The sequence below is a fragment of the Panthera pardus genome, unplaced genomic scaffold, assembly GCF_024362965.1.
Source record: "Panthera pardus isolate Hobbes unplaced genomic scaffold, ASM2436296v1 HiC_scaffold_25, whole genome shotgun sequence".
Lineage (NCBI taxonomy): Eukaryota > Metazoa > Chordata > Mammalia > Carnivora > Felidae > Panthera > Panthera pardus.
In genome coordinates, this window is record NW_026526821.1 from 24,300,745 (window position 1) to 24,444,923 (window position 144,179).

Sequence of the window (144,179 nt, forward strand, 5' to 3'; positions counted from 1 at the left end):
TCACCCAACCCATGCACTAAGCTCTGCACCCAAGTGAGCGGGCGCGCGCTCCGCCTCGCGCTCTCGGGGACGTTTGGCCACGTGATCAGGGCCCGCCCCCGCCCGCCCCGCCCCCTCCCGCTCTCCCACCCTCTCTCCCTCCCTCCCCCTCCCTCCCCGGCCCGGTCCGGCCCATCCCCCTCCCCGCCGGCTCCCTGAGGCCCTTGCCGGGTCGGGCTGCGGGCGGCCGGGCGCCGACGGCCGGACAGACGGACGCACGCGAGGACGGACGGACGGACGGACGGAGGGCGGCGGGCACGCACGGCCCGGGCCGGTGCTCCGAGGCCCGCCCGGGAGGGCTGGGGCCGCGCTCAGGTGAGGTGACGGCGACGCGGGCCCGTAAGGGGTGGGCCCGCCGGGCGTCTGGGGTCCCGGCCCCGCTGGCTCCGCGGGAAGGAGGCGCCGCCCGGGCCCGGCGCGGGAAAATGGCGCCGGCCGGCAGTGGAAGACGGCTCCTGTGCGGGCCCGGCCCGGAGCCGCCCCGCCCGCGGCGCTCGTGTCCCCGTCGCCATGTTGGGGAGCGGGCCCCGGGCCTGCGGGCGGGGGTGCTGGAGGGAGCGGGGGCCGGCCGGGGTTGGGGAGGGTGCGAGACGCGGGGTCTGGGGCGCTGAGGGAGTGCAGGGCCGGCCGGGGTCTGCACAGGGTGGCGCTCCAGGCCCGAGGAACTGGCGGGAGCCGAACGTGGGGTCGTGGCCGGGGTCGAGGAGAAGAGACACTGAGTCCAAACGGAACTGGATCGGGGTCCGTGGGGCTGGAGGCCAGGACTGGAGTTGGGTTAGGCTATTCGTGTTCCGGACCCCAGGACCGGTAGGACCCAGAGGGGCGTGGGGTCCGAGCTCAGGCTGTCAGAGCAGGGACAGTTCTTTGTGGAGGGCGGGGGTGGAGTGTTGATTAGGAATATTAGAAATGGGGGCCCTTTGGAGGCCGGTGCGACTATCAGACTTGGACAGTTCTCAGAGTCGCGGGTGCGAATTGCAAGTCCCGTATGACTCCCAAGAGACTGAGGACATATGTTCTCCTAGCATATTCTACTCCCAGTTGGGGACAGCAACAGAAAATAGGAAGACTTTTATGAGGAAGAGGGAAAAGAGAGACTGAGGTTTGGGTGCAGGAGTTGGTCAGCAAATGGGGTGCCCAGCGTGGAGCTGGTTGGCAAGAAGAAAGAGCCTCCATCAACTTAATGGAGTTTGTGTCTTTAAAAGGAGGGACCAGTCTGTTTGTGGGTGGTGACCCAAGGTGTCTTCCCAGGAAGAGGACAGCCCACTGTTTTAAGAGCAGGGTCACCTGGGGAGGTCATCAGAAAGGCCTTGAGGCCAGTAAGAATGGTGAAGAAAAATCAGTGTGTAGAAACTACAAGGGTCTTAGAGATCATGTAACAATTTCGGGTCATGTAATGATTTTAGCTGAGACCTAGAAAGGTAAAGTTGACTCCTCCAGATCTTACAGGTTCCTGGAAGACGAGGTCTGCTGCCTCCTTATTCAACAGACTGGCTTAAAGGAATTTGTTAGCTGTGAGAAAAGTGTTAAGGCAAGCTCAGCAGCATGTATCGAAGAACTGTTAATGGGTTTTGTTTTGATAGTTTGTCAGTACAAAGACTGAAAGGGGATACAAAGAAGGATAGGTAACCAGCTATTTGATAATTTCTAGCCCACCTCCATTTGTGCAAAGAAGTTATCTTCAGGACCCTTTTGACTTTGAACTTGGAGTTTTAAGAGATGCTCCTTCTGTTCTAGGTGTTTATTATGTAGGAAAGGGACATAGAAAGCCTAAAAAGATAACAGTGAACAATCATGTACACCCAAGATCTGTATCATGATCAAACTTCAATTAAAGTTTGATCAAGATAGAGAGGAATTCAAAGTTCATATGGGTTATGGAATAGTTCTGTCATGCAAATTTCATGCACATCTATCATGAGATAGTAGACCCAGGGCTCCCATAAAATCAAAAAGGTTATGAAGATGTTTATAGTAGTAAGATTTTCTATGTTCAATGAGTATACACAATACATACATACAGTATCAAGATTAATTTATTCTGAGTCTTTCTAATGCATGAAGACCTAACTAGTGGGCATCTAGGGAAGCTGCTCAGAATAATAATAACCCCTCCCAAAATAATAGTTTTAATTGCATTAAACAAAATACACTGGATTATAGAGAAAGCCATTGTATTGAAATACCAAAATATACAAATTATAAAATAGTATGGATATACTTTATCAATACATTAAGAAATCAGATCTAGTGACAGGTCTGATAATTACAAATTTTAAACACGATGAGCATAAATAATACTTTAAGATATCAGCAACAATTGTAATATGATGTAAAGGTATCTGTGATAACTGACAGAGTGACAGATACTGCTAATACTAGAGTAGTGTGTTGCCTACAATTCATTTTTGAAGAAAATTGTAACTTTCAATTAGAAGTTAGTGAAAATAAGGAAGTAATTTTTCTTTTTCTCCCTATCCAAGTTCACAGACCCCTCTGAATTCTACCTGTGAATCCCATCTATGAACCCCAGGTTAAGAAACCCTTCCGCTACCACCAAGCATGTCTTCCATTCAGCAGACAATTACTGTGCACTAAGACACGTCAAGCGTTATTATGCCAGGCTCTGAGGATTGAAAGGTCTTTAAAGCAGGATCTTTTCATTTCAGATATTCAGTCTCGTGAGAGAAATGAATGTACCAACAATGCTATTTCAGGATGGTGAATGCCAAAGGAGTATCAAAAGTTGTAAAAACACAAGAGGTGGGCACATTTCGGTTCTAAGAATCAGGGAAGGTTTTGTGAAGGGAGATACTTGAGATGTGTCCTGAAAGGTGGAGGAGTTTGCCAGATGGAGAGTTGGAGAGAAGAGCTTTCTATGTAAGGCATGCACTTTCAGGGAATACAGTTGAATGTGGCTGAAGCACAGTATGTGTGTGGATCAAGTGGTTAAAGATGAGATGGAAATGTTGTTTGGTTGTCCTGCTTGTAAAGGACTTTATTAAAGGACTGAATCTTTAGCTGATAGGGAGGCATTCAACATTTCCAAGGAGGAGAATGTATGATTAGGATTAATTTTTAGGAGATAAGTGGATGAAGAGTGGACTGGAGAGCAGGGAAGAAGTAATGAGGGCCTAGTTAAGGCAGAGGCAGTCAGCTTTGAGCAAAGTTAGAATTTTTAGGTGTTGATAATATTGCACATGGTAAGAGAGAAGGAATATTTTAGATTGGGATGGTGGCTGTCAAGTTAAAAAAGGGATGAAAGGAAAATGAAGTGAGAATTGTCACAGGTAATAAGGGAGATGATTTTTGGGGATAGAATAACAGACTTCTGGAAACCATTGCAAAGCTGGCAAGTGTGGTACAGTTTTTGTTTAAAGAAATCAAAGGTAAGTGTCAGCAGACATAAGAAGCAGGGAAAGTATTCCTAGAGTGTAGGAAAACCACAACTGTCTACATCAGGGGTCACCAAACTATGGTCAGTGTCAAATCTGGTAGAGTTACTCATTTACATATTGTCTTTGGCTGCTTTCACTCTACCAAAGGCAGAGTTGAGTAGTTTTACAGAGAATATATAGTTTTCAAAGCTGAAAATATTTATTGTCTGTCTCTTTACCAAAGATGCTTGCCAATCTCTGATCAGTGTCTGAAGATTGGATGTTCAACTTCTGTTTTGTCATTTCTAGTTCTTATATAATGGAGAATAACCATTTTGACTTTGTCCTTCCGGCTGGCTCACCCATGCTCTGTATATCTGCAGTATGACATAGACCCCTGAATATTTTATATCAGTCAGTGATCCCAAGGTCTGTTCGGGGGTCTGCTGTGCGGCAAATGTGGTAGTAACAGGTTTTCACAACTCAGACCATGCTTGTTTTGGCATATTCTCATTGGGTTGTCTTTTTAGAAAGATTTCTTTATATTTTCTGATTAGTAATCCTTTGTTGGTTACATGTATCATAGAGATCATTTCCCAGTTGCTCATTTTTTAAAAAATTTTTTTAATGTTTGTTGAGAGAGAGAGTGTGAGCAGGGGAGAGGCAGAGAGAGAGAGAGAGAGAGAGAGAGAGAGAGAGAGAATGTGAAATAGGTTCTAGGCTCTGAGCTGTCAGCACAGAGCCCAACATGGGGCTCAAACAGCGAGATCATGACCTGAGCTGAAGTCAGATGCTTAACCGACTGAGCCACTCAGATGCCCCATAAATCTTTCTCTCTTTTGTTAAAAGAGGTTCTGAATTTTAATAAAGTCAAATTTATCAATCTTCCTGCAAGATTTTGAAATTATTCTTTATATTATCTTCTTGAATCTTCACTGTTTTTCCTTTGATGTTTAGATCTCTAATCTATCTGGAATTGACTCTTGTGTGTGATGTGAGGTAGGGTCCAGTTTCATTTTTTTTTTTCCTGTGTATAACCAATTATCCCAGCATCAATTAAAAAAAAAAACAAACCAGTGTTTTTAATGTTTTAATTTATTTTTGAGACAAAGAGAGCACGAGTGGGAGAGGGGTCTAGAGAGCCAGAGACACAGAATTCCAAGCAGGCTCCAGGCTCTGAGCTGTCACCACAGAGCCCAATGACGCAGGGCTCGAACTTATGAGCTGTGAGGTCATGACCTGAGCCAAAGTTGGACACTTAACCAACTGAGCCACCCAGGCGGTCCCAGCACCATATTTAAAAAAAAATTTTTTTAATGTTTGTTTATTTTGAGAGAGAGAGAGACACGGAGTGTGAGTGAGAAGGGGCAGACACAGAATCCAGAGTAGGCTCTAGGCTCTGAACTGTCAGCACAGAGCCCAACATGGGGCTGAAACTCACGAACTGTGAAATCATGGTGTGAGCCAAAGTCAGATGCTTTACTGACTGAGGTGTCCCCCACCTCACCATTTGTTGAAGAGCACTTTGTTTTCAAATTGTGTGCTCTTTTGGTGGAGTCTGTCTGAGGTCCTAATTCCAACTGTGCTGCTTGCTAATTGTGTGACGTTGGACAAGTTGGGTAACCTCTTTGTGCCTCCCTTTCCTCAGCTTTTATTTATTTATTTATTTGTTTGTTTGTTTATTTATTTATTTATTTAGCCCAACGTGGGACTTGAACTCATCACTGCAAGATCCGAGTCTCATGCTGTACCTACTGAGCCAGCCAGACACCCGACGTTTTCTCAGCTTTTAAAATAAGGACAATAGGGGCACCTGGGTGGCTCAGTTGGTTAAGTGGCCGACTTCAGCTCAGGTCATGATCTCACGGTTCATGAGTTTGAGCCTTGCATTGGGCTCTGTGCTGACAGCTCGGAGCCTGGAGCCTGCTTTGGATTCTGTGTCTCCCTCTCTCTCTGTTCCTCCCCCGCTCGCACTCTGTCTCTCTCTCTCAAAAATAAATAAAGATTTAAAAAAATGTTTAAAAAAATAAGTAAAATAAAATAAAATAAGGATAATAGTATTTATCTCATAGAATTGTGAAGATTAAGTGAGTTAGTTCATGTAACGTGTGGAACAGTATGGCACCTAGAAAATGCTCAATAATGTTAGCTGTTACTTAGCATTCTTGTTCATTTCTGATGTCTAGCACCTGGTACAGAGTAGGGGTTTAATGTACTCAACTGAGTTGTCTGTCTTAACTTGGTTTTCAGGTCAAGACAGAATGGTTGAGAGGTAGGCTGAATCTCAACAGGAAATGCTTCCAGTTGCTGCTTAGTTTTAGCTGCTGCCTCAGACTATCTGCTGGGAAGGAACTCCTCTTAGCCCATCACTTCTTTTGCAGAGAACTTCTGTAACAGAGGATGCAAACCAGCAGCCTGTGGTTGGATTTGACCTGCAGACAGACATGTTTTGTTTGGCTAAAATTTACACAGATTTCTGACTTTGTGACTTTTCTTGAAATTTTGGAAGATCTGTTAACACAAACTCCTATTCTCTCATAGCAACACAGTGAAAGCTAAAGCTTTTAGGTGTGATGTGTGTTTCCTTGTGCTCTGTGGTCCTCACTGCTTTCTTGCTTTGCTCATTTACTTTTATTGCCCTGTAGGCATTCTGGTTCTTACTTCACTGAGGTTTTAAATATTCTCTCTCTTAAACCAATAAATGATATGTTGGGATGAGGGTTGGGATGGCCAGAAATTGACAGATGAGTTTGTGGGCAGGTAAAAACCAAAGTCTGTTTATAAGGATGAGTCATTTTTGATCAAAATGAATAAAATGATAAGTGAAATTAAAAGATGAGGTGAAATTAATTTCAAATTGCTGAATCCGTAGGTATCTATTGTGCACTGGGTATAGAAATTACCACATTTGTGGTAGCAAAAAAACTAGCTGGCCAGCTTTATGAAACATTGCAGAAGAGATCTTTTTAATTGTGATGTGGAGCTGTTTTCCAAGAGAGTGGTTGGATGAAAGAGAGGAAAAACAGGAATTCATTCACTTGCCAAACATTTATTGAGCCCTACCTTGTATATTAGGCTAGAACTCTGCAAGATACAAAGATAATTCTAGTCAGAGTTTAAATGTCCTGTGGAGTATAGGTAATGTGTTACGAAGCTGGGATATCAAAGAATGGTACCTGAAAGAGGTAGCGTTTGAGTGGAGCTGCCAAAAATGTAAGGATCTTTTTGGGTTTTTTTTTAATTTTTTATTTTCAATGTTTGTTTATTTTTGAGAGAGAGAGTATGCGCGTGCACAAGCAGAGGAGGGGCAGGGAAAGACCGAGACAGAGAATCTGAAGCAGGCTCCTTGCTGTGAGTGCAAAGCCTGACATGGGGCTGAAACCCATAAACTGAACCATGAGATTGTGACCTGAGCCGAAGTCTGGCACTCAACCAACTGAGCCACCCAGGTGCCCCAAGAATGGTTAGGATCCTAATACTTGGAGACGAGACCGATTTTCCAGGCTGAATGAAAGCATGAGTGTGGAGATGTGTGTTTAGGAGTTAGTAAAGAGTCCAGTTTGGCTGGAGAACAGGATCGTTACAGGGCTGTTGTTGGAGTTCAGTCTGGAAGTGGAGATTGAACAACAATAGCAATAATAATAGCAGTAGTAGGTCACATTTTTTGCTTGCATACTGTTTGCCAGATAACTTGCCAAGCATTCAATAAGTAGTATTTCTTTTAATCCTCACAACAACTCTGTGAGATAGGCATTATTTTTTATGGCTTTTTAAAAATAAACTGAGGAAAAGAACTAACAATTGATGGAGAAAGAATTTGAGTCTAATTCCCAGTCCTGTGTTAGTCCCTGTATAGTATATATACAGCTTAATAAGGGAAGGCTTTGAATCCTTTTCAGTTTCTGGCTGGGAAGTTTGGACTTGATTAACTAAGTAATAGGGAGTCATCAAAAGTTTTTAGCTATATGGTGACATAATGAAACCTGCACAGTAGGAAAGTAAGCCTGGTAGTGAAGTATAGGAACAGCATGGGGAGAAAGGAGAAATACTGACAGCCAGTTTACTCTCCACCTCCTCACTAGATTCAGTGCTTCTTCATATCTGGCCCTGTGTCTGTCCTCCCCTTCCTTCAGCTCCGCTGCCTACCTATTGTGTTGTCTCACAGATTTATTTTTAAAAATGTAATCTTTCCCTACCTCACCTTATTCTAAAAAGGACTTGAGGTGGCTGTCTAGGAACTCAATAAGCATTTGCTGAGTTAATTTATAAATGACCAGAAGTATAGGTAGGTGTGTATATAAAGGGACTATGACTTTTTTGGACAGAGTAATGCAGCTCTAGAATTTGGTGATAAGCTATATTTTATGTATAAACCCTATGAAGCAAAAGCCTGGAACCACATCTTCTTTAACTTGTGAATGATTATATTCTGTGTCAGATAGAATATTAATGCTCAGTTAATATTAACTATATAAGTTAAAAAGCTAAACTTATAGAAACAGAGAGAATGGTGGTTGCCAGGGGATGGGGTAGGGGAAATGGGAATATGTTGGTCAAAGCATAGAGACTTCCAGCTGTAAGATGAGTAAATTCTGAGGACCTAGAGTACATCACGGTGACTATAGTTAACAATAATGTATTATATACTTGAAAGTTGCAGAAAGAGTAGATTAGATCTTAAATGTTTTTGCCACACACCAAAAAAAAAAAAAAAAAGTGTGTGAGGTGATGGATATATTAACTAACCTTATTGTGGTAATCATTTTGCAGTATATATGTGTATCCATCTCATTGTACATTTTATTTATTTATTTTTTAATGTTTATATTTTGAGAGGGGCGGGGAGGGAGAGAGGATGAGCAGGGGAGGGGCAGAGAGACGGAGACAGAATCTGAAGCAGGCTTCAGGCTGTGAGCTGTCAGAACAGAGCCCGACTTGGGACTCAAACTCACAAGCTGTGAGATCATGACCTGAGCTGAAGTAGGCTGCTTGACCGACTGAGCCAGCCAGGCGCCCCTCATTGTACATTTTAAACTAACACAATGCTGTATGTTGATTATATCTCAATAAAGCTGGGGGGAAAGATCTTTGTCAGCTAATAATATTAATGATCACCAAATTCAGAGGGCATTCATACTTTAAATATTTAGGTTCGTATTTACCATTGACTAGCTACAACCACCGCCTCCCCCAACACATACAAAGAGGCAACAAAAGTTCCCGCTAACTCTTACCTTTACCAATATTGAACCTGTTGAATATTAGTTCCATAGTACCATTTATGTATATTTTCTAAAGACCAGACAGCAGCAGTTTCTCACAGGAAGAAATAGTTGCAAATTTGTGAATCAGATTCTTATTTTGGATTTTATAGAGGGAAATTGTTCATTAGGTAAAGTCCCTTGCCGTAAATTTAAATATTATATGAAAGTAAGGCTGTGTCCCTTCTATAAAATACAGACTTAAAAAGTTCAAACACTTGGAGAAATCAAAGATGTTGTGGTTAACCACCAAATGCTGGTACAGGGGAGAAGAGTTTTAGGTAAACCAACATCTGACTAGACATAATAAGAGACAGATCAATAGACCTAAATAATGGATTGGTTAAATAAGTATTCTTTCCCGTTGTAGGTATTAACTAACAGCAGTATATGCATATACACGTAAGCACATATCAGTATGAATTATAATGATATAACTAGTATAAATTCAAATCTGGTAATGCTTCATAAAAGAAAATGAGCCTTCAACTGAGTTCTTTTAGATTGTGTTCAACTGTTCAGTGCATGTGGAGATGACTCATTCAGAAGCATCATGATCAGAACAATTAAGTGTGGAAGAAAATGTGATTATGATAGTATATGTTGACTGCCTACCAGTGTTGAGAAGTATATCCAGTTAATGAGTAATTAGTTTCTGCCTTCCAGGAAACTAATTAATCTGAGAATGTGATATGAACATAAATAAAAAGGTGGGGGGAGCATAAATGTTTTAAACGAGACTATAAGTGCTGTGGAAATTCAGGAGAGAGCACCACTACCACTTGGAGAATCAGGGAAGACTTCATGGAAAAGGTGGTATATTAATTTTCTAGGGCTGCTGTAACAGACTACCACAAACTGGGTGACTTAAAACAACAACAATTTATTCTCTTAAAATTCTTTATTCTAGAACCTGAATTCAAGGTGTCAGCAGGGACATGTTCTCTCTGAGGCTTACAGTAGAATCTTTCCTTGCCTTTTTCTGGCTTGCATCAATTCTTAGTATTTCTTGATTTGCAGCTACATCACTTCAGTCTCTGCCTTTGTTGCCACATGGTGTTCTCCCTGTGTATCTCTCTGTGTCCAAATTTCTCTCTTATAAAGACACCAGTCATAATTGGATTAAGGGCTTACACCCTACTCCAATATGACCTCATGTATACTAGTTACATCTGCAGTGACCCTATTTCCAAATCTACATTCTGGGATACTGGGGGTTAGAACTTTAATGTATCTTTTTGTGGGACACAGTTCAACCCGTAACAGGTGGCATGATACAGAGATGATACAGAGGTATTAAATTAAAATTTATTAAATAAATAGAAGGGTAAGATTGCAGTGAGTTAAGGAGAGAAGAACCAAGTGCATGATGGACATAGGAAAGCATAAGGAATATTTAGAAAATGAAATAGTGAGAAGTCTGTTTTGCTGGTGTGTTGAGCTATGGGGAGATGAAGCCAGAGTAGTTGGTTGAGCCCTAGCTGCCAGATCTAGGAAGGACATTCAGATGTTGAGTGGGTAGTGTGTGGGAACAGGATGGAACTGCAGAATTTTGAAATGGTGGGTAACTGATTCAAGCTTTGGATAGGTAATTCAAGCTTTAGGGAGATTTTGTGATCAAGTGATCATGGATAAGTAGACACCCTGAAGAAAAACAGATGGTCGATGATTTAACACACCCAGCCTTCCTCATTTGCTCAGGACAGTCAGGAAATTCCTCTTTTGTAAAAAACAGCAATAACAGAAACACCACAACAAACTTTGAGGGTTTTATTAGCCTCTTGCTCAGCCATCTGTGGACACTGAGATACATCAGCTTTTTAGGATCTCTGTTCAGAAGCCTGACCATGAATTTCAGTATTAATAATCATGTCACTATTTTCTTTCAAACTTTTCTTCAAAATCACCTCTTTTCTGTCCTTTTTTTTTTTAATCTTTTGATTTTTCTCAAAACTCTCTTTGGTTTTCCGTCTTTTTTAAACATCTGACTAATGGAAAGAATTGAGTAAAATTATGTACTGTCCAAGACAATGATACACTTTTTTTCTGTGTCCTCTTAATGATAGTTTTGGTGACTTTTGCCCACAGTAGGACTTTATTCATATTGTGAATGCATTCAAGCTGTGGTCAACAGTAGAGCTCAGGTGCTTTTCCTTATTTGTCTCTAGGTAGTTCTTCCTGATTGTGTATTTGCATTGTTCATATAATCTCGTAAGAGCCTATGTCCCCATGAAGTTTTAAAAATTGTGTTTAGGGGCGCCTGGGTGGCTCAGTCGGTTGAGTGTCCGACTTCAGCTCAGGTCATGATCTCACAGCTAGTGAGTTCAAGCCCCGCATCAGGGCTCTGTGCTGACAGCTCGGGACCTGGAGCCTGCTTCGGATTCTGTGTCTCCCTCTCTCTCTGCCCCTAACCCACTCACATTCTGTCTCTTCTCTCTCAAAAATAAATAAACATTAGAAAAGTTTAAAAAAAAAATTGTGTTTATTACAAGCACATAACTTTGTGCTTATTAGCATATATGCAGTCTTTGTAAATTTAATTCTTACAGTTTAAAAAAAATTTTTTTTAATGTTTATTTATTTTTGAGAGAGAGAGAGGGGGAGAGAGGGAGAGAATGAGTGGGGAGGGGCAGAGAGAGAGAGAGACACAGAATCCAAAGCAGGCTCCAGGCTCTGAGCTGTCAGCACAGAGCCTGACACGGAGCTTGAACCCACAGACTGTGAGATCATGACCCGAGTTGAAGTCGGACGCTCAACCTACTGAGCCACCCAGGCGCCCCATAATTCTTATAGTTTTTAATAGTCTTTTTATTTGGCAATATATTGAGGTACTTTTCACATGTCTATATAGTTATTTTTAATGGATACATAATAACCAAAATTTAAATACTCTCTGTTTATTTGGGTGAGTTCCAGTTTGTTTTTATTTTTGGTTTGTAATTCTCATTTATATTTCTATAACATCTTACTATAAAACTTTTTCCCCCAATTTTATTTTAGAATATATTCTCTAAAATGATTCAGTTTGGTCTAAGGATCATCACTTTTTAGCCATTTTGTCAGCTTATTCTTTAGAATAACTACCAGTTTATATTGATACTAGCCATTAGTTGTTGTTGGATTTTATAAATTTTTTCTTCTAGTATAATAGTGGTACCTCACAGTTTGTTGGGTTTTAAGATACTTTAAATGTTTTCTTATGAAAAATTTCAAACATACAGATAAAACCCCTGAATTAGTAGAATAAACACCCTTATACCTGCCAGCTATGTTCAACATGTAGCCATATGCTCAATGGTATACTTATGTTAAACTTTTAAAAATAAAGACATCATCAAACTATGCCTTTAAACATTTTAGCATGCATCTCTTACAAATACATTCTTCGCATACAGTACCTTTATCACACCTAACAAATTATCAATAATTCCTTAATGTTATCTAACATTGAGTCTGTATTTGTTTCCCTCCTTGTCTCCAAAACGACTTTTTATAGCTGACTTGTTCAAAGGACCACGCACTACATTTTCATCTATTTATGTAGATGTAGTATTTTACAAATCTGGAATAGTTGCCATTCCTTGTCTGCTTCCTCACCTTTTGTTTTTTTTGTTTTGTTTTGTTCATGGCATTGATTTGTTGACACCAGAGCAGTTTTGTTTAATGCTCCACATTCTGGATTTATCTGATTGTTTTCTTTGTGACATTTGTTCCTTATATTTCCCTAAACTGGAAGGTTTGAAGACCAGATCTGAGCTGAACATTTTGGCAAAAATACCTAAATATTCCTCACAAGGCATCATATTACAAGCTACACAAATGTCTAGTTGTCCCATTGTTGATAACTTTGATCAGAGGTTTAAGGTTGTGACTTCCATATCTCTCGATTATGAAATTGCCCTTTTTCTTCTGTGACTAGCAAATATATTTTTTACTTTTATCAATGATGGGTATTTTTTTTAACTTCTTTGAGTTAGTTTTCTTTATCATTTGACCATTTATTCCATGTAGATTTGGTATTATCCTTTTAAGTTTGTACTGTGTATTTAAAAATTGTATTCAGTATAACAAATAATGCATTGTTATGATAGATAAATTTCAAGTTTCAAAATATAGCTGAAATCCAATATAACCAAAAAAAAAAATACAGATTTCAAATATATAATAGGGGGCATTTGTTTGACAAGATTTTGTGATGAGTCATGTTTCCTTTTAAAAAAAAAAAAACATTCCAAGCAGACAGATCTAAAAAACATAAACTCTTGAATCAAAAATTTCTTTTATTTTTCTTTTTGAAATGGAGGTAAATCTCAAATTTATAAAAGTTGGATTTACATTTGTTTTTCCATACCCACCCAAAAAGCACCCAGAATTTATTTCTTATTCTGTGAGTGTTTCATTTGGTGGTCTTTTTTATACACCCATTTTTATCAATTTTAAATTGTTATTCCTTTTCCTATTACAGATATTTTTCTTAATTCTTTCCTGTTATGAATTATACTCAAATAGGATTTTCCTTTCAAACCACAACTTTTTAAATGCCCAACATGGCATTTTCTCTCTTAGTAAGATTATCATGATGCCATACACATTATTCTACAAATTCTGTTTATTTTTTTACTTTTTAGGATATACATTTAATTCTATGTCATTAAACAGATATCAAATTCACTTTTTTCTAGCTGCATAATATTTCATTTATGCAGGTTTCTGAAGTGTCATCAGGTTGTTTCTGATTTTATTTTCCCCATCACAAACTGTGAACATCCTTGTGCATACATCTTTAAGAAATGGAGCTTTTACTTCTGTAGGATAAATCCCAAACATGGGCTAAAAGATAAGCTTATTTCAGTATTATGAACTGCCAGGTTATTTTCCATAAAGGTTGTTGCATTTCTTATTCTCACTGGCACTGGATATTAGGTATCTTTTTAGTCTTTGCCAGTCAGCTGGGTGAAAAGAGTTTTCTTATTTTTATTTTCATTTCCCTGACCATTAATACATTGTATACATTCATTGGACATTTGTATTCCATATTCTACAGATTCCCTTTACCAATTCTTTACTTATTTTTCTCTTGGGTTGTTAATTTTTTACTTTTTAATCAACTTGCTGGCACTTTTGTGTATTTAGAATATTAACCCTTTTTTGTCACATGGTACAATTATCCCAGTCTATCAGTTGGCTTTTGACTTTGTGGTTTCTTTTGACACATAGACTATTTTAATTTTTACCTGTTCATGTCTGTCAGACTTTTTCTCTAATTACTCCTGGATTCATGTCTTGCTCATCACTACCCCACTAATGAATTTTTATTTTATTTCTATATGTTTTTTAATTAAAAAAAATTTTTTTAAGTTTATTTATTTAGAGAGAGAGAGAGCACAAGTGGGGGAGGAAGAGAGAAGGAGAGGGAGAGAATCCCAAGTAGGCTCCATGCTGTCAGTGCAGAGCCCAATGTGGCTACTTTGAATGCTATACCTGTGATTGAAAATATTAGTAATAGTGTATTCACCTACAGTTCTGTCTATAGGTTTGCTAAATGATTATATCTGGGTCATCAGTAATGATGAAATGGTAACTACAGAATTTAAAAGCCGATCTTAGGATTTCAGTGTTTGATTTTAAACGTGACAATTTGGGGCACCTGGGGGGCTTGGTCGGTTGAGCGTCCGGCTTCGACTCAGGTCATGATCTCACACTCGTGAGTTCGAGCCCCGTGTTGGGCTCTGTGCTGACAGCTCAGATCCTGGAGCCTGCTCTGGATACTCTGTCTCCCTCTCTCTCTGCCCCTTCCCCGCACGCACTGTGTGTGTGTGTGTGCGTGTGTGTGCGTGTGTGTGTCTCTTTCTCTCAAAATAAATGAACATAATAATAAAAAATAAATAAATAAAAGTAACAATTTGAGGGGTGCCTGGGTGGCTCAGTTGGTTAAGCATCTGACTTTGGCTCAGGACATGATCTCAAAATTAGTGGGTTTGAGCCCTGCATCAGGCTCTGTGCTGATAGCTCAGAGCCAGGAGCTTGCTTCAGATTCTATCTCTCCCTCCTGCCTCTACCTCTCCCCCACTTGCACTCTGACTCTCTCTCTCTCTCAAAAATAAACAAACATTAAAAAAAATAAAGTGACAATTTGCAGAGCATAAAACAAAAAAGAAAGAAAGAAGAAAAGAAAGAAAAAAGTTTGACAACACGCAACACTCTCATTATGAATGTAAGACCATAGAGGAGAAGAAACACTGGTAGACTCTTTAAAAAAAAAAAAAAAAATTTTAACGTTTATTTATTATTGAGAGACAGAGAGAGACAGCATGAACATGGGAGGGGCAGAGAGAGGGTGAGACACAGAATCCAAAGCAAGCTCCAGGCTGTCAGCACAGAGCCCGACGTGGGGCTCGAACACAGAAACTGAGAGATCATGACCTGAGCCGAAGTCGGACGCTTAACTGACTGAGCCACCCCAGTGCCCCAACACTGGTAGACTCTTAGATTGATTGCTTAAGGACTTCTGTAACTTAGAGCCCAGATCTTCTGATTTAATTCTATTGGAAACTTAATAGAGGGGGAAAAAAAGCCATGGTTCTTTAAAGTCGTCTTCCGTCTTATGGCAAGACTACATTCGTTATTATTATTACAACATACTTTTCTAGTGCTTTTACAGTGAACTTTTTTTTTTGTAAGGAAGTGTCACATATGAAATGAAAGACTTTCCTACTTCTGACTAAGAAGCTTCAAATTATTCACTCAGGCCTCAATTTTCCATCAGGATATTGGACTAGATGATTGCCAAGGGCTCTCTAGTTCATACGCTAAGATTCTCATCAAGTAATTTTTAGAGAATTTTTTAGTAGTTCCTGTATTGTAGGATTTGATCAACTTTTTTTTTTTTAATATTTTTAATGTTTTTATTTATTTTTGAGACAGAGAGAGACAGAGCATGAACGGGGGAGGGTCAGAAAGAGGGAGACACAGAATCTGAAACAGGCTCCAGGCTCTCAGCCGTCAGCACAGAGCCCGACGCGGGGCTCGAACTCACGGAACGTGAGATCATGACCTGAGCTGAAGTCGGACGCCCAACCGACTAAGCCACCCAGGCGCCCCTTTGATCAACTTTTCAATGTCATTTGTATTTTAGAACATGGATTAAAAGACTAGTACTCTAAACCTGTGTTATTTTTTTACTACAGCTTTATTAGGCCTAAAAGGACACAGTGGTATTCATTGTTAGAACATGATATAGAAAGTAGTTTTTCTCTAAATTTTACATTATCCACCTATCATGGCATCTAACAATATGGGGAGAATCTCTTTGAGCCTCTGACTTATTTTGTTGGTTTATATTGTGCTCAATTAACTTAACTATATTTGTGTTAGAATGAGTTCTAGGAATCTCAAATTTCATATTTCACAGATTCATCTTTTGCTTCTTATATTACACTGTCAGAATTGAAGTTTAAAAATTAATGTTAATATTCCCTAATCTCTTAAGTTGTCTATTATGCCTACTAGGAGCAAACCAGTTGTTGCTACAGTATTGAAATGCCAGTCTCTTTGACAGGCATTTTGTGGATCCTTTCAGGGTACTAAGTTTTTATGATTTGAGGTGCCTCATTTATGCAGTAGATAGCGTGTCAGTCTCATAAATTTCTATGATTTGACTGGAGGTTTGCATAAATTTTCCCATGGGAGCCCTGGACTTAGAAACAGGAAGCATGTAAAAGTTTTATAACAGATTCACGAGGTATGGGGAGGATGGGATTGGATCTTTAGTTATGCCAAGGCAAATGTTTTTTGACAGTTCACATTTAACTGTTTATTCAGATACTTTTTAAATGCCTAATAAATTATCCTGAAACATTTAGGTCTGTGTGGTTAACAGGCCAACTTAATTTTAAGTACTTATAAGTATAATATCCAGATTTAGGCATTCATAAAAATGTTCTTTAAATTTCTCATTATACAGAATTTTTGTTTCTTCTATAGTAACTTTGGGAGCAAGAAAATACCTACCTTACCTGGTACATAGTAAGCGGTTGCTAAAGGATAGTTGAATAAATGCATCCATTGAAAGTATTCAAATTATAGATTAGAAATTATGAGGGACTTCTCTACACATATTTTCTATTTAAAAAATAACTCATGGGGGAACGTGGCTGGCTCAGTTGGTAGAGTGTGCAACTCATGATCTCGAGGTTGTGAGGTTGAGCCCTGCGTTGGGTATAGAGATTACTTAAAAATAAAAAGGAAAAAAAAAGGAAATAACTCATGGTCTGTAAGTTTGAAATGATTTCAAAATATTAAGTTAAAAAAACTCATGCAAAAGAGTCTCTTGGTAAAGTATTGAGGGTGTTATTACTAGCCATCTTTGAGAAGGAAGGGTCTTGCACCTAGACAACAAATCTGGAAGATTTATATTTGGCACAAGCTGAAGATATGCTTGTGTTTATGAGGCAGAATCCAGAAGAAGTCTAGGATTCTTATTTTACAGAGCTGTTTATTTTTTTAATTGAAGTATAGTTGACACACAATGTGATATTAGTTTCAGGTGTACAGCACAGTGATTTGACAACTCTATATGCTGTGCCATGTTTACCACAAGTGTAGTAGCCATCTGTCACCATAAAACTCTATTACAATACCATTGACTATATTCCTTATGGTGTACCTTTCATCTCCATGACTTATTCATTCCATAACTGGAAACCTGTACCTCCCACTCCCCTTCACCCATTTTGCCCACCCGTCCCACCCCCATTACAAAGCTATTTAAAACATTCAAATAGAGATATTCATTGGTTAAAGTGAAAGCATATAGAATAATAATTAAATTTCTTGGTAAATAGTCCTTGAGTTTTCTTAAACCTGGAAGGAGCTCAAGATTCTGTTCAGCTTTAGCTTAGTGATCCATCTTCTCATTTTATAGTTTAGAAATCTTAGGTCCAGAGAGATTATATCCTGCCAGTCATACAAGGGAAGGTTACTACTAGAATTTGAGGCACACTTACCCTGCCATGCTTAGCCCAGCCCTCTTTCCATTCTGTCACCCTGGGTTTCACTATCATAAAATAATGCTAATGTCTTTTCTCAAGCTATACCTAGTTAATTTTACTAGTAATCATTTGACATTTGTATTGAAAATATTATTAAAAATGGATTCTGCAGTTAGGAAATCATTGCATGGGCATTAGGCTTTATTTAATTTCCTTATGTGGATAGTGCAGCACCTGTGATGGTGCACAAGTTGTGAACCAGGACGTCTGTATTTTCCATTTTTTTGTTTCCTTGTTTGGTTTTGCATTGTCACTTTTTTAAAATATTTATTTTTGAGAGAGAGAGTGTGAAGCGGGGGAGGGACAAAGAGAAAGGGGGACAGAGGATCCAAAGCGGGCTCTGCACTGACAGCAGCAAGCCTGACTGTGGGGCCAAACTCACAGACTACAAAGACCTGAGCTGAAGTCGGATGCTTGGACGCTTGACCAACTGAGCCACCCAGGCACCCCTGCGTTGTTATTTGTAATAAAAATTTTTCATAGTGTAAGTAAGAGAATAATGTTAAATTAAAAAGTATATTATTATCAGAACATTTACAGTTTTACAACAAAGAGTAGGAAAGTGACAAGAAAGACTAAGTGTGTAGCTAACTACATGGAAGATCTTGGGCAAATCATGTAACCTTTGTGGGACTGTTTCTGCTACTTACTTCATTAGAATCCTTCAAGGGTTCTGCCCAGTACAGATATATCTGTTCTTAATATTTGTTAACTCAAGTATAGCACACACAATGCGAAGTGCACAAATCATAAGGATAATGAATTGTAAAATGAACACGCTTGCATAACCACTATTGATGTATTTTGAAAAAGCTTTCTTAATTATTACGAAAGCTTTCCTTTAAAAAAATTACACTGGATTTGAGACTATAGGTAATCTCATGTGTGTGTTTTTAATTTAATTTTTTATTTTTTTTAATTTACATCCAAATTAGCATATAATGAAACAATGATTTCAGGAGTAGATTCCTTAATGCTCCTTACCCATTTAGCCCATCCCCCCTCCCACAACCCCTCCAGTAACCCTGTTTGTTCTCCATATTTATGAGTCTCTTCTGTTTTGTCCCCCTCCCTGTTTTTGTATTTTTGTTTCCCTTCCCTTATGTTTATCTGTTTTGTCTTTTAAAGTCCTCATATGAGTGAAGTCATATGATTTTTGTCTTTCTCTAATTTCACTTAGCGTAATACCCTCCAGTTCCATCCACGTAATTACAAATGGCAAGATTTCATTTTTGATTGCCAAGTAATACTCCGTTGTGTGTGTGTGTGTGTGTGTGTGTGTGTGTGTGTATATATATACATATATATATATATGTATATATATACCACATTTTCTTTATCCATTCATCCATCAATGGACATTTGGGCTCTTTCCATACTTTGGCTATTGTTGATAGTGCTGCTATAAACATGGGGGTGCCTGTGTCCCTTCGAAACAGCACACCTGTATGCTGTGGATAAATACTTAGCAGTGCAATTGCTGGGTCGTAGGGTAGTTCTATTTTTAGTTTTTGGAGGAACCTCCGTACTGTTTTCCAGAGTGGCTGCACCAGCTTGCATTCCCAGATAATCTCATGTCTTTTAACAACACTTTCTAGAGTGAAATTACCAGAAACAGTGATAGAAAGAAGGAATTTGGCCAGTCACAAAAATTTTACTTTGAATAGGCTTATTGGGCTTATACAATTTAGTCTTTTCTTCTGATGTTTCTCTTCTTCCTCTCTGCCCTTTTCTGTCTAGGTCCTGGATGGAATGGAGAGGGGTCCTACTGAACATCTATTATCTTTTCTGAGAGTGGTCAGAGAGTTCTTAAACAGGTCTGTTGTTTATATATAGAATACAAATGCAATCTTGATTTATTAAAAAAAAACCAAAAACTTGGTTTCAACATAAGAAAAGGATTGATTTAGAAATAGAGTTTACTTTTTTAAAAAGAAGGCATTTGATCTCCATGTCAGTGGGGAATTTTAGTTTGATAAGCTGTGTTTGACATGTGAATTGGACCCAAAGCAACAGAATTAAATGAGATCTGCTTATTAGAAAAACACTTTCTTAATAGAAAAGCAAGTGAGTCTTATCTTTTTCAGTTATGTTGAAAATATGGAATATGGCAGAATTCTTTATTGATTTCATGGAAGGTACTAAGAAAAGGTAAAAAGGTGAATGTCTCAGTTGTCTATGATTCTGGAGGGGAATGGAGGCATGAGTAAATCCAAGAAGGAAAATATTTATTTGGTTGTCTTTCTCATGTTTTCAGAATTCATAGCATTGAAAAGAAAAAAAGGTACCTTGCAAATCTTTGATTCAGAGGAAGGCAAGTGTATAGAGTTTTGGTTTATTCTTTTCTTATTCATCTGCGTCTCTCTAACCATGAATGAACTGTATCATTTAGACAGATGAAAACCATAGCTTAGTGATTTCCCAAACTTGTCTTCACATTGAAATCACCTATGGAACTTGGCAAACTATTGATGCCTGTGTCTCCCTTCCTTCCCTGCTCCCCACTCCATTGTGATTTAATTGGCTTGGGCACCTGGCTTAGGTTTTGGTATTTTTAAAAGATCCCCAGGTGATCCTAAAATTTGACAAGTTTGGGAACCACAGATCTAGCCAGTTAAAGCAGACCTGGCCACTATTGTAACTTGTGACTTTTTTTTTGCATAAATGTTTGGATAAATACATAAATAAGAGTATAAATATTTTGATTTAGGAATCTAGTGCTTTAAATCTAGGTTCTTGCTAGAATATAAGCCCCATAAAAGCAGGTAGCATGTCTGTATTTTTCTTCATTATCGTATCCTTAGCATTTAGAACAATGTCTGGCATATATTGCATGCCTAAATATTTGTTGAATGAGTGAATGAACCTGTCAGTCTCTAGTGAGCTGAGAGTATCCTTTTACCTAATACACCAATGGTCTGAGATAGAGAGGGAGGTGGTTGTGAAGAGCCCAGCCTGCCTAGACTTGAATAATGGCTCTGTCACTTACTAGCTGTATGACCTTAAGCAAGTTACTTCTCTGTGCCTAAGTTTCCTCATTTGTAAAACGGGGGTAATTGAATCTATTTCATGGAATTGTTGGGGGAACTAATTGAATTGATAATGCAAAGTACTTAGAACAATGCCTGGTATATAATAGTGTCCTGTAAGTTTTAGCTACTGTAAAATTAAAAAAAACTGTATTTTCTGCAGTTTGGGTAATTTATCTGTAGAATACTGTTTGAGAGCTAGGGTAGAATAATGGAATCAGCTGCATTAGATGTAATTAAAGAAGGCTTGACAAAGAAGGTGATTTTTTTTTTTTTTAGTTACCTTAATGAGGTAAATTTGCATACAATCACCTGCATCCGTTTTATTTACTTTTTACCTACATGCATTTTTAATTTTTTTAAAATGTTTATGAGAGAGCGCGTGCACACACACGCGCCACCATGAGCGGGGGAGGGGCAGAGAGAGAGAGGCAGATACAGAATCTGAAGCAGGCTCCAGGGTCTGAGCTGTCAGCACAGAGCCTGACGACAACGATGACGACATGGGGCTCGAACTCACAAACTGTGAGATCATGACCTGAACTGAAGTGGGACGCTTCATGGAGGAGCCATCCAGGCGCCCCTCCCTTAGCATAGTTTCATTATTTATCTGTGTTGTTGCATGTATCAGTAGTTTGTTCCTTTTTGATGCCGATTATTGTCTTATATGGATATAACATGTTTATCTGTTCACTTGTGATGGATATTTGGGTTAGTTCCAGTTTTGATGACTGTGAATAAAGTTGCTATAAATGTTTTTTAATTTTAATTTTATTTTTTTATAGAGATAGAGTGTGACCAGGGGAGAGGGGGAGAGGGGCAGAGGGAGAGAGAGAGAGAGAGAGAGAGAGAGAGAGAGGGAGAATCTTAAGCAGGCTCCACATTCAGCAAGGAGCCTGATGTGGGGCTCGATCCCATGACCCTGGAATTATGACCTGAGCCAAAATCAAGAGTTGGAGGTTCAACTCACTGAACCACCCAGGCGCCCTGCTACAAGCATTTTTGCAAGTCTTTGTGTAGACATATTTTTATTTATTGTTGGGTAAATCCCTTGCAATGGGATTGCTGGGTTGTATGGCATATATGGCATACTAACTTTTAAAAGAAACTGCCAAAAAGTTTTTTTTTAACTTTTTAAAAAATTTTTATTTATTTTTGTATGTTTTTATTTTTATTTTTGAGAGAGAGACAGAGTGTGAGTGGGGGAGGGGCAGAGAGAGAGGGACACACAGAATCCGAAGCGGGCTACAGGCTCCGAGCTGTCAGCAAGAGCCCGATGTGGGGCTTGAACTCACAGACTGTGAGATCATGATCTGAGCTAAAGTCGGTCATCCAACCAACTGAGCCACCCAGGTGCCCCAGAAACTGCCAAAAAGTTTTAAAGGAGGTGAATATTCAGTAGGATTTCCAGGGAGAGTCCATTAGTTATCTATTGTTGCATAATAAATTACCACAAATTTAGCAGCTTAAAACAACAGATATTTATTGTGGCACAATTTCCATGGGTCAGGAATCTGGGTACAGCTTAGGTGAGTCCTCTGTGTCAGGGTCTCTCAGAGGCAGCAGTCAAGGTGTCAGCCAGGGCTGGAGTCTCATCTCAGTGCTTGACTGAAGAAGGAACTGCTTCTAAGTTCACTTGGTTGTTGGTGGAATTCACTTCTTCAAGGGATGTTGAATTAAGGACCTTGATTTCTTTTTTCTTTTCTTTTCTTTTTTTTCCCTGTGTTCTCAGACTATCTATTTGTTTATTTTCAGGAATAGAATTTAGTGATTCATGACTTACATATAACACCCAGTGCTCATCCCAACAAGTGTCCTTCCTCCTTAATACCCCTCACCCTTTTAGCCCTTCCCCCCACTTAACAGCACGCCAGCAAACCTTAGTTTGTTCTCTGTGTTTAAGAGTCTCTTATGGTTTGTCTCTGTTTTTATATTATTTTTGCTCCCCATCCCTTATGTTCATCAGTTTTGTATCCTAAATTTCACATATGAGTGAAGTCATATGATATTTATCTTTCTCTGACTTACTTTGCTTGGCATAATACACATTGTTCCATCCACATTGTTGCAACTGGCAAGATTTCATTCTTTTTAATCCCCAAGTAACATTCCATTGTGTATATATACCACATCTTCTTTATCCATTCATCAGTTGATGAACATTTGGGCTCTTTCCATACTTTGGCTATTGTTGATAGTGCTGCTGTAAACATTAGGGTGCATGTGCCTCTTCAGATCAGCACTTCTTTATCCTTTGGATAAATACCTAGTAGTGCAATTGCTGGGTCATAGAATAGTTCTATTTTTAATTTTGGGGGGAACCTCCATACTGTTTTCCAGAGTGGCTACACCAGTTTGCATTCCCATCAGCAGTGCAAGAGGGTACCTCTTTCTCCACATCCTTGCCAGCATCTGTTGTTGCCTGAGTTGTTAATGTTAGCCATTCTGACATATGTGGGGTGGTATCTCATGGTGGTTTTGATTTGTATTTCCCTGATGATGAGTGATGTTGAGCATTTTTTCATGTGTCTGTTAGCCATCTGGATGTCTTGTTTGGAAAAGTTTCTATTCATGTCTTTTGCCCATTTCTTCACTGGATTATTTGTTTTTTGGGTGTGAGTTTGATATGTTCTTTATAGATTTTGGATACTAACCCTTTATCTGATATGTCATTTGCAAATATCTTCTCCCATTCTGTTGGTTGCCTTTTAGTTTTGCTGATTATTTTCTTCTCTGTGCAGAAGCTTTTTATCTTGATGAGATCCTAGTAGTTCATTTTTGCTTTTGTTTCCCTCGCCTCTGAAGACATGTCAAGTAAAGTTGCTGTGGCCAAGGTCAAAGAGGTTGTTGCCTGTTTTCTCCTCTAGGATTTTGATGGCTTCCTGTCTTATGTTTAGGTCTTTCATCCATTTTGAGTTTATTTTTGTGTATGGTATAAGAAAGTGGTCCAGGTTCATTCTTCTGCCTATCACTGTCCAGTTTTCTCAACACCATTTGCTGAAGAGACTGTCTTTTTTCCATTGGATATTCTTTGCTGATTTGTCAAAGATTAGTTGGCAGTACATTTGTGGGTCCATTTCTGGGTTCTCTGTTCTGTTCCATTGATCTATGTGTCTGTTTCTGTGCCACTACCATACTGTCTTGATGATTACAGCTTTGCGATACAGCTTGAAGTCTGGAATTGTGATGCCTCCAGCTTTGGGTTTCTTTTTTGGGATTGCTTTGGCTGTTCGGGGTCTTCTATGGTTCCATACAAATTTTAGGATTGTTTGTTCTAGCTCTGTGAAGAATGCTGGTGTTATTTTGATAGGGATTGCATTGAATATGTAGATTACTTTGGGTAGTATTGACATTTTAACAATATTCTTCCTATCCAGGAGCATGGAATCTTTTTCCATTTTCTTGCATCTTCTTCAATTTCTTTCATAAACTTTCTGTAGTTTTCAGTGTATAGATTTTTCACCTCTTTGGTTAGGTTTATTCCTAGGTATTTTATAGCTTTTAGTGCAATTGTAAATGGGATCAATTCCTTGATTTCTCCTTCTGTTGCTTCATTATTGGTGTATAGAAATGCAACCAATTTCTGTACATTGCTTTGATATCCTGCAACTTTGCTGAATTCAAGTATCAGTCCTAGCAGTTTTTTGGTGGAGTCTTTTGGGTTTTCCACATAGATTATCATGTCGTCTGCGAAGAGTGAAAGTTTGACTTCCTCCTTGCTAATTTGGATCCCTTTTATTTCTTTAAAAAAAATTTTCTTTAATGTTTATTTATTTTTGAGAGACAGAGCAGGAGTGGGGAAGGGACAGAGAGAGAGGGAGACACAGAATATGAAGCAGGCTCCAGGCTCTGAGCTGTTAGCACAGAGCCTGATGCAGGGCTCAAACCCATGAACCCTGAGATATGACCTGAGCCGAAGTCAGACGCCCAATTGACTGAGCCCCCCAGGTGCCCCAGATCCCTTTTATTTCTTTGTGTTGTCTGATTGCTAAGTTTAGGACTTCCAACACTATGTTGAATAACAGTGGTAAGAGTGGGCATCCTTATTGTGTTCCTGACCTTAGGGGGAAAGCTCTCAGTTTTTCCCCATTGAGGATGATATTAGCAGTGGATCTTTCATATATGGATGGCCTTTATGATCTTTAGGTATTATCCTTCCGTAAGGACCTTGGTTTCTCACTGGCTGTTAACTGGAGGCTGCTCCAATATAGCACACTGAGAGGGCAATAAATAGAGTCTTCCAGAAAAATAGAAGTCACATCTTTTTAACATAATCATGGAAGTGACATCCTGTCACCAGCATCTGTTGGTTAGAAGTCACTAGGCTAGCCCACTCATGGGGAGGAGATTACACAAGGATGTGAATACTAGATGCTGGAATAATTGATGGCCATCTTAGAAGTATATCTCCCACAGAAGGCATGGTTTAGTGGCAGGTTGGGTCCAGATGGACCAAGGGGAAAAAGTAGCTTGTGAAATTTTCTTCATCTTTCCTGTATCAAACTGTATCTCTTTCTTCCTTCTGTCTTTCACATCAGCGTCTCTCCCCTTCACGAAGAGAGACATAAAGGTCACTCTCACAGTAAGTTTTTTATCTGAGTTGTTTTTGTTTTTATTTTATTTTATTTTATTTTATTTTATTTTATTTTTGAGAAAGAGAGCAAGCACTCGAGCTAGGGAGGGGCAGTGGGAGAGGAAGAGAGAATCCTAAGCAGACTCCACACCCAACACGGAGCCCAACATGGGGCTTGATCCCACGATGGGGGCTTGATCCCACAACCCTGGGATCATGACCTGGGCTGAAATCAAGAGTTGGACACTCTACCAACTAAGCCACCCAGGTGCCCCTTGAATATTTTTTATTGTTGTTAAGAGATTTAATTAAGGCTTCTTCCTGAATCATTTAGTGTTTATAGCTTATTTAAAAAAACATTTTATTATGGAAATTGAGACAGATACAAAAGTAGAATGCTATCATGAACCGTATGTACCTTTCACCCACCTTAAACAATTTATTTATTTATTTTTTACCAATCTTACAAGTATACTCTACATACAATAAAATACACTCATTTTAAATGTATAGTTTGTATTCTGTCGGATGCCTATATCCTAACAATCAAGAAGATGTAGAACATTTTCACTCCAAAGTTACCTTGTGCCCCTGTTTAATCAGTCCCCATCCCAGTCCTAGGAAGTACCCATCAGATTTCTATTGTTGTGGGTTCATTTTGCCTGTTGTAAAATGTCATAGAAATGTTTGGATTCTTTTGATCACCATGTTTTTGAGATTCATCCCTGTTGCATATTTCAGTAATTCAGAGTTTTTCAGCCTTGGCACTATGGACATTTTGGGCTGGATAATTTGTTTTGCAGACTGTCCTGTGTATTGCAGGATATTTAGTAGCATCCCTGACCTCTATCCATTAGATGCCCATAGCATTCTCCTCCCTTCCTTTGATTGTAACAATCAAAAATGTCTCCATACATTGCCACCTATACACTAGGGGACAAAATCCCCTCCCTTGACTGGTAGATAACCTTTACAGTAGTTGATCCTTTTTATTGTTGGGCAGTATTCCACTGTATGGCTACACTACAATTTATCCATTTACTGATTGATGGATATTTGGGCTGTGTCCAGTTTACTTTCAGTTTCGGGCTGTTATAGATAGAGTTGCTATTAACCTTCATAGGAAGTCTTTGTATAGACATGTTTTTATTCAGGATAAATATCTAGGAGTTAGATTGCTGGGTCTTATGATAAATAAATGCTTAACTTTAAAAGAAACTGCCAAATTGTTTGTACATTTTTATAGTCCCACCACTATGGGAGTTCCAGTTGCTCTGCATCCTTGCCAACATTTGATACTTATTCTTTTTAATTTTAACCATTAGTGTAGGTGTGTTATTTGTCGCTTTAATTTTCATTTTCCTGATGACTGATAGTGTTGAGTATCTTTTTATGTGCTTGTTGTAAAGTGTCTCTTCAAATCTTTTGTCCATTTTTCATTGCATTATGTCTTATTATTGAGTTTCCTTTGTCTTTTCCCCTATGTGTGCATAAACATATTTAAGAAATTAAATATTAAGAAAGACAAGACAATTGAAATAATGAATACACCTTTATATAGTTTCATATTTATTTATTTATTTATTTATTTATTTATTTATTTATTTTTAATGCTTATTTTTGAGAGAGAGACAGAGAAACAGAGTGCGAGTGAGGGAGGGGCAAAGAGAGAGGGTCAGATAGAAAACCTGAAGCAGACTTCAGGCTCTGAGCTATCAGCACAGAGCCCAACATGGGGCTTGAACCCATGAAACACGAGATCATGACCTGAACTGAAGTTGGACACTTAACCAGCTGAGCCACCCAGGCACCTTACCATGCATCTTTTCTGACCACAATGCTGTGAAACTAGAAATGAGTCATAAGAAAAAAATCTAGAAACAACACAAGTGCATAGAGTTAAATAACATGCTACCAAACAATGAATGTGTCAACCAAGATATCAAAGAGGAAATAAAATAATACATGGAGAGAAATGAAAATGAAAATACAAGGGTTCAAAATCTTTGGGATGCAGCAAAAACTGTTCTAAGAAGGAAATTTATAGCAATAAAAGCCTGCTGCAAGAAGCAAGAAAAATCCGAAATAAGCAACCTAGCCTTATCCCCAAAAGAACTGGAGAAAGAACAAACACACCCAAAACCAGTAGAAGGAAGGAAATAATAAAGATTAAAACAGAAATAAATGAAATAGAAACTAAAAAAAAAAAAACAAAAAAAACCCAGTAAAATAGGTTAATGAAACCAGGAACTGACTCTGAAAAAATAACAAAATTGAAAAATCTTTACCCAGACTCATCAAAAATAAAAGCAGAGAGAGAGAGAGAGGACTCAAATAAGCAAAATCAAAGATGAAAGAGGAGCAATAACAACTGACACCACAGAAATACAAAGGATTATGAGAATATTATGAAAAATTATGTGCCAACAAACTGGGCAACCTAGAAAAAGTGGATAAATTCCTAGAAACATATAACTTTCCAAAATTGAATCAGAAAGAAATAGAAAATTTGAACAGACTGATTACCAGCAATGAAATAGAATCAGGAATCAACTCCCAACAAACAAAATTCTGGGATCCGATGTCTTCACAGGTGAATTCTACTAAACATTTAAAGAAAAGTTGATACATACTCTTCTCAAACTATTCCAAAACATGTAAGAGGAAGGAAAACTTCCAAATTCATTCTATGAGGCTAGCATTACTCTGACCCCAAAGCCAGATAAAGACGGTACAAAAAAAGAATTACAAGCCAGTATCTCTGATGAACATAGATGCAAAAGTCCTTTACAAAGTATTAGCAGGGGTGCTTGGCTGGCTCAGTTAGAAGAGTATATGACTCTTGATCTCAGGGTTGTGAGTTCAAGTCTCACGTTGGGTCTAGAGATTACCTAAAAAAAATATTAGCAAACCAAATCCAACAATATATTTAAAAATTCATTCACCACAAGTAAGTGGGATTTATTCCTGAGATGCAAGAGTGGTTCAGTATTTGTAAATCACTCACTGTGATACATCATATCAGCAAGAGAAGGGATAACCATATGATCATTTCAGTAGATGCAGAAGAAGCATTTGATGAAGTATAACATCCATTTTTGATAAAAACTCTCAACAAAGTAGGATTAAAGGGAACATGCCTCAATATTATAAAGGCCACGTATGAAAAGCACACAGCTAAAATCACTCAATGGTAAAAAACTGAGAGCTTTTCCTCTAAGATCAGGAACAAGGCAAGGATGTCTACTCTCACCACTTTTATTCAACATAGTACTGAAAGTCCTAGCCACAGCAATCAGACAAGAAAAATAAATAAAAAGCATCCATATTGGTAAGGAAGAAGCAGAACTTTCACTGTTTACAAGATGGCATGATACTATATGTAGAAAACCCAAGACTCCACCGAAAAACTTCTAGAATTGATAAATGAATTCAGTAAGGTCATAGGATACAAAGTTAACCTATAGAAATCCATTGCATTTTTATACACTAATAATGAAGTAGCAGAAAGAGAAATTAAGGAAACAATGCCATTTACAATTACACCAAAAAGAATAAAATTAACCAAGGAGGTGAAAGACCAGTATTCTGAAAACTAAACAACATTGATGAAAGCAATTGAAGATGACACAAACAAACGGAAAGATATTCCATATTCATGGATTGGGAGAACAAATATTGTTAAAATGTCCATACTACCCAAAGCAATCTACACATTTAATGCATCCCTGTCAAAACACCAATGCCATTTTTCACAGAACTAGACAAATAATCCTAAAATTTGTGTAGAACCACAAAAGACCCTGGATTGCCAAAGAGTCTTGAAAAAGAAGAACAAAACTGGAAGTATCACAATCCAATCCCAGATTTCAAGATATACTATAAAGCTGTAGTAATTAAAACAGTGTGGTCTTGGCACAAAAATAGACACATAAAACAATAGTACAGAATAAAGAGCCCAGAAATAAACCCACAATTATATGGTTAATTAAATTAAAGCAAAGGAGGCCAGAATATGCAATGGGAAAAAGTCTCTTCAACAAATGATGGTGGGAAGACTGGACAGCTATATGCCAAAGAATGAAACTGGACCACTTTCTTTCACTATACACAAAAAATAACCGTAAAATGAATTAAAGACCTAAATGTGAGACCTGAAACCATAAAAATCCTAGAAGACAGCACAGGGGGTAATTTCTCTGATATCAGTTGTATGTAGCAGCAGCTTTCTAGATATATCTATCTTCTAAGGCAAGGGAAACAAAAGCAAAAATAAACTATTAGGAATGCATCAAAATAAAAAGCTTCTGCACAGCAAAGGAAACAATCAACAAAACAAAAAGCATACTGAATGGGAGAAGATAATTGCAAACAACATATCTGATAAGAGGTTAGTATCCAAAATATATAAAGAACTTATAGGGGTGCCTGGGTGGCTCAGTCGGTTAAGCGTCCGCTTCAGCTCAGGTCATGATCTCCCAGTCTGTGAGTTCAAGTCCCGCATAAGGCTCTGTGCTGACAGCTCAGAGCCTGGAGCCTGCTTCAGATTCTGTGTCTCCCTCTCTCTCTGCCCCTCCCCTGCTCATGCTCTGTCTCTCTCTGTCTCAGAAATAAATAAAAACATTAAAAAAAAAAAAAAAAAGAACTTATACAGCTCAACACAAAAAAAACCCCAAATAATGCAGTGTAAAAATGGGCAGAAAACATGAACAGACATTTCTTCAAAGAAGACAGCCACATGTCCAGCAGACACATGAAAAGAATCTCAACATCACTCATCATCAGGAAAATACAAATCAAAACCATGAGATATGACCTCACACCTGTCAGAATGGCTAAAATAAAAAACAAGAAACAACAAGTATTGGCAAGGATGTAGACAAAAAGGAACCCTTGTGCACTGTTGGTAGGAATGCAATCTGGAGCAGCCATTGTGGAAAACAGAATGGCAGTCCTCAAAAGATTAAAAATAGAATTCACGTATGATCCAGTAATTCCACTTTTAGGTATTTACCCAAAGAATATGAAAATGCTAATTCTAAAAGATATGTGCACCCCTGTGTTTATCATAGCATTATTCACAATAGCTAAATTATGGAAGCAGCCCAATAGATGAATGGATAAAGGTGTGTGTGTGTGTGTGTGTGTGTGTGTGTGTGTGTGTGTGTGTGTGTAATAGTTATTACTCAGCCATAAAAAAAGAATGACATCTTGCCATTTGCATCAACGTGGATGGATCTTGACGGTATACTGCTCAGTAAATAGCTCAGAGAAAAAAACATACCATATGATTTCACTCGTGTGGAATTTAAGAAACAAAACAAGTGAACAAAGAAAAAAGACAAATGAAACACCAGACTCTTAACTATAGAGAACAAACTGGTGGTTACCAGAGGGGAGGTAGTTGGGGGAATGGGTGAAATAGGTGAAGGAGATTAAGAGTACATTTATTTTGAGGAGCACTGAATAATGTATAGAATTATTGAATCTATTGTACACCAGAAACTAATAAAACACTGTATGTTAATTATACTGCAGTAAAAATAAAAGAATGATAAAATATTAAAGATAAAAGTATATACCAAGAACTCTTGTGGGTGCCTGGGTGGCCCAGTTGGTTAGCATCTGACTCTTGGTTTCAGCTCACATCATGATCTCACAGTTAGCAGTGCAGAGCCTGCTTGGGATTCTCCCTCTCTCCCTCTCTGCCCCTCCCCCACTCGTCTCTGTCTCAAATAAATAAACTTTAAAAAAAATTTACAATTCAATTATAAAGAGTCAAATATCCCAGTTTTAAAAATTGACAAAAGATTTGAATGGATGTTTCTCCAAATTGTGGCAAATGGAAAATAAACGTGAAAATATGCTTAACATCATTTGGCATCAGGGAAATGCAAATCAAAAGCACCATGAGATACCACCTTACACCCACCAGGATAGCTGTACTCAGAAAGGTAATGACAAGTTGGCGGCGATGCAGAGAAGTTGGAACCCTTGTGCCCTACTGGTGGGAATGTAAAATGGTGTAACTGCTTTGTAAAACAGTTTGGAAATTCCTCAAAAGATTAAACATAGAAAATATATGACCCAGCAATTTTACTCCTAAGTGTGTGTGTGTATATATGTATGTATATGTGTATGTAAATATGTATGTATGTGTACATGTAATCGTGTATATATATATATATATATATATATATCCGAGAAAAATGAAAATATGTCCATACAAAAACTCGTATACAAATATTCATAACAGCATTATTCATAATAGTGAAAAATGGAAACAACCCAAATGTCTATCAGCTGATGAATAAATGGATAAATAAATGTGGTTCTTTTGGTAAGGGATGTTATTTGGTATTTTTAAAAATACTGTTACTTCCTACAACATCTTGAAAATATTCTAAGTGAAAGAAGCTGGTCACAAAAGACCAGTTATTATATGGTTTCTACTATATGAGGTATCTAGAAAAGACAAATGCTCCTCGACCTAGTCTCAACTTTACCCTTTAATGGGGGCGGGGGGGATTAACACATTAAATTAAAAACAGAGCATATTAGCAAAATTGTTCATTGTACTCGGATGAAGATGATGGTGACTAGTAATAGTTCATCTTTATTTCATACCTTATAGATCTTTTCAATGATTATTTTTTTTAAAAAATAGCATTTGGGGGTACCTGCGTGGCTCAGTCAGTTAAATGTCCAACTTCAGGTCATGATCTTGCTGTTTGTGGGTTCGAGCCCTGTGTCGGGCTCTGTCCTGACAGCTTCATCCTGGAGCCTGCTTTTGATTGTGTCTCCCTCTCTCTCTGCACCTCACCCACTCATGTTCTGTCTCTCTGTGTCTCAAAAATGAATAAACACTAAAAAAAATTTTTTACGGGCACCTGGGTGGCTCAGTCGGTTGAGTGTCCGACTTCAGCTCGGGTCATGATCTCCCAGTCTGTGAGTTCGAGCCCCACGTCAGGCTCTGTGCTGACAGCTCAGAGCCTGGAGCCTGCTTCGGATTCTGTGTCTCCCTCTCTCTCTGCCCCTCCCCCACTCTGTCTATGTCTCTGTCTTTCTGTCTCTCTGTCAAAAATAAACATTAAAAAATTAAAAAAAAATTTTTTTAATAAATAGTATTTATGGGGTACCTGGAGGGCTCAGTTGGTTGAGCATCCGTCTTCAGCTCGGGTCATGATCTCACTGTTTGTGAGTTCAAGCCCTACTTTGGGCTCTCTGGTGTCAGCATGGAGCCCACTTCACATCCTCTGTCCCCCTCTCTCTCTGCACCTCCCCTTCTCATACGGTGTCTCTCAAAAATAAACAAACAAAAAAAGATGGTGTTTATTCAGTGCTATTTATTCAATAAATAAGCAGCATTGAATAAATAGAAAAATAATATGGAAAGAAAAAAGTCTCTCAATCATAATCCCAAATAATTGATATAGTTAAATGTCAAGGATAAGGAACATAATAGTCCATTCCTAAATTAAAGGATCAGGGTAGTGTTAGGGTTATGAGTTAAAGATAGGGTTAGGGTTAGCCGTTATGCAAAATGGCTGTGAGGGAGTAGACATGGTAAGTAGCCAACTTCTGATGACTATGTAACTGGACTAGGGCTGGTCTTGCACCTTTGTAAACACTTCCTGAATGTTGGGTATCAGAGGCCCAGAATTCACACTCTTCATTTGTGCTCAGAGCTTATCTTCCCATGGAGGCTATAAAGCTGAATAGGAAAAATGTATTTTTTTTTAATTTATTTTTTATAGGGAAGGAGAGAGAAAAAGAGAGAGAGAGAGAGAGTGAGAATTCCAAGCAGGCTTCGCACTGTCAGAGAGGCTTGAATTCACGAATCATGAGATCATGACCTGAGCTAAAGTCGGACATTAACCAACTGAGCCACCCAGGTGCGAGCATACACAAGTTGGGGAGGGGCAGAGACCGAGACACAGAATATGAAGCAGGCTCCAGGCTCCCAGCTGTCAGCGCAGAGCCTGATGCAGGGCCAGAACCCACGAACCATAGATCTGGAAAATGTTAGCCCATCATTTTCTAAATGACAACATGGAAGCTAAGAAAGGTTTAAGTGATTCCAAGGATGTAGAAAAAAACCAAGATGGAATACAGGGTGCTGCAGTTCAATTTTAGATTCTATATAGTTATGTTTGTTTTATTTCCACACAAATAATATGGTTTGTATTATATTAAAAAAAAATTAAACAACCAGACTTTATGATAATAAAAGAAAAAGCTTTTGTTTCTCCTTCATCACTTTTTTGGAGCAAATTCTTTTTTTTTTTTTTTTAATGTTTATTAATTTTGAGAGGGAGGCAGTGCATGCAAGTGAGTGTGGGTGGGGCAGAGAGAGAGAGAGAGGGAGAGTGAGAATCCCAAGCAGGCTCCGAGCTATCAGTGCAGAGTCCAACGCAGAGTTTAAACCCATGAACCATGCATGACCTGAGCCAAAATCAAGAGTCAGATGCTTAACTGACTGAGCCACCCAGGCACCCCATTGGAGCAAATTCTTAACCACATTCCCTACCTGACTCAGTTTCCTCATATAAGGTAAATTAAATAATGTATGAAAAGTGTGGTTCTAAACTTTGCACATTAGAATCACCTGGGTAGTGTTTCAGTGCCCAAAGCTCAGGCCACAGTGCAGACATAGTATGACTCTGGAATTATTTTTTTAAGTTTCTCAAATAATTATAATGTGTAGCCAAGGTTGGGAGCTACTGAAGTTCTTTCAAGGCATATACTCATTTGATCTCAGATATTCTGACTTCAGTCATTTTGGAGTTATTGCAGCAATTCTAATTAGTGGGTATTGGCCTGAAATAAACTAGGTCACTTGGTTCTGATATTTCTGCTAATTGTGTACTATGTATGAGTAGGGTAGAGTCACCCTGGTGAGAAGACAGTTTGGTATATGGTGGGAGAAGCACTGAATTTGAAGGTGAAAGACCAGGCTTTAGTCATTATCCTGTCACAATCCTAGTCTATAATTTCAGTCAAGTCACAATACCACTGCTGTGATTCAGGTTTTTCCTTTGAGAGTTGGGGGGAGTTAGACTGATTATTATGCAAATTCCTTTCTAGCTCTTAAACTTCAAGTTTGTGAGTTAGTGGGGGTGGGGGAAAGGCAGTTGATGGATTTGTATGCCTTAAGAATAAGTGAGCAAGGGGGGCAGGACACTGATAAAAGCATTGCTGAAGGAGCCAGCTGTGGGATGGGATGGGAGTGGGTGGGGAGGAACAGACTGGGTGAACAACAGAACCTGGAGATAAGCGAATGGGATGGGAAAGGGTTGGGAAGCAAGTGTAGGAGACTGGCTGAAGGGAATATTGTTGAAGGTGGTGACAGTGGCTCAGCCCTTGGTAACAATGTGTTCCAGGTTCTTAACCTTACTGTCAAATGACTCAAGGAAAATGTGGTCAGAGGGGCTCTCCTCAGAACTAGGAGATAGAAAGCAGAGGCTATTTTTGTTGTTGCATGCCTGAGATGGGGTAAGAGTAGAAATATACTTGCTGCTCAGTGTTTAAGAGGGTAGTAGATAGCTGGCTTTTTTTTTTTTTTTTAATACATAATTCATGCATGTGGTTCAGAAATAAAAACATTATAAAAGAGATATACAGGGAAAAGTCTTGATCCCACCCTCAGCTCCCAGGATTTATTTATACCCTTCTCCCCATAACTTTTTAATATGAAAAAAAATGTTTTTAATACAAAAAAGTTGAAAGAATAATACAGTGATAATAGTTTGCTATATTTGCATCATCTGTTTACCTACCTATCTTTACTGAATACTTTGAAAATAAGTTGCAGACATTATGACATTTTATCCCTAAATACTTTGGCATGCATCTCCTAAGAATAAGAGCATTTGCTATACAATCACAAATAACATTACTACACCCAAGACGTTTTTAAAAATGCCCTAATATCTTCTGTTACTTCACATTCAGTTTTTCCCAACTGTCTTAATAATTTTATGGCTGTTTTCTTCAAAGCAGGTCTAAGTAACGTTTATGAATTGCATTTGGTGGTCATATTTGTAAGGTCTTTTAATTGAGAACTGTGTCTTCCCCCTATCTCTTCCCTTAAGATTTTGGGTTTTGAAGAGACCAGATCAATTTTGTTGTAGCAAGCCACACATTCTAGATCTGATTATTTCTTCATGTAATCAAATACTTCTTCATGTATTTGTTCTTTTTGCTCTATCTCCTGAATTTTCTATAAAGGAGAAATTACTTTTAAAGACTTTTTAGACCTAGGCTAGGCATTTTTAGTAATAATCATCATAGATGATGACTGGTGTTTCAGGTAAAATCGCATCAGAAGGCATAAATAGAAGGTCTCACTGTAATTGTTACTGGATTTGATCACCAGGTAAAGCTGGTGAATGTCATATCTTTCTACTCTAAAGATACTTGTTTTCTCTTTGCAATTAGAAAGTAATCTGTGGAATAATCCGTTTGCACCATGGGAGTCTTCTGTTCCCCAGCAGTTTTCACCAGATGGTTTTTAGCATCCTTTGATCATCCTTGCCTGAATCACTTACTTCATTGGAGGTTGCACAATGGTGATTTCAAAAATTTTTTCCTTCTGCATTTATTAACTAGCATTCTGATGTAAAGGAGAACTTTCCCTCTTTACCAAGGATGAATGCTTCTTAAAAGACAAAGTAAATTTCTTGCTTCATTCTTTTTTCTTTAATTATCAATCTTCAGAGTAAGGAATTGACGTCATAGTTACACCTAATAGTGACTTTCTGAGTAATTTTTTTACTCTCTGAGCTATTATTTACTCTGAGCTATTATTATATATTTATGGATTTCTATTTATTCATGGTATTTTAATCAATTTTAGTCATTAATTCTTTTTGATACTTAAATTATCTCAAATTTGCCGGTAGAAACCCCTTAAACTGGCTCCTGGGTCCTTGTGACTTTGTTCCCTATTTGTCTGAGTGCTTCCTTGCCCTCCTCTGGTACAACATGTTTTTTGTTTTGTTTTGTTTTTTTTAGTTTACCTTGAAACTAATAATTTTTACTGTTTTGTGGGGTTTTTTTGTATTTCCTTCTAGAGGTTTTTTTTGTTTGTGTTTTTTTGTTTTGTTTTGTTTTTTGTTTTATTTTTGTCAGAGGGAGTGCGAGTGGGGAAGAGGCAGAGGGAGAAGAAAACAGACAGTTGTAAGTAGGCTCCACGCTGACAGTGTGTAGCCTGATGCAGAGCTGTCTCATAAACTGTGAGATTATGAGCCCAAATCAAGAGTCAGATGCTTAACCAACTGAGCCACTCAGGCACCCCTAGAGTATTTTATTTTTAATACTAACATATATAAAATATTTTTCTCCTCTTTCCCCACTAAAAGTAGCATCCTGTAGTCAATGTTTTATTCCTTGTTTTTTCTTCTCTCAACAATATATCTTGGAGATCATTCCACATCAGTGCATAGAGAGCATCCATATTCTTGCTGCCTTTCCTTTTTATTAGATGTACTATAATTTAATCAGTCTCTGTTGATGGACATTTTGGTAGTTTCCTATCTTGCTCTTGCAAAAATGCTTTTATTGAATAACCTTGTATATGCGTCATCTAGTAAGGGAACAGGTTTATCTGTAGGATCAGTGCAGTCAAATGCTCTACCACTGAGCTGTACCCCCTCTTACAGGATCACCAACCAGAAGTGAGATTGCTGGGTTAATGGTATATGTAATTGTAATTTTGATAGATAATGCCTACTTGCTGATGTTAGACAACCACTAGCAAAGAATGAGAATGTCTGTTTTCCTATAGCCTTGCCAAGAGAGTGCATTATTATATTTTTGGATTTTCACTAATCTGATGAGTGAAAAAAATGTTTTCTTATGTGTGAAGTTTAACATTTTTTATATGTTTAAAGTTCATTTGTATTTCCTTTTCTTTGAATTTTATGATCATATTCTGTGCCCATTTTTGGACACAATACTTTGTCTAAATTGCTGTTCTCTTTATAATACCTATATATGCATACACATATACATACACAAACCTGTTTTTTTCTATAGTATGTTTATATATGGGAAATTTGCTCTTTCATTGTCAATATTTTTTCTTTGTCATTTTGTTTGTTGTTTGTTTGTTGGGTTTTTGTTTTGCTTTACTTGTGGTATTTTTTGCCTTGCAGAATTCTTTGATTTTTATGTATTCAAATTTACCCACTTTTTAATGGCTTTGGATTTTATGTCATAGTTAAAAAATCTTTACCCAGTCCAAGAGTATAAAAATTTCTTCTGTACTTTCTTCTAATACTTGTAGGGTTTCATTTGTTGCATTGGAGTTTTGGATCCATTTGGAATTTATCTTGATGTGAGGTATAGCTTTAAGTTTATTTTTTCCCTAGGTGGCTACCTAGTCCCATTTAATGAAAAATCTGTTTCCCCCCACCTTTATGAGATACTAAAATTCTACATCCATTTTGATCACTTTTGGGGATTTTAGTCTTCCATTGGTCTCCCATCCGTTTATATGCCAGTACTCACAGTTTTAATTACTGAGGCATTATGTTTTGATATCTGGTAGGACTTGTCCCTTTCCCTACTCTTATTTTTCAGAGGTTTTTTTTTACTCTTTTTATTTCCATGTGAACTATAAAGTCAGCTTTTCCATTTTAAAAAAGTTAGAATTTGGGGCACCTGGGTGGCTCAGTCGGTTGAGCGGCCGACTTCGGCTCAGGTCATGATCTCGCGGTCCGTGAGTTTGAGCCCCGCGTCGGGCTCTGTGCTGACAGCTCAGAGCCTGGAGCCTGTTTCAGATTCTGTGTCTCTCTCTCTCTGACCCTCCCCCGTTCATGCTCTGTCTCTCTCTGTCTCAAAAATAAAGAAACGTTAAAAAAAAAAAAATTAAAAAATAAGATAAAAAAAAAAGTTAGAATTTTTCTTAATGTTTTATTTTATTTTTTTAATTAATTTATTTATTTTAATGTTTATTTATTTTTGGGACAGAGAGAGACAGAGCATGAACGGGGGAGGGGCAAAGAGAGAGGGAAACACAGAATCGGAAGCAGGCTCCAGGCTCTGAGCCATCAGCCCAGAGCCCGACGCGGGGCTTGAACCCGCGGACCATGAGATCGTGACCTGAGCCGAAGTCGGATGCTTAACTGACTGAGCCACGCAGGCACCCCTGTTTTATTTTATTTTTGAGAGAGGGAGAGAATGCAAGCAGGGGAAGGGCGGGGGGGGGGGGGGGGGGGCTGGTGAGACACAGAATCCAAGCAGACTGCAGGCTTTGACAGAGCCCGACAAAGGACTCCAACCCACAAACCGTGAGATCAAGACCTGAGCCAGAGTCAGACACTTAACCAACTGAGCCGCCCAGGCACCCCAAGAAGTTAGCATGTTTTAATAGGATTGTTAGATCCTAAATTAGGGAGAATTGATGTTTATGAGTCTTTTTTCCTCTCTCTCTCTCTCTCTCTCTTTGAGAGAGAGAGCACGAGCTGGGGAGGGGCAGAGAGAGAAGGAGAGAATTTTAAACAGGCTTCATACTCAGCATGGCACCCAACACGGGGTTTGATCTCACAACCGTGAGATCCTGACCTGAGCTGAAATCAAGAGTCAAATGCTTAACCGACTGAGCCACCCAGGCACCCTGTGAGTCTTTTTGTCTAAGAATGTGGTGTGTCATTCCATTTGTTCAAGTCTTTTTTGTATTTGGATCCTTTATTAGCATATTTAAAATTTCATCTTGTAACTCTACATTTTCTTTTTAGTTCAGTCCTAAATAGTTTGTCCTTTTTGGGGCTGTTATAAATTAAATTTTTCCCCACATATTGATGATTGATTGCCTATGTAATAAAGCTGTTGTTTTCTGTATATTTTGTACCATTCTACTTTGCTGAATCTCTTATTTTTGCTGTTTTCTTGGTTGATTTTTCAAGATGTGCAAGAATACAATTATATCATCTGCTGATAGTGATAGTTTTACATTTTTCTCAATTTTTTACTATTATTAGTCTTGTTTAATTTCACTGACTTTATATACCTATGATAGAATGTTTAATAATATTTAGTAGATATCTGCCCTCTTCCCAACTTTTCCCCATTAAGCAAGCTGCTGACTTTAGGCCAAAAAAAGATATATTTTGTCATGTTAAGGAAGTGTTTATATATTTGATTTTTTTTGAGAAGTGTTAAATTTTGTCAAATGACTTTAAGTATCTGTGGAGATGATCATATGACTTCTTCCCTTAGTTTCCTCATAGTGAGCCTTGCTTGTATTCCTAGACCAAACTCTACTTAATTATGATGCATTCTTCTTCATCTAATGTACTGTTGTATTCTATTTAAAATTTGATTTAGAATCTTGCATCAACATAAGAGAGATTATAGCTTTCTGCCTGCAGTGTGTATTAGCTTTTGATATTCATGCTATATTTGCTTCATAAAAAGATTTGGAAAGTTTGCTTTCTTTTTGTATGTTCTGGAACAGTTTCAGATCATTAGACTTATCTGTTCTCTAAAGGGTTAATGTTTCCATTAAATTTGTGTGTGATGCTTTTGGGGGGCATTATCATATTTATATAGGTAGAGTGAACAAAAGCTTGAACAAAAGAGTCTCTATGGTCCTTTTAATTTTCTTTGTTTCTGTGGCTATTTCCTTCTTATTTCTTATTTTATGTATTTGGACTTTCTCCCTTTACTAGATTAACTAGTGGTTTATTTTATTGATTTTTCTTCCAATGTACCAATTTTTGGATTTATTTATTCTGTTTTTCTGGGTTTTGTTTTGTTTTGTTTTGTTTTTAGAGAGAGCGCAAGCATGGGAGGGTCAGAGGGAGAGGGAGAAGCTCAAGCAGACTCCACCCCCAGCATAGAGCCCACCGTGGGGCTGGATCTCATGACCTTGAGATCATGATCTGAGCACAGATCAAGAGTCAGATGCTTAACCAACTGAACCACCCAGGCGCCCCTCTTTTTCTGTTTGTTTGGGTTTTTTTTTTTTTATTAATTTCTCCTTTTATCTGTATTAATTCCTTCATTTTGATTTCTTTCAGTTCACCTTACAGGTTTTTTTCCTGACTGTTTGAGTCAGACATTTAACTCCTTCCTTTCTTTTCTTCTTTCTTTCTTTCTTTCTTTCTTTCTTTCTTTCCTTCTTTTTCCTGATGTAGGTATTTATCGCTGTGAATTTTCTTCTTTACTGGTTTGGCTGTATTCTTTAGGTTCTAAAATGTAGCATTTTCCTTATTTTGGCATTCTCTAGAAATTTTGCAATATTGATTTCTTTTTTAACCCAACTCCAAGGGTTTTGTTGTTGTTTTAAGGTGAAAAGGCCTTTGTTTCTTGATTTTATTTTATTTTTTTTTAAATTTTTTTTTTCAACGTTTTTTATTTATTTTTGGGACAGAGAGAGACAGAGCATGAACGGGGGAGGGGCAGAGAGAGAGGGAGACACAGAATCGGAAACAGGCTCCAGGCTCCAAGCCATCAGCCCAGAGCCTGACGCGGGGCTCGAACTCACAGACCGCGAGATCGTGACCTGGCTGAAGTCGGACGCTTAACCGACTGCGCCACCCAGGCGCCCCTCTTGATTTTATTTTAAATGTATAATTTCAGTACATTGTACTGAATCAGAGTATTATTCTACTGTTACTTTTTGGATTTATAGAGTTTTTTCTTTTTTAAATTCCAGTCTAGAGTGTTATATTTGTTTCAAGTGTACAGTGTAGTGGTTCAACAATTCCATGTATTGCTCAGTGCTCATCAGGGTAAGTGTACTGTTAATCCCATTCACTATAGAGATTTTCTTTATGGCCTTTTTAAAAAATGTTTATTTATTTTTAAGAGAGAGAGTGTGCAGGCTGGGGAGGGGCAGAGAGAGAGACAAAGAATCCCAAGCGGGCTTGCCACTGTCAGCGCAGAACCCAGCACGGGACTCAAACCCACGAACCAAACTGAAATCATAACCTGAGCCAAAATCAAGAATTGGACGCTAGGGGCGCCTGGGTGGCTCAGTCGGTTGAGCGTCCGACTTCGGCACAGGTCATGATCTCACGGTCCATGAGTTCGAGCCCCACATCGGGCTCTGGGCTGACAGCTCAGAGCCTGGAGCCTGTTTCGGATTCTGTGTCTCCCTCTCTCTCTGCCCCTCCCCGTTCATGCTCTGTCTCTCTCTGTCTCAAACATAAATAAACATTAAAAAAATTAAAAAAAAAAAAAAAAAAAAAGAATTGGACGCTTAACAGATTGAGCCACCCAGGCATCCCTCTTGATGGCCTTTCTTAAGGTCAATTTTTGTTAATGTTCCATGGAGTTTTGAAAAAATGGCTTAGACTTAAATTAAAAAATAATTAAGGAGCATAGTTCTTTCCCTAAGAATTATTTATTAATGTCTAGTATATATATCCATTTAAAAATTTGAAATTATAAAATCAATATTTGACAATAATGTAAAACCATAACAGCCAAGTTAAAGACATTGTAGATTGATACTATCTTTTCTTTTTAAAATTTTCTTACTGTTTATTTATTTTTGAGAGAGAGAGAGAGCAAGCAAGCCAGGGAAGGGCAGAGAGAGAAGGAGACACAGAATCTGAAGCAGGCTCCAGGTTCTGAGCTGTCAGCACAGAGCCCGATGCGGAGCTCGAACCCTCGAACTGTGAGATCGTGCCTTGGGCTAAATTCTGACTCTTAACCACTGAGCCACCCCAGCGCCCCAGACTGATACTACCTTATTAAAGTGGGAATATTTTTCTGAAGCATGCCAAAATTAGACCCTTTCCATTTAAAATTTCTATGTGTACCATAAATAATACTTAGAAAAACTGAAAATTTAATGAAAAATAAAATAAAATTATATATAAAGTAGGAAAAAAGCTTAAATCTATACTTTATGAAGTTTATTTAAAAATTTTTTTTTAATGTTTATTCATTTTTGAGAGAGATAGAGCACAAGTGGGGGAGAATCAGAGAGAGAAGGAGACACCGAATCCAAAGCAGGCTCCAGGCTCTGAGCTGTTGCACAGAACCCAATGTGGGGCTCGAACCTATAAATGGTGAGATCATGACCCGAGCTGAAGTTGGACACTTAACCCGCTGAGCCACCCAGGCACCCCATATACTTTATGAAGTTTAAAATGAATTTTGAAATTATGTTAGAACAAGCGGGTCTTGTGTTTAGTGTGTGTAGAAAATATTTTGGTTTTGGCTCCAAGTATCTGCAAACAGTGTGGCATGATGATGTTAATTCATTTTAATTTGACAGGTTTAAAAATGGAGGTAAAGGGAGGAGGTCTCTAAGGCTTAGGGTCCCAGTTTCATGATTCTTTTTTTTTTTTTAATTTTTTTAAAATTTTATGTTTTTTTATTTTATTTTTGGGAGAGAGAGAGTGCGCATGCGCATGAATGGGGAAGGGGCAGAGAGAGAGGGAGACACAGAATCCCAAGCAGACTCCAGGCCTCGTGCTGTCAGCACAGAGCCCGATGCGGGGCTTGAACCCACAAACCACGAGATCATGACCTGAGCTGAAGTTGGATGCTTAACCGACTGAGCCACCCAGGTGCCCCTCCCCCCCCTCCACCCAGTTTCATGATTCTTAAGCGAAGGCAGTATATGTCCTGGAGTTTGCTTCTATACTCTTTGAAATGCTTGTTGAATAGTGGTTTGATCTCAGAAAAAAGATATTCTTTGTAGACCTAATGAAAACTCTATTTTAACATTCTCTAAAGATGTCTAAGTTGACTTGGTAACTTGTATTTGCATTGACTTCTGTTATAAAGATGTCACCTCTGTAATTTCTAATTTCTATATGATACTGCAACTTTCTCTTTGTCTCTCTTTTTTAGAATTTTTATTTGGCTGCTGCCTTTTGAAATACAGGCCCTAAAAATGCCAGCTTGTTTGGACTTAGAAGATGACCTGAATAAATGATAAAAAAATAAAGACATTTTGGTGAGTGAAATCTTTTGTGAAAGAGTGGTTAAGGCTCAACTTAATTCCAAGCAATGGAATGACTCTACTAAAGTTACGTAGCAAATTAAAAAACTGTTTCCTTTATCATCTAGCGTTTTGTCAAAGGAGAAGATGGTCCTTCAGCCAGTTATCGAAGGTATCAGTATATTTAATGAAGCCCCAAATTCACTAAGTTTGAGTGCCTTCTGTTCCTCTGGGGTTGAGAACTTGATCTATTTTTTTCTTTCTCTTCAAGAGTCCACATACCTCTTAGGAGGCACATCATAACATTTAAATGCATTTCAAATATCTGGTCTACTCCAGCACTGTGCCAAACCCAGCATAGTTCACTCACACCTAGCATTGTACTAGTCAATCATGGGAGTTGTAGAAATTGAAAATTGGTGACTGGGCCTTATGCAGCTACAGTGTGTTTCATTTGGCATGCAGAGTATTTTTATTTTCTGAAAATGTAAACCTATTTTAAAATCTGGAGATTTCACTGAATATATGGATTTTAGCCTTTTCTTAAAATTCAGAACATCTGCCCAACTCCTCCCATCCTTCCAAAAAGAAAGTAATAAGCTGGAGCAGAGGATAGTAGCTGCTTAGCATAGATGGGTATGTGAGTTTCCTGTTACCCAAATCATTCATACAGTGTGTGTAAATACACTTAATATCCAGTGTTCTTCTCTTATTTTATCTGCCTAACCGCTATGAGTATGTAAGTTTGTGGTTTCTGATGCAGATCATAGTGTCTTGTCTTTTGTTCAAATGGCAGCCAAGCTGATATTCTGAATAACCTGTAACAATCTTCTACCCATTATTCAGCTACCTGCACCAGTCCCTTCTGTTCATATGTAAATGTAAATCTGGTGCATATTAGCAGGGTATATATATAATACGTAAGGTATATAAATTTATATATTCATAAATAATATAAATTTATATATTTACAAATATATATGTTTAAATATATTTATTTATTTTTAACCCTACTGTGATTTGGAAGATGTTCATAAGTAAGCTTCTAAGCCTTCCTGATGTCTGTGGAGCAGCACTATGTTGCTGGTATGCTTGCTTTTTTCTTCCTTTTTTTTTTTTTTAAGCTTTTTATTATGAACAATTTCAAACATTTTATAAAATTATAATATAAACAAAAGTATAATAAGCACCTGTATACTAATCACCTATATTTAACCATTATTAAATTTTGTCATATTTGCCTAATCTATTTTTCTCTCAATTATTTTAAAGTAAATTATAAGCATCCTGATGTTTTACCCCTGAATGCTTCAGTATGCATCCCTTAGACAGTAAGAACATTGCCCTATATAACCATAACACCATTGTTATCACACCTAACAAAATTAGTGGTAGTTCACTATCCTAAAAATGTGCTTTACATCTTTTTTCCAAACCAAGACCTAATAAAGGACCATACACTGCATTTGATTTTTAAAAAAATTTTTAAAAGCTCTTTTAATGTAGAATAGTTTCACCCATCTCTTTCTTCCTTGATTACAACTGACTTACTGAAGAGGCCAAGCCAGTTATGCTGTAGAAATCCTACACTCTAGATTTGTCTGAATATTTCCTCATGATGTTATTTAAGTTATACCTCTGTCTCCTGTATAAAGATTTTATTATATTCAGGTTAAACATTTTTGGCACATTTCACATAATGTTTTATCCTTATTAATGATCCTTTTCTGAATTATTTTATCAAGGATCACAAAATTGTGATTTTTCCAATGATATCATTCTTTTTACATTTAAGTTGGCTTTCTTCTTAAAAAAGAGCTTTCCTTTATCAACTGGAGCTATTTGGTTATCCTGAAATATTACCCTTAAATGATTTAGTTTGGAAATCTATTTCCAAAAGTAGAATAAATAATATGCTTGCTCTTTAAATTCGCCTGGATGTCACATTTATTCTTAGGTTCTTTACAAAAGATCAAAAGAATGAAATATGGCCTTTTGTAGCAACGTGGATGGAACTGGAGAGTGTTATGCTAAGTGAAATAAGTCATACAGAGAAAGAAAAATACCATATGTTTTCACTCTTATGTGGATCTTGAGAAACTTAACAGAAGACCATGGCAGAGGGGAAGGGAAAAAAAAAAGGTTAGGGAGTGAGCCAAAACATAAGAGACACTTAAAAACTGAGAACAAACTGAGGGTTGATGGGGAGTGGGAGGGGGTGATGGTGGGTGATGGGTATTGAGGAGGGCACCTGTTGGGATGAGCACTGGGTGTTGTATGGAAACCAGTTTGACAATAAATTTCATATAAAAAAAAAAATCAAAAGATTCCCTGTTACAAGTGAAACCAACAGATAATCTGGAAGTTTATTATGTGGCGAGTGAGCAAATTAACTGGTGGTTAATCTTAACAAACCCAGAGAGATAGCACATGTTTTCTTGTGATGACCATAAATGAGCAAGTGAGTCTCAAACTGGTCAGCTGTAATGATTTCTGTCTCCAAGAGCAGTCACTGAACTGCATTTCACTCAAAATTAGTTAATTGTTTTGATTATAAATCCTTTGTTAAAGACTAGATTTTAAGTGGACGTTATGTCAATGAATATGTTATCGGGAAGAAGCTTCTTTAAAAAGTTTATGGGGGCGCCTGGGTGGCTCAGTCGGTTAAGCGTCCGACTTCAGCTCAGGTCACGATCTCGCGTCCGTGAGTTCAAGCCCCGTGTCGGGCTCTGGGCTGATGGCTCAGAGCCTGGAGCCTGCTTCCGATTCTGTGTCTCCCTCTCTCTCTGACCCTCCCCCGTTCATGCTCTGTCTCTCTCTGTCTCAAAAATAAATAAACATTAAAAAAAAAATTAAAAAAAAAAAAAGTTTCTGGAGAGGAGGCCAGCAATTTTTCATACTTACTTTTAATTTCTTCATTTTTTAAGCACCTGTGTAGTGCCATAGTACTTTTAAACCAGTAATTCTTGAATTTGGATTAGTTGATTTGTTTTATCTGCCAGGAGATGGTTTTCCAAATTCAGATTTGCCAGCCTTCATGACATGACCGATGACCCCTTTAGAAGACAGATTTTTAGTTGATCTCTTTCTTTCCAGTAAAAGATTTCTTTTGGAAAACACTTCTTAAATCTTAAATTCTTTTCTTGTAGTTGTTCCAACGGGGAGTAGCTATTAAATAGCTCTAGTATTTCAGGCAGTCTCAGCAATCAGTCGTTTTCCTGATGAGTAACAGCTTTTAAGCCCTAAAGTCTTTTTCAGTCTTGTTTATTTACCTCTAAAGTTCTTTAAAATCTGTAAGGAGCAGATGGCAGTTGACTAAAGGCAATGGTATTTATAAGGGATTTTCTGAATGCTGTTGTTTCTTAACCACCCAAGTCACACTATTCCTTTGTAACAGTCACAGTACTAGAAAAGGTGCTTTGCTCAAACGTAAGTTTTTTTGTTGTTGTTTTATTGTTTTCATGTTTACTTACAACAGAGGAATTTTTCCTCGTAAGATTGCTTAAATTGGTTTTTGGAAATTCTTTGTTCTTGAAATTTAATTGACTGTTTAAAAAAGAAAAAGAGGGAATACAAACTGGTGCAGCCACTCTGGAAAACAGTATGGAGTTACCTCAAGAAACTAAAAATAGAACTACCATACGACCCAGCAATTGTACTACTAGGTGTTTATCCAAGGGATACAGGTGTGCTGTTTCGAAGGGACACATGCACCCCAATGTTTATAGCAGTACTATCAACAACTGCCAAAGTATGGAAAGAGCCCAAATGTCCATCGACGGATGAATGGATAAAGGTGTTGTATATATATACAATGGTATTGCTTGGCAATCAAAAAGAATGAAATCTTGCCAATTACAACTAAGTGGATGGAACTGGAGGGTATTATGATGCTAAATGAAATTAGTCGGAGAAAGACAAATATCATATGACTTCATTCATATTAGGACTTTAAGATACAAAACAGATGAACATAAGGGAAAGGAAGCAAAAATAATATAACAACAGGGAGGGGGACAAAACATAAGAGACTCTTAAATGTGGAGAACAGAGGGTTGCTGGAAGGGTTGTGGGAGGGGGAATGGGCTAAATGGATAAGGGACATTAAGGAATCTACTACTGAAATCATTGTTGAACCATATGCTAACTAACTTGGATGTAAATTTAAAAATAAATAAATTATTAATTAAAAAAATAAAATAGGGGTGCCTGGGTGGCTCAGTCGGTTGAGTGTCTGACTTTGGCTCAGGTCATGATCTCACAGCTTGTGAGTTCAAGCCCTGCGTTGGGCTCTGTGCTGACAGCTCAGAGCCTGGAGCCTGCTTCGGATTCTGTGTCTCCCTCTCTCTCTGCCTCTAACCCACTCTCATTCTGTCTCTGTCTCTCTCAAAAATAAATAAACATTAAAAAAATATATAGAAAAGTCTTAAAATACACACCCTTCTATTAATTAGAATAACAAAGAACCAAAATTCAGAACTTGGGATAAACATGTATTTGAAACTAGATGGAAGGAGATTTACTAAAAGAGTAGAATTTTTAGTAGTAGACTAAACAGAAATTTCACTGAATGAGGGATCTAATTTGTAATTTCCTTTTTCCCTCATCGTAAAAGCTGCCAACAAGAAAAACAAACTGTTCAGAATAAATGGAGTAGGGGAACCTGTTTGCATCTATGTATCATGACTTTGATATCTAAAAGGCTGAAATGAGTGGAAAGAATATGAATATTAATACAAGTTCCCTGAACTAGATAATAGTTATTAGAATGAATAACTGAATGTAAGTGCTATATTCTGTAAGTTTTCTATATTCTATCCTGTAAGTTTTCCTTTTTTTTAATATCTGACAATTATATCCATTATCCATAATCTGACAATTATAAAAGTCCAGTTTTAAAGACTTTTGTTCCGGTTCTGCCTCATGGAATGGTAAAGTAGTAGTATTTTTTGTTTTTGTGCACTTTTAAATCATCCGATAACCTGATTATTCAGTTGATCATATTTTAAATATTTTAGATAAATTTGCCTTAAAATTAAATTATTCTACAACTGACACAAAAGATTAAAATTGTGATTTAAATTTGCTATATGAGTATCCACTTTGTTAGAAAAATGTATAAAGTTGGAGGGTATTTTATATACTCCAACATAATCTTAGGAATGAGAAGTAAGGTATGTAGATGCTTAATGTGTATTTTCTGTTATATTATTATTATTATTATTATTATCATTGATGTAGATATGCTGGACTTCCGTCTTTAACATGGGCAAATAAAACCATATAGTATTTTGCTTTTACCAGAGTTTTACAACATGATAGCTTATCAAATTAGTGATATACTGCCAAAATAGTTTTAGAAATCACCCTATAAAAACCCAACAACTCTATCCTATACCTAAGCCAATAGATCAGTTTGTAGGCATCTCTTTGCAGAACTGATATGCTAGTGTGAATTTGAGGTAAAATATTTAGTATTTAGGAAAGAATAAAAAACGATTCTTGCATGGGACACCTGGGTGGCTCAGTCAGTTAAGTGTCTGACTTCGGCTCAGGTCATGATCTCACGGTTCATGGGTTCGAGCATCCGGCTCTGTGCTGACAGCTCAGAGCCTGGAGCTTGCTTCGGATTCTGTGTCTCCCTCTCTCTCTGCCCCCTCCCTGGCTCACACTCTGCCTCTCTCTCTCTCTCTCTCTCTTTCTTTCTCTCTCTCTCTTAAAAATAAATAATAAAACATTAAAAACAAATTAAAAAAAATGATTATTGCATGTAAATCCTAAATGAAATGTCGAAGAAGAAGTAACTCAATAAAAGTATGTTATATTTAAACATTAAAAAAAAGTTAAACAGTTTTTAAAAGTTGATAATTTTTTTCCATTTATACTGGTATTATAACCTATTACAGCATATTTAGCTTTGCATGTCCCTAAATGACTTGTAGCATATTTGGAAAATAGGAAAAGAAAATTTACCAGCCTAGTACAATCACTGTTTGCATTTTAGTGAATTTATTTTCAGCCCTTTTTTTCTTATCTATCTTTAAAAAAAACACATAGTTGTAATTCTATAAGGAATGTTTTTAAATTAGAAGAGTTGTGTGAGATTCTTATGTATCCATGTCATTCTGGCTTAACACAAATGCTAAAAAATGAATGTTCACTCACTTTTGGGTTAAGAAGTGATCTTCAGTCCCAACGCTAATGGAGAAAATGGCCACATGGTGTGATTGTTAATACATGTATTCTTTGATAGACAGCATAACTGAAAATAACAGATAATGTGACTTCTCTAGATCTAAAAGTTGAAAAGTAATTTCTGTCCTGGACACAGTTCTTTCTTTCTATAAACATGTGTTAACTACTTATTTTCCTTTCCTAAAAGTATTTAAAAATGTTTTATTGTTTTGTTTCTAAATTATTATTTTTAGCCATATAACTATTAATAATACTTTAAAAGTTATTTTATTTATTTTTTAAAATTTATTTATTTTTGAGAGAGAGAATGCATGCACACAAGCAGGGGAGGGGCAGAGAGAGAGGGAGACACAGAACCTGATGTGGGGCTTGAACCCATGAACCATGAGATCATGACCAGAACTGAAGTCAGACGCTTAACCGACTGAGCCACCAAGGTGCCCCTAAAGTTATTTTAAAGGGTCCTCAAGACTTTAGGATTTTAGATAGTCCTCCAGATGTTTTTAGTTGGGTCAAGCTTTGCTTTGCAGGTTAGAAAAAGAGAATGGCTTTAGAAACCTTGGCTCCTCTGAAACTTTTGTCAGAACAGGAATAAGGGGAGTATTGGAGAGCCCTTTGGTTTGTGGGGTCAAAGGCTTATATAAATTAATTTTCAAAATATAACTTGTTTTCTTGTGATTGCTTGTTCCCTCCTCCCTGTATTCTAGGTAGCCTGACATAATAGACATAAACATTATAATATAATAAAAGGAACTTTATTTAAAACTGGTGAATTTTTATTTCAAGTATTTTTAAGAACTAATTATTATAGACTATCTTAGTTTATCCTCTCTGTAATTTCTTAATGTTTATAGTGTGCTTTCTTATTACTTGGGAAATAAATTATAGTTTTTACAGACCAATGGATTATACATTGTTGATTGTATAATTATGCATTGTAACGCCCTTTTTGTATCTTCTCTTTTCAAAGGTTTGCTTATTCTCCATTTGGCATATGCTACTGGAATAATATTCACCATGGTTTTGGATGACCTTCCAAACTTAGAAGACATCTATACTTCCTTGTGTTCATCATCAGTGGAAGACTCAGAGATGGATTTTGATTCTGGACTAGAAGATGATGACACAAAAAGTGATAATATTTTGGAGGATTCCACAATATTTGTGGCCTTCAAAGGAAATATAGGTGATAAAGACTTCAAATGGAAATTGGACACAATATTGGAGAATGTGCCCAATTTGTTACACATGGGTAATTTATTATTTAATTATTTTTAAAATTTAGTTTAATTATTTTTTTCTTTTTCTTTTTTTTTGGGGGGGAGAGAGTGAGCACATGCCAGTGGGGGAGGGGCGGAAAGAGAAAGAGAGAGAGAGAGAATATGTTAAGCAGGCTTAGTGCGGGGGCTCAATCTCAAAACTGTGAGGTCATGACCTGGGCCAAAATCAAGAGTCGGATGCTTAATCTACTGAACCACCCCGGTGCCCCTCTTCTTGTTACTTTTTTAAAAAAATGTTTGCTCTTCTGTGATTGTCTTGAGTTTTACGAAGTAAAACTTTGCCATACTGGATTGAAAGGCTGATTTTAAGTGCAGAATTGGAATTTTAGAATTTTTTTTTTTATGGAGGTATAGTGGACATATAACATTACATTAGTTTCAGGTGTATAACTTACCATTCCATATTTGTATATATTGTGAAATGATCACCCACCACAATCTAGTTAACATCTGTCACCATACATAGTGACAGTTTTGTTGTGATGAGAACTTTTTTTTTAATGTTTTTATTTTTGAAAGAGCGCAAACAGGGGAAGGGCAGAGAGAGAGGGGGACAGAGGATCTGAAGCAGACTCTGCACTGACAGCAGAGAGCCCAGCGAGGGTCTTGAACTCGCGAACCATGAGTTTATGACCTGAGCTAAAGTCAGACACCTAACCGACTGAGCCACCCAGATGCCCCTGCAATGAGAACTTTTAAGATATACTCTCTTAGCAATTTGCAAATATGCCATAGAGTATTACTAACTATGGTTACTTGCTGTATGTTATATCCCTGTGACAATAACTGGAACTTTGTATCTTTTGACCCCCTTTACCCATTTCACCTCCACCCCCACTCCCTGTCCTGTCCCCTGTCAGCTACCAGTCTGTTCCCTGTATCTATGAGCTTGGTGTTTTTGGTTTTGTTTTGTCTTGTTTTTTAAGATTCCACATGTCTGTGAGATCATACAGTATTTGTCTTCCTCTGGCTACTTAATTCACTTTAGCATAATGCCCTCAAGGTCCATCCATGTTTCTTATAAATGGCAATATTCTTTTTTATGGCTGAATAATGCTCCATTATATGTATGTATATATGTATGTATATATATATATACACACACACATATATGTGTATATATATGTATATATATGTATGTATGTATACATATGTATGTATATATATGTATATATGTATGTATACGTATGTATATATATGTATGTATATACATAGATATGTATGTATACATATATATGTATGTATATATATGTACATACATATATACATATGTATACATACATATCTATGTATATACATATATGTGTATACATATGTGTATATACATACATATGTATGTATACATATATACATGTATATATGTAAATTATACATATATAATTTTTGAGGAACCTCTATATGTTTTCCACAGTGGCTGCATCAGTTTATATTCTCACTAACAATGCATAAGTGTTCCTCTTTCTCTACGTCCTTGCCAACACTTGTTATTTTTTGTTTTGTTAATAATAGCCATTGTAAAATTTTTTAAATATTTATTTATTTTTGAGAGAGAGAGAGACACACACACACAGAATGGAAGCAGGGGAGGGCAGAGAGAGAGGGAGACACAGAATCTGAAGCAGGCTCCAAGCTGTCAGCACAGAGTCCAATGCAGGGTCAAACTCATGAACTGTGAGATTGTGACCTGAGCTGAAGTTGGATGCTTGACCAACTGAGCTACCCAGGTACCCCAGTAATAGCCATTCTAACAGGTGTGAGGTGATATCTCATTGTGGTTTTGATTTGCATTCCCCTAATGATTAGTGACATTGAGCACCTTTTATGTACCTGTTGGCCATCTGTATGTCTTCTTTGGAAAAAAGTCTGTTTAGATCTTCTGCCCATTTTTTTTTTCTTAATTTTTTTTTTTTTTAACGTTTATTTATTTTTTGAGACAGAGAGAGACAGAGCATGAACGGGGGAGGGTCAGAGAGAGAGGGAGACACAGAATCTGAAACAGGTTCCAGGCTCTGAGCAGTCAGCACAGAGCCCGACGCGGGGCTCGAACTCACATACTGCGAGATCGTGACCTGAGCTGAAGTCGGACGCTTAACCGACTGAGCCACCCAGGCGCCCCTTCTGCCCATTTTTTAGTTGAGATTGTTTGGAATTTTATAATCAAGTTGTATGAGTTCTTTAGATATTCCTTATCAGATACATGATTTGCAAATATTTTATCACATTCAATATGTTGCCTTTTCATTTTGTTGATGGTTTCCTTTGCTGTGCAGAAGGTTTTTAGTTTGATATAGTTCCGCTTGTTTGTTTTTGTTGCCTTTGCTTTTTGTGTCACATTGAAAAAAATCATTGCCAAGACCAATGTTAAGGAGCTTACCACCTGTTTTCTTCTAGGAGTTTTATAGTTTCAGGTCTTACATTAAGTCTTTAATCCATTTTGAGTTAACTTTTGTGTATGGTGTAAGATAGTAATCCAGTTTCATTCCTTTGCATATGGCTGTCTGGTTTTCCCAGCATCATTTATTGAAGAGACTGTCCTTTCCCCACTGTGTTTTCTTGGCTCCTCTGTTGTAAATTAATTGACCATATACGTGTGGGTTTATTTCTGGGCTCTCTGTTCTGTTCCATTGATCTATGTGTTTTTATGCCAATACCGTACTGTTATGATTACTATAGCTCTGATTTTTTTTTTTTAATGTTTATTTTTGAGAGAGACAAAGACCATGCGAGTGGGTTAGGGGCAGAGAGAGAGGGAGACACAGAATCTGAAACAGGCTCCAGGCTCTGAGCTGTCCGCACAGAGCCCAATGTGGGGCTTGAACCCACGAACCATGAGATTATGACCTGAGCCAAAGTCGGATGCTTAACCGACTGAGCCATCCCGGTGCCCCTTAAATGTTTATTTGTGAAAGAAAGAGTATGTGCACGTGAGTAGGGGAGGGGTAGAGAAAGAGGGAGAGAGAGAATCCCAAGCTGACAGCAGAGAGACCCAGTGTGGGGCTTGAACTCACAAACCATGAGATGATGACCTGAGCCAAAATCAAGAGTCAGATGCTTTAACCCACTGAGCCCCCACGTGCCCCTAGAATTTTTTCTTTTAATAGAAATGCTGTTGTGTTTCTTTTAAGTACATGGAGAAACTGAACATAATAAGGTATTGTTTAACATAGTAATCCTTAAATTATCTGCTCTAGTAGGTAGGAGTAATTCTCAAGACCCAATTTTATTTCTTGTTTTTAACTCTCTGGTCTTTAGTTTCCTTACCTGCAAAATGAAGAGGTTAGACTGGATCTTAAAGGCCCCCAAAAGCTTAGAAAAATCTTACTTCATGGTTCTACTTAAAATGTACTTGAAATTTGCCTTCCTGAATTTTATTTATTTATTATTTTTTAATGTTCACTTTTGAGAGAGAGACAGAAGGCAAGATGGGGAGGGGCAGAGAGAGGGAGACAGAGAATCTGAAGCCGGCTCCAGACTCTGAGCTGTCAACACAGAGCCCCAAATGCAGGGCTCGAACCCATAAACCGGGAGATCATGACCTGAGCTGAAGTCAGATGCTTAACCGACTGAGCCAGCCAGGTGCCCCTTGTCTTCCTAAATTTTAGATCAGGCTGCCAACTGGCAACCTGTTGGATCCAGCCTGCAACCATGTGTTATGGCTCTACTTCAGTTTTGTTTGTTTTGATGTTTGAATTTCATCGCCAATGCTTTAAAAATTGAAATATTTTGCATACAAATCCAGATTTTGGATTTAACTCTAAAAATGGAAAGATTTGATAACATTGAACTCTCTCCTTGTCCCAGGCAGTGCTGAGGAGCAGCTGCTATTGAGGGCAGGCCCTCATCTCAGATAGTTCCCATCTGGCCTCTTCATACACTTGGATTACCTGTCTAGGTCTTGTAGGCATTTGTGTTTTTGAAACTTGGTTAGAGGTTCTACATCATTTTTGGTTAGCACAGTTATCTAATCTCATCAGACATAGTACAAAGCCTAGATCTTACTAATTTTTTTAGGCTTGGTGGTTTTTTTTTGTTTTTTTTTTTTTTAGATTTGATGTCATTTTCTCAAGGGCTTTTTTTTTTTATATCATGTAAAGAATACTATTAGAGAATTTTATATGTTAAACTTGCAGTTATTAACATCATTGTCACTCTAGTCTTATTCACAATATATTATAAGAGCCTTTCCAGGTTAGAGCAGCATACATGAAATTAAATTTTTATAGTCCTAATATATCATATTACACAGAGAAAGGAGTGTCAATGAGCACGAAAGTGTTTATTGCTCTTATAATTACCCCCATTTTTTCTTGTTTGAGATTGCTGAATCAGAGGTGCCTGGCTGGCTCAGTTGGTAGAGCATGCAACTTTTTTTTTTTAATTTTTTAAAATGTTTATTTATTTTTGAGAGAGACAGACAGAGCACAAGCAGGGGAGGGGTGGAGAGAGAGGGAGACACAGAATCTGAAGCAGCTCTAGGCTCTGAGCAGTCAGCACAGAGCCCCATGTGGGGCTCAAACTCAAACTGTAGATCATGACCTTAGCCAAAGTCGGACACTTAACTGAGCCATTCAGATGCCCTTAGAGCATGCAACTCTTAATCTCCAAGTCATAAGTTAATCCCCTACTTTGGGTGTAGAACTTACATTAAAAAATTAAAATAAAAAAATAAAATAAAAAAATAAAATATGGATGGGTAGCTGAATCAGTTTGTTTATGGCTTTCAAATAAATTGCCAAACCCAGATTTATGGTGTTATCAGATTGTATTCTTGGTCCACAAGTATTTTAGGTCAAATGTCAAGTATGATGGAAGTTAAAAAAACTTTTGATAAATATAACCATGTTATAAATAGGATTTTTCTACACCCATATCATAAATAGATAATACCATAAGCAATTTTGATGTATGTCTAGACTTCGAATGAGATTCTGGTACTCTTTAGATTGGGCATATATACTCTGGAACTAGGATCCCTCGCTTCCTACCTTTTGCTTTTTGGAGGCATAAGTGTCATGGAAAGGAAATTGACCTGAGAATCAGAGCTGGGTGTTAGTCCCATCTCTGGTGCTGCTAGGTGACCCCAGGATTCTAGGCAGATCACTTATCCTTTCTTGGCCTCAGCTTCCTCACATGTAAAATAGACTTGGACTAAATATTGCCTAATCTTTTCTTAAGTTCTATAATTGTATTATCTTATTGTGGTTAGCAAGTGGTCTTTTATATCCACATTAGAACAAGTGAACTCCATGTCTGGATAAATTAACTTTCAATGTGTAGTGGTTTGGAGGTGGAAGGGGCTTTAGGCAACATGTAGGCACTTTAGATATATCTGATTTTGACAACACATATGCCCATATGACCCATTTTCTTGATACTGGAACGCATAAATAGAGGATACCAAAGACTTAATTTAGCCAAGTTCATAACAAAAGGGAAAATTATTTTGCCTGGGGTTATTGAGAAAAAAAAATTTTTATGAGTTAACTGGGCCTGGGATTTGTTTTTCATCTGTAAAACACAATTACAAACAACATTTAACCTCCTCAGTTAAACTTTTGTACCTTCTTTTAAAAACATGTCCTGAAGTTTGCATTGACTTTTCAGACTTGCTGAAATGCAGGGTTTTCATATCCTAACTGAAGCTTTGTTGTCAAATTATATTGTTTTTCCCTTCAGTGCGGTATGCTTCAGTGAAAATTATACTCTTATTTAAAGCAGGAAAAAATTGGGGCGCCTGGGTGGCTCAGTTGGTTAATATCCAACTTTGGCTCAGGTCGTGATCTCATGGTTTGTGAGGTCGAGCCCTGTGTCGGGCTCTGTGCTGACAGCTCGGAGCCTGGAGCCAGCTTCAGATTCTGTGTCTCCCTCTCTCTCTGCCCCTCCCCTGCTTATGCTCTGTCTCTCTCTCTCATTAATAAATAAATGTTAAAAAAAAATTAAATTTTTTTAAAGCAGGAAAAATTTTAAAATCAAAGACAAAAAAAGCCTCCTTCTTAAATTGAAGGATTTATGGGACACTGGAAGAAATATCTTCTTCCTGTCTTTGTGAATATCTTGTACAGAGATACTCATTATTTGTTTGTTTGTTTATTTATTTATTTTTAAGTAGGCTCCATGCCTAGTGTGGAGCCCAACATGGGGCTCAAACTCACAACCTGGAGATCATGACCTGAGCTGAGATCAGTTGGAAGCCTAACCAACTGAGCCACTCAGGTGCCCCAATACTAGTTAATATTTAAATAGGACTATGAACTGGCATAGTCTGCATACTGTATTTTTGTATTTATAGAATTTCAATGAAATTTGAGGCTTAAATATTCTCATGATGCCAGTTCACATGTATTGAATGGAATCCAGAAATAGACCTTAGTCTATTCATTTAAACTTGTCTCTCTCTTTCTCTCTCTTATAATCCTTACTCCATCTTACTGCTTTCCATGTATTTACTGCATGTGTGTATATCAGGGCCTGTGCTAGGTTTTTGGCATATATTTTCTCATTTAGTACTCACATTCTCATGAAATAGTTTTTTCATGGTTTTAAAGAAGAGAAAGGTAAGTTTCAGAAAGGTTGAATAATTTGTTCATGGCCACTCAGGTGCTAAGTGCTAAAACTGGAATTAGATTTGAAGTCTGTCTAATGCCAAAGACTAAGTTCTCACAGCTACTCCAAGGCAATGCTCTGCCTTGTTCTTTTGCTTTTGGTTAGTTTTGTTTGTTCCATGTCTTCTGGTGGTTAAAAGATTACTAATATTATTCACTTTCTTTCATGACCAAGAATCCAGCAAGCTAAAGGTACAGAAGGTGGAGCCCTGGAACAGCGTGCGTGTGACATTCAACATCCCCCGGGAAGCAGCGGAGCGGCTACGGATCCTGGCTCAGAGCAACAACCAGCAGCTTCGGGATCTGGGGATTCTCTCCGTTCAGATTGAAGGTGCCTATCTGGACCCAGATCATAACAACAATAGAATGTAGCATGATTTTCTTTGCTGCTTTGTCTGTTCCCCTCCTGTTTCAGAATGCCAAGTAACTCACGTAACCTGTACTTCCCATTGCCACACCTTAGGGTAAGGAGGGATTGAGGCTCTGTCTGGGTGATGCTTCCACATCCATAGCTTCAGACTCCATTCCCTTGGCTCATTTTGTCTGTCTGTCAGATTTGGATTTTATTGGCACCCTGACCAGGAACTGATTTGTCTTTTTTTTTTTTTTTTTAAGTTTATTTATTTATTTGAAGAGAGAGAGCATCAGCAGTGGAGAGGCAGAGAGAGAGAGGGAGAGAGAGAGAGAGAGAGAGAGAGAGAGAGAATCCCAAGCAGTCTCTGCACTGTTAGCGTGGAGCCCAGCTCGGGGCTTGAACTCACAAAGTGTGAGATCATGACCTGAGCTGAAATCAAAGAGTCAGGTGCTTGACCAACTGAGCCACGAAGGTGCCCTTTAACTTATCTGTTGTTTAAGGAATATCTAATTTCATTTGCTTCTGTCTACCAAATAAGCTTTAGTATTTATTTCTTTAGTCATCTAACAGAGATTAGGAGGCCCTAAATGGTCCTTTTTGTAGCAGTATTCATTTTTCAAATATTTTGCCAGAATGGTCTTTTCAAAATGAAAATATGCTACACACACATACACACACACACGCACACACACGCACACACACGCACACACACACACACACACACACACACACACACACACACACACACAAACACACACACACAGTATCCAGCCTAAAACCCCTGCTTTGGCTTGCTGTTATTCACAGAATAAAGACCAAACTTCTTACTCTAACCTCATGGAACTTGTGTGGTCTGGCCTCTACTCTACCTTTCTCATCCAATCTTAACTCATCCAACCCTCCTCCTTGCTGTCTATTCCAGCCTCTCCAGCTTTCTTCTGGTTCCTTGAATATGCATTTCTTCCTCCTGCCATGGGCCCTTTGCATTTATGTATTCTCTATATGGAATATTGTCCCTTACCAATTCCCCCTTCCATAGTTAACACCTACTCAGCCTTCACGTATTAGCTTAAATCTTCTTGAGGATATATTTTCTGAACTCCTTGACTAATTCAGAGTCCTTTGTTATATGCTGTCACAAAAGTCTGGTCTTTGTCCTTAGATCATTTATGTCACACTTTCATCAGAGCAATTGTTTCATTATTGTTTTATTCTCTCCTAGATTGCAAGCTCCAGTAGGGCAGAGACCATGTCTGGTTTTGCTCACTGTTGTAGTTCTGTTTTCCTGGAACATGTTAGTTTCCTGAGTAAACATATGTTGAATGAAGGCAAGGGAAGCACACACATAATAGCATCACTTTGCTTTAGCGCTTGGAATACAGTGATAAGTATAATATGGTCCTTGCTGTTATAAGCTCAAAAGAATTTCCTGATCTTGGTGAGGGAGACAAACCTGTGAGAGAGAAGTACCAGGAAGGGGGAAGCACAGAGGAGGTTCTATCTTTGGAGGCCCCGTGAACTAGAACCTTTCTTCCCCTCCTGTATTGATGCAGACATAGTGGCAACCAGTGATTTCAGCCTTCCTTCTACTGGTGGGCCAAACCTTCCTAACTCCGTGTTTGCTTAGAGCCTAAATGCGCCACAAAACCTTGGCAGCCAAAAAGGTTAATACTTCATGTGCAGGAGTGAGACACATTTTGTGCAGTGTAGGATTGTACGTTGCTGTGCCCCAAAGGGGGCAATAGCAGCAAACAAATGAAGATTTAGAGAGGATTATAGGTAGAGAAATGGGGTAAATCCCATCATTTGATAAAAAAGGGAATAGAGGTTTAAACCACAACCAGCCTATTATGAAAAATGGTCGATTGTCTAAAAGGATCCAGAGAAGTAACATTAATTCACAGCAATCTATAGGATATAGGATGAACTTTTGGGAAGAGTGGAAGTAAAACAGCTGTTGGCTACATAGCACTATGTAGGCCGTTTATATTTTATGAAAACACATAAGTGGTTTCTTAAACTCTAAACGTTTTATAGTCTGTTACCTATTTATGTGAGTTTAAAGGGCTTTGAAAACTTACATGGTGGTGTTTTCCACTGGAGAAAGAAAACACCAGTTTCTTCTTTTAATCAGACCTACTTCCCTTAAGTTCTTTTAAAAAGATAAGGTGCTAGCTCCCCTTTATAGCCATAAATTAAAGCATAAGAACCATCAAGAAAGTAAAGTAGATAACATGTATTTCAAGAAATTGTGAAATTCACGTATGGTAGTGATTATCACATTACAGAAAAGGGTCCTTTAACTTTTAGGGTATGCATATGTGTCCCAGGTGACCTCCTTTTCTCTCTCTGTGCTCCCTCAGAATTCAGGCAGGAGTGAAAGTGGTGGCAGCAGCTTTGCTTTTGTGAAACTGGTAATAAGCTGATGCCTTTGTAAGTTGTAAGAGGTGTCTGCTGCAAGGGTGTAAGGTCAGGTTGCACAGCCTGTTCTCCATAGAAGAACACTCCCTGTACCCTTCCTTTTTTTGAGTTTTGGCCAGGGAGTTGGGAAGACATCTTTTTTGAGTATATTTTGTGTCCCCTCTATTAATTCATGGTGATTTAAAGCAGAAGTCTGCAAACTTTTTCTGTAAAGGGCCAGAGAATAAATTCTTTTGACTTTGTGGGCCCTAAGATCTCTGTCACAACGATTTCAATCTACTTGCAGTGCAAAACAGCCATAAGCAATATGTAAGGGAATAAACATGGATGTGTTCCAGTTACATGTTATTTAAGTATATAGGCAGCAGACTAGATTGGGCCCATAGGCTGTGGTTTGCTGACCCCTAATCAGTGAGTTTGGGAGCCTGTAGTGTTCTTTATGTGTGTTTCTTTGGCACCAGTTAGCTTATATGCAGTTGGCAAATAGAATGATAGCACTATAATGTGAGAATTGTGTGTATTCATATAAAAAAGGCAAGGGAAGCTGAAATAGAATAGAAGGATGATTATAAGAAAAAAAAAAAAACTCAGCTACTGCATAGGTGGGAGTCCTTTCAGCTCTGTTTTAAGGTAATTAAGGATGAGAATTTAGATACCTTCCCCAGAAGTGCACCCCAAGTGCACTTGCATGGCTCTTGCTTGTGACAAGTTCACTTCCTCCTGTGTCTGCTTTAATGGCAGCCCCAATGGCTCAGAGCTTTACTGAATCTGCATTATCATAGCATCTTTAACCGGGCATTTCCACTGTAAATGTTCTTGGATATATTGCCTCCACCAGTTAATGTTTTCATTAGAACTCTGATTACAAAGCCACATACATTTTGAGTAAATCCTAACAACATTGTTTTTCCCATAAAACCTATTATTTTCAGTGTGAGTTTTTATAGAATGTGGGGTTTCCCAGGAATGCATTCATCATTTGGAAAAATGCCTATAGTTCTTTGTAAGGTTATAACAATTCATAATATACTCAAATAGCTAATGAGTACCTACCATGTATTAGACACTGTTCTCTGTATTAAGGATATAATTAGGGTGGCCATATAATTTATCATCTAAATTAGGACACTTTTGAGAGTAAAAGGGGTGCTATTTTAAAAAAAAATTTTTTTTTTTTAACGTTTTATTTATTTTTGAGACCGAGACAGAGCATGAACTGGGGGGAGGGTCAGAGAGAGAGGGAGACACAGAATCTGAAACAGGCTCCAGGCTCTGAGCTGTCAGCGCAGAGCCCGATGCGGGCTCGAATTCACGGACCGCGAGATCATGACCTGAGCTGAAGTTGGATGCTCAACCAACTGAACTACCCAGGCACCCCAAAGGGGTGCTATTAATAACTATCCCAGAACAAAAGATATAAAAAGGAACCAGGGCAGATTCATGGTTATCCTTGTATAGTAATGGATGAGGCAGACAATAAAACAAGTGAATGAGTAAGTCATTACATGGGATGTGCTCTGAAGAAATAACATGATATTCTGGGGTGCCTGGGAGGCTCAGCCAGTTAAGCATCCGACTTTGGCTCAGGTCATGGTCTCATGGTTTGTGAGTTCAGGCCCTGCATCGGGCTCCATGCTGACAGCTCAGAGTCTGGAGGCTGCTTCGGATTCTGTGTCTCCCTCTCTCTCTACCCTCCCCCCCCCAAATAAATAAACATTAAAAAAAAGAAGAACACAATGTTCTGATAAGGGTGACCTACCCTTGGATAAGACAGTTGGAGGAGGTCTTTTGGAGCCTGTGACACTTAAGATTACATGAATACTGAGAAGTTGGCTCATGTGAAGAGAGTAGAACTATTAGAGGCAACTATTTGCACATACTATATGTGCAAAGGCCTTGAGGTGAGAAGCAGCTTTGTGTGCTTAAGAAATTTTTTAAAATGCCACTGAGGCTGAATCCTTATTATTGAAGGAGAATATAGTGTGAGTTGAGGTTAGAGCGGTAGGCAAGAGCCACATCTGAGCTCTTAAATATGGTAGCCACAAACCACGTATGGCTGTTGAGCATATGTGGCTAGTTCAAACTGACATGTGCTATATTGATATAGCATGGATATATTGAGTCAAATAAAGTATATTACAATTAATTTCACCTGGGGTTTTTTTTTTTGTTTTTTTGTTTATCTTTTCACTGTGGCTTCTAGAAAAATTAAAATTATATGTGTGACTCATATTTCTGTTGAACAGCACTGGACTAGATAGATTACTAAGGCCTTTTATACCCTGTTAAGGAGTTTGGCTTTTATTTCTACAACAGTAGGAAGCATTGGAACAGTTTTAAGCAGAGAACTGAAATAATCTCATGTCCATTTCAAGAATACTCTTTCTGTTTAGAATGTCTTAGTGGGGAGCCTGGGTGGCTCAGTTGGTTAAGTGTCCATTTTTGGCTCAGGTCATGATCTCCAGGTTTGTGAGTTCGAGCCTCGCATTGGTTTCTGTGCTGACAGCTCGGAGCCTGGAGCCTGCTTTGGATTCTGTATCTCCCTTTCTTTTGCCCCTCCCCCACTCGTGCTTTGTCTCTCTCTCTCTCTCACTCACTCTCACTCAAAAATAAATACACATTAAAATTTTTTTAAAAAAGAATGTCTTAAGTTTGGTATATTAATAGTTGCTTCCTTTTATTGGAAACCTTCAAGGTCTGTATTCTCTTTTTCTTTTATTCCTAACTCCCAGAGGCAAACAGTTTAGAGCATCTTGTAACCCTGGTAATCAGTCCCTTATTAGTAGGATGTTTGTTCCCTGTGACCAACCAGCCTACCTGCCTGGTGGAAATACTTAATACAGAAGGGTCACTTATCAGTGATAAGACAGGAAACTACTGTGTCCTCATTAGCTTCCTACTTTATCATCTGGCTCTGTAATCCAGAACCCTACAGTACATAAGGAAGGATGCCAAAGAATGCTGCCTTTGACCTTCTTAGCCACTGGTTAGCTATACTTCTATCTGTCCACATGGTGGTGCTATCATCCACAGTAACAATAGTCAAAATTTTGGATTAAGCAGAGGAAGTCTCCTGAAATTTGTTTCTTTTTATCATTAAACCAAGTAAAATTTAAGTAAGTTACCTCTAAGTTTAGGGTCTAATAAGTTGGAACACTTCTAGATGTTACCTACCAGGGTATTGTGAGGTTCAGATGAGATAAAATTTTGTAAGCATTAAAAACTTCATGTGAGTGTTGGTCTTATAATTAGATGCTGCAAAAGTACATTAGTAGCAATCTATCTACTCTTCATTGCATAAATATCTCTAATGGATATCTGTTTATGCTGCACTAGTTGAAAGGGAAATGGGATTTTGCTCACAAATACTACAGTGTCCCTATACCATCATATGTTCTTTCTCCATTAAACTTACTCTTTTCTCTACCTTCTGGTCATAAATTCCCAAAAGGTAATCTAGGAGTTTGAGAGTTTCTGAGAACATTTAATTCCTTCTTGCACACATGGACATGTACACACACATGCACACACTATGAGCTAGTTGAAAATAGTCACTCAGAGTTACAAACTCTCTCCTGACACCATACATCATTAATGATTGTCCATCTGCTGTATTGTGAGGATTGATTATGTTTTCCTTGTGCTTCATGTAAGTAAACTTACTCAAGTGAAGTTGAAGAAAGACCTATATAGTATTGAACCTCCCCTTTGTGTGGTTGGTAAACTTACCATAGTTCTTTAAAAACATAGAAAACTAAAGTTTTTGTGTACTTGTTTTTAAAAAACATTTGCGTCTTATTCTTATGGTTTCCTTTTTTGTAACCTGTCATTTTTTCAGGGGAAGGTGCTATCAACCTGGCTTTGGCTCAGAACCGAAGCCAAGATGTGAGAATGAATGGACCCATGGGAGCCGGAAATTCAGTTAGGATGGAGGCGACATTTCCCATGGCAGGTGGTCCAGGTGAGATCTCCCACTCAGTTATATGACATTTTACTGGTTTCCTTTTTCCCTTTATCTGCTAATGTATGATCATTTGAGTTTTGCAAAATAGGTGGGGGTTCCTGACACATCACTGTTTACTGATTTAGGAAAATAAGACTTAAATCACTCAGGAAGGTAGAATCACAGAGCATGGGCTCATGCTTAAATGTAGATAGATGAGCACTGAGCTGTGCAGCAAACATTTGTTGAGTTCTTATTGTAGGACAGACTCTGCTCAAAGTGTTGGAGATAGAAGTGAATAAAATAGGGGCGCCTGGGTGGCTCAGTCAGTTAAGCATCGCTCAGGTCATGATCTTGGCAGTTCATGGGTTTGAGCCCCTCGTCAGGCTCTGTGCTGACAGCTCAGAGCCTCGAGCCTGCTGTAGATTCTGTGCTTCCCTCTCTCTTTATCCCTCCCCAACTCGCACTCTGTCTCTGTCTCTCAAAAATAAATCAACATTAAAAAATTTTTGTTTTTAAAAAAATAAAATAAAGAAGATAAAATTAAAAAAAAAAGAAATGAATAAAATGTTTTTTACCTTCAGAATGTTTATAGTATAATGGAGTATGTAGCTTTCCAATTGCCACCCATTTTCTATGAGGCTGAGAATCTGAGCCGAAAGTTCTTTGTGTTTATGTGGAATCTGAAGAATATGTGGAAGAATATGTGTTTTTAGATATTTAGAATTTGAGAGAGTTATAAATTATTTGTTAACTTTTCTAGTAAAACTGAGATTTCTTCTTTAGAGAATGAACTCAACATTCTGTGAATCACAAAATATTAGAATTGAGTGGACTCTCTCATTTAAAGCTGAGGAAACTGAAGCTCACAGAAAGGAAGCAGTTTACCCAGGGTCAAGTAGAAATAGACTAATATCACGGATTTAACTCCTAGTCCAGTGCTCTTATCACTACATTAGTGGCTTTCAAACTTTTTCTGCTTTAGGACCTTTTATTCAAATAAACCAGAAAAGTACAGCTGCTGTGGTTGAAGCAGAGTAACCACCTGAAACTATACTGAGTCATTCACATTCCCACTTACCACAGTAGCTCTGGAAGAAATAGAGCAGAGTGGAGAAACTTAATTTATAAAACCATTATTCCAAACTGTAGCTGAAGACTTGGCCATATAAAATTGGGACTAGATTTTTATCCTGGCAGTGCCATTTCCTGGTTACCTCAAGCTAGTCGCCGTACCTCTCCAAGCAATAGTTTCTTCACCTAAAAAATCAGATAGTAATGCCTACAGTCTTTTGTGCTCATGTTTGAAGGTGGATGAGCCCTGAGCCATGTAGCTGACATTTACAGAGTTCCTATTATATGTCAGGACCTGTGCTGTTGAGCTGTTACGGAATACCACATGGCAGATAAACAGTACCTATCCTGGTACCTGTAGTAGGGAGTCAGTATAGTTATAGTTCTCCACAGAAATCTGAGCATTTGGTATTATGGTAGCTTAATGAGAGATAATCAGTGATGCTAGTGCCACTACTGAAGAACCAGAGTGGGAAAACTCTGGCCAAGTTGCATATAGTTAGTAAAAGAATAGATCTAGAATGAGAGACAAGAAATCTGGGTTTTAGTCTTAACTCCTGGACAAATGACTTAATATTTACTGGCCGTAATTGCCTGGAAACATATTTACGTCCTAGAAAGAATGCTGTGGATCCCTTCCAGCCTTACATTTTTAGGACTCTATTAAAACTGACATGAACACACTAATGCAAGTATCTGGCAAATAGCAGGCATATTTACTAAGCATCTCTAGGATGTAAGTGTAAATTATAGTGATATAGTTCATTGTCAACATAGGAAACTTAGAAGCTTAAGGTTGAAATCAAGTTAGATTGGAATTTAATGAAGGGTACTGATTGTGCTAATATATGTAATACAAAGTTGAAGGAATAATAAAGTTGAAGTAATGATCTGTAGTCATACCAACATTTTAACCCCTAGGTATCTTTCTTTACTGCCAAGCGTATTTTAGGAATATTTTTCTCTGATGTCCATTGGGACAATGGTTGCAAATAAAATTTAATATTAGGTTGAACATTTATAAACAGAGAAAGTTTTAAGGGAAAGAGATCTTAACTACCCTCTAAAACAATAATAAATGACTTTGGAATTGTCTGTCTAGAATGTCTTGGATTGTCAATTATTCTTAGTATTACTTTCTTCGCTTAGCACTGGCAACAGAAGTTGACTGATAAGCCAGAAGTCTTTTGTAATTAAAAGCCTTTTTTAATCCATAGGCTTTTTTTTTTTTAATTTTTTTGTAGCCATATAGAACTGCCAAGATTAGTAAGGGTGCCATAGTCATTTAGTCATGGTTTCTTGACCTTGTCACTGTTAATATTTTGGGCTGATCATCTTTTGCTGTGGGCAGCTGTCCTGTGCATTGTGGGATGTTTAGCAGCCTGCTTGGCCTCTACCTACCAGATGCCAATAGCACTACCACACCTTCCCCCCTAGTTGTGCCAACAAAAATGTCTTCAGATGTTGCCAAACATTCTCTGGGGGACAAAATTGCCCCCAGTTGAGAACCATGGATCTCGTGCAGATTCCTACCTAGTGCTGGAATATATGTTAGAGTGTCATTACTGAACATGTAGTCAGCATGCTCTTGAACATTTCTGGAGATAGAAAGCTCATTGTAAACTGAGAAAACCTGTTTCTTATCTCCAGAGAACTTTCTTACTGTCTAATTACCATCTTTGAAAAATGGAGGGGGGTTTCTCAGAGACAAATCCAGTTATAGACAGATAAACATTTATCCAACTGTCCCAACTACAAAACACCCAAGAATGCTAGACAAAATATAACATTTAATGCATGGCTGACCTTGTAAGAACTCAAATGAAATCCCCAGAGTGAAAAAGAAGTCAAAAATGAAAATTTAAGTAGCAGTAAACAAATGAAGAGATTCTGCAGGGACCAAAGGCTCTGAGTTTGGCCAGGAAGGGATAAAATATGAAATCTTGGCTTGGGTCTACATAAAGAAGGAAGTTATCAATTTGAAACTAGAATTTTCAGTGAAAGGTAGATTAGAAAATTTTCACCCTCTGACACAGAGGGAGACAAATGCAAAACTTATGTGTCTTGGCCTGGGCTCTAGTTGGGAGGTGGGGAAATGGTGATTATGGAATTGTCTTTTCTTTTTTTTTTTTTTTTTAATGTTTTATTTATTTTTGAGACAGAGAGAGACAGAGCATGAATGGGGGAGGGTCAGAACGAGAGGGAGACACAGAATCTGAAGCAGGCTCCAGGCTCTGAGCTGTCAGCCCAGAGCCTGACGCGGGGCTCGAACTCACGGACCGCGAGATTGTGACCTGAGCCGAAGTCGGACGCTTAACCGACTGAGCCACCCAGGCGCCCCTGGAATTGTCTTTTCTACTCTGATTCATGTTGGACATTTAATATATTATTATTATTTTTTTAACATTTATTTATTTTTGAGACAGAGACAGAGCGTGAACAGGGGAGGGGCAGAGAGAGAGGGAGACACAGAATCTGAAACAGGCTCCAGGCTCTGAGCTGTCAGCACAGAGCCCGATGCGGGGCTCGAACTCACGGACCGTGAGATCATGACCTGAGCCGAAGTCGGCCGCTTAACCTACTGAGCCACCCAGGCACCCTGGACATTTAATATATTATTGAAATGACCCTGGAACAGTCAAGCTAAATTATTAAGTGGTTCTAGACTGGTAATAATTGTTGATGCTCTGGAGGGACACATTCTCAACCTGAGCCATTGCAGACTTCTCATAGTTAAAGCCCTAGTATAAATGAGTTTATACTCCAGATTCATAAAATGTAGGACTAGACTCCCTCCCTCCAAAATTCTAGATAATTTATAATAGTAGGAGTATCAGGGTGTTTAAAATGATGAAAATCACAAGAGAACAAGACACCATTAAAACAGAATTTTGGAATGGCACCTGGGTGGCTCAGTTGGTTAAGCATCCAACTTTGGCTCAGGTCATGATCTCCCCATTTGTGGGTTTGAGCCCCACATTGGGCTCTGTACTGATAGCTCAGAGCCTGGAGCCTGCTTCTGATTCTGTGTCTCCCTCTCCCTCTCTGCCTCTTCCCCACTCATACTCTCTGTCTCTCTCAAAAATAAATAAACATTAAATAAAATTTGAGGTGTGCCTGGGTGGGTCAGTCGGTTAAGCATCCAACTTTGGCTCAGGTCATGATCTTGCGGTTTGTGCAAGATCACTCTCTGTCTCTCTCAAAAATAAAACATTAAAAAAATTTTTTTAATTAAAAAAAACCCAGAATTTTGGGGAAAAAACCCAGAACTTCTAGAAATTTAAAAATTATTGAAGTAAATAACTTGTTCAGCAAACTAGACACAGCTGAATTGGAAGGTTAATATGAAGAAATTACCTAGAATGCAGCAAATTAAAAATAAAGAGATGGGAATATGAAAGAGGTCAAGAGACATGATGGATAAAATGAGATTTAACATATATCTGAAAAGGGTTCCAGAAGAAGAAAATAAAGAAATTGAAGATGACAACAGAGAGAATGGCTGAAATTTTTTCCAACATTGGTGAAAGATGTGAATCCTCAGAAATACTGAGCAATATAAATTAAAATTAAATCCATGTTTGACACAAATTTGAAAAACTATAAAACAAAAAACAAAGAGAATGTTAAAAGCAACTCACAATAAAGGATCAATTATTTACAAAGAGAAAACTATCAGATCACAGCTGATTTCTCAGTAGCAACCCTGGAAGCCAGGAAACATTGAAATAATATTTTCAAAGTGATGAGAAAATAATTGACAGCCTAGAATTTTAAACCTATCTGTACTATCAAGAGTAGTATAAAATACATTTTTGGGGCACCTGGGTGGCTCAGTCGGTTAAGCGTCCGACTTTGGCTCAGGTCATGATCTCACGGTTGTGAGTTCGAGCCCCACATCTGGCTCTGTGCTGACAGCTCAGAGCCTGGAGCCTGCTTCAGATTCTGTGTCTCTCCATCTCTTGGCCCTTCACCTGCTCATGCTCTGTGTCTCTCTGTCTCTCAATAATAAATAAACATTAAAAAAAAATTTTTTTTAAATACATTTTCAAAGACACTAAGAGAAGTTACCATTGCCAGACTCTTGCTAATTGCAGTGCTCAAGAATCTACTTCAGGAAGAAGAAAATTGACCCTAAGATGGAAGAAATAAGATCCAAGAAGGAATGGTGAGCTAAATAATTGGTAAACATGGGGCAAATCTACATAAGTATTGGCTTATTTAGCAATACTTGAAATAAATACTTTAAATAAAGCATACTCTTTAAATTATGTCTGTTGACATTTTAAAGATATCATTAAAATAATAGAAGTAAAATGTATAACTTTTTTTTTTAATCTTTTAATGTTTATTTTTGAGAGAGAGAGAGAGAGAGAGAGAAAGACAGAGTGCAAGTGGGCAAGGGGCAGAGAGAGATGGAGACACAGAATCTGAAGCAGGCTTCATGCTTTTAGGTGTCAGCACAGAGCCCGATGTGGGGCTCAAACCCATGAACCGTGAGATCATGACCTAAGCTGAAGTTGACCAAGGCACTCCTAAAATGTATAACTCCTAAACTAGTAGTGGAGAGGTAGAAAGGAAGGGCATGTTAGAAAAAATCCAGTAAAATCCAAGAAAATTAGGAAAACAGCATAGAAAAAATAGGAAATCACCATAGAAAGAAGGAGTAAAGAGCAGTGGTATCCTAAGATGATAAAATGAATCAAAATATATAGTAACAGTACAGGTAAACATATTATGAACACTGATAAAAAGATGGTGATTAATCAGATTGAATAATAATCTCAGGCTTACTTATGTGCTTTTACAGGAAGCACATAAAACATAAGAACACAGTTCATAGTTAAAAGGATGGAAAAAAAGATAATACATGTGAATATTAACCAAGAAAAAGGGTATATCAACAGACTTTAAGATAAAAAGCATTAGGGTAAATAGGGTCTCTGTATGATATAAGAGGAAATATTCATCAGGAAGACAGCTAAACTTTTATGTACTTACTAACCTAGCCTTAAAATATGTGAGACAAAAGTGGACAGGATTCATGGAGATATCACATCTTCAGAGACCTGTGAACACACCTGTGTTAGTAATTGATGTATTAAGCTTATTTTGAAAATTAGTAAGGATAAAACTTGAATAACATAAGAAAAAAAGTTTGACATAATGGAGGTATATAGAAAACATGCACTACTAATTCGGGAATTTTAATTTTTTCAAGTACAAATGGAACATTTATACAAATTGACTATGTGTGTTTCTAAAACCAAGTTTCATTAAATACCAAATATTGGTATCACACAGATCATGTTCTATGACCACAGTACAATTAAGTCAGTGGCAAACAAAACATAGCTAACCAAAATATGCTGTATTTTTAGAAAATGTAAAATATATTCTGAATATCCATGATTTAAAAGCAATCATGGTGGACAGCAAAAATACATACCAAATTTGTGAGATGTAACCAATACAGGGCTTGGAAGAAAATTTAAGCCCTAAGATAACTATATGAGAGCAGAACATGAACTGAAAATTAAGAATCTAAGTTTCTGACCTAAGAATTGAGAAAAAGAACAGAGTAATAATAACTTAGGAGGAAGGAAGTAATAAAGATAAGAGCAGAGATAAAGTATAAATTAAAAATAGAACAAAGCAGCAAAACCAAAGATGTTTGTTTGAAAAAAACAACTAAAACTGATGAACCTGGTAAAACAAAAAGAAGTCATAAGCAATGTAAAGAAAGAAAAAAGTGTACACTTCAAAAGGGTGAATTTTGGGGCACCTGGGTGTCTCAGTAGGTTAAGCGGGTTAAGCGTCTGACTCTTGATTTCAGCTCAGGTCATGATCTCATACTCCGTGAGATTGAGCCCCATATTGGGCTGTGTAGTCAGCACAGATTCTCTTCCTTCCTCCCCCTCTGTCCCTGCCCAGCTTGTGCTTGCTCGCTCTCAAAAAATAAAAAAAAAATTTTTTAAGGGTGAGTTTTATAGTATGTCAGGGAAATACAAATCAAAACCACATTGAGATACCTCCTCATACCAGTCAGAGTGGCTAAAATTAACAACTCAGGAAACAACAGATGTTGACCAGGATGGGGAGAAATGGGAACCCTCTTGCTCTGTTGGTAGTGATGCAAACTGGTGCAGCCACTCTGGAAAACAGTATGGAGCTTCCTCAAAAAAAAAAATTAAAAATAGAATTACTCTATGACCCAGCAATAGCACCACTAGGCATTTATCCACGGGATACAGGAGTGCTGATTCATAGGGGTACATGTACCCCAATGTTTGGAGCAGTGCTATCAACAATAACCAAATTATGGAAAGAGCCCAAATGTCCATCAACTGATGAATGGATAAAGAAGATGTGTCTTATATATACAATGGAATACTACTTGGCAATGAGAAAGAGTGAAATCATGCCATTTGCAGCAACATGGATGGGACTGAAGGGTATTGTGCTAAGTGAAATAAGTCAGAGACAGGTACCATAGGTTTTCACTCATATGTGGAATTTGAGAAACTTAACAGAAGACCTTGGGGGAAGGGAAGGGGAAAAAATAGTCTCAAACAGAGAGGGAGGCAAACTATAAGAGACTCTTAAATACGGAGAACAAGCTGTGTTGATTGCGGGGGAGGGGTGGCGAGGAGGAAGGGAAAATAGGTGATGGGCATTGAGGAAGACACTTGTTGGGATGAGCACTGGGTGTTGTATGTAAGGGCTGGGATCATGGGAATCTACTCCCAAAGCCAAGAGCACACTGTATATACTGTATATTAGCTAACTTGACAATAAATTATATTTTTTAAAAAACTTTAAAAAGTTTAGAAGTAGAATCATAAAATAAAAATTAAAAGGGTGAATTTTATACTATGTGAATTATATCTCAATGAATGGAAAAAGGTTGTGAATAACTTTAGCCTAATAAATTTTGAAGCAGCAGCAAATTAACAGTTTTCTTGAAAATATAATTTAACCAAAACTGACTTAAGAAAACTTGAAAAATCTGTATTTAAGAAATTGTGAAATAATTAAAAATCTGTCTCCTTATGAATTAATTAGCATAACCCACAGGCCCAGATAGTTTCCAGGTAAGTTTACTAAGCATTTAAAGAACAGATACACATGTTCTTCCAGAGCATAGAAAAAGAGGAAAGATGCTTTTCTGCTCTATTTTGAAGTTACTTTTTAATCTTGATGCCAGAAAGCAAAGACATGAAGAGAGGATAATATATTTTCACTTACTAATATAGATGGTAAATCCTATAAAGCCTTAGCAGTATCAGAAATTGGAAAGACACGGAACAAGAGGAGTTCTCAAATTGCTAGTTGGAATATAAATTGGAATAGCCACTTTTTTTTTTAAGTTTATTTATTTACCTAAGTAATCTCTTACCCAACATGAGGCTTGAACTCATGATCCCGAGATCAGGAGTCATATGCTCCTCTGACTGAGCCAGCCAGGCACCCCTAGCATAACCACTTATGAGAGCAGTTTGGCAATATCTACTAAGATGGAAGATGCTTATAATTTAAAACCTAGGAATTCTGGGTATATAGTCTAAAGACACATGTCCACAAGAATACATGACATTGCAGAATTATAAGATTGAAAATTCAGGGCAGTGGGAGGGAGAATCTTACTATTCATCAGAAGGAGAATAAATGTGTGGGTTCCATAAAATAGCAGTCAGGATGGATGGATCTCAAAAAATAATACTAAGAGAAAAAGGAAACTGAAGAAGACAGACTTTGCCAGTTATACAAAGATTAAAAGCATACAGAAAAGCATACATACATTCCACATATGTAGAAAAGATAAACATGCATGTAACTATTAATCCCAATCATAAGAGAGTGGGAGTGGAAAGAGATTGGGAAGGAGTGGGGACTTCTGCTGTATCTACATATGTATCTGAAGGGAATGGGGCAAAATGTTAATTAACAAGGTAGATGATGGGTACATAAATTTTCCATACCTTTTTATCTTCTTGAAATATTTTACTTAAAAACAAATGTTGTGCCAATTCCACTACTCTATTCTACAGATTTTCTTTTTCCTTTAGGACTAATAAGGATGACCAGCCCTGCCACTGTTATGATACCCCAGAGTGGAAATGTGTCATCTTCCATGATGGCACCAGGCCCCAATTCAGAGCTGCAGCCCAGGACTCCTCGCCCTGCTTCTCAGTCAGGTAATGACCTCCAATCTTTGTGGCTTAAAGAGGCTGGAACTCTCTGCAGAGATCATTACAAAATTCAGCTATTTCTGATTCCACGTTCCTAACTGCCCAACTTAAATGCCACCTTCTTCACAAAATCTGCCCTATTTCTTCAAGTTGAAAGTCCATTTCCTTCTCAGAATTTCTCTTTCTCTTATCAGTTACAACCCAACATTCCTAACAATGCATTCCTTGGGCTACTTAGTCCTGCAAGATACTTCTTGGCAGAGAATTCCATAATAAATTTGGTAAGTGCATCATATGTTACCTCCTCCCTAGAGATTCAGAATTAATGTATTGGAGGCACTGGAAGTCCTGCCATGAAGAAACCTGTCTAAGGTGGTTAGGTTCAGTTGTTTCCCAAACCAAATTGACTGTATTTTGTTTTATTTTCTTATAACACTAATGAACATAGTTCCCAAGAATATGCTTTGGAAAATACTGCTCTCCACATTTTATGTTTGGCTCTTATATCCACTTTTGAACCATAAGCTCTTTCTAGACAGTATCCATCTTTCTGTCATCTTGGTGTGTTGCTTTGCATATAGAAGGTGTTCGCAAACATTTCATTGAAGGTACCAGGGGATTTTACTCTATATTTTTCATGATTGCCAGGACTACTGTAGGATCTAGGGTTGCAGTAGTTTAATTATTGCTTTGTTGACTGTCTTTAAACAGATGCAATGGATCCACTCCTCTCTGGGCTCCATATACAGCAGCAAAATCATCCCTCAGGATCTTTAGCTCCCCCGCACCACCCAATGCAGCCTGTCCCTGTGAACAGACAAATGAACCCAGCTAATTTTCCCCAGCTGCAGCAGCAGCAGCAGCAGCAGCAGCAGCAGCAGCAGCAGCAACAGCAACAACAACAGCAACAGCAGCAGCAGCAGCAGCAGCAGCAGCAGCAGCAGCAGTTGCAGGCAAGACCCCCACAGCAGCATCAGCAGCAACAGCCACAGGGAATGAGACCCCAGTTTACTGCCCCAACTCAGGTGCCTGTTCCTCCAGGCTGGAACCAGCTGCCTTCTGGAGCCCTTCAGCCTCCTCCAGCCCAGGGTTCTCTGGGCACAATGACTGCAAGCCAAGGGTGGAAGAAGGCTCCCTTGCCTGGCCCAATGCAACAGCAGCTCCAGGCAAGACCATCCTTAGCCACGGTACAGACACCTTCCCACCCGCCCCCTCCATATCCCTTTGGCAGCCAGCAAGCCTCACAAGCCCATACAAACTTTCCTCAGATGAGCAACCCAGGCCAGTTCACAGCTCCTCAGATGAAGAGCTTGCAGGGAGGGCCCTCCAGGGTCCCAACCCCCCTGCAGCAGCCCCACCTCACCAACAAGTCTCCTGCCTCCTCACCCTCCTCCTTCCAGCAGGGATCCCCTGCATCCTCCCCAACGGTTAACCAAACTCAGCAGCAGATGGGACCAAGGCCACCTCAAAATAACCCACTTCCCCAGGGATTTCAGCAGCCCGTCAGCTCTCCCGGTCGGAATCCTATGGTTCAACAGGGAAATGTGCCACCTAACTTCATGGTGATGCAGCAGCAGCCACCAAACCAGGGGCCACAGAGTTTACATCCAGGCCTAGGAGGTGAGGAGCACTGAAGCTATTTGTGTTGATAAATTTACTGGAGATAGATCTTAGTAGAACTTCAATTTTTAGAGTTAATGGAGGGAGGATGTAATTATTTGGCTTTGTGGATGTAGTGGTGACACTTGATGTAACTTAGTTAACTTGATACATTATTGACTTGATACATTATGCAGCATCTTACTGGTTACATTTAAGCTAGCCCTCTGGATGAAAATGCAGGTAAAACTCAATATAGAGATTTTCATTTTGTTTTTTAAATTACTTTTGCTTGATCTTGGACTGATAAGATGTCCAGAAGAAACATGCATTTTATTAATTTAAACTGCTCAGCTGTTGAAAAAAAATTAAGATTATGCAATAGAGCAAAAATGAAAAAAATAAATACAGGGTCTTTTGGGGAAAAGGCCCTTCGAGTTTTCAAGTTTGATAATCTTAGTAAAGTAGTAAGCATGGTATTTGTTAAGTTTGATTAAAGTGTTAAAGGGGAATAATTTCAGAGATCATTGACTTTTATAGTTTATAATGCCAATGCCTGCTCCTTAGAGAGGGAATTCCACCAGTTATACCTAAAGGAGATTTATTTATTTATTTTGTAAGGTGCCTCTTGTATGAAGAAAAAGCAATGGAGCTTAATGTGTGAGAGGTAAAACGATTACAGTAAAACTTATCCATCTCCATGTTTATTATTTATCTTATTAATCATTGATCTAGTGCACATGAATGTGCTTGGAGCTTTTCAGTAAGGTATAGAGAGTGCCAGTAATACTGTCATCTGATGAACATATCCCCACCAAAAGACACCCATTGCCTACCCAGAAAAAAACCCTTGCATCTTTAGTGCAACATAGCAAAGGCATGTTCTCATGGTTTCTGGTGAAATTAAGTTGCTCATCAGTCTCTTCACTCTCTTGTAATTAATTTTACTGACGTGCAGGCTCTGATATTTAAATCCTAAGAAGTTTTTAGAAAATGCAAGAATGTTTCAGTTCCAAACTTCACTGTTCTGGGCATCTAGTCCTGGATCAGTGGAAGCTGGGTAGTCCCTCCTGCAAATGTGATTCCTGATTTAATTATAGTGGAAGCATGCAAATGGGGACTTGTCACTGCTAAAGAAAGGACAAATGCATATTTGTCTACAGAGCGTTTTTCAGGACATTGAAAAATTGGTCCTTAAATGGACTAAAACAAAAATTTTTAAGTGAGCTTTAGGTCTTGATGCTTTCATAGAGCAGATTATGTGCTCACGTAGGTGATCTGGCCACATCAAGGCCTATGTTATAAACAATGAGTGGGTTCTGAGATCCTCCTTCTTACAGATCTGTTTTCTGAAATTAAACCTTCCTATAAAAGGAAGTAATACTTTAGTAAGATTCCATTAAAGCATGGCTTTTGGTACCATAGCTGTCGGAATTGCAGCAAACCTTATAAGGGGAAGGCATGATGATAATTTAATATAGCCTCACTTTGAAGCTCCTATGGATTGTTGCTAATGTCCTGTCTCTTCCCAAGAGACGAGCACAATATTGGGGGAAGTTTTCCACAAAGGAGATTGTCATCCATTTCCCTCAATGGAAAAAAAATCACCTATCGTTAATATCAGGACCCAGCTCTTTGTTTTATAGTATTTCATATCAATTTGTTTGAATATGAGAGAATTTAGCATATTACTTTGGTACCTATGTTAAAGTATGTAAAGTTTTGGGGTCTGTTGTATTACAGAGAAAAGTGAGCCCTAAACCTTGCTGTGACATGGCCTCAGATCACATTTAGGGAGCAGATTGCCATCTCTTCCTTGGCATGTTCTAAGTGTAAATTTTTTAGTATTTCTTTTTCATTTTGACAATGCTCATGTAAGAGATTGTGTTGATTTTTTTAACCATCTTTCCCAACCTTGTTATTAAAGATCTTACCAGTGTGACAGAGAGAGCTAAGCCAGTGGAGACTTCATGCAGCTCATCCTTCCTTATTCATTCCACATCTAAGCAAGAGTATAAATTTGCTAGGTAACTGCCTTACTCATTGTTTTCTATTAAGGAATGCCTAAACGCCTCCCACCTGGCTTCTCAGCAGGACAGGCCAATCCGAACTTTATACAAGGTCAGGTGCCTTCGACCACAGCAACCACCCCTGGGAATTCAGGAGCCCCTCAGCTGCAAGCAAATCAAACTGTCCAGCATGCAGGTTTGTTTTCTGTGATTTATTCAGCCATCATTTATTGAACATTGTGTGTTAGATACCATGATAGATAATAAGAATATACAGATAAATATAAATCCTGGTCCTTCTCTTAATCTCAAACCCAAATTATTCTTTCAGGGCAATAACTAATATATCAAAAGTAGGTACAGTGTCTTGGGAACCGAAGGAAAGGAAATTAAACTTGAGTTTGAGCAGGTTTCAGCAATTTTTTTTATCCTGTAAAGGACTCCAGATAGTAAATATTTCAGACTTTGCAGATTATATGGTCTCTGTTGCAACTACTTAACTCTGCTATCACAGCACAAAAGTAGCCATAAACAGTATGACAAATGAGCATGGCAGTGTTCCACACACTGTTTATTTAGAAGCTGGCAGTGGGCTTGATTTGGCCCATGGGCCATAGTTTGCCAACCCCCAAGTTAGTAAAAGGGCAAAAGGCATTTCTGGCAAAGGAAACTATAGGTACAGAGACACATGGCATTTTGGGCAACTGCACCTTTTAAAATCTCTCTATAGTACATGTTAGCTTTGTTTATGCAGAATGTCTAAATTCTGGTTTATAATGTGGTGTTTGAAGAACAGACTTTAATCAGTATAGATTTAATGTCGACAGTGTATTTGTGGAGAAATAGGATAGAGCAGAATGGCTAAAAAAATTTGTAAAATAGTGTTGTAATATGCCCAGACTTCATGTTTCTGGTTGCTTAGGCACCACATGGACTAATCTTCTTATCCTTTCTCATTGAGCCAGTTCGGAATGAAGTAAGTGCAAACATTTTCTGTGGAGAACTCCCCATCCCCACTTAGAGTTAATTTAGTTGTGTGGTCCCAGCTTTTAATGGTAAATCACTAAGGAACAAGAAAAGTTCTAACTTAGTTTTGTTTTTTGTTTTTTTTTTTTAAGTTCAAACTACCTCTTGAAGCGTGAGAGAAGGGCAGGTTAAACTGTTTTACTTTACCCATCTACCAATGCAAAACTGCGTTCCTGGTTATGTGAATTTATGGTTTCTGTAGGAAGTTATGAATAGTGATAAAATCATTCATCATTCTTCCACCCAAGCACATCTATTTTATATTTCTATATGGTGCCTTCCACAGGCACATACTGTTTAGACTTCCACACTTCTCCTAAGATCGTTCTACTCCTGTCTCTCATTTTCTGTTCTCTTAACCCTACTTTATTTCTCTTGTTAGCTTTTAGTTCTCCTGAAAAAATATTTGTCTGTTACAGTCTCTTGCCAACTCCATAGAGTCAGGGGTTTGGTATGTCTTGTTAATTGATACTACCTTAGCACCAAAAGTGTCTTGTGCATATTAGTTACTCAAGAAGTAATTAATGATTGAATGAGTATACACTGTATATTCAGTGTGTATAGAATATTCAGTTTATACAGTATATACAGTGATCATGGAGTTTAAGAGTTTATAAGGCTAATGATCCCAAAATCTTTTTTGGGATTCAGAAAAACTGAATAATGTGAACAAGGGACAGTTTGTCCCCTGCCTCCCTGGCTGGAGTGTGGATTGGCCTCATAACTTCATTATGGCTGCCACTTTCTAGTCCTTACTTAAAAGTGACAAAGAGCTATAAAATAATCTAAAAGAGTATTCAGTAAAAAGGGGGAGATAATGCAAGTAACTATAGGAAAATCCTAAAGACCCAACAATAAGTAAACACTGCAGCAAGCCAGGCAATGTCTTTGTCTAAATTAGAAATAACTGATAATAGGACATGTGCTATATGATCCACCAGGGACTGCCACAGGGAAGGGTCAGTGAAGTTTTGTTTTTTGTTTGTTTGTTTGTTTGTTTGTTTGTTTGTTTGTTTTGGTGGATCAGAGATTTATTTAACACCAGCAGGCTCAGAGGAGACCATTTCTCTAAAGCTCTGAGCCTAGGGGTCAGTGAAGTTTTAACATCCCTTGGTAGCTGTTCCTCTGTCTGCAGTTTCTGGGTTATCTGTCAGTTGACTTACACCAGAGGCACAGCTTCAGATAAGGAATAAGGAATTTTTACCACACTGGGGCAGAGGAGACCTGTCCTTAGGAAGTATTAGGTGTTCTTTCCTTTCACGTGCAGCATCCAAATACCACACATGTAAACTTTGAGAGTCATTAGTTTTCCAGGAAGCATGTTTAAATGTCTTCTCAGCATTGCCAAGGTTTTCCTAAGACAATGCATCACGTTTGTTGTTTTCCTGACTCATCTAAAGCAGAGCTTATTTCACTAGCCTACAGTGCTTTTCATTAATTTTCTTCACCTTAAAATAGCTACATGTCATTTTCGAACAATGAGATACTGCCTTTCTCTTTATTTCATCTGAAAGAAAGTAAACTGTTGATCTTCAAAGTGTTATCTTTAAGTTACCAAACAGGAGTAAAGAAACCATTTCCCCTTCTCTGTTGTGTGGTCATTGGGAATGTAACCAATCATTCCACAGTCATGTCTCCATACTTCAAAAAAGCCACAGAAAATATGTCAAACATAGCATATTTATTTATGTTGGTCAGTGGATATATGGGTTATTGGTGTTTTTCCAATTAGAGTATCTTAATACCAATATAAGAGTATTTCTATCTGAAACTGTCCTTTTTTTGTTTGTTTGTTTGTTTAAGGTGGTCAAGGAGCTGGTCCTCCTCAAAACCAGATGCAGGTGTCCCACGGGCCACCAAATATGATGCAGCCCAGCCTCATGGGAATTCATGGCAACATGAACAGCCAGCAGGCTGGTAGTTCTGGGGTTCCTCAGGTGAACCTGGGCAACATGCAAGGCCAGCCCCAGCAGGGCCCACCATCTCAGCTGATGAGCATGCACCAGCAGATTGTGCCCTCCCAGGGCCAGATGGTCCAGCAGCAAGGAACCTTGAACCCTCAGAACCCTATGATCCTTTCAAGGGCCCAGCTTATGCCTCAGGGCCAGATGATGGTGAACCCTCAAAGCCAAAATCTTGGGCCCTCGCCTCAAAGGATGACCCCACCCAAGCAGATTCTTCCCCAACAGGGCCCACAAATGATGGCGCCACATAACCAGATGATGGGGCCTCAGGGGCAAGTTTTACTCCAACAGAACCCAATGATAGAGCAAATCATGACCAATCAGATGCAGGGGAATAAGCAACAGTTTAACACTCAGAACCAATCCAATGTCATGCCGGGACCAGCACAGATAATGAGGGGACCAACTCCAAACATGCAAGGAAACATGGTGCAGTTTACAGGACAGATATCAGGACAGATGCTGCCACAGCAAGGGCCCGTGAGCAACAGTCCATCTCAGGTTATGGGGATTCAGGGGCAGGTCTTGCGACCACCAGGGCCCAGCCCACACATGGCCCAGCAGCATGGTGATCCTGCTACTACAGCAAACAATGATGTCAGTTTGTCTCAGATGATGCCTGATGTTAACATGCAACAAACCAACATGGTTCCCCCCCACGTGCAGGCCATGCAGGGAAACAGTGCCTCGGGAAACCACTTCTCAGGCCATGGGATGCCTTTCAATGCACCTTTCAGTGGAGCACCCAATGGAAATCAGATGTCCTGTGGTCAGAATCCTGGCTTCCCGGTCAATAAGGATGTCACGCTAACAAGCCCATTGTTGGTCAACTTATTGCAGAGTGACATCTCTGCAGGCCATTTTGGGGTAAACAATAAGCAAAATAATACCAACGCAAATAAACCGAAGAAGAAGAAACCCCCTCGGAAGAAGAAAAATAGTCAGCAAGATCTAAAGTAGGTTGTGATAGTCTTGCCTCAAATTGTATTTATTTCTATGTGAACTTTTTTTGATGGAAAATTTTAAACGTGTATAAAATCAGAACAGTATGAAATCCCTCTGCTTCAACAATTACCAAGTCATAGTCTGTCTTGCCTTCATCTCCCATTACCTTTCTGATTATTTTAAAGCAAAATGACTGTGAATATTTTCAGTACTATGTACCTCTGAAAGATAAGGACAGGTTGGGTTTTTTTATTTTAATGAACACATAATACCATTAACATGTAGGAAAACTAACACTTTCTCCATAGTCTCACACACTCAGACAGTGTTCAAAGTTTTCTAATTCTCTTAAATTAATTCTTTTTTTATCGTTTGTTCAAATAAGGAGCCAAACAAGGTTCATACATTGCAACTGACTGATCTATGTCTCTTAAGTCTATAGTCTCAGGGATTGTGGCACACAGAAACTGAAAAGTAGCCAGTGCTACCACATGACACTCCACAAAGCACTTCAGGGTTATAACAGCTACTAGGGAGCCAGAAAGGCCAAATGTGTTTTGGAAATGAAAACAGTTTATCAAAACTCCCCGCTCTCTCAAATGGAAATAGTTTTTGGGGGGCACCTGGCTGTCTCAGTCTGTAGAGCATGCAACTCTTGATCTCAGGGTTGGGAGTTCAAGCCCCACGTTGGATATAGAGATTACTTAAAGAAATAAAAATAAAATCTTTTTACAAAAAGAAATAATTTTTTGTACAGATGCCTTTCCTTCAAAGGCTCTCTATTTTGTGAAAAAATAAGTAAGTAAAGGCTCTCCATCTCCATCATCCCTAGAAGCTTAAAACCTCATTCTAACATGGTTGAACCTTTTAAATCAATTACCCCTTAAGTAAAGGTTCTCTAGGTGAGTTCTTTTGCAAGATCATAGCAGGAAGGACGATTAATTTATATGTCATGTCTTGAAGCTAAGTGTTAATCATGTTTTTTTGACTTTGATAAAATGTTTCCAGAGGGCATATTGATTAAACTGGATTTTCTGCCTTTAATCGTAAAATTGGAAGAGACATTTGTTAATAGGGAATAGTGACTAATGAATGTAAAATGGGTTAATTGAAACAAATTGCTAGAACTGTAGGAGAGTTTTAGTTAAACAACCATAAATGTTCAAAATAAAACCCAACTGTCTCTGAGCCTTCCCACGATATTTCTTTGATTATACCATACTCACTTGCTGCTTCTTGATTATTATAAATTAAAAGTCTGTGACTGTATATTAACAAACTATATTTTCCTAAATTCAGACTTAATTAGACCTTTAATTATCTAATTTTTCCAGTAGCTCTAAGTTAAATTCTTTACTGCTTTCAACCTGCTGTCCTGGGAGGGTATTTATTTCTCCCAGTAGTCTAAAATTGTAAGGCTATTCAGTTGCCATTAGTATGCATTCTTGCTGTCTTCACCAGCTCTGAGGAAGATCGCTTACTTGTTGGGGCTAGAAATTATGGAAAGGGCCTTATATAGGCATCAGGGTTCCTACAAAAGGGAGACAGTAGGTATAATAGGAAGAGCACTTGCTCCTAACTCTACCACTAGGTCACTGTGGAGCCTTGGACCTGTGTCTTACACCTCTCTGGGCCTTTGTTTTCTCATCCATAACATGAAGTGACTGGACCAGATATCTTGAGATTTTTTTAGCAGTGCAGTTCCATGAAAGTAAAGAGACCTACAGAATCCTTATAATTTGAAGTGAGAGAGAAGTCATAGAAGGAACAAATTGCTATAGGCATCTGGATGTGCTAAAGACCTGCTTCAAGCTCTAAATTTCCATGTGCTAGGACTTTTTAAAATGGATTTAAGGTAAGGCTTAGAAACCACACAGAATACAATGAGATCAAATACTGTCTAAAACTGGGTGACCAATATCAGGGCAAAGGGAAACTAAAGATAGGGAAGAAAGATACAGCCAGGAATAAGATTGCAAACCAAATGGATGTGAGTACATTGGTTCTTTGGGAATGTGGATGTTAGCAGATAACATTTTTTTTCATTTCTTTTTCCCCACTAAAAATTCTAAGCTACAACCAGATAAAAACGAAAGCATCCCAAAACCAGTGGGGATGTCTGCAAATACTCATTCTGTAGCAGAAATAATTAGCTTTGTTCTAGTATTCTCCATTTTTCTTTATTCCCTGGATACCATTTTCATCAGCCAACCTACAACTTCTTGCAAGGTGTTATGAATTGTGAGAGCTGCCGCTATAATATCCACAAAAAATAAACAGTCTGGACTCCATGGTTGAAATTGATAACTATACCAAAAATAGTGTGGTTTCACAAGAATAATACTTTATAATGTTGATAGTCCAAACTATGATCAGGTCTTAAAACATTTAAGCGATGGATGATTACTTGAAAATCATTATGTCAGAAATTTGTAGAAAGCACTTTGAGTAAATAGCCATACTATTATTAGGTTAAGTAGATTTTATTGTTTAATGAAATTGCTGGATTATTTTTATGCCAAACAGTGAATATTTTATCGGACTAGAGATATGGAAGTTATGATAAATACGACAATGTAAACAGATTTTATGTCTTCAGAAATAGGGGAGAAGTTAAGCTACTTTCATGTATAAGCTAAGCAACTTACTCCCAAATGTATAATTTATTTTTTAGTACCCCAGATAATCGCCCAGCTGGGCTGGAGGACACGGATCAGCAGCCATTGCCTGGAGAACAAGGAATTAACTTGGACAACTCAGGCCCTAAACTGCCAGAATTTTCAAACCGACCACCAGGTGATAAAATGTTAGCTAAAGATTGCGTACTTTTCATCATTTATACAGCAGTACAAGGCTTCTCTTCAAGGAAACATTGGTATTTTATTTTGTCTCCTAACTAGGCTTCTTTAGCAATTAAATGTGTCTAATATTTGGAAACTTTGCCTTGATAGTAAGTAAAAATTTCAAATATAACTTCTGAAGGCGTATGTATATGTAGTATATACAGTTGACCCTTCAACAACATGGGTTTGAACTGCATTATCTACTTATATGCAAATTTTTTCAGTAAATACAGTAGTATAAATGTGCTCTCTTATGATTCTTAATAGCGTTTTCTTTTCTCTAGCTTACTTTACTGTAAGAATACAGTATATAATACATATAACCCAGAATGTATGTTAATCAACTGTTTATGTTATGTAAGGCTTCCAGTCCACAGGTAGGTTATTAGTACTTAAGTTTTGGAGGAGTCAGAAGTTATACATGGATTCTCAACTGCACAGGGGGTCAGTACTCCTAACTCCCACATTGTTCAAGGGTCAACTGTGTATATATACTGCTCAGATTAGCCTTCTTGATATTAAGTCCTCATAAAATCAGACTGAAATGTCAAGTGCTTCTTTATTCTTGTCAGTATCAAGAATCTAGGTGGCATCCAAATGGAGTAAGATTAGATGGAAAGATGTTTTCACTCGAATCCTGCTTGCCTGCCTTTCCTGCAGCCTTTCCTATTGGGTTGTCTCGAAGCAATGAACAGGGTTTACAATAAAATTTTTTTAATACAGTTTTTATTATGAATCTTTAAACATAAAAACTATATAAGAGTAATAAAAGAGACGCTCATGTACCTACCACCCAGCTGAATAATAAATAAGATCACTATTGGTGAAGCCCCCTGTGTTGTACCCCTTTTTGGCTATAAAATAATATTATCCTCTAAATGTTGAAAAGAAAAAAAACTTTCTAAAATTCATTTATTCCAACCTAGGTGTTATAGAAGAACTAAGGCCAGCTGCCACAATATCTCTATACTTGTTACTCTTGGCCTGAGCAGTGATTTGTAACCTTATTCCCCTGTGACTCAGTCGAAGACACCCAAGCCTGTCATACTTAGGTCACTCTTCCCTGTGTGTACAAAGGATTATGTTTTGTTTCTTCCTCACTAGTTATTCCTCCTTTTTGACACGTAAGTGAGAGTGACGTTATTTTGGGTATGTACCGTAATCCACCCTTAATTTATGTATTTTAAAAGTGAACCAAAAAAAAAAAAAAAAAAAAAAGTAAATACACCATGATGTCAATACTACATGCTATTTATTACAAATTGTTTGGGAACACCACAATTCCAGTCAGTGAGTTGCAGCAATTGAGGCAGGGAGGTCACCAGTCTTGGCAGGTATATCTAGATGACATTATGAATAGGAAGATACCTTCTTCCCTCAAACACATGTGAATTCCTATATGAATCCCAGAGGTCCTTGCACACATCATTGCTTCCTTTCTAGAGTTTAAAAAGTAGGAACCTACAGGATGAATTTGGCCTATCGTGTGTTTGAACTATCATGCAGTGTCTTAAACCAGATAAAAACCTGAATTTAGATGCCTTTAGATAGAACATTCATTCTGCAGTTTGGCTCTGTCCACAGAACTACTATTGTCTTATACCAGACCACTTCTGTTCTTCACTACTGGCCTGGTGCCTAAAGGCATATGAGTTGCAACCCTTGATTAATAAATATGGGTTTGGGTTATGTTATAGACACTATGTGTGTTTTGGCTTTCATTCTCTACCATTTATGTGACGGCAACCCTAACCTGTCTTCTTAACGTTAGTGCCCTTTGGACTGCTGCCTCCAGCTTCTGGAACCTTTATAGCAGCCATGCCCTCAGCTGTAACTTTTGAAAAGTTGCTGTATTATCTGCTCTGCTCTCTTTGGTATTTATTGTGCTACCTGGTGGGCTGATTTAAAGATAAAAGACATTTGTGACATAGCCCAACAACAGTGGGCTTCTACAGAAATGACAGTTTTCTTAATATGGGAACCTGAGTTAAACCTGTAGAAGTGCCATATTATTGTTGGCTCTATAATTGTAAAGAAGTGACTTGGGCCTGAAATAGAAAAGGATTTTGAAAAAAATCTCTAAAACTGAATTCTGTACATTGTACTCATTGGTGCCATGGTAATCTTTGGCCAGAAGACATTAATTAGGGTTGACCGCAGGGTCTGACCCTGTGGATCAGCAGCATTTGGTAGCTCCTCTGTGAAAATCATGAACCATCATTTCTGCCAACTGCCAGAGCCAACTGTTTTTATTCCTGCGCCTTCTTAAAACTTCCCTTATGCATTTTTATGCAACAATGGAATAAATCTAGTTTGTGAAATTGTATCCCAGCTGTATCCCCACTTTTTCCCATGGAACTACCTTTATTCTTGGTTAATGATTTTTCCTTTCTGCTGATTGTGTAAAGCTTTGGTTCTAAAATGCCAAGTAAAAGCTTCACAAAAGAAGGAATCATTTGAACTGTTGCCTTCTGAAAATCTATAAGGCATTGTCCCTCAGTTCTTTTCCCAAAATTATTTTTTATTCCTGAGGGCAGTGTTTCTGGCTTCTTATTCTTCCTTTGTGGATTCATAGAAAATATTTCTCCAAATTGAGTTTTAACTTGTAAGAAAGTAAATGGAAATTAATATCCATAAAAAAATCTTCAGTATCCTCAATTTATTTTCAATGTGTATATCAGCTTCTGTTAGCTCCTGTTCTTTATTAAACTGAACTACATCAGAGGGACAGTTTAGTTCATTTGGGTTCCCCAAAGGATTGAGCCTGAAGGATGCAGCATGATGTATGGATCCAGTGGATTGGCGTCATTTTAAATCCCTCTTAAGGCATTGAATCCTAGAATTGTATATTTGCTTCTGTTGAAAGAATAAAAAGGCTATCTTTGATGCTGTTGTTTTCACAAAATCACACCTTAAAAAATTAATCTTGATAACAGAAAAAGTGAGTCCTAAATGCCTTACTTCATTCACAAGTACAGTGAAATATTTATTATTCCCACATGAGACCCCAGTGCTGGGTGGTCAGCTACTTGCTATTGATGGGAATTTTTCTCATTTCACCTGAATGTTTGGCTGGGATAGACTCAGCCACTTTCATTGCATAGCACAGAGTGTCTGTCTATTACAGTCTTAGTACAATAGTGCCTCATTCAGACCTTGAAGACTAAGGAGCTCCAGGTTCTTGATGCTTTGCTTTTTGCTTCCTTAAGCTGTGTGCCCCTTTGCTTATGTCGGATAATGAGGAGCTGCGCCTGCCCCCCTGGGAGTAGGCACGCCTAAGCTGTTTGTGCACTGTCTGGGCCACCTAGATGAGTATTGCTTGGCTATACTCTAAAAGTTGCTTTTCCTGCCGAAAATCTAACTTCCCTGATTTTGGGGGCTTGTTTTAGGTTATCCTTCTCAACCAGTTGAACAGAGGCCACTTCAGCAGATGCCTCCTCAGCTCATGCAGCATGTGGCACCCCCGCCACAGCCACCACAGCAGCAGCCGCAGCCACAACTGCCGCCACCACAGCAGCAGCCACCACCTCCCAGTCAGCCACAGTCGCAGCAGCAGCAGCAGCAGCAGCAACAACAACAACAAATGATGATGATGCTCATGATGCAGCAGGACCCCAAATCAGTTAGGCTTCCGGTCTCCCAAAGTGTCCACCCCCCACGGGGCCCCCTGAACCCAGACTCCCAGAGAATGCCCATGCAACAGAGCGGCAGCGTGCCTGTTATGGTCAGTTTGCAAGGACCTGCTTCCGTGCCACCATCACCTGATAAGCAAAGAATGCCAATACCTGTGAATACTCCTTTGGGAAGCAATTCAAGGAAAATGGTATACCAGGAGAACTCCCAGAATCCTTCTAGCTCACCACTGGGAGAAATGTCCTCGCTCCCTGAAGCAAGTGGCAGTGAAGTACCATCTGTCTCAGGAGGCCCAAATAACATGCCTTCACATTTAGTAGTTTCCCAGAATCAGTTAATGATGACAGGGCCAAAACCTGGACCATCACCCCTTTCTGCAACTCAAGGTGCAACTCCCCAGCAACCCCCTGTAAATTCCCTGCCCAGCTCTCATGGCCACCATTTTCCAAATGTGGCTGCTCCAACCCAAACATCTAGGCCTAAAACACCGAACAGAGCCAGCCCGAGACCCTACTATCCTCAGACACCCAACAATCGCCCTCCTAGCACAGAACCTTCAGAAATCAGTCTGTCTCCAGAAAGACTCAATGCCTCCATTGCAGGACTCTTCCCCCCACAGATTAATATTCCTTTACCTCCTAGGCCAAATTTAAACAGGGGCTTTGATCAGCAGGGCCTAAATCCAACAACTTTAAAGGCCATTGGGCAAGCACCTTCGAATCTTACCATGAATAATCCTTCCAATTTTGCTGCCCCACAAACTCACAAATTAGATTCTGTGGTGGTGAATTCTGGAAAGCAGTCTAATTCTGGAGCAACAAAACGGGCTAGTCCGAGCAACAGTCGCAGGTCTAGTCCTGGGTCCAGTAGGAAAACTACCCCAAGTCCTGGGAGGCAAAATTCAAAAACCCCTAAACTTACTCTGGCCTCTCAAACAAACACAGCTCTGTTGCAGAATGTGGAGTTGCCAAGAAATGTATTGGTCAGTCCCACTCCTTTGGCCAATCCCCCTGTACCTGGGAGCTTCCCTAACAACAGCGGGCTGAATCCTCAGAATCCTACCATGCCTGTGGCTGCAGTGGGAGGTGTTCTGGAGGATAACAAGGAGAGCTTGAATGTGCCTCAGGACAGCGATTGCCAGAATTCCCAGGGTAGGAAGGAGCAGGTAAACATTGAGCTCAAAGCCCTCCCTACCCAAGAAGTTAAAATGGTTGTTTCTGAAGATCAGTCTAAAAAGGACGGGCAATCTTTGGATCCTAACAAACTTCCCGGTGTCGAAGAGAACAAAAATTTGGTGTCTCCTGCTATGAGGGAAGCACCCACATCGTTAAGTCAACTTCTTGATAACTCTGGAGCTCCTAATGTGACCATTAAACCCCCTGGGCTTACAGATCTGGAAGTAACGCCTCCAGTAGTTTCTGGGGAGGACCTGAAAAAAGCATCTGTCATTCCCACACTGCAGGATCCGTCTTCTTCTAAAGAACCCTCTAATTCCCTAAATTTACCTCACACTAATGAGCCGTGTTCAACCCTTGTGCATCCAGAATTGAGTGAGGTCAGTTCTAATGTTGCACCAAGCATCCCTCCAGTAATGTCAAGACCTGTCAGCTCTTCCTCCATCTCTACTCCCTTGCCCCCAAATCAGATAACTGTTTTCGTTACTTCCAATCCTATCACGACTTCAGCTAATACATCAGCAGCTCTGCCGACTCACCTGCAGTCTGCATTGATGTCAACAGTCGTCACAATGCCCAATGTGGGTAGCAAGGTTATGGTTTCTGAGGGACAGTCAGCTGCTCAGTCTAATGCCCGGCCTCAGTTCATTACACCTGTGTTTATCAATTCATCCTCAATAATTCAGGTTATGAAAGGATCACAGCCAAGCACAATTCCTGCAGCCCCACTGACAACCAACTCTGGCTTGATGCCTCCCTCCGTTGCAGTTGTTGGCCCTTTACACATACCTCAGAACATAAAATTTTCTTCTGCTCCTGTACCACCTAGTGCCCCCTCCAGTAGTACTGCTCCAAATATACAGACTGGTCGACCCTTGGTCCTTAACTCACGAGCCACCCCTGTTCAGCTTCCTTCCCCCCCATGTACAACTTCTCCAGTTGTCCCTCCTCATCCCCCTGTCCAGCAAGTGAAAGAAATGAATCCAGATGAGGCTAGTCCTCAGGTGAGCACCTCAGCAGATCAGAGCACTCTTCCCTCTTCACAGTCAACCACAATTGTTTCTCCCCTTTTGACCAATAGTCCAGGCTCCTCTGTCAACCGGCGAAGCCCAGTCTCATCTAGTAAGGGCAAAGGAAAAGTGGACAAAATCGGCCAGATTTTGCTGACCAAGGCATGTAAGAAAGTTACAGGCTCTCTTGAGAAAGGGGAAGAGCAATATGGTGCAGATGGAGAGACTGAAGGCCAAGGGCTAGAGACCACAACTCCAGGGCTCATGGGAACAGAGCAGTTATCCACAGAGCTGGACAGTAAAACCCCAACACCCCCAGCACCCACTCTGATAAAAATGACCTCTAGCCCCGTGGGCCCGGGCTCCACCTCAGCAGGACCCAGCTTACCTGGCGGTACTCTCCCCACCAGTGTACGCTCGATAGTAACCACTCTGGTACCCTCTGAGCTCATCTCTGCGGCGCCGGCCACAAAAAACAATCATGTTGGCATAGCATCTGAGCCACTTGCGGGTGGCCTAGTGGAGGAGAAGGTGGGATCTCATCCAGAGCTTCTACCCAGCATAGGTATGTACTCGGGGCCTGGCATCATCTCGTGTCAATTTTTTGATGACCTATCCCACAAAAGAAAGCATGACTTCTACTTGGTTGAAGAAGAGTGGGCTAAATGGCAATAGTGGTAGTTTCATTTATTAGAAGTACATTGGGAAATATACTTGAAAACCCATGTTAAGTTTACATTCATTAATAGGTTCTCTCTCAGCTCCTAAAATAATGACAGACCTTTCATTTATATAAAGCTTTTCATTTTACAAGGAAACATCTTTACCTGTTATCTCACGTTATCTTCATACCAACCATGTCAGGTAGCCCTTAACCCAAATCCGATCCCGTGGGTGAGAAGATTGAAACTCAGAGTTCAATATTTGTTCAAAGTTGATATTGTGAACCTTCAGTTTAACATTGTCTCTTAAAGGTGAATAGCAGTTTCTGCAAGCTCTCCTTACCATGATAATGACTTGCTCTTGACAGTTTCAGAGCATGGTTCTCATAGCCCCTTCCTCATTGTACTCTATCCCAGAGACTATTCCTTTCTGACTGTCTACTCCAGAGGAGAACTTTTCAGGAAACTAAGTTTCATGACAGTAGACACAGGAGAAGCAAAGTGGTTGAGAGACAGATAGGCTTGAGTTAGTATCACAGTGCCACCATTTACCAGCTCTATGGGTTTAAGTAAGTTGCTCGACTACTCCAAACTTGAGTTTCTTCCTTTTGTAACAAGGGAACAACAGTAGTTCTAAGAGTTCACTGAGACAATGCATATAATGTGCTTAGCACAGAATATAGTAATGAATAAATGGAAAAAATTATTACTGATTTCTCTTTGACACAGTTTTTCATAAATTAGACCATTACAATTCATGTATATCTAGTTCAAATTATTTCCTATGTACTGTTAAGATGGGCAAATGATGGGAGCGTAGGTATCCTTATACCTCCCCTCCCCCTTCACACCCCGCCACACACCCCCACACACACACGCACACACACACGTCTCTCCTGTGAGACCTAAGTGATGCAGAAGCTCTATTTTCCCCAAGTGGAGTCAATCACACAATGCCAAAGCTGAGAAGGACCTTTGCTATATCCTAGGGTAGCTAACAGTGCTTTTCTCATTGAATGCAAGCTAAAATGTTTTGAGTGGTAAGCACCTAGGAGGAGAGTCAGAAAGAACACAAGCTTCAGGTTATGATCAGAGTTCAAATTCTAGTTCCACTGGTTACCAATCACAGTTGGATAAATTCCTTAACCTCTTATAAGCCATGTACTTCACCTGTAAAACAGAGTTTGTAATTCCTACCTCCCAAAATATACAAAGATAAAAGGAAAAGACAGCATAATGTGGCCAGCACACTGTCTCACACAGAGCTTTAGAAAGGTTAATTCCCCCTCTCCCTCTTCAATGCTAGAGACACAGGGAGAGAAAAGGCCCTTAAGGAGTTCATTGCCGTTGCAGGAGACAGAGACTTCACAGGGCTGGGTGCCCTAAGTTTCTGGTTCAAATTCTGTGAATGTAGATGACTCCTAAGAATGAAAAAGAAACCTGGTGTGAGTTAAATATATTTTCTGCTATTAAGTGTTTCTGTTGTACTTCTGGAGGGATCTGCCCCCCACCCCCACCCCACTGCATACACATACCAAGAGAATAATGATGAAGTGATTAGGGAATATTTTTATATGGGTCATATATAATACTAGAGAAATATATGAGCTTGGGAAGATGAACCTGCAGTTTAAAAAAACCTCAATTTTAAGATTGTTTCCATTCTTCTAGGTTTTTATCTTGAAAATGTGAGAGATCAATACTGGAGTTAAAAGTAGGATTTAAGATACAGTTTTAGGCTTTATCAGATAACCATCCAAAAAAAATTCTTAACACAAAGGCATTATTGACTAAGCAGGGAGAGAAATATACAAAATTCACAATTTCCACAAGAGGATAAAACTTATTGTTACTAAGTTTATCTAGGATGTTAGACTGAAATGTCAAGATAGGAGGACATAATCCTTGAGTGACTGTGGCATATCTATGCCCTTAATCTTTATTGTATGATCCAGTAAGCTTCCATTCTAGAGTACATTGTGTATCCTGTGCCATTCCTCTTCAGGGACCTAAGTAGTCTCTGTCCTCTGAAGCCTAATTCTGATGTTTCTCCCTCTAATGTACCATCAGTTTTCTCAGTCTAGAATTGATCTCCTTTTCTTTCGACTCCCATAGCACTTTCTACCTTATGAATCTTCTTCATATAACATCCCAGTGGACTCCAGAGTACCACATTTGTGTATCTTATCTTTGATACTGAACAAAAAGAAAAATTAGTCTCTAACGGTGCCTGGAACAGCACCTTGCCCCTAGGAAGTTCTTGGTAACTGTTATATAAGTAAATAACATCAAATAATGTATTCATCAAGTATGAATTGAATATCTGCTCGATGACCATCACTCTTGCCAGGTGCTATACAAAAGTACAAAATGAATTTTATGATTCAAGTCTCAAGGGGTGTAGTCTTTAGAGGAATGAAGAAATTTTTTAAATGCTGAGGTAAATGGTATCATTGTTCTCTGCAAGTGGTTCAGTTTGCCTACTAAGGTGTGTTTTGGGGGTTAAGTTTTGAAATGTCCTTTCAAGGCCAGTTTCAAGTACTGCCCTCCAAGCGTGTATTTATTTCAGCAGTTACTTAGCCCTTGAGTCAGTCAGTGCCTTCGGTTTTGTTGAGAAAAGAAAGTAAAAGGCCTGTATTTTTTTTTCCTTGCCTTAGCCCCTTCACCGAGTTTAGCTGCAAAGGAAACTCCAGCCACAACACCACAGGGGCCTGGTGCCAGACCAGGTAAGGCATGCTTTGGAAAAACTTCTCTGAGTGGAATGGATTATATGTGAAGGAACTGCTGCTGTCCTCAGGGTGCCAGGAAGTGACTGAAACTCTCTCACCTGCTGGCTTCAGAGCAGACCTCAGATGAGTGGCAGGGTTTGTGCAGGACTGTTAGGGTTCTTTTCCCCCGACTGGCTTGCTGTCTTATGCATTCCTGGTGTCAGGGAACCCAAGAAGGGCATTGTGGTGCCCATTGTCTGCCACCTAGCTGTGGATGGTTTCTGTTGGACTGTTTGCCCTGTTGCATGACCCTGGCACTCATAGCTGGCAGCTGACTGGCCCATGGTAACTTGCTAGGGTGGCAAGCGTTCCTACACTCGGTTAGTAATTGCATATTCATGACAGGAGTGGAGGCTTGTTCTGAGAACCTCTGCTACAGTGAGGTAGCCACTTTTCCTGGGAGTCAGTCATTTCAGTCTTCTCTGGATGGCATTATGTTTCCCATGACCAAGAAATTGCAAATAGCATGAAGGATGGTGTTTCTGGAAGGTGGAGTCCATGGTAATCTGCAGATAATTGCTGTGGAATGCTGGGTCAGCTCAGAATGCGTGAGGATCTTGATGGCAATAACAGTACTGCCTTCATAGATAAATAGTGTAAGTGTGTTACAGTTTAATCTTGGCCTGGCCCTTTGTCACTGAACATATCAAGAGATACCAAAAAAAAAGTATGACACTTTTCACTCAGAGGTTAGAATCTCATTTACAGTCCAGTTCACACTTGAAAAAATTTGTAAGTAAAAAACAGTATTACCATGTTTAGCTTTGTGGGCCTAAATCAGTAAAATTAAGCTACAACTTGTGATTTTTTTTAAGATTTTATTTTTAAGTAATTGTTACACCCACAGTGGGGTTTGAACCCATGACCCCAAGATTAAGAGTCACATGCTCCACCGACTGAGCCAACCAGGCACCCTAACTTGTGTTTATTTTAAAAGCTGCTTCAGGTGCTATGTGCTATGTTATGTTCTATTGCACACTCTGGTAAAATCAGGCTTCTGAAAAGAATGGTTGAGCAAAAAGCATTTCAGCCATTCAGATTCTTCCTTTGCTACCAACTACCCACATGATGCATGACATTGTGCTAGGCACCTGACAGGAAAGGAGTGGAGCAAATCATTCACAGAAGGTATTAGATGGTGATGTTCATTTTTGGCGAGAAAAGGAGCAACTAAAAGAGGAAGGGAATTACATTTTCTGCCCCAGTTCTTTACTCCAGAAAAATGTGCTTTACTATATCGTACATCTTCCTCAAAATAATTTGCCAGAGAATCCTATTGCTTTTAAAAGTTTGACTTAAATGAATCTCCTTAAAATACCCTCATAGTCACTAATTGCCTCACCAGATTCCTTTGATCTCTGCTAATGTGAATTAGCTGTAATAGTGTTAAAGTTCTCAAAAGCACTGAGTTTTGTTTCACATGAGCAAACTAATAAAATTTTTTGGTAATCGGCCTCTTTTGAGCTGTTTTCATTTTTGAGCACACATTACCTGAGTTTGTGTGCAGGCAACAGAGACCCAGTGAGCTGGTATCTATTTCAAGTGGAGGGTTTCCAGGTTTTATGGGTTAGATGTTGGGAGCTAAGTAGCAAATGAGAAGCAAGGATTCCCTCATCTTTTACTGAAGGCAGAGGGATGCAAGGGATTCCAGCATGAATTGCATTGACATGAGGATCCTAACAATAACAACAGCTAATTTTGAGTTCTTACAAGAGCCAGGTGCTGTACTGAGTTTTTATATGTATTGTTCCATTTAATCTTAATTTTGAGGTGAGTAAAGTGGTTGTCCCCATTTTTCAGATGAGGCATTGAGCACAGAGAGTCAAGCGCAGGGTTACATGGCTAATCAATGGCGTCAGAATTCTAACCTATGCACTCTGATTTCACTGCCTTCAAGGAAGTTAACGTGTAATCTCTGGGGTAGATGAGGCATGTACACTGAATCTGCTGTGCTGAATTCTCTATAAGGGGAGGCAGGAACAGGTACAGAGCTGTGGGAGGCCAGAAGCAGGAGAGATCACTGCTGTCTGGTGCATTAGGAAAGTCTTCTGGAAAGATGAAACTCTAAAAGCGATGTTTTTCTGCTGATGCTGAGAAAGAAGTGCCTGGTAAACCCATAGAATATTCACTTAAGCAAAACCCTGCTAGACAAATTACTGAGATTTTCCTTTCTTAGAGGATATTGTGGGGAGTTTGAGGAAGAGAGGAATGTAATGGAGTCTGTAGGCATTATCTCAAAGCAAAGCAGTCTGCACTCTGTAACTCAGTGAGGAAGTCCTTTGGAGGAGAATGCATCCTTAATATATATTTAAGACATATTTTAAGATTACTGCCTTTAAAAACAAGTATGAAGAGGTTAGGGATATTTTAAGAAAGAAAACAATCTCTTCTACAGGAGAGGAAGAGGCTTATTTTACTAATCTAGTTATAGCTGGGTGAAATATGAACCAGGTAGTGTGAATTTAGTTCTATTGATCCAAACAGGATTATTTCACAGTGTGGAGTAGAAATAAAAATAGACCAAGTAAGTGTCTTATGCCCCAGACTACTGAGTTGTGTCCCTGCCAACTCTGTCTCCGTACCATGTAGGGTGAAGATCCTGCTGGGCATGAAGACATGTTAGCCTAAATAGGGCATTTAGAATTCTGAGACACCTCCCTTCTCCCAGTGGACATAGACACCAGAAGCTCCCACATCTCATTTCTGTCCTTTGTATTTTTCACAGAACTCGAGGCAAATGCTGCCATGGTCTCTGGACAAAGGTAAGATGATCATTCTGCAGACTCAGCGTGAAAACGGCGTAAGCCTCTTTGAAGGGAAGGGTATCGGCTTTCTCATCCTTTAAACCTCTCTTCACCTTGTCCTTTTTCCTTGACTCATTGTGCCAGTCTGTTTTCCCTGCTAAAACAGGGGAGCTGTCATGAGTCCTAACCCGAGAGGTAACATTTCCCTTAACAAAGCTTGGTGGCCAAGTTTCTACCTTTCTTGGTTGTTTTGAAAATTGAATGAGATAACATGTTCAGCACTCACCATAGTGAGTAAATAGTAAGTTCAGTATGTAAGAACTGTTGTTATATTGTCATTAATAATAGTCCTTGCAACACCTTCTAAAGCATAGCTGTTTGATCCTCCAGGCATATGAGAGAAAGCCAGACAGGGTCTGAACCCCAAAACTCATGCTTTTCCTGTTATACTACAAAGCCCCACATAACCTAATAAAATGAAATACACCTGTGGCTTCACTAACCCCATGGAAAGGAGGAGGAATAGTTCCAAAAGTCATTCCTTTTTTAATCTAGTAATGCATTGGATAACATTTTAGAGAATTTATCATATTTGTACAACTTAGTTTATAAAACACCTTCACAATCATTTTCTCATTTAATCCTATCCACCCTTTGAGGTGGTCATAATAACCAACATCTATCTGAATGCATCTCATGCTATGCACTGGGCTGCAAGCCCCTTAAGTGTATCATCTCATTGAATTTTCACAGTATCTGTTAGGAAAGTAAATTCTGTCTTACCGGTAAGGAACCTGAAGCTCAGAGAAGTTAACTAAATTGCCCAAGGCCACAGATTTAGTAAATGGTGCAACTGATATCCAAACTCAGGTGCCCTGATTCCAGAACCCTCACACATATGTATTGTAGCAGACAAAATGGGGATTATAGATCAAGAACCTGAAGCATAGAGGAAGTTAAATATCATGTCCAGTAAATATATAGGTAAGACTTGACCCCTGTTCTTCTGCCTCACAGATTCATTGGCATTCCTACTACATATTTCTCCCTGTTTTTATTTGAATTGGCTAATATTTGAATTCATTTGCCTTTACCAAGCATACTCCAGCTGTGTGGCTACACAAAGAAGATAATCAGACCAAAAAAGGGTATTTGTTTCCAGAGCTATCTGAGTACTGACCATATGAACAGCAGGACAGTACTTCTGTGGCTTTTGTTTTGCCAGGAGAGAGAGGCACCTCTGTTAGGAATCTTTCTTCCTCAGAGACTTTGACCATTTTCAGGGCTCCTAGTCAGAAGGCCATCCTTTACCATCTCTAAAAGGATGTGTGAATACCCCTGACTTACAGTTCTACCCCAGCTCTGGCCTTGCCTCTTCTTCACTTGACTTGGTTCATGGGGCAGTTGTTAGATATAAAGCAAGATGGTGAACAGTATGGCCAAATTCCCAGCTATCGTACCACCAGTGAAGGGTCCTATGGCAGGAATGAACAATGGAGGGGTAGAGGGAGTTCATAGGCCATGGTTCATGCCTCTAAGGAGCTCCTGATCTAGTGGAAGGCAGAAGATATTAAAATAAAATATGCTATACAACCTGATGGGTGCTCTTGAATGCCAGATACAGACTGTGAACCCAAAAAGAAGAGACAGCTTTACTTGGGGAGTAAGGGTCAAGGAAGACTTCCCAGAAGAGACATCCCTTTAACCAGCTTGTTTCGTTTTGTTTTGTTGCATTACGTTTGTTTAAGTTCCATGCCTTACAAGCAAGTTTAATCAGCGTTTTTTCCCTAATGATTTTGACATGCATTTTTTTTGAACCATGCAAGTAGTAAAAAGTTTATTAAAGAAAATTTGAAATTCAGATCAGAGAATTAAAAAGAAGAAAATTACCAGAGCGCATGGGTGGCTCAGTCAGTTAAGTGTCCGACTTCAGCTCAGGTTATGATCTTGCAGTTTGAAAGTTCAAGCGCCATGTCAGGCTCTGTGCTGACAACTCAGAGCCTGGAGCCTGTTTGGATTCTGTGTCTCCCACTGTCTCTGCCCCTCTCCCACTCGCACTCTGTCTCTCTCAAAAATAAATAATAAACTTTAAAATTTTTTTAAAGAAGAAATTACCAATAAACCAGTATTCCTATGACTCAAACAATATTCACTATGTATATTTTAGTTCATTTTCTACTTCTCTTCAGAGTATGTATACAGATAGGGAATATTTTATATGTAAACACTATAATATTTTTATATAATATATAGTGATATATATATATAAGCATTATACACACGTGTATTTCACACCCATTGATTCATATGTAGTTACATATATATGCTCAACATGTATTATGACGAAAATAGGATTATACTATTCATAACATTGGTAACTTTTTTCCCACAGTAATGTGTCATGAACAGTTTTTATCATTAAATAGCTTTCTACAACATGATTTTTCATGACTGAATGTGAATGTGCCATGTTTTAGTTTTAAAATCTGTTGTAAAGCATTTAGGTCTTCTGTCTTTATTAGTACTTATGTAATGCTTTGACATCCTGTGTGTAATTACAGCTCTGTAAAAAGATTTGTTTCCTTAGGCACCTAGAAATGGAATTGCTGAGCCAGAGGATTACACCAGGGTTTCTCAGCCTCAGCGTTATTGACAGCTTGGATCAGATAATTCTTTGTTGGGGTTGGGGGGGAAGAGCTGTCTCAACGCATTATAGAATATTTAGTGGCATGCCTGGCCTCTGCCCGGAAGATGCCTGTAGCATCCCCCACTCAGTCACGGCAGTCATCTTAACAATCAGAAATGTCTCCAGACATTTTTAAATTGCTAAATGTCTCCTGGGAGGCCAAAATGCCCCCTATTGATAACTGTTGGGTTACATAATTTACACTCTGATCAGAGGTTTCTGTCCTCATACCCTCAGTAGTACTGGATATTACCAATTTTAAATCTTTGGAAACTAAAAAAAAGGGGATTGAGGTAGGGGTAATCAGTATACCCAGCAGTATATATACTCTGAATACATTCTCATGTGTATTCTATAATGTGACGTAGGCCATTATCTGATTATACAGGCTCATAGAAAATACCAGTACATATTAGTAATTTCCTAAATTTCAGATACTATTAATTTTTGAAAAGGAATATTGTTATTTTAGGAAAAGGGTGAGGAAGTTTCGGAATTTTTGTTCCAAGTTCTTAATTTCTTTTACCTGTTTTTCCACAATTTCACCAGCAATAAGCTTTTGAGTATTTTATTTTACTACTGTAACAAGCTAGACTCACTTTTTTTTTTTTTTTTTGGAAAAAAATGTTTTTTTTAACGTTTATTTATTTTTGAGACAGAGAGAGACAGAGCATGAACGGGGGAGGGTCAGAGAGAGAGGGAGACACAATCTGAAACAGGCTCCAGGCTCTGAGCTGTCAGCACAGAGCCTGACGCGGGGCTCGAACTCACGGACCGCGAGATCATGACCTGAGCCGAAGTCGGACGCTTAACCGACTGAGCCACCCAGGCGCCCCTAGACTCACTTTTAAATTGTGAGTAATATAGAAGGTATTTTGTTTATTGTCCCAGAGTGGAATATTTTCTCTTCAGAATGACTGAATAGTTCTTAATCTCCTGCCTCACAAATGAAGCTCTATCTGAAGAGCCCTTTTTTGTGTGTGACTTGATTCCCTCTCCTTCTTGGAAACTTTGTGCTTCCCTCTGTCAGCAGTGAGCCCAAAGAGATCATTGAAAAGTCCAAAACCCCAAGCCGAAGAAACTCCCGAACTGAAGAGCCAACTGTGGCTTCTGAAAGCGTGGAAAATGGACATCGCAAGCGATCCTCTCGGCCTGCTTCAGCCTCCAGCTCTACTAAAGGTTAGCAGTGCAGTGTGGGTGCTTTTGTGGGTCAGATAGAAGAATGGGGTCTTTATCACCACAGCAGAGGACTTTGTCTTTTATCTATGCTTCTGTTACTTTGACTTCTACTGTCTGTCCCTCCTTTGTTTGTTAGTTCATTTACATTTACCTGTGTGTTTTCTGTGTATGTGCACAGAGCAGCAAGCACTGTTGGGGAAAAAAAAAAAAAGAAGAACATAACAGGGCAGATTGATTCGTGATCACCACTTCAGATAGGTGCTCAATATGGCCCAGCCATCCTTCTATGATCAACTCTCTTTTCCACTCCTCTGGCCCCTACTTTCTCTCCCCTCTCTCAGCAGAGACTCTCACCTCTCCACAGAGAAAATAGAACTGCTTCAGCTGTCACTACCAAGACTTAAATCTACTAGGATCCTCCTTTGCTCCTACTATAATAGAGCAGCTGTCCCTCCTCAAGTCTAAGGCCAGTTCCTCCACTTGTGCCTCTTTGATCCCATCTTCTCTGACCTTGTCAAGAACCTTACACTACTACCAGTTTTCTTTCCTGTATTGATTGCTGTCTCCTTTTTAAATTCATGATGTCCTTGGTTTCTGTGACCTAGAGCTCTCCATAGTTTTCTCTCTACTTCTCTGGCTTTTCCTGCTCAATCTCTGTAGCCAGTTATTAGATGTTGCCCTTCCTCACACTTTGATCCTGAGTCATCCTTTCTCTTCAACTCTTCTCTCCCTAATTGATCTCACTCATGCCCTTCTTTTTTAGTTACAACTTTTCACAGATGACTCCTAAATTTGCATTTCTAGTACAGACCTCTAAAAATCTTAGACAACTGCATGTACATCCTTACCAGGACTTCAAATGCAACATGTCTGAAACCAGACTTGTGATTTTCACCCCCACTATCAGGTCATCTGCCAGTGTTCCCCACCTCAGGGAATAGCACCACCATCTGTCCATTGGGCAAGTCCTCCTTGGCATCTCTCCCTCATCCTCACATCTCTCATGTTCGTTACCAAAAGCTGCTGATTTTATTTCAAGTGGCCCAAATTCATCCCCTTTGCCCCATCTTCATTGCTACTGTAGCTTAAAACCCTTTGGTGATTTACATTGTAATTTGGATTAAAGTCTGAAAGTGCCAACATGGATTAGAAAGGTTCTATGTGGTCTGGCCCCTGTCAGCCTCTCTTGGCCTCATCTGACTTCCCTCAGCAACTCAGACATGCCACCCTCTCGTCACAAGCCTGTGTGTGTGTACACCCACTGCAGGGAGTGTTTTTCCCTCTTCCTTCCTCCCTTCTCCTCATTAACCTACTCTTTGTACTTAGCTCACTTGACACTGCTATGAGGAATCACAGCACCATGTTCTCCTTCATAATACCACAGCTTTAATTTTATATTTATTTATGTGATAGTTAATTAATATACATGCCCTTTTAGGGCAGGAGTTTGTCTGGTTTTGCTCACCACTATATCCTCGGTACCTGGTACAGTGCCTTATACAAAGAGGTATATAATCAGTAACTATTATATTAATAACCATCTATCAAATATATATTAAGTACTTACTACATGCCAGGCTCTGGGGATATAATAGTGAAAAGGGATAGTCTCTGTCTTCATCATATCAGTTATATACCAGCCAGAAAGACAGACTAATACAGTGTGTTAAATGTTAAATGCTATGATAACAAACTTACATGGTACTGTAGGAGCATATTGCTGGGATGCTTTACTCCTCTGCCTAGCCATAGAAGGCTTTGAAAAAATGATGTTTAAGTTGAGACCTGAAGAATGAGGAGGCATTATCCAGGCTGTGGGAGTTGAATGAAATATTCTAGGTAAAAGTACGGCATGTGCAAAGGCCCAGATCTGAGGGAGAGTCATCCCCTCTGGGAATGTGCTGAGCTTGAGTAGCTCAGCTTAGGCAAGAGGTGGAATCCTGGCCAAGTGCCTGATACCAGCAGGGCTGCTGAGACGCAGTCCGGTACCATTGGGATGCCAACCTGAAGATGAGGGCAGGTTGTGGTGCGCCAACACAGACACTGACCTGAGAACTCAGCTGTTATTGGCAGGTTGTGTTTCTGGGCAAGAATTTCACGATTCCTCATGAGAGCCCCTGGGTAAGCCACAGGTCTACAGATCATACAGGTAAAGCAGAGGTGTAGAAGTTACCTTACCTCAGCCCATCAGAGAGGGAGGAACCTTTTTTCCTCTCCAGGCATACTGTGTACACCACAAGCAGAGTCCTCTTAGGTATCCCCACTTTGATGCCGAAATGGAATCAGCCACTTTTCTTCCTCCTCCCTGGGAATCATCTCCCAGGCAGAGATTTGTTTGGAAGGAAGCACTCCTTCCAGTATATTGAATACTAAACTTAGAACACTAAAGGGAAGATTCCTAGAGTTCTGTGGGAAAATCTGCTTCCCCTCAGTTCTTTGTATTCTTTATTTAATGTTTGTTTGTTTGTTTATGTATTTATTTAGAGAGGTTGAGACAGAGAGAGTGCAGGGGAGGTCAAAGAGAGAGGGAGAGAGAGAAAGAATGCCAAGCAGGCTCTGCGCTGCCAGCACAGAGCCCATTGTGGGGCCTGAACCCATGAACTGTGAGATCGTGACCTGAGCTGAAATCAAGAGTCGGACACTTAACCAGCTGAGCCACCCAGGTGCCCCTCAATTCTTTGTATTCTTTTGGCCCCTCACTTTCCCAAAGATCGAAGTTTTCTAGACTATAGAATATGGTGTGTAATTACCTTTAAAGCAGGAAATAAGTGTTGACCTTTAGAGATGTCACACACCAGATTTTTGGAAACTTCACCTAAGTCCAAACCCTCAAGGTAATAAGGGTGTCATTTATAGTGTACCAGAAAGAATTAATCAAAGGAGCAGCTGGGACAGTTAAGAAGAGATGCCCAAATTAGAGCCAGTTTGTAGAGAACTGCCAGCCAAGCAAAGATGGAAAGCTGGAACCTGTTTTAGAAGAGGGTGGGGAGTAGGCGTGTACACTTAAGGACATTGTCCCAAGGTGGTATTCATGTATTCCAACATGGTATTCATGTTGGAATGCCTGCCCCATCCGTGTTCTGAAGCTTAGCAACTAGCTTAGGAAAGGCCATAATGACTCGAAAGCTTTGTGAGTTTGCATGGAGGGGTGCTGGATGTCTCCTGAGAAGATAAAGAGAGCTCTGGCCAAACCCCAGGAATCACAGTCATGTACAGATCTCTACATCAGCTTCAAGCCCTCAGGCTACCAGTTCTGAACTCCTAGGGTAAGTTACCTTTTGTACCCAAGATGAGTGCTATAGCTGTTTTGGGTTTTAAGTGTTAGAGCTCTTGGATCCAGATTAAAGAATAAATATGCATATTATTTGGGCTGCTATGTTGTATCCAAAACTCTGAACCAAAGTCATAAAATAACTTTTTGTGATGTATTTGAGCCCATACCCAGGGAATGATCATAAAATATCATGGTGGTTTCCTTCAAGTTTTGAGGGGAGAAAAAGGTTTGCCTTTTTTGCACTCATACAATGTGGGTCATATATGCACAAACAGAATCAGAAATGGTCTGTGTTTTTCATGAGAACCTTGTAATCAGCTGAGAAATATGAGCGGTGTATAATGAGAAATACTGGTACATTTGTATTGTCAGAGAACCAGTGACATTAATTATGCTCCTGCTGTGAGAACAGAGTTTGCTTATCTCATGCTGGCCAAGGCCTCCTGTACTGCCAGATTGGAGCAGGTGGGACAGATTATTTCTGGGCAAGTCTAGAGAGGCACACGTGGTTAATAGGTCACTCTCTAACCTATTGTTTTGTTTTTGATTGTTGGGTTCCCCCCCCCATCCCACTTTTAATTACAGACACAAAAATTGGCTCTCACAAACTAGTGAGCTTCTTTTTAAAATTGCGCTTGATCAGGTGTGTTGTTACAAATATGCAAATGAGTAGTTCCACTTCCTGATATGAGGTGTTGCCTGTTAACACAGAAATGATTTTTCTCATTTTTCTTGTCATTCTTCATTTACTCTTCTGTTAATAATAGTTTTTATGTTATACTTTCAATTGGAAAAAAGATTAGTAGTTAAAAATGTAAAGTTCAATGCATAAGTTTGAAACCAGGGAAGGTATGCTAATATGAAGGAAGTTCAGAGCAACCTATAATCAGTAGCAGCTGTGGGTGTTCCTGGAATGCCTTAAGATGCCTCTGATAGCAAAGTGGGGTGAGAGTCCTACGCTCCCCACAGCCAGTGACTTGAGAAGCAACAATCTCAAAAAACAGACATTCTTAAAATGAAAATGTTATTGTGGAAATGTAAATGAACATAATATGGAGAAAACTCTGAACAGTAACTGCCTGAAACTGCACTCTTGTAGTAGCATCATTCAGAAACCAGCCATGAACATTTTGAAAGGAAAGTTCCAGAATTTTCTTTACAAATAAATAGAAATCTTGGCTAGAAGTAGTACAGTAAAAAGCATAATGAAGTGAGCAAGGTCAAGGTCATTTTCTAAAACTCCTTGAAAGGTAAAGGTAAACTCCACATAGTAGAAGATTTAATAAACCCTTGTACTGTAGATTTGGCCAAATTCGCTTAAGGTCAAAATGAGGCAACCGGTGGTGGGGGAGGGTGGGGGGAATGCCCATGTCAAATTATAAATGTAAATTTCTGCAAGGATGTATATACAACCATCTGAAAGACTGTTATTGACCCAGTTACTTACCATATACTTCGTTCTAAAATATTAATATAAATGATGTTACTTTTAGTCTTTGGACTACTTTTATATCTGTCAAGACATTAATTTGTAAAAATCTTTGATGGTTTAAAAAACTTGGATTTTCCAACAATGTATGTAATATTTATTTTGCTAGTATGGTATTGAGTATGGGACTTGGGAGTGGGATTATGCACAGTTAAGGTAGGCAGCCTTTAGGAACAGACTTGATGTACACTCTGAATGTATCATCAACCACTTCATTACTTCCCTAGAATTCCTTTACCTTCAAGAGGTAACCTCCAGATTCTCTTATTGTATTCAGCGGAGTAGTAAAAGTTGTAACATTTTGGAGGAAGTATAAAGTTGAACTACAAAAACAAAAAACTCATCTTTTCAGATAGATTTATATAGACTTCAAAAGTGACATTGTCCTGTGACCGAGATTGCCTAAATTTATCTAGCAAAGGTGATAAAGGACTTCAAAATCAGGTTGATACAGCTTTTTCCCTCATGGAAGTATAAAAGTGCACCCTACACCCATTTCCCACACCTAACCCTGGCATCTAAAATATTATTTTTTTTTGCAGTTTCTAGCACAAATCACTTGTTGATTCATGGTCCCACTCACTGATTCATCCTCAGAAGCAGAATCAGTCTGCCAGATCATTGGGTGCTTTGGAGCAGTGACAGATGGGAACAAACAAGGAAGGAGGAGGGGGAGGAAGAGGCTGAGGTGCTTATCCCCCCACCCCCTTCCCAGCCACATCCCTCAGTCCTTCATATCACAACAAAGAGAGGCTCCCAAAGTTGGCCTAATTAACAGATATCTTTCTAAGAATGAACACCCCATCAAGACAAAACCCTGTATATTTTTCCTGCAAATGACAAATTTGCTACAGTGAAAAGGAAACTTGAAAGCTGGACTGGGAGTTGATTATAGGGAACTGGGGTGGGTGTGAGACTCTTAGTTTATTTCATGGAATTAAAGAACACCATTATCAACATCCTGTCAGATTAACTGTCTGATTAGCAAAAGACTATGGAGTAAATCAGAGAGACTGACCGTACCACATGGCACAAGCAGCGTGACCTTCCAGCAAGAAGATATATACACACTGGAATTTTCACCAACAGAAGCCCTAAAACATTACACAGGCCACTTCTCAGAAAGTCATTGAGCCTTATTACTTCCTAGCAATTACTGTAGCTAACAGCAACATTTTTGCTTTTTGCATCTACATCTTAAGTCTGTGCTCTCAAAATATGATACAAAAGAGAAAAAAAATTTCTTAGAACACTGAATCTAACATGTAGCATCAGGAACTTTAGCCTAGGGGCACCTAGGTGGTTTAGTCGGTTAAGTGTCAAACTCTCGATATCAGCTCAGGTCATGATCTCACAGTTTGTGGGTTCAGGCCCTGCGTCAGGCTTTGCCCTGACAGTGTGGAGCCTGCTTGGGATTCTTTCACTCCCTCTCTCTCTGCCCCTCCCCTGCTCACTTGCTCTCTCTCAAAAAAAAAAAAAAAGAAAAGAAAAGAAAATTTATTTATCCTAATTTCCAGAAATCAATAAAACTGATTCATCTTACATATTATTGTGTTAGAAAATATTTTTTTCTCCTTGATGGGAAGTAATTTTAAAACATTGTTTTCAGGGCGCCTTGGTGGCTCAGTCAGTTAAGCATCCAACTTCAGCTCAGGTCATGATCTCACGGTTTGTGGATTCGAGCCTGCGTTGGGCTCTGCGCTGACAGCCCAGAGCCTGCAGCCTGCTTCAGATTCTGTATCTCCCTCTCTCTCTGCCCCTCCCCTGCTTGTGCTCTCTCTCAAAAATGAAAATAAAGTAAACCTTTAAAAAGATAATAAACCTTTAAAATATTGTTTTCATATTAAGACCAAAAGATCTGTGGAGCAACATGAAGAATGAGAGTGAATTTAATATAAAATTTTGTTTTTCTTAAATGTTTATCTTGAGAGAAACAGCAAGGGGGAGGGGTAGAGGAGAGAGAGAATCCCAAGCAGGCCCCATGCTGTCAGCACAAAGCCTGATACAAGGCTCAATCTCATGAAGCATGAGATCATGACCTGAGCCGAAATCAAGAGTCAAACACTTAACCGACTGAGCCCCCCAGGCGCCCCTAAGATCAGTATAAAATTTTAAAGAAATGTTTACATTTGGAGAGCTTTAAGCTATTCATTGTACTCTGCTGTAGAAGACTTCTGTGTGGAAAAGTTTTTGAGAAACATGGTTTAAATATGGAATAAGATTGAGTTGAATGAAGACATTAAAAGAGGAATGAAAGGAACACATTTATTCCCTTTATGCCACTGTTCTCTGTGTTTAAGTCACTCAGGTCCCACCTCTTCCATGAAGCCTGCAGGCTCACCTGGGCTCAGAGCAGGCTGTGGCTTGCTCTGAATTGCTTCTATGCCTGTGTGTAGACACTTGACCAGGGATCATGATCATACTATTTAGAGACTTTGATTATAGTACAGCAAAAAGAGTTGCTTACTGAAAAATAATGGCTTGGCTCCAAAAGGGATCCAGAGGCTGGTTCTTTGCACTCTGGCACAGCTTACTCACTTGCTTGTAGCAACACTCATGGATGTATCACCAAAAGCACTCATTCTATCTGTCATTTCACTGGGTGATAAGAACTGGTGATGGAGATTGTGGGGTTAATTGCCCAGCTCCAGATGCTCTCCCCACCCCTGCCTCTTTTTCCAACTGCTTATGTGTGCTCCATTTCCCACCACCTGTACCCTACGTCCCAAGTCTCCAAGGCCCTACTCTACAGGTCTAGGCCTGACACCCTCTCCACACTGAGCACTCCTTTTGAGGACCTTAGATTTATTCAGAGTCCAGTAGGACCCCACTCCGGCCAGCCCTGCTTCCTGTGGACTGCCTAAACAGCACTGCCATAAAGAGTTGCCTCAGCTGAGCATGTCCTTTCTTTCCCCCGACAGACATAACCAGTGCGGTGCAATCCAAGAGAAGAAAATCCAAGTAAACAAGCTGGACAGCGACTTGATCCTTGTAAATGTGTGTGAATTTTACAAAAAGCAATTTTGAGCTGTGACTTTTTAAAATCCATTTCTGTACAGTTAGTCATTTTAATAAAGCGGCCCTTTTCCTAGTCCCTGCAACCTGTTTCATAAAGTGCAATGGGGAAAGCAGAGTTGTTGAACCCTTTTTTGGTGTTGCAAGATGAAGTTCAAGGTTTCTAAAATGTTGCCATGTATTGAGAGGAGCTAATGCAACTATGTTATTAGTTTTCACATTTCCTAAGCAGCCTAGAGTACAGGGTGAGCATTTTTAGATCTTCTAATGATGTATTGTGCTGTGGAAGTTATGTGTGTGAATAGCAGTAGTGGGAGCAAAAAGAAGCTTCTCATTTGGAAATGTTGTAAATAATTTTATTATATAGTGTTTTGGATGTATTTGTTGTAGAAATGGACCAGTGAATAAAGAGAATCTAAGGGTTTGTACAATGTGAAATATTGAATGTGTTAAATAAATGTCATTGTCCTAGAACATAAATGTACGTTATTGGCAAGGGATTACTGGGTGAACAAACTTTTTGTTTGGACCATAGATGAATAGGAACAGCCTTCTTTGTAAACTATAATTCCACCTTGTCCTTACTATACTGACTTTGAAGAAACTAGCCTGTTTCAGTGTTTCAGCACTGTACCAGGCACTTTGATAGATGTTGGTCAAATTTGTTTTGGATGCAAATAACAGAATCAACTTAGGATCAAAGGCCACCCAGAATTTTTTAGGGACAGGAAGCCATCAGTAACTCAGATGCACTTTTTCTCCACCTCTTACATATGTTTCTACAGTGACAGGATGGATTGCTTCAAAACAACTGTGAACATTTCCTCCATTCAACAGATAAGCCCAGACTAACCAGCAAGATTCTTTGTAACAGCATCAAGAATCTAGCCCACTTTAGGTCAGCTTTCCACCTTCATTTCAGTTCTGTGGTTAGATCAGGTAGCTTCCAAATAAAAGTGATCATTTTGTGTGGTATACTTCAAAGATGTCCACGACTTTTCCGCCCTTTGGGTACCCTGTTTCTCATCTACATTAGGCTTAGGGGTGATTTCTCATCAATATGCCCAGGTTTTGCCCTTTCCTGGCTTAATTCCTACCTAAAAATTATAGACTCCAAACCTGCTGCTTCTGCCCCCACCCTACTCTCAACCTTCAGTGAACTCTGATGCTTAGGGCTCTGTCCTTGTCTTGGTCTGGGCCTCTGCCTTCTGCTGTGTCTTCTACAGCTAGACACAGACTCATCCCTTCCCCTGCAGTCTCTCCTTGCCCTTGCCAGAACCTAATGCCTGAGACCATGACTCCGTCATGCTTATTCTCATCTGTGTTTCAATTGTCATTATAGATGTCTTGGGTTATAAGGATCCTCTGAAAGTAGTTATTTATGAGTCAGACCCCACAATTGTCTGGTTCTATTTCCAGCAAGCTCATCTTCCCTCTTCCTTCCCTGTATGTGACACACACAACCAGAACCAAAGCCAGCCTAATAATAATCCCTATGCCAATACTGTGCTTGAGATTGCAGAGTGCTGCTTCTACTTTAGCTCTATACAGACAGAAAGCATAATGTGCTTTAAATAGATTTTTATTTATTTTTCTTTATATTAATTTTTTTCTCCCATAGAGGAATAACATTAAAATCTAACAATCAGAATCCTGTTATACACGTACACAGGCATGCCACATGACTGGATTGAGGTGGTTGTGTCCTTGAGTCTGTCAGCATGTCACAACATGGTCAACCAGAGTTGCCTCATTTCAGCCAGTCTCAAAATACATCCAAGAGGGATTCATTCAACTTGTTGGTTTCATTTAGAACTAGGTGGCAGGGCAAGAGGGAAGATACTAGGGGCTATGGTGTGTCTGCATTCAGTCCCCTCACATAAAGCCACATGGATCTGAGGAGGCATCCAAGAGCTCTAGTGGGGTTCTTGTTGCACCTAAGACATTCTAGGTCAGAACAAATTGATCAGGGTTCCAGGTGGGGGGTGGGGAGCAGGCATACCCCCAAACAGCAGCAAACTGCATTCATACACACATGGTACCCTGCGAGGGCCAAACTGGCAAAAGCTGGAAAGTGACAACCAGCTTGAAGAGAGCACTCAGACATATTGGGGAATTACTGTAAGTCACCCTTTGATGTACTTGGGTCTTACTGTAGAAACAGGGGTCTCTCTGACATACTTAGTTTTGGCAAAGTGCTAGTAATATTGACATTAATTAATACAACTTCTCCAGGGTCTCTGAAAACATCAGTCACGACAGACTCTCTCACCCCCTCCTGTCTAAGGTTGCATAGGACTTTATGAATTCTAGTTCCCTCGTGTATTCAAGTTCTGTGGTTTAAAAAAAAATCCTGAAGCATGCTCAAGGTGAAAGGCACATACACAGTCAATACAGTATGATGAGGTCTGATGCTTCAGGAATCAGACTAGCAGGAGACTGAGTAGTGTTGGTTCATAGAAATCTATACACAATTAAAATATTGCCACACTTAAATGCTACCAAATCTGTAGGAAAGTACAAAAACATATGAGCCTTACAACCAGCCAGGTGATGACATTGGAGGGTTCTAGAACTACAGGAGCCTCCAGAAATATGTGTAAGGAGTCTCTTGAAATTTGAGCCAAATGTCCTATAACTTGCTCGCCCCCTCCACACCAGAAGGATCATGGGGACTGCTCACAACTGAGCCTATGCCCCAGCTGGCAGCAAAGGAGTAGGCAGGAAGAGCTGGAGGGAGCTTAAGCTCTCGGAAGTGCGGGAGACCCTAAGCTGGCTGTGAAGTGACCACTGGGTTGCTGAAAGAATAAAAGCAACTCTTTATAACTGAAGGAGAACCTTGATAAGAGAAGCAAGGTTGTAACTACTCGGGCCCTAGTGGACTGGCTTAGGGACTTTGATCTCCTTTTACTGTAGATTTGGCTTGGATAGGAGACCCCAACAGGAACTTCCTTTGTCCCCATCCTGGCAACCATGGGGCTACCGCCTCCCTTATCCATATACCCAACACGACCCTTGGGGCTATAAGATCAGGGAGCGCAGCTGCCTTTACCGTCATGAGATTACAGAGTTTTCCAACCAAGCCTCAGCTTGGCTGTGAGGCCTAGAAACCTGGAATTGGAATGAGGGGGAAGACCTATGTAAGTATGTAACAGGCAATCTTAAAAGTGTCAAGGAAGAAAGCACACACTAAAAAAGGACATTTAGAGGAAAAGGGAAGCAACTCAGGATATCCCAAGAAGCTGTTGCTGGTGACTGAGCCCAAAATTCACTCCCACCATAAGAAGGAGAATGCTGTCTGCCTGTGACCCCGCTGGTCTCACCCAGGGATTCAAGTTCCCTCCTCCAGTTGCTTACTGGAGAGGGGGAGGGTAACCATAGGGCCCCCATTTCTCCCCGTTGGACTAGAAAGGGAGAGAGCCCTGGGGGAGAAAATGAGAGGCCCCCTGGAAGCCCTGAACCTGGATAGGGACTGTTTGGGGGTTGGGACAGTGGGGCTCCTGGCTTCCTACCCGGGAGTGTTTATTAGCCATCCTGAGCAGAGTGAAATACAAGGCCAGAGGTGAAACATGAAGGCTGAGCTGTCAGTCTTGGGATGGCTTCACCCTACAGCTTGTCCTCCCCAGCATCATTCCCCTGCATTCTTACTCTGGAGTGTGCACTTTCCCTGCCTAGAAGCCCTCTGGCCTGCATCTCTCCTAAACTAGTTCTAGCACCTTGGGCACGTGAACATATGGCCAGGATGGCAGGGCCTTGCCCAGCCTCTATTCCTGGGGTGACATGTTGGGGGTAGGGCAACAAGGTACTAAGCCCTTCAGACTCAGGCGTTCAGAGGAGTGAATTTCAGAGGAGAGATATGGTAAATGGGATTATAAAAACTGGGGGCAGACTCCAGGCTCAAGCCCAAGAGGAGGGCTTGGCCACTGAGCAAGCACAGGGCCAGCTCCCATGGTGCCCTGCTCCCCACAGGTTCTTAACCTGTATGTCCTGTCTACATCTCCAGTAGGCTGCGTCTTACCCTTGATTCCCTCCACTTCTCCTTCTAACTCACATCTCACAGTCCTATTCCACATACTTTACCTTTACAGGCCTAAACAACTCCAAGGAGTCCAATCCCAGGGGAGGGGGGGGGGGGGGGGGGGAGACTAAAGGCAGAGGCCTTTAGTCTCAGCGCCACCCCCTATCCGTTTGGGAGGGAATTACTGGGAATGAATAAGGGCAGGGATGCGTGTAATGCCAAACATGAGATAGGTGAGGCTGTAAAGTAGGAATTGAAGGCAGAGAAAAGAGCTAGGTCTGGGAGAAGAGGCTAGTGGAAGGAGTGGGCCAGAGGTACAGGAACGGAGGGCAAGGATGAAGAGGAAGTCGGGGTAGAGATGGGGACAGAGAGCAGAGAAGGAAGGAAGGATGGAATGTCAAGGGAGGGGGAGGAAATGGAGGATTAGATATCAGGCATGGGGTCGGAGGGTGGGCAGAAGGGGCTTCAGAAGCGGATTAGAGGATCAGTGGTGGGAAAATCGAGGGAGGTGGGAGAGGGGGCTAGCACCCCACCTCTCTCAAGGAGGAGGGAGGTTGTAGTGTCCAACCCAGGTGGGCGGAGGGCGCTCCTCGCGCAACACACTGGCCGCGGCAGAGGGGCCCGACAGGGGTCCGGGGTCCGCGAGGCGCTTGTGGTTCGGCCGGCGGATCCTCAGTAGTTGAACTGGCGCTGGCATGGCTGATAGACGAAGCTGCCCTGATGCTTGGGCCGGCGCGAACGGCTCTCGCGGGCGCGGTTCTGCCGTTGCACCACCTTGGCGCTCAGCGCGTGGCGCTCGGCGCGCTGCCGGGCCCGCTGTACCCGCCGCGCCTGGCCCGCCTTCTCTAGCAGTGCAGCCCGTGCCGGCAGAGGGGCGGCGGCGTGGTGCAGGGCCCGGGGCTCGCGACGGGCGGGCGCCAACTCCCTGCGGGGACAGAGCAGGGCTCGGTCGGGGCCGGACAGGTCCCGGGGCGGAGAGGCGCGCTGGCACCGCCCACCCAGTCCCCGCACCCTCGCTCCGGCGCAATGCGGTCTCTGCTCTTAGCAGGGCGCCCGGTGCCCTTCTTGTGGGCCCCAGCCCTTCCTCCGAGCCAGCCTGGAGACGCCTCCTTAGTTCTAACCCCTGTGACGATTAAACCGGACTCCAGGGAAGGCTCGGCTCCCACCTCCAATTCGGTCCTTACCTTCCGAGCTAGCCTCTGGAAACCCCACCCCTCCGGCGCTCCGGCCTCGCCCCTCCGCCAAACCCGCCCCAAGCCTCGGAGCTCCGTTTCTCCCCAGCCCTGTCGGGGCCAACAAGCCAGGCCTCTCCCTCTCTTAAAGCTCCGCCCCTTTACCCTCAGGCCCTCCCCTAGCCTTGTCCCCGCTCTTTGCCACGAAGACACGCCTCTAAAGGCCCCGCCTTCGACGCAGGGCGGGCTCCTGGGCGCGCTTCCCCCAGCCTCCCGGCCTGGACCCTTGCCTCCCAGACACGCTTCTCTAGGTCTCCAGGCTACGTTCCCGGCCCGCTCACCCTTCGCTAAGGTCGCCGTCAGGCAGGGCAGCGTCGGGATGCGGGGAAGGGGGCCCAGGCTCCAGCACTATGGTGCTGCCGGTGACGTAAACGGACATGCTGGGATGTTCGATGAGGAGGTCCTCCAGGGGGTTGCTCTGGAGGCGGGCGGGCCCGAGTCCGGGCCCCTCTGCAGTAAAACAGGCGGGAGGGGTAACAAACCAGCTCTCGTCCATCAAGGAGGGCGCGGGCGGAGGGCGGCCTGCGGGAGCAGGAGCGGCCCCGGGGCTGGGTGGAGCCGCGTAGCTGTCTACGGGGCGCGGGAGGGGTAGCCATGCGGAGGAGGGGGCGCAGCGGGGAGGGACACACACACACCGGACACAGTGGGGCGGGGAGAGAAAGGGCATCGTTAGTCAGACCCGCAGCCCCGCCTGCCGCGCCCACGGGGCACCCATGGGCCAGGAGTCTCGACCAGCTGCCCTAAGGCACATGAGGTGTGGGCCCCAACGCTGAGCTGCCAGGAGATGGCCCGGGCTTTGCATGGGATGGGGCCCTGTTACCCTGCCTTCACAGTCACTGCCTCAGCCCCAGTTTGCCCGGGAGGCCAGGCGAGCTTCCCAATCCCCTAGTAGCTCCCTTCCCCTCCGCAGCTCGGCCACCTGCCCATCACAGGCCCAGGAATCAGAGTCCTGGCCCCCCGACCCAGGCCTCACCCGGCAGATCAATGATGAGCCAGCCGTCCACTTCATCCTCCTCGGAGACGAAGGCTCGGGGGCATCCGGGGTCCTCGGGGGGCGGGGGAGTACTGAAGAAAAGGCTGGTGAGGCGCTGGAACATGGTGGGAGAGTGAAACGGTCTCAGGGGGGCGCCCAGCGGCAGTGCAGATACCTGGGAGGTGCAGAGAGGAGTCACAGCGCCCACCCGACTCCCGGCTAGGGATATCACCCCCAGCCCTCAGAGCATAGTGAGAGTACGCTCTAAGGGATGTGTGGGGAAACTCTGCGGTGTGCGCGTGTCCTGGTAAGTCCACCTGCTTTCATGCTTCTCTATTTTCTGCGTGACCTTAGGAAGTTATTTAACTCATCTGTGCTTTAGTTTTCTCATCTATCAAATGCCAGTGATAATAGTACCTTCCTCTGGGCCCTTATAAGAATTACACGAGCTAATAATAGTATCCTCCTCTGGGCTCTAATGAGAATTAAATGAGCTAAACACAAAGTGCTTAGAGCCGTACCAGGGCACAGAGTAAGCGTTCAGTAAAATAATCAACTAGTTAATTATTAACATTATTGCATGCTCTAGGGGCATGGAAGGAGTGATGACTAGATGACTAGACTCTATCAGGAAAGGTCTCCAGAGGGTTGGACATCCACGCTGCACCTTGAAGGGTAAATAGCAGTTCTCCAAGCAAGGAAGAAACTGTCTGATATTGTGATTACTTATTATCATAATACAGCTAACATTCATGTGCTAGGTACTGTGCTAAGCACTTTACCTATATTACCACAGGTACTTCTCACAACAACTCTAGGAAGTGGGTCTAATTATTATCCCTCTTTTACAGGTAAAGAAACTGCAGCTCAGAGAGGTAATGTAACTTGTGCAAAGTCTCACAGCTAATAAGACACAGAAGTTGGATTTAAACCCATACAGTCAGATTCCAGAGTCAGCACCCCCAATCACTATACTCCATTGCCTTTGCTGGGTATCTCTCTGGATTAGACAGTTTTAACTTGGTGACCTGGGTGTTTTTCTGGGAAGAAGTTTTCATCATGATTTCCTAACATTACTCCTTGACCCCCCAGATTAGGAACCACTACTTGAGCCTGTGTGGCTTGTAAAGTACTGGCTAGCAGAAATCCCACAGAACCGCTACCATGTGATTGCACAGCTCTCATCTGTGTCTGTCAGATGAGGTTCTAAGATCCTATTCCCATGGGCCCTCCCCCCTCTCACCCTCTATACCTAAGCTCCTGCTCAAGGGCAGCATTCTTGGCTAGGAGGAAGATCAGGTTGCCTGGCCTCAGAGAGACAGCAGGTCAGTGGGAGGTAATGATGAAGGGAGGGCCTATCAAACCCCAGGAGCCCTTAAGGATGAGCAATGAGGGTAGGACCAGGACCCAACCCCTCAATCAGCCCTTCCCTGGATGAAAATAAGAAAGGAGATCCCCTGCTCCAGGAATAGAGATGTCAAGGAGGTGGCTATAGACCTGCCCTTCTCCCCACTTCAGCCTGCCTTAGGACTAGGGCTGGCTAGGAGTCCCCTGGATGTCCCAAAGCTTGAGCCTCCTCACCTATCCCCTGAAGATGGTCAACCATTTTGCTACTGAGACACATGTCACCTTCCTCTAGGGATGTTTCCACATTTCCTGTAGAACTCCCTGGGGGCAAGTCTACTTTTCTACTCCCTGGAGGCAGTCTACACTTACTGCTAACCCACCTGAGTTATTTCTATGCTTGTTGCTATCCCTCCCATTTCTGGGATATGTTTTCACATTTGCCACAGAATCATCCAACCTCCATAAACAGGGTATTTCCACATTTGCAAACCCACAGTGGGCTCCAGACAGAAGTATTCCCTGGGTGCTGGCTTCTCTGGTGGGAAATCTACAGAGATTATAATAAAAAGGTTGGGCACCCCCAACTAGTGTCTGCCTGATACAAGCCACATATCCCAACCTGTCTGTCGGCCATAGGGAGTCAGTGATTCAGTTACCAAAAATCCTGAAAGTTTGGCCCCTCCTGAAGGAAGAGAAGGTTGGAGCCTTGGTGAGGGCCATCATATTCACCTGGCTCATTTTACAACCTGAGAATCAGAGGAAATCAGTCTATCCAAAGACACACACTAGATGGTGGCCAGGCAGGTCTAGTCCCAGGACACTAAACATCCAGCGAAGGATGGATGTTTGCTGAAGGCCTCAGCAAACAATCACCCAAAAATATAATGAGGCAGGGGAGATAGGGAGGTCAGAGAGGAGTCAGAACTTTTCAAGTTACTGCTCACCTCAAAACCCCTCTGCCCAGCTATAAAAGGGTTTAGAGTTCCTAACACCAAGATTCATCATGCATTTACCAGAGCACCCACTGTGTACCAGAACCCATTGGGGATCTCCTCAAATTATAGACAGATTAAGGTAAAAGAGATTCAGTGGGAGGAAGCTCCCTGCCTGAAGTCACACAGCAAATAAGTGACAGAACCAGGAGTGACAGCAGCACCAGCCAGCCAGTGCCCGCCCCCTCTCATGACCACTGGGGGAGCCTCCCAGATTTGCTTTCCCAGCTTTGCCAGCTTCCTGGTTCTCACATTCCCAGTTCTGCTCCAGGGAGAACCATTCCCTTTAATAACTACAGCAGCTGTGCCCAGAATAGCTCTTGAGCCCCAAGCCACTTCTACCCCACCCATCCTTTAGCAAAGCCCAGGCTGGGATGGGACTCTTGGCCCAGTCTCTGGGCCCATCCACTTGGAAAGCCAGAACTCTCCTTCTCCTACTCCCTTCTCCTGGCCCTCTCTGTAAGCAGAGAAGGGGACAGCACAAGCCTAGTAATCACCAGCACTAGGCCAGGTCATGTCCTTCTCAGCTGACAATGCTAGGGGTTGGGGAGGTAATAAAGGGCCAAGCAGGGAACTCTCACCCTCCATCCTACCCCAACATCAGCCCCAGAGACACCCTGAGGCAGCCAATGACTCACCTTTCTGTGGTCAGAAATTTTGATGCAGCAATTTTATTGGGCTCTGGGTCTCCAAGGTTCAGAGTGAGGGTCAGGGCCACAAAAGGGGACCAGGTCTCCAGAGGCCTCCTGGAAAAAGATCCAGGAATGAGGGGACCTAAGAGCTCCATAAAATTTGGATGGCAATGAGCCCAAGGTGGAGGAGTCCCCAGTGTTAGGAGGATGTGTAACTTGTTACTTGTATTGAGTTCCTACTAGGCATGTGCCATGGCTAATGCATCTATCATTCACTCAGTAGGTATGACTCTAATTAGTTTCATGACCTGGAGTAAACAATTTCCCCCCTCTGTGCTTCAGTTTCCTCTGCGGTGAAATGGAGTCCAAGACCCCTTGTTTGGGGGTTGGGAGTGACATCCTCTAAAGCGCTGCACACAACAGCGATTAGGAAGATCAGACTCCGGCTTGGTAGTCCCCGGGGGTGCAGAGCTTGGAGCTGGAGAGAGGGTATTCCGCCATCTGGCGCTGCCCCCCCAACGACCTAGAAGTGGAGCTCTGGGCTGCCTCTGAACTCCAACCTACAGCCAGCAGCGCCGCCCGGACCTAAGTAGGGGATCAGGGGCCTGACTACAGCACCTGGGTTAGCCCAGGAAACTGCCGAGGCCCTTCCGGGCCTGCTGCCTTTCAGCGTTCCTCACCCGTGAGCCAAGCCCCGACCCAGCGCTTACCGGGTCACCGGAGGACAGGCGACCCGAGCCGGGGGGGCGGTGCCGGCCTTGGTGACGTCTCAATGTCATATGCAAATAGAGAGACGTCATGGTCTACCAGCGTGCGGCAGCCAATCGGAAGATGGGAATGCAGCCCGGCCACCGCCGGCGGAGACAAAGACCCGGGAGCCGGGAGCTCGGGGCGTGTCCAGAGACGCGGGACCCCCTGGGCCGAAGCAGGTCTGGACTCACCTTGGGGAGGGGGAGGTACGGCGGGCGGGGTGGCTCTGAGGTAGTTGCACGGCGGAGCGTCCGGGCTTCGGCGCTGATCACAGGCCGGGCTGCATCGCGGGGCTGGACTGGGAGGCGGCCGAGCTCCGGCTTGGAAGCTCGCGGCTGCTGCGCTCGCCTGCGGGGCTTTGAGACTGTGCAGCCGCTGCTGGGCTCACCGCACAAATTGGAACGTTCAAACAGCTGATTGTGACGTCACAAAGGAGCCCGCCCGCCTAGCGTCACCGGCGGCGGAGCGGTGGCCAATCGCAAGCTTCGGATCCCCCCTCCCCACCCCCTCCACGATCCGCTGGATAGTGGCTCCTTCCCGACTCCGAGCCTCGGGGGGCCTCCCAGAGAGGCCACTGCTGAGTTCTTTGACCCCTAGCTCCAAGGGAGACCTACAGACCTCTTGATGAGGACGGTCCCCACTCCCTACGAGATCCCCATCTTCTGCATTTCCTGGATATGCCCTAGCGCCCTCACCTAGCCCACTGTCCCCCATATCCTTCCACAGGGATCCTCTCTCCAAGTCCCCTAATCCGTACCCTTTTCTCAACTCCACGTCCGTGCACGTCCATTCTTCCCATCAACCTTCCCTATTCTCTCACCTCACCCCTTCACATTCTCTGCTTTCCCCGCTCTATTTTTCCTCAGCCTGGCAGGCTTGGGAGGTAAGGGACATCCCTTTCCGTGGTTCCAGGGGAGCACCCGGGAATGTAGAGGAACTGGCTCAGCTGACGGGAAGGTTTTCAGAATGGGACTTGAAAAGCAAATGCCCTGGACTGAATAGCCCATCTGGAGATGGCTCTGTACTGGAACATTTATGCTTTATTTAATCCACATTGCTACCAGGGCTGACAGGACAAGGATTATTAGGTCTGATTTACACACAGGGGAACTTACAGGCTCACAAATCTCACTGTTAGTATGTGGATTAATTTTCAATTATGCATTCAACAAACATTTATTGAGTACCTAGTATTGCCACTGCCAGACCACTAACTGACATTTACTAAACACTGAGTGCCAGGCACCAGTTGTACTCTATAACACTTTATATGTGTTTTGATTTTCACAACAACCCCAAAAGGTGAGTATTCTCCCCATTTTCCATTTGAGGACACAGACTCAGCCTGACTTCCTACAGGTTGCGAAGCTATGGTAAATAGCAGAACCAGGATCTGAAACCATAGTTCCTGGCCCCAACCCTCTTCACTCTCTACATGCATCAGATTGTCCAAACCCCAGAGTGCTTCAGCCTCCCCAGGGAAACCTAGGCCTAGTCCTGACTGCCTCAAACTTGCTGTGTGGCCTCAAGGAAGTCATGTTACCTCTGTGGGCCTCAATTTTTTTTTCTGTCAAATTTAACATGTCCAAGCATCTAGAGATTCTTTCAAATTCTCTACCCTCAGGATTCTACCAAGCCCATGTTCTAGACCCTGTCTCTCCCAATGGCCTGGGAAATACCTGAGGTGAGACCACAAATACACATCCTCTGAATCTCCAGGGCTGGAGGTTCTGGGTCCTCTCTCAGTAGAGCAGGGCTGGTGGGGGTGGGTCTGAGAGCTGCCCATCTGGCCCAACAGGAGGCAGGGAGTGAGCTAGGCCAGAGCTTCATGCTCTGCTGATAAAATCCTGCCCCAGCCTAGTCTGAAACTCCAGAGGGACTCCTCAGCCCTAACAACTAGGAGGAGCCAGGAAATAAAACCCAGAAGCTTCTGGGGGGAGGAGCAGCAGTGTTTTGGCCCTTGGAGTGGTGTCCCCAAAGTGTCATTCTGTGCAACCCTGAACCTCTGCTCTTTGCATATACTTCCTGCTAACTTCATATCCTCTCTTGACCTCCTTGCTGACTTAAATGAAATAATCCCTAATACTCCTCTCTCATCACACCATTTGCCTCTTCTAAAAACTTCTGTGGCTCCCAACGTATCACACCCCTTAACACAGCATTTGTTAATTTGTTCAGCCTTCCATGAACCAGTCCTAGCTCTCTCCGGCTTCATCCCCACTTCTCCTGTATGCACCTTGTGCTAATGCCAAATTCCTGTCTCCTTAACACTCTCCCACAGTTGTGGTATTGCTCAAGCTGTTTCCCCTGCCTGGAATGCCCTCTTCAGGCCTTTGTGAATGCATATATTTTCTGTCTTCAGGACTCTACTCACACCTTCTTCCTCCAGGTAGCCTTCCCCACCCATGTGTCTGGAGCTACTTTGATGGACAGTCATTTATTCAATAAACAAGAAGTAGTGATGACTAAATGTGTGTGTGTGTGTGTGTGTGTGTGTGTGTGTGTGTGTTCCTAAATGGATGGTTGGCATCCCAAGGGCGTAATCTCTGTCCATATACTACCCCCACCCAGCCTATGCTGGGACTGGCAAAGTAGACTCCAATCAAAAGCTCAGCATTTACAGCTCAAGAAGGGTGGCTGGTACAGGAATCTTCACCTGGATCCTGGACCCTGGTGTAGGGAGCATTCTGTTGGGCACAGGATTTTCATTTCTCAAGCCCAGGGAAGGGGCCTCTGGCATACACTCTGATGAGCTAGATTCTGCTCCCAGCTTTGGCTGAACCCCATGTACAGGCTGCTAGGGCAGATCCCAGTCTTCCATTTCTCTGTAGAATCAGAGGTACCCATGGAAGTAGCGGTATCCTCTCCTGAAACCCCTAGGACCCATCCCTCTGCACTGTAGATTTATTATCAGGGTTGGAGGACACCTCAGATCTTAATTCATCCAAACTCCTCATCTTACAGGTGGAGAAACTGAGGCACACAGGCACAGAGAGGTCAAGTTACCTGCTTAGAATTGTAGACCAGCAGAGCTATCTATTGAACCTGGTGGCAAAGGAGTGGGGGAGCTTAGTATTCTGGGACCCTGGTCTGGACCTGAGGGTTGTAAAAAGAGGCAGTGGGCACCATGCTGGGGGTAATCCTGGAGACTTATTTCCAATTAGAGACTGCCATTGCTGGATAGATATGGATGTCTTCATATACACATGGAGGCATCCGTGTACAAACATACACACATGCACATGAACTCACACCCACGGAGTTAACAGATGCCCATACCCATCCAATCCCTGCTCAGATATAAGCACCTTCCCAGTTTTATGGGCTCCAGGATTGGAGGTCAAGAGGCCATCCTTCTATTCCTGTCTGAGCCTGAGGCTTGCCCTCACCAAACCCTGGGGCCTCACCAATGGCTTGGGGCCCCCCACTTCAAAGGGCAGAGATGTGTCAGATGTGTCAGCCTGGGTGTGTCCTTCACAGACCTTGTGTGTACTTGAAGATATGAGCCCGCTGGAGAACTGCCTCACCATTCATCCCTTCTCCCTTTCCCCTCTCAGATAGACAGCAAGGCTGAGACAAAGACCACAGGGTAGCTTGGAATCTGAGTCAAAATCAGGAGTCCTGATCACTCAGAAGCATAGCCCTTCTCTGCCCTCCACTAGTCCCAGAACTACAGTTAAATGAGAAGATTAATTATGATACTATTGGGATTTCTATGTGTCAGGTACTATTCTAAGTCCTTACCCATGTCAATAATTAATTTAATCTTCACAACAACGCTTTATGTAGATAATCATTTTCTTTCCATTTTACTGGTACAAGAAACTGGGACAGAGACGGGAAAAAATTTAATTGGTAAAGCCAACTAGGGCAGACATAATCCCCAAACTCCTCCCAAACCAAATGTTCTATACCTTAACCAGGAGCCATATATCCAGAATTTCTATTCAGATAGGTTTGTTGTCCAACTCAGAGGTGTTTAAATTGAGGATGGTGTGTGTGTGTGTGTGTGTGTGTGTGTGTGTGTGTGTGTGAACACCTTGGCCTGATTGTCAGTAAATCCAAATTTCAGTCCTGGTTCTATCCTGGGCTCACTGCCTGGGTTCCTGGGTAAATCACTTTCTTTGTCAGTTTTCCCATCTGCAAAGTGGCTGGCCTCATGCTTCCTAAACGGTATCTCCAGTCCCAACCTTCAGGCATCCGAGTTTGTTTGTGTCTGTTTGTCCTCCCTGGAGGAAGGAATAGTCAGGACAGGATTCATTTCAGGAAGAGGAGGCAGGTGACAGGAAGTGAAATGCCTGGCTTGGTTTTAGTCCACCTGCCCATGATTTGAGGTTGGGGTGGTGACTTTGGGGTTCCTTGGGTATGTTGGAGTGTAGACAATTACCCAAGTGAGCTGCTCTGGTGTGAATGCCCTGCATGAATTCCCACATTTAGAACTTTTGGAAGGAAATGGTGGCATCCCTCCAGCTTTGAGGCTGGGAAGGAGAAGGTAGACAATGAGGTTCCCCCCTGCTGAGGCAGCCACTCTTCTAGGAGCAGATGGGCTCCCTGCAGCTCAGACCACCGCCCTTTTCTGCTCATAGCTCCTCCTTGGCTCCCTACCATCTCTAGGCTGCAATTCACACGGCAGACCAGGCATGCTCTCGTGGTACTTGGTACACAGTAAACATTCAGTAAGTACTGACTCGAGGGGTGAGTGAAGCTGCCCTCACCCACTCATTTGGCCTTCTCCGTCAACACACACACACACACACACACACACACACACCATGCAAATGATCACACTCCAAGCTACCACCAGTTTTTCTGCTTCCAGGATTTTGCTCTCGCAGTTTCCTCTTCCTAGGGAGCCCGTCCCTCTCCCCCTACCTAATCTCCATGTGTCTAGACCCTCTTTATTCTTTATTAATTCTTTATTAATGTAATTGGCAGCTTATATTTATTGAGCATTTACTGTATGCCTGTCACTCTCCAGGATGGACAGCGTTTCTATCCCCATTTTACAGATGAGGAAATTGAGTCTCAGACTGCTGAGGCCCAAAATCATGTTTCTGTATATATAGCAGTGTATAGAAATATTGGATGTACATCTGTGCACATATAATAATAAATAGTGTAAAAATGATAAAGCCTATGTGTGAAAATTTTACAGTATCTTTACCTAACATAAAATCATTTTCTCAAGCAGCACTCCCATGTTGGCCTTGGAGGAGCAAACTGCCATGTTTTGGAGAGGGCCACATGGCAAGGACCCAAGAGGGGCCTCTAGAAGCTGAGAGCAGCCCCCAGATAACAGATAGCAATAAAATAAGGATCTTAATAATATGGCTGCAAGGAAATGAATTCTGCCAACAACCTGAGGGAGCCTGGAAGAAAAAGTTTCCCTATTTGAGTCTTCAGATGAGGACACGGTGGTCAACACCTCAATTTCACCCTGTGGGTCCCTGAGCAGAGAACCCAAATGAGCTGTGCCTGGACTTCTGACTAATAAAACTGTAGCTAATAAGTAAGTGTTGTCTTGAGCCCCTAAGTTTGTGGAAGTTTGTAACACAACTATAGAAGACTTCTACACATGTGTTCAAAAAGTTTTTTGCATGAAAATCAAGAGGCAGCTTGAGTTACTAATCTTACTCGAGTACATTTTGTCTTTTTTTTAAAGGTATTTTTAAAGTTTATTTATTTATTATTTTGAGAGAGAGAAACAGAGAGAGAGAGAGAGAGAGAGAGCAAGTGGGGGAGGGCCAAAGAGAGAGGGAAAGAGAGAGAATACCAAGCAGGCTCTTCACTGTCAGTGTAGAGCCCAGTGTGGGGCTCAAACTCACAAACTGCAAGATCATGACCTGAACTGAAGTCAGATGCTTAACCAACTGAGCCATCCAGGCGCCCCCAACTAGTACATTTTGTCTTCGTGCAAATATTTTTGTAAAACTCATAATAGTGTTACAAATGGGAAAACATATTTTTTCCTATCTTTTTTTCTTTTGCCAAAGTCATATACTTGAAATTAAGTAACTTCAATATGTGGGATGCAACTCTAGGTATATATCAGCCAAAAGGCACTCCTTCCAGGAAGCTTTCCAAGATCTCTTTGGGAAGAAATAACTTCTCCCTTCTCACAGCCCCCAAAACATATTGTCTGCCTGTCCTTAGAGCATTATACACTTTCAATTCATCACACTCAGTAATGACTAGTTACTCTCTGGGAGACAGGTGCCTTTTCTATACTTGAGAATCTCTTTCAGTGTAAGCAGAAATATAATCAGAGACATTATAAAACAGGGAGATAGGGGCTATGACAGTGGGTAAGACAAGATGCTAGGGGAATCCAAAAAAAAAAAAAAATAGAGAGAGAGATTCAAGGAAGGCTTCAGGGAAGACAAGGCATCTGAGGTACACTTTGAAGGATGAGTAGAAGCTTGCATGGGACAAATGGGTTGAATGCCCTGGAATATGATTTCAAATCAGGAGCCCTGCACCTTTGTCTTGGCTCTGCTTCTGACTTGCTATGTAATTTGGGGTGACTTTCTGTCCCTCTGTGGGTCTCTGTTTCTGTACAATGAGGGCATTAATGGGGAATTCCTTTGTCTGCGTACTTGTCCTCTGCCCATGATTTTCTTTTTTTTTTTTTAATATATGAAATTTATTGTCAAATTGGTTTCCATACAACACCCAGTGCTCATCCCAAAAGGTGCCTTCCTCAACACCCATCACCCACCCTCCCCTCCCTCCCACCCCCCATCAACCCTCAGTTTGTTCTCAGTTTTTAACAGTCTCTTATGCTTTGGCTCTCTCCCACTCTAACCTCTTTTTTTTTTTTTCCTTCCCCTCCCCCATGGGTTTCTGTCAAGTTTCTCAGGATCCACATAAGAGTGAAACCATATGGTATCTGTCTTTCTCTGTATGGCTTATTTCACTTAGCATCACACTCTCCAGTTCCATCCACGTTGCTACAAAAGGCCATATTTCATTCTTTCTCATTGCCACGTAGTATTCCATTGTGTATATAAACCACAATTTCTTTATCCATTCATCAGTTGATGGACATTTAGGCTCTTTCCATAATTTGGCTATTGTTGAGAGTGCTGCTATAAACATTGGGGTACAAGTGCCCCTATGCATCAGTACTCCTGTATCCCTTGGGTAAATTCCTAGCAGTGCTATTGCTGGGTCATAGGGTAGGTCTATTTTTAATTTTCTGAGGAACCTCCACACTGCTTTCCAGAGCGGCTGCACCAATTTGCATTCCCACCAACGGTGCAGGAGGGTTCCCGTTTCTCCACATCCTCTCCAGCATCTATAGTCTCCTGATTTGTTCATTTTGGCCACTCTGACTGGCGTGAGGTGATATCTGAGTGTGGTTTTGATTTGTATTTCCCTGATAAGGAGCGACGTTGAGCATCTTTTCATGTGCCTGTTGGCCATCCGGATGTCTTCTTTAGAGAAGTGTCTATTCATGTCTTCTGCCCATTTCTTCACTGGGTTATTTGTTTTTCGGGTGTGGAGTTTGGTGAGCTCTTTATAGATTTTGGATACTAGCCCTTTGTCCGATATGTCATTTGCAAATACCCTTTCCCATTCCGTTGGTTGCCTTTTAGTTTTGTTGGTTGTTTCCTTTGCTGTGCAGAAGCTTTTTATCTTCATAAGGTCCCAGTAATTCACTTTTGCTTTTAATTCCCTTGCCTTTGGGGATGTGTCGAGTAAGAGATTGCTACGGCTGAGGTCAGAGAGGTCTTTTCCTGCTTTCTCCTCTAAGGTTTTGATGGTTTCCTGTCTCACATTCAGGTCCTTTATCCATTTTGAGTTTATTTTTGTGAATGGTGTGAGAAAGTGGTCTAGTTTCAACCTTCTGCATGTTGCTGTCCAGTTCTCCCAGCACCATTTGTTAAAGAGACTGTCTTTTTTCCATTGGATGTTCTTTCCTGCTTTGTCAAAGATGAGTTGGCCATACGTTTGTGGGTCTAGTTCTGGGGTTTCTATTCTATTCCATTGGTCTATGTGTCTGTTTTTGTGCCAATACCATGCTGTCTTGATGATGACAGCTTTGTAGTAGACTGCCCATGATTTTCTAAGGAGAGTTTTATTTTGTCTGACTGCTTTGTGTGTGTGTGTGTGTGTGTGTGACACAAAAGTAGGATAACAGGATGACAGACACTGAATGGTAAGGTGGGGAGGAAAAAGAAAAGCAAAGCTGTGGGAAAGGGCCTCGGGGGACAATTTTTGATGGAAAGTGACAAGTTTGGTGAGTGAGGGGCACTGAGAGGCAACAATGTGGCTTGAGAGGGTTAATGAGAACACAGGAGATTCTAAAGAGTGTTGACCTGGATTACAGACCCTCTGGTGTCTTTCAAGAATTATAAATAAATATTAGAGTCATTTTTTTTAAGTCAACAAAAAAGTGCCTGTTTTGTGTTAGGTATTGTTCCAGGTACTTGGGACACATGAGAGAATGCAACAAAGGTCCCTGCCCTCATGGAGCTTACAGTCTAGCATTTTTTACCATTGCACCTGCATGCTGTCTGTGATCCTGGACAAGTCACTGCACCTCTCTGTGCCCGTCATCAATTGCCTCACGTGGGAATGAGCAGGCCCCACTCAGACATGGGTAACGGGCCTGGTGCACTGTAAATGCCAAACGGGACTCCCATCCCCAACCCACCGCCCAGACAAGAGAAAGGGCTGGAGGTTGACTTTTAATAATAAAGCACAAGAGGGAAAACGTGGAGGGATTTGAGCAGGGTGGTCAGGTGTCCTACCACACCAGGGCCTGGGCTAGCTACACAAACTGCTGCTGCTGCTGTTGCTGCTTGGTAGCGGCCTTGCTGGCAAGGTCCTTGGCCTCCTCTGTAGCTGCCAGTGCTGTCCCCCTTGCCTTATCCTTGGCTTCCTTGGCTGTCTCAACAAGGGGTTCGGAAGGGGCCTCACCTTGCAGCTTGGCCAAGATGTATTCAAAGCCCTTCCTAGTCTTGGTCACAATTGCTCTTGAACCAGGCAAGGCCAAATTCGTGGACAGCTTTGGAGACATCAAATAAGCTGGAGGAGACCCAGGCTTCCCAGCGGATTTTGGTCCAGCCGCTGTTATCAGAGTTCACACAGTAAACACATAGTTCTTCCACCACCAGCAGCTGGGCCTGGTTGATGTTCCAGGTGAAGGTGGTCATGGTCTAGTTCTGTGGGTCCACAATAGAATCCTCCAGGATGCACACTGAGGGAGCAACACTGGCAGGAAGCAGTCACTCCGCCCAGCAGGGCATCCTGTTGGTCTTGGTCAGGAGACACTGGGTCAGGGGCCACCTCCTGGTGCACTCCGTCTTCGGTCAAGACACGTTTGCTATAGGGATTCGGGTGCTGCTGCCGGAAGGCAGCCAACACTTGGTCCCAGGAACTGTGGAGCAATCAAGCTCTGGCCCAGAAATACTTCACCATCTTCCTGACCCGGGGTGGGGTGTGTGCTGGGGGGTGGGGGGTGGCGGGGGAAGAGGGGGGTGGGGTGGGGGCACCACACCCCACCCAAGCACAAGCAGCGGCCCTGGCCATGAGGGGTTGTCTGGCCACAAGCCTAGAGCCATTTTAAAATTACTTTTGGGAGCTGGACTGTTGTTCTTGGATTTAATACATTTTCATTCATTTCTGAATAGATTAAAATGCACGTAATTCAAAAGCCTAGAGAATAAAAGGATATAGGTTTCCTTCTCATTTCTAACCCCAGCACCCTCCAATCAACTTCTGCTCCTTAGGGGTGACTGCTGTTACCCAGCTTCTTGAGTGAAGTGTTGGAAATATTCTTTACATATACATACGGATATGTATGTACGTATATGTATATGTGATCACCCCATTTTGAACACAAACGAGAGCTGTGCATACTGTTCTGAAATTTTCTTTTTTTAAAATTTATTTTAATGTTTATTTATTTTTGAGAGAGACAGACAGAGTGTGAGTGGGGCAGGGGCAGAGAGAGAGGGAGACACAGAATCTGAAGCAGCCTCCAGGTCTGGGCTGTCAGCACAGAGCCCAATGCAGGCTCAAACTCATGAACTGTGAGATCATGACTTGAGCCAAAGCTGGACACTTAACCGACTGAGCTACCCAGGCACCCCTGAAATTTGCTTTTTATAAAAAAAAAAATGTTTAATGTTTATTCATTTTTGAGAGACAGAGAGAGACAGAGCATGAGCGGGGAAGGAGCAGAGAGGGAGGGAGGCGCAGAATCTGAAGCAGGCTCCAGGCTGTGAGCTGTCAGCACAGAGCCTGACGCGAGGCTTGAACTCACGAACTGCGAGGTCGTGACCTGAGCCGAAGTCAGACGCTCAACCGACTGAGCCAGACGTCCTGAAATTTGCTTTTTTTAACTTAACAATATAACATGGAGATCAGTCCCGAATAGTACATAGTACTTCTTCATTCTTTGTTAATAACCACATAGTATTACATTATATCATAGTATGGATAGACTGAAGTTGTCCAATCAGTTCCCTGTAGCTGATCATTTGCTTTGTTTTCAACAATTTATTCTTTACATGGCAGTTCTTGAATGTGACATTGGAGGCTAAGCCTGGGCCATGTGGGGCCCTGGGATTTATTTGGTTTATGGGAGTATTTGGATTATGGAGTATGGGATCTTTGAAAGATACTGACTCATTCTCTGACCAAGCTCTTCCTACCACCCTTTCCCTTGATTTTCTACTCACTCAACCTCTAGGCCCAGAATGGCAGCCTCAGCCCTTTACCATGACCTGTTCTCTGAGGTCCTCAGAACTCCTTCTACTCCATAAAACCCTCCTGGCCTGATTCCCTTGATTCAAGCCATGAGTCTACCAATGGGATCTTTGGGTAGAAAAGCTAGGGATAGAGACCATGAATAGGTTGTAATTATTTATTGATCAATTCCTGAACTTACCTGGGCCTTCCTGCTTGTTCTCCATCTACTTGTCTGGTTTTGTATGGATTTTATCCTCCCTGTCTTCCAGAGGAATTCTCTGGGTCTCTGTCGGGGGTAGGACCTTACTTGTGGGTCTTAAAAAAAATGTGTCTTCCTGGGGTGCCTGGGTGGCTCAGTCCTTCACGTGTCTGACTCTTGATTTCGGCTCAAGTCGTGATCCTGCGTTGAGGCTCTGAGTCAGGTTCCCAGCTGAGCTTGGAGCCTGCCTAAGATTCTCTCTCCCTCTCCCTCAACCCCTCCCCCTACTTGTGTATGCACGCACTCTCTCGTGCACGTGTTCTCTCTCTCAAAATAAATAAATAAGCATTTTTTAAAATGTACCTTCTTGTGGGAGAAGAAACCCTTCTACCTGTAATGGGATTGCATGGAATGGTTATTTACAGATAATCTAGTGCGCTAAATTTACAGATGAGGAAAACTGAAGTGTGGATGAGGGGGAAGGGCTTACCCACGATAATCGAATGAGTGAGTGAAAGGGACAGGAAAGACACAGGAAGCTTTCATTTCCAGATCTTACCCCTTCACTCTCTTCTCCAAGAGTTCAAACTCAGTCAACCTTTATTTTCAAACTCTAGTATATAAAGGTAACAGAATTGCAGTATTATTCCTATGATGGATGACTACTTAGCAATAAAAAGGAATGAACTATAATACCTGTAAAAATATGGATGAACCTCAAAATACGATGCTGAACAGAAGAAACCAGATGCTAAAGAGTACATATCATATGATACCATTAGTATGAACTTCTAGAACAGGCAAAAGGAGTATGTATACTGACAGAGAGCAGGTCAATAGCTGCCTGTGATGGGTGGAAGGACCGACTGAGTACAAAGGGGAGCAAAGGAATTTTCTGGAGTGATGGAGTGCTCTATAATTTGACTGTGGGAGTGGTTACATGGTGTCAAAATTCATTACACCTCAGCAAAGGTGGCTTAAAAAGGAAAAAAAGAAGCAACATGGAAATATACTTACTCAATTTATTTAAGAAACTACAATGTTACCACTGACCTACATGTACAAAACCAACATTGACCAACTCATTTGAGAAGGGGAAGTTTAGCAGTTCATAACCCTCAGATAAGATGTTTTCCATCTTTGAAATGAAGTTGTCACAGATTTTGATCATAACATCATTTTCCTTGGGCTTTTGTTCAAGAATTTCCTCTGTCTCAAAATCATTCCTGACTTAGGTTGGATTAAAAAGCTACTGACTACTACCTCTTTGCTCTATATCAGAGTGATTTATTAGCTTGACAGATTTAATTTTTCTACTGCAGAGGTCTTCAAAGTGTTTCAGTTCTGTCCTTAAGAAAGAAAAATTATTTGTACAAGTAATAACAACCATGGCTAATGTTAATTGATTGTTTTCTATGTTCCAGGAGGTATTCTCAATGGTTTTCATGTAATATTTCATTACAGCTTCAGGACAATCACATAAGGGAGCTACTCTTATTATCCCCGTCTTGTAGGCTTGGAAAATGAGGCACAGAGAGCTTGAATTATCTGCCCAAGGCTTGACAGCTACTAAGTGATAGACTGGGATATGAATCTTATTAGCCTGGCTCTAGAGCCCATCTAGCTGTTAAGCACTATATGGTATTGACAACCAACATGACTCAAGAGTGATAGGGAAGCCCTTTTACCTTAGGATCCCTTCCTCACTGTACCAGAAATTCCACCATTATAGCTTCCTCCCTCACAGTTAAGCATTTCCCTATTTAGATGCCTCCTAAAATACAACTAGTTAAGAGATTAGGAACACTAAATCCCTACACTTCTAGTTGACTGGGTTTTTTCACTGCACTCTCCACTGAATGGACTGAGAAACACAGACTGGGAGGTGGGAACAGGGCAGCAGGGCATTGAAGGGAATGAACAGAGAGGTAAAAGGTGGGAGCCAGATGTCCCAATTTTCCTAGACTGGCCCTGTTCAACCTCACATCGACGGGGACTCTGGAAATATGACCCTATAGCTAATTGGCTCTTGTTCTCAGCCCAGAACTCTGGGAACAGGGAGTCAAGTGCATGAGAGGTGACAGGAGAGGCTCTTTGGAATGATGCTGGGAGTAGCTCAGCCTCTTTCTGAGCCAAGGTATTCCTTGGGGGAGGGCAGGTGGGACAAAGGGCATGATATGAATCCTTCTCTCAGAAGAAGGAGAGTCAGCTTCAGCCTCACTCTTTTGCCTTGGGGTAGTTGAATTCTATCCATTTGAATTCTACTTTTTAAAATTAGAATGTATTTTAGGGGCACCTGGGTGGCTCAGTCGGTTGGGCGGCCGACTTTGGCTCAGGTCATGATCTCAAGGTCCGTGAGTTCGAGCCCTGCATCGGGCTCTGTGCTGACAGCTCAGAGCCTGGAGCCTGTTTCAGATTCTGTGTCTCCCCCTCTCTCTGCCCCTCCCCTGTTCATGCTCTGTCTCTCTCTGTCTCAAAAATAAATAAACGTTAAAAAAAATTTAAAATGTATTTTAAATGATGCAACAATTTATGTAAATTGAAACAAACAAATTTTGTAATTAAAAACGTTGTAAGTATAAAATTCAAACAATTAAGATAAAGTCCCTTGACCATCCGTCATCCAATTCAAGAGACTTTCCACCACTGCCCCTGATTGGGAGTGTATCTTTTCCTTTTTTTTTTTTTTTTTTTTTTTTTTTTTAGACAGAGGGAGAAGGCAAGCAAGAGAGTGGGCAGAGGGAGGGCGAGAGAGGGAGAATATTTTTCTTAAGTTTATTTATTTACTTTGAGAGAGAGAGAGCACACAAGCAAGTAAGGAAGGGAGAAAATCCCAAGCAGGCTCCACACTGCCAGCACGGAGCTCAATGCAGGGCTCGATGTGGGGCTTGATGTGGGGCTTAATGTGGGGCTTGAACCCACAAACCATGAGATCACAACCTGAGCTGAAACCAGGAGTCAGATGCTTAATTGACTGAGCCACCCAGGCTCACTTAAGCAGGCTCTGCACTGAGTGCAGATCCTGATGTGGGGCTTGATCCCGCAACTCCGGGATCATGACCTGAGCCGAAATCAAGAGTCAGATGCTCAACCAATTGAGCCACTCATGTGCCCCTCCTTCCCTTTTTCTACTATATAAATATACATGTGTGTGTGTGTGTGTGTGTGTGTATGGAGTGTTTTGTTTCATTAGGCTTGTTTTGCTTTTGCTTCTAGTTTTAGAATTATGCTTTACATTTTTTTATTTACTTAATTACAGGGACATAGTTCAGAATTCCAATGGTTCAATAGGGAATATAGTAAAAGCCAGGTGCCCCTCCCTCCCCTGTTCCCACCATCCAGTCTCCTCCCTGGAGGCAAACACTAATTCTAGTTTCCTGTTATTCCTTCCAGAAGTATTCTAGGCAGTTAAAATCCAGTGCATATATACTTATATGTATTTTTCACACAAATAGAGACACTGTTCTGCACCTAGTTTTTTTTTTTCACTTTACAGTGTATTTTGCAGACCTTTCCTTATCAGTAGCCTCACTTTTTTCTTACACGTGCATAGTATCCCATTGTATTTATGCACAATGTGTGTCAATTCCCCTGTGGAAAGAAAGGTTGTTCTCAATATTTTATTATTACAGATAATGCTGCAATTAATATTTGCATCCATTACTTTGCATATTTATTCATAAGATGAACATTTATTAGTGGGGATTAGTCAGGTGAGGTTATGTGAAAAGTTTAAATAGCATTTTAAATGTTGATTGATATTACCAAATAGGCTTTAGGATGTACCGATTTTTACTGCTTATAAGTTTGTTTTTACATAAATATATCATATTATATACTCTGTCCTGAACACTCACATTTTCCACTCAGCAATATGACTTGAGTTCGACCTATGTCAATACACATAGACACATAGACCTACCTACCTCATAAAAAAACTGCCTTCCAGTTTCCCATTGTGTGGCTGTAGATAGCCTATTTAACTGTAGATAGTTTATTGAGGGACATTTGGGTAGTTTTCAATTTTTTGCTGCCACAAACAACACTACAATTACTATTTTTGTGTGAATAGAATAGATTCAGAGAAATCACTTACAAGACTGATAGGTATACATATTTTAAATTTCTTTTTTTAAATTTTTTTAATGTTTATTTATTTTTGAGAGAGAGAAACAGAGTGTGAGTGGGGGAGGGGCAGAGACAGAGGGAGACACAGAATGTGAAGCAGGCTCCAGGCTCTGAGCTGTCAGCACAGAGCCCGACAGGGGGACCGAACTCACCAACCGTGAGGTCATGACCTGAGCCGAAGTCGGATGTGTAACCAACTGAGCCACCCTGGGGCCCCTATATTTTAAATTTCAAAAAATGCTCTCCCAAAATGTGCCAGGTTAGACTTCCACCAATGGTGCATGAAAGCTTTAGGTTTACATCTAGAAGCAGCCTATGTGTTTCACCCAGAATCAAAGCTCAAAGTCCCAGTTATCACTGGGATCATCTAGGCCCTGAGCCTCTCTCTGCAGAATGTGAGTGGACAAGCTGAGTGTTGGGAAGGAGGAGCATAGGCTAGGGATAGTCTGTCCCCCATTAGGCAGATGGTCACCTAGGTAACATAGCCCTCTCCAAAGAAAAGGCAAGGCTACTTTGGGAAAGAGTGAGCTCCCCATCACTAGAAGTGTCTGAATGGAAGTTTGGTATCAACAAATGTTCTCAGCATGTGCTCGGTGCCAGATCTTGGGCTCGGTGTCTTGACTCAGAAATGTGTCATATCCATTTCCTGCCCTCCCAGAGCTTGATAATCATGGGATCTCACCCCACATCGGGCTCCATGCTGAGTGTGGAGCCTGCTTAAGATTCTCTCTCTCTCTCTCTCTCTCTCTCTCTCAATCTCTAAAAAAAAAAAAAAAGAAAAGAGAGAGTTGGAAGCTTAGCCGACTAAGCCACCCAGGTGCCCTCAAACATCCTTTAAATGCACAACTGAACCTTCAACAGTTTGGGGTTTTTAACAGATGTTTGGGGAGATGAAGACTTGGGTTTACATGAAGTTTGGGATTCGAACTGAGACCCTTGAAGAGCTATACCCACAGTGATAGATTAGAAGAAAACAAACTTCTGACTACTAGCAAAGGAAACAAAAAGGATATATGTCCATCTTGACCTGGCATTTGGGTGCGGGAAAGAAATGATCTGAGAATCTGAAACCACACTCCTGTCCTCGATGAGTCTGGAGTTCAAATTTATATCACCTGAATGGCTGGTAAACTTCAAGGCTGAGAAATTCACACAAAAGGAGATGTACTCCCAAACTAACTCTCAGATGCCTAGGAGAAACAAATGCAAATCTTCTCTGGATGTCCTCCACCCCAGTTTCAGGCTATGCAGAATTCCTATGTATAAAGCCCTTCCAAACATTATTTAATAATCCACAAGCAAACAATTGATGAAATACACAAGGAAACAATCCACCATGAGCAAGATTCAGTAGACACAAGGAATCAGACTGCCAAAAACTTCAGATACTAGAATTATCAGATAGTGATTACCAAGTGCTGTTTAGAGACAGCTGCTTAGTGCTTTCTTTCGGAGTATGGAGAAAGAACCAACTCTCAGGTGGAACCAAAGTCTTCATAGAGATGGAAACTTGAAGAATGTGCCTTGAAAGATAAGTAGGACTTTGCCAAGTGAGGACAAGTGCTGTTGGATAGCCAGTGGGATGTACACAGTAGAATGTACCAAAGAAATGACAATTCATAGTTTATTTTCTCAGGTGCAAATAGGGCACAAAAGTGGGGGATGAGTCAAGGGAGGTAGGTAGGGGGGGTAGATCATGATGGCCCTTGTGAGCCATCCTAAAGGACTTCAATTCTTAAACTAAGTGCAAAGGAAAGCCAGTGAAGAGTTTTAAGTGAAGGGTTTTAGGTGAAGGGTTAATGATACTCATTTGTTCGTTTATTCATTCATTCAACCAATGGGTATCAAACATAAAAAGTGGTTGTAGGATGGAGAATGGCAACAGGAGACCTGTTAGGAGAGTATAGTAGACATGTAGGGGAGGAATGCTAGTGGCTTAGACCAGGGCAGTGGCAGTGAAGATGGAGAGGAGTAGGTTGATTTGACTAATCTTTAGGCCAAAGCTTGAAGGTGGATTATGTACAAGGATGGCCATTGGGAGAGGTCAAGGCTAATTCTCAGGTTTTTAGTTGAACAACTGAAAGACTGGTGGTGCCATTCACAGAGATAAGGAATTAAGGAGGAAGAGTGAGTTGTTGAAAGGAAGATCATGAGCTCGGTTTTAGATATTTGGAATTTAGGGGCGTCTGGGTGACTCAGTCAGTTAAGCGCCCAACTTCGGCTCAGGTCATGATTTCACAGTTCATGGCTTTGAGAGCCTCATGTCAACTCTGTGCTGACAGCTCAGAGCCTGGAGCCTGCTTCAGATTCTGTGTCTCCCTCTCTCTCTTCCCCATCCCCCCTCAAAAATAAATAAACATTAAAAAATTTAGATATTTGGAATTTAAAGTGTCAATGTTTAGTTTGATACACATGTCTGAATATCAATAAGTGAAACCTGGGCTGGAAATAAAGATATGAGAATCACCAAAATATAAATGGTAATTAAAGCCAGGGAAGAAATCCAGAGGCTGATTTCCATCTCCTGTTGTATTGGTTAGGAAATTTTGGTAGCAGGTGGCTAAAGACCCAACTCAGACGGGATTAAAGTAGAAAAGAAATTTGGTTGAAATGTTTAGCACTAATTGCCCTCAGGCAAGGTTTGATCCAGTGTCTCAAATAATGGAACTAAGATCCAGTCTTTTCTAATTTTTCCAAAACACTTCCTAGAAGTTGGCTTAATTCTTGACAGAGTCTCTTTGTGACCACATGCTAGTGTAGGGGAATGGCTCTGCCTTTTCACCTGGTGACCTTACACGTTTTCATTCATATAAGCCACATGGGCAAAGGTTTGAAAAACTTAATCTGAGTCTTGGCAGACTGCCTCATGACCCTCCCAGAACATGAGAGGATGGGAGGCTTGTAAGACTCTGATGCCATGTTCTCCGGGCCTCCCTATCTCCCCTGGGAAGTTGTAATGAGAGTTTTCTTACTTCTTCCCAGGTTCTGAGGAGCTAATGGGACTTTCTACCCCATCCTACTGAGAATGGAGCTACAGAATAGAAAACCTGTTAACTGCAGCCTAGAATTGGCTCCTTAGCAACAAGGTGCCTACAACTCATGTTGCAATTGCCCAGCCCTTTTTGTTTCAGTGTCATCCTTTTTGGTGTGGGGTACAAGGATCACAGGGAGCTGGCTTATTCTTGTTGTGTATGTAAGTAATAAACTGCTTACATTGAACATGGCTCATTGTACCTTTACCAGTTGAATTAGGCTTTGGCCTTGGCCTTGCCTTATCTTGTCTTGTACATATAAATTGCCAGCTGCTTCTAGGTCTGGTGCTTCCAAATTCAAACCCAGCAGAAAAGAAAAGACCCATTTCCCCAAATGGCTCAATCCAAAATTCCAGAATTGAGGTGTTTTGTTTTGTTTTGGTTTGGTTTTAGCTCTGTTGACCTGATTTGGGTCATATGCTTATTCCTGAACTAATCACTGTGGCAGGGATTTGGAGTGTGTTGGTTAGTTTAAGCTATTTAGGCCCATTCCTGGAAATGGGTTGAGGTCAATCCCACTCAAATTACATAGCTGAGAATTCAGGGTCCTATTTGGAAAAGGGAAGGGAAAGGTGGAATGGATGCTAGGAAGCAACAAGCAAAGCCCACTGTACCTGTCTCTTTTTCCAGAGCAGGGAAGTCTGTGTGTATTGGGGGAAAGGGCATGAAGGGTCTGAATGCATAGTTTGTGGAGGGTATGGTTCCTGAGGAGAGGGGTTCAGAGACAGGAGGCTGAGCTACAGGAAGCCAGTCTTTTCAGGTTGTAGTTCTAGTTTATATCTTGGTCTTGTTTTCCTAACAGAATGGCTTTTGCAATGGTGAGCATTTGTGGGTAGGAGACAGGAAGAAAATTGAGAGGGCTGGAGGCATAGAGTCCCAGAAATCTGTCTTCAGGGCATTACGTAAGGCCAGGTTTCTGTTTCCTTTTGGGCCCTTACAACACTTGGGTGCAAGGGTTGAGGAGGGAGCTGGTGTGGGTCTCCTACTTGGTCTCACCAGACACCCAACCCAGGAAAAAGAGGCAGCTAGTATAGGAGACAGACGGCGAGAATCCTGGTTTCTGGAGAATCCTGGTTTCTCTGAGACTTAGTTTCCTAATCTGTACCATGAACTAGATCAGGTCTTTCCTACCTTATCAGTCTTAAGGATGCCTTCAATGATTTTTCCCTACATGCCATTGCCTTCCTCTCATCCTATTTATTGAGTTGTTACTGTTAATTTTTAAGTTTTTATACAGTTTGTTTTTTGATGAAAAAGCTACACATAGATCAAGCCAATGCTGTATCTTTAATTCTTCTTTTGTTTTTATAACAACCCTGTTTTCTTCCCCCCACTCTATTCTTATGTGTCTTTTGCTGATTTTCTTGAGTTCATTCTTTCTCATCCAGGTCATATCTTGCAAGTCTATGTGTGGATTAATTTCTCTTTGCATAATCCAAGGAATTGTAAATTTTATCAAAGTCTGTTTGGCCATTGCTAAAGTGGGTTCAAAGTTGAAGACAAGGATAATTCCTCCAGTCTCACCTCTTGCTCATTTCACCCCACATTGGCCTCCCTCATTGCAAACTCAATGCCTTCCTCCCCACACACCCCATTGACCATTGCCAATTCTTTACATCCATGGTTCCCTCTCAATCTTTAGGTATCAGCTTAAATATCACTTCCTCAAACAGGCTTCCATTGACTACCCAATCTAGTCAATAGTAGGTCCTCTGTCATTCATTGTCATTGCTCCTGGTCTGTTGCCCTCACAGGTCTAATCATAAACTCTAATTATTTTGTCTGATTACTTCCATTTTGTATGACTCCCTGCTAGACTATAAACTCCAATATGAGAGGGACTGTGTCTATCTTTCTCACCACCGTTATTAGTGGATATTTGCCTTTTTCTTCCCAGTGTCCAATCACCCCTTGCCTTCACTCATATGATTTCACCCAGCTGCCTTCAGGGTGTGCTGTCCTAAGACAAATAGTAAATTCATCATCTGACTTCTCACAAATTCTTTTCTCTTGCTGTTTTCACACAGCCATGAGGCAGGCATGGGACCTAATCTCAATCAATCTCATGCTCTTTCCAAGAACCTTGGATCTTGAAAGACAAGATACAAGGCCATGAAAAACTGGTTAATGTTCACTCATTCCACTGGCGGTGCCTAGTTGATGCGGCAGGTGCCTCCTGCTTCCCAGGCCCTGTATTGTTTATTTGGGCCCTGATTGTTCCAAGTCTGGTTTACTCAGTCTTCCCTTTAGCCCTGTGAACTCCCGCACCACCTCCTAGTCAACTTCCTTTATGTTAAAGGTGGCCAGAATCAGTTTGCTGTTTGGAATACAAGAAATGTACTAGATAGATTGTATCTCTACAGACTAGCATAGGCCTCAGCAAAGGTAGGTGTCCAATAAATGCTAAAGGAACAATTAGCCAGGTGTATGGCCTAAAGCTGGTTACTTAATATCTTAGAGCCTCAATTTCTTCCTCCTGGGCAACCCACATACCATCTGGGATCTCTGGTTTCTCAGGACAGAAATCGTCTTGCTTCCTCCTTTATTATCTCCCTTCTTTCAGTTCTCTACCCTCCCTTCTCAGCTACAAAACAACTTAACCCAACTCAACCCAAATTCCTCTCATTTTCTCAGGAAGAGCAGCTTAACCACAATGTCTGGACCTAACATTCAGATCCTGGTTATGCTGTTTACAAGTTGTGTGACCTTAAACAAATTACTAAACTTCTTTGTTCTTCAGTTTCCTCATGCGCAGGTGGTGATAGGGAAATTATAGTAGTTGTAATAGTATATAATACATATGCTGATATATAAGAGTAATATAGAATATATATCATATATATAATATATAATATATAGTAATATAGAATATATATAATAAATAATAGTATATACTACAGATACATATATATATTATATACATATATACTGAGATAAAACATGTGAAGCACTTAAAATAATGCTTAACACATAGTAAGCACTCAATAATGATAGCTATTATTACTATTTTCATCTTTTTGTTGCATAAGAAACTGGATACCTACACCTTCAGGGTAATGTTCTTCAAAGTATGGCACCTGAACCACCAATATCAGAATAAACTGGAGAGATTAAGAGTGCAGGTTCCTGGGTTCCTTCCCAGACCTAGTGAATCACAGTTTCTAGGGCAGAGCTAGGAAATTTACATTTGAAAAATATATCTCCCAAATGATTGTTCATTTTTTATTTTTTATTAAAAAAATTTTTTTAATGTTTATTTATTTTTGAGACAGAGAGAGACAGAGGATGAATGGGGGAGGGTCAGAGAGAGAGGGAGACACAGAATCTGAAGCAGGCTCCAGGCTCTGAGCTGTCAGCACAGAGCCCGACGCGGAGCTCGAACTCACGGACCGTGAGATCATGACCCGAGCCGAAGTCGGACGCTCAACCGACTGAACCACCCAGGCGCCCCTGATTGCTCATTTTTTAAAAGATATAGAGACATAACATACATGCAATAAATTCACCCATTAAAAATTTTTTAATGTTTATTCATTTTTGAGAGAGAGAGAGAGACAGACAGACAGACAGAGCACAAGCAGGGGAGGGGTAGAGAGAGAGGAAGACAAATGTGAGGCAGGTTCCAGGCTCTGAGCTATCAGCACAGAGCCCGATGCGGGGCTCAAACTCACGTACCGTGAGATCCTGACCTGAGCTAAAATCGGCCACTTAACTGACTGAGCCACCCAGGTGCCCCTAAAATTCACCCATTTAAAGTATATAGCTCGGTGGTTTTGGTATATTCACAGAGTTGTACAACCATCACCACAATCTGATTTTAGAACATTTTTATCATTCCCAAAAGAAATCCTGTACTCATTAGCAGTCATTTCCTATTCTCTACCCCGCCAACCACCTTTCTACCACCTTTAGACAACCACTAATCTGTGTTCGATCTCTATAGATTTGCCTATTCTGGACATTTCACATAAATGGAATTATATACAATATGTGGTCTTTTGTGTTTGGCTTATTTTACTTAGCATGTTGTCAAGGTTCATCTATGTTCATCTATGTAGCATGTATCAGTACCTTTTTTTTTTACTCAATGATAGTCTATTGGATAGATATACCACATTTTGTTCATCCATTCATAACAAACAAAATGAATATTTTCCTTGTTTCCACTTTTTGGGTATTATGAATAATAACTATGAACAAGCTGTGAACATTCATGTACAATTTTTGTATGGATATGTTTCATTTCTCTTCGATATTAGCTAGGAGTTTAATTTTTAGTTCATATGGCAATTCTATGTTTAACATTTTGAGGAACTGCCAAACTGTTTTCCAAAGTGGGGGCAGCATTTTATATTCCCACCACCAATACATGAGGGTTCCAATTTCTCCACTTCCTTGCCAATACTTGTTATTATCTGCCTTTTATTGTAGCCACCTTCATCGGTGAGAGGTAATATCTCATTGAGGCTTTGACTTGTATTTCCCTAGTAACTAATGATGTTGAGCATCTTTTCACATGCTTATTGGCCATTTGCGTCTCTTTTGGAGATATGTCTAGTCCAATCCGTTGCCCATTTTTTTTTTTTTTTTTACAGATTTTAAGTAATCTCTACACCCAACCTGGGGCTCAAATTTACAATTCCAAGATCAAGAGTCACATGCTCCACCAACTGAGCCAGCCAGGTACCCCATCCTTGCCCATTTTTAATTGGGTTATTTATTTTCCATTATTGAGTTATGAGAGTTCTTCATATATTCTGAATAAAAGTCCCTAATCAGATATATGATTTGCAGATATCTTCTTCCATTCTGTGAGTTGTCTTTTTATTTCTTGATAGTTCCCTTTGAGGCACAAGTTTTTAATTTTGTGAAATTCAATTTATTTATTTCTTCTTTTGTTGCCTGTGCTTTTGGTATCTAAAAAACCATTGCCTAACTCAAGGTCATGAAGGTTTACTCCTATGTTTTCTTCTAGGTGTCTTACAGTTCTAGTTCTAATATTTAGGTCTATGATCCATGCAAACTCATGTTTAAGAACCACTAGTTTGGGTCCACCTAAAATGTTTTTTCCCAAAGACAATCCTCACCCTAAGAAGAACTTTTAAGTCATCTGTAGGATGATGTAAACAAAAATAAAACAGCTAACTAATATATACCAAGCAAATGGTATGGACTAACCATTTTACATTACATAATCTTGTTCAATCTTCACCATGAGGTTTGTGTTATAATCACCTCCACTTTTCATGATGTAATACACTTCACTCTATGATGATGTAATACATATATCTCCTCCTTTTATGTCAAAGAGGATACCAACACTTGTATCTTCAGGAAGGGAGGTTATACAGATTAAATAAGCTCATTTGTGTTAAAAGTATGGCACAGTGCTTGGCAGAACAGGGCTCAAAGGATGAGAATGCCTCTTTCTATTCCTTTCTAATTGCCTCTCCCACTGAAGACCTACCCCTCCCATTGGTCAAGAAAGCTATCAGCTCCAGGGCTGATTTTTGTATTCTCCTAGCATCCTGCTCTGTTTTCTCCCTTTACTCATTATGATTTGTGATTTTACTTTTGTGTTACTCTTAAGATTATCACATCTCTTCAGCTACTCTCCAACTTCCAAAAAGGCAGAAGGTGCAATTTTGCCACTGGAATATTCCCCAATACCCCGTATAGAGCCTGGGGATATAGTGATCTTTTAAAAATATATAGCTGACTGGGGCACCTGGGTGGCTCAGTTGGTTAAGAGACCAACTCTTGATTTCAGCTCAGACCACGATCTCATGGTTTGTGAGTTGGAGCCCTGCATTGGGCTCCATACTGTCAGTGTGGAGCCTGCTTGGGATTCTCTCTCTTTCTCTCTCAGCCCCTCCCCTGCTCAATCTCTCTCTCTCTCAAAATAAAGAAAGAAAAAAATTAAAAATATATATACACCTGACTACATCACTTTTTGGTCTAAAATCCTCCAATGGCGCATGGATTACCCTTTGAATAAATTCCCAAATTCCCAACTATGGCAAACAAGTCCCTACCTAATTGGCCACTGTCTGCCTCTCCCCCGTACCTTCTATTACTCTCTCCACTTGGAACACACTTGTTTTCTCTCTCAAACACATTTACTGTTTCCTGACTCAGAGTCTGTTTCCTCCACTTGTCAGCTCTGATTAGTTTCTCATCCTTTATGTGTCAGCTCAAATGTCACCTCTTCCCAGAGACTTCCCTGACTGCCCTGTCCAGTGCTACCACCACACTTCCACCAAGTTATTCTTTTTTCCCCCACCAAGTTATTCTTGATCATACCAGCTGTTTCATCTTATCTACAGCCCTGAAATTTTCTTATGTATTTATTTAATATTAATTATTGTAGTTAACATTTAAGCACTCAAATAAGCACTTTTCATACATTAATTAACGAAGTAGTGTGCTACTTAATGCTTATCAATGGGTTCTCCAAAGTCCAAAACTCTGATTTGTAGTGCCTGCTGATTTCTGTGTGTAAACACGCTCATTGGGAGGGATTTCAAGATACTAACCTGAAAACACCAGTATAGGAATTGATGGGCAGTGGCACGCCATTATACGATATTTGCCATAGTGATACAGTAGTGATAAATAACCTCAAAAACAAGAACCGTATGATCCTCTCAATAGATGCAGAGAAAGCATTTGACAAAATACAGCATCCTTTCTTGATAAAAACCCTCAAGAAAGTAGGGATAGAAGGAGCATACCTCAAGATCATAAAAGCCATATATGAATGACCCAATGCTAATATCATCCTCAATGGGGAAAAACTGAGAGCTTTTCCCCTAAGGTCAGGAACAAGACAGGGATGTCCACTCTTGCCACTGTTATTCAACATAGTATTGGAAACATTAGCCTCTGAATTCAGACAGCACAAAGAAATAAAAGACATCCAAATCATCCAGGAGGAGGTCAAACTTTCACTCTTCGCAGATGACATGATACTCTATATGGAAAACTCTAAAGATTCCACCAAAAAACTGCTAGAACTTATTCATGAATTCAGCAAAGTTGCAGGATATAAAAATCAATGCACAGAAATCAGTTGCATTCCTATACACCAACAATGAAGTAACAGAAAGAGAAATCAAGGAATCGATCCCATTTACAATTGCACCAAAAAACCATAAAATATCTAGGAATAAATCTAACCAAAGAAGTGAAAAATCTACACACTGAAAGCTACAGAAAGCTTATGAAAGAAATTGAAGAAGACACAAAAAAATGGGAAAAGATTCCATGCTCCTGGATAGGAAGAACAAATATTGTTAAAATGTTGATACTACCCAAAGCAATCTATATATTCAATGCAATCCCTGTCAAAATAACACCAGCATTCTTCACAGAGCTAGAACAAATAATCCTAAAATTTGTATGGAACCAGAAAAGACTCCGAATAGCCAAAGCAATCTTGAAAAAGAAAGCCAAAGCAGGAGGCATCACAATCCTGGACTTCAAGCTATACTACAAAGCTGTAATCATCAAGACAGTATGGTACTGGCACAAGGACAGACACTCAGATCAGTGGAACAGAATAGAGAACCCAGAAATGGACCCACAAATGTATGGCCAACTAATCTCTGACAAAGCAGGAAAGAATAGCCAATGGAATAAAGACAGTCTCTTCAGCAAGTGGTGCTGGGAAAACTGGACAGCAACAATCAGAAGAATGAACCTGGACCACTTTCTTACACCATACACAAAAATAAACTCAAAATGGATGAAAGACCTAAATGTAAGACAAGAAATCGTCAAAATCCTCGAGGAGAAAGCAGGCAACAACCTTTTTGACCTTGGCCACAGCAACTTCTTACTCAACATGTCTCTGGAGTCAAGGGAAACAAAAGCAAAAATGAACTACTGGGACCTCATCAAAATAAAAAGCTTCTGCACAGCTCAGGAAACAATCAGCAAAACTAAAAGGCAACTGACAGAATGGGAGAAGATATTTGCAAATGACATATCAGATAAAAGGTTAGTATCCAAAATCTAGAAAGAACTTATCAAATGCAACACCCAAAAAACAAATAATCCAGTGAAGAAATGGGCAAAAGACATGAATAGACATTTCTCCAAAGAAGACATCCAAATGTCCAAACAACACATGGAAAAATGCTCAACATCACTCATCATCAGGGAAATACAAATCAAAACCACCATGAGATACTACCTTACACCTGTCAGAATGGCTAACATTAACAACTCAGGCAACAACAGATGGTGGCAAGGATGCGGAGAAAGAGGATCTCTTTTGCATTGTTGGTGGGAATGCAAGCTGGTGCAGCCACTCTGGAAAACAGTATGGAGGTTCCTCAAAAGACTAAAAATAGAACTACCTTACCACCCAGCAATTGCACTACTAGGTATTTACCCAAAGGATATAGGTATGCTGTTTCGAAGGGGCACGTGCACCCCAGTGTTTATAGCAGCACTATCAACAATAGCCAAAGTATGGAAAGAGCCCAAATGTCCATCGATGGATGAATGGATAAAGAAGATGTGGTATATATATATACAATGGAGTATTACTCAGCAAACAGAATGAAATCTTGTCATTTGCAACTACATGGATGGAACTGGAGGGTATCATGCTAGGTGAAATTCGTCAGTCAGAGAAAGACAAATATCATATGACTTCACTCATATGATGACCTTAAGAGACAAAACAGATGAACATAAGGGAAAGGAAACAAAAATAATATAAAAACAGGGATGGGCTAAATGGGTAAGGCGCACTAAGGAATCTACCCCTGAAATTATTGTTGCACTATATGCTAACTAATTTGGATGTAAATTAAAACAAAATTTAAATTAAAAAAAAGCACAGATAA

At 40.6% G+C, this 144,179-nt stretch overlaps 2 protein-coding genes and 1 pseudogene across 11 annotated transcripts; 1 reads left to right on the forward strand and 2 right to left on the reverse strand.

Annotated features, from left to right (window-relative positions):
- Window positions 1-241: 241 nt before the first annotated feature.
- Window positions 242-107,755, forward strand: NCOA6 (nuclear receptor coactivator 6). 7 transcript variants are annotated; one of them, XM_053890323.1, is made up of 16 exons: window positions 242-354; window positions 19,465-19,541; window positions 43,144-43,249; window positions 50,400-50,681; window positions 57,487-57,642; window positions 63,926-64,048; window positions 73,174-73,302; window positions 74,008-74,916; window positions 76,954-77,100; window positions 79,734-80,850; window positions 83,514-83,635; window positions 87,072-90,065; window positions 92,820-92,888; window positions 95,656-95,692; window positions 99,391-99,539; window positions 107,224-107,755. In XM_053890323.1, exons 4-16 carry the CDS (start codon window positions 50,447-50,449, stop codon window positions 107,265-107,267), a joined length of 6,231 nt encoding a protein of 2,076 aa, XP_053746298.1. In that variant the 5' UTR covers window positions 242-354; window positions 19,465-19,541; window positions 43,144-43,249; window positions 50,400-50,446; the 3' UTR covers window positions 107,268-107,755. The 7 variants fall into 7 exon arrangements, with proteins under 7 accessions (XP_053746298.1, XP_053746299.1, XP_053746300.1 ...); XM_053890324.1 differs by having other exon boundaries at window positions 99,394-99,539; XM_053890325.1 differs by having other exon boundaries at window positions 76,987-77,100.
- A 1,126-nt stretch (window positions 107,756-108,881) lies between these two features.
- Window positions 108,882-117,764, reverse strand: TP53INP2 (tumor protein p53 inducible nuclear protein 2). 4 transcript variants are annotated; one of them, XM_019458727.2, is made up of 5 exons: window positions 117,453-117,764; window positions 116,518-116,625; window positions 113,541-113,715; window positions 112,849-113,017; window positions 108,882-112,260 (listed from the first exon to the last, which is right to left on the reverse strand). In XM_019458727.2, the coding sequence occupies exons 3-5, from the start codon at window positions 113,662-113,664 to the stop codon at window positions 112,008-112,010; spliced, it is 546 nt and encodes a 181-aa protein (XP_019314272.1). In that variant the 5' UTR covers window positions 113,665-113,715; window positions 116,518-116,625; window positions 117,453-117,764; the 3' UTR covers window positions 108,882-112,007. The 4 variants fall into 4 exon arrangements, with proteins under 4 accessions (XP_019314272.1, XP_019314269.1, XP_019314270.1 ...); XM_019458724.2 differs by having other exon boundaries at window positions 112,849-113,137; window positions 117,453-117,755; XM_019458725.2 differs by lacking the exon at window positions 117,453-117,764 and adding an exon at window positions 117,222-117,282 and having other exon boundaries at window positions 112,849-113,137.
- An 8,215-nt stretch (window positions 117,765-125,979) lies between these two features.
- LOC109261851 (PRELI domain-containing protein 1, mitochondrial-like) lies at window positions 125,980-126,687 on the reverse strand (annotated as a pseudogene).
- Window positions 126,688-144,179: the final 17,492 nt, after the last annotated feature.

Coding starts and splice junctions, on each gene's coding strand:
- NCOA6 (XM_053890323.1), top strand. CDS start 50,447: ATGGTTTTGGATGACCTTCCAAACTTAGAAGACATCTATACTTCCTTG. Junction 95,693..99,390: donor GCCATGGTCTCTGGACAAAG/GTAAGATGATCA, acceptor TCCCTCTGTCAG/CAGTGAGCCCAAAGAGATCA. Junction 99,540..107,223: donor AGCCTCCAGCTCTACTAAAG/GTTAGCAGTGCA, acceptor TTCCCCCGACAG/ACATAACCAGTGCGGTGCAA.
- TP53INP2 (XM_019458726.2), bottom strand. CDS start 113,664: ATGTTCCAGCGCCTCACCAGCCTTTTCTTCAGTACTCCCCCGCCCCCC. Junction 113,138..113,540: donor GCTCATCATTGATCTGCCGG/GTGAGGCCTGGG, acceptor CGCGCCCCGTAG/ACAGCTACGCGGCTCCACCC. Junction 112,261..112,848: donor GACGGCGACCTTAGCGAAGG/GTGAGCGGGCCG, acceptor CTGTCCCCGCAG/GGAGTTGGCGCCCGCCCGTC.